The sequence below is a fragment of the Gorilla gorilla genome, chromosome 19, assembly GCF_029281585.2.
Source record: "Gorilla gorilla gorilla isolate KB3781 chromosome 19, NHGRI_mGorGor1-v2.1_pri, whole genome shotgun sequence".
In the NCBI taxonomy this organism is placed as follows: Eukaryota; Metazoa; Chordata; class Mammalia; order Primates; family Hominidae; genus Gorilla; species Gorilla gorilla.
In genome coordinates this window covers 94,744,644-94,888,822 of record NC_073243.2, presented here as the reverse complement: position 1 = coordinate 94,888,822, position 144,179 = coordinate 94,744,644, and the positions used below count along the sequence as shown (strand labels likewise).

Here is a 144,179-nt window from a genome sequence, read left to right as displayed (position 1 = left end):
CTAGACTCTATGGCTCACGCCTGTAATCCCAGCACTCTGGGAGGCCAAAGAGGCAGGATTGCTTGAGCCCAGGAGTTCAAGACCAGCCTGGGCAACATGGCAAGACCCTGTCCATACAAAAAATTTTAAAAATTAGCTGAGTGTGGTGGTGCGTGTCTGAGGTCCCAGCTACTGGAAGCTGAGGCAGAAGGGTCACTTGAGCCTGGGAAGTTGAGGCTGCAGTGAACCATGTTTGTGCCACTGTACTCCAGGCTGGGTGACAGAGCAAGACTCTGTCTAAAAAAAAAAAAAAAAAAAAAGAGAGAGAGAGAGTGTTTCATATAATTGTAGGTTTTTATTTCAATAAAATAATCATGCATTATGATATGATGTGGACTCAGGGATCTTAACAGCAGCCTTAGGATTCTGCATTACAATTTGGAAATTACTAGGGATTTGTCAATGACTACTGTTTGAAATTTACATGGTGATAAAGGACATTATTTTACTACCTGCAAGTATAAGAGTCAACATTAACCATGAAAGTTATTTTCGCCTTACGAAAATATAAAAGTCAAAATTAGCCATAAAAGTTATTTCCAAAGCATTTCCTTTTGAACATGCAAGGAATGCTGACTATTCGACAAACAGTAGTTGCATAAAGAAGATTTTTGGTCCCATGATCTGGCTGAAGCTTTGCACAAACAGCTGCTTATCTCATGAATGGAATTTCCTGTTAATATTCTTGCAGGCTAATTGTTCATCAAAAGTACAACAAATGTCAACAAACATTAGAAACGTGTTACATCTTAATATTTACAAGACAGCAGAAATAGTTCAGATGTTTAACTTGGTTGAGCTTAAAAGGCAAGAGTGCAATCTTTAGCTCTTGTCACAAACTAGTCTTGACGGGATTAATGCTATTCACATAAACCATTTGTTTTAAATGCCCTCTTTCCTGTTAATTTACAACAACGTATGGCTTAAGATAGCACAGGATAAGGGAAGAAACAAAACTGTAACTTCAAACAGTATAGTTGAAAGCACCTTTGTTTTGAATGGATTTCATAGACTTTTCATCCCAATTACATATGGAAATAAATTTTCTTAGAATAAAAATGCTTCAAATGGACTCTTAGGCTGGGCGAGGTGGCTCACGCCTGTAATCCCAGCCCTTTGGGAGGCCGAGGCAGGAGGATCTCTTAAGGTCAGGAGATCAAGACCATCCTGGCCAACATAGTGAAACCCCGTCTCTACTGAAAATACAGAAATTAGCTGGGCATGGTGGTGAATGCCTGTAATCCCAGCTACTCAGGAGGCTGAGGCAGGGGAATCGCTTGAACCCAGGAGGTGGGGGTTGCAGAGAGCTGAGATCACACCACTGCACTCCAGCTTGGGTGACAGAGCAAGACTCCGTATCAAAAAAAAAAAAGGACTCTTAAATCCCGTGGCAGCAACCACAGAGACATCCACTTGTTTCAGTGAGAGGTGGGTTTCGTAGGGTGGAGGTCCCAGAAGTAGGAAGTAATATCATCAGACCACCAGGGTTCGGATCAGAGGTGAAATTTAGAATCAGTAGAGACTTCCTGAAACACAGACAACAGATTTTTTTTTATAAAGCATTTCCAGGTTTTTGTCTTTTTTTCTCTCAGTGAAAGTAGCATTTTTCACTGAGGTGTCAATTCAGGAGCTGTTTCAGGAAGGTGCTCAGGGAAGATATTTTAGTACAACACTCCGGCCTCCTTCATAATACTAATCACGCCCTATTTTCCTTTCCTTAGCCCTAACAAACTCAGAGTGCTGAAACACTGGAAGCCAGCTACAGGTCTTCTTCCTTTCTCTTCCAGAGAAAGGTATGCATCTTGTTCCTCTTTCAGACACAGGTGAAAATGGAAGTTTCTAGAAACTGGAGTTTCCTTCTCATCTTGTTGGCATCTTCCCCTGGGGAGAGGGGTAATACCTCCACAGGTACTGGGAGCCACTTTTTGGGTTATAAGGAGGGAAGTTTAGTTAGCCCCACCTCTGCCGTCTTGTCTATTCCTGTACAGTTTTAGGCAGGAAATGTCTCCATTGGATATTTGTGTTTAGTCTTTTTTTTTTTTCTTTTGAGATGGAGTCTGGCTCTGTTTCCTGGGCTGGAGTGCAGTGGCACGATCTCAGCTCACTGCAGCCTCCGCCTCCTGGGTTCAAGTGATTCTCCTGCCTTAGCCTCCCATGTAGGTGGGACTACAGGCACGTGCCACTATGCCTGGCTAATGTTTGTATTTTTTTTTAGTAGAGATGGGGTTTTGCCATGTTGGCCAGGCTGGTCTTGAACTCCTGGCCTCAAGTGATTTACCAGCCTCGGCCTCCCAAAGTGCTTGGGATTATAGGCGCGAGCCACTGCACCCAGCCCTGGCTAATTTTTTTGAAAAGTTTTTCTGTAGGTTGGATATAGTGGCTCAATCCTGTAATTCCAGCACTTTGGGAGGCGGAGGCAGGAGGAACACTTGAGACCAGGGGTTCGAGACCAGCCTGGGTAACATGGTGAAACCCTGTCTTTACTAAAAATACAAAACATCTTGGATTGCTTGAGCCTGGGAGGTCAAGGCTGCAGTGAGCTGTTATCGTGTTGCTGCACTCTGGCCTGGGTGGCAGAATGAGACCCAGTCTCCAAAAAAAAAAAAAAAAAAATCTATATCTATATCTATATCTATATATGTATGCACACACACACACACACACACACACACACACACACACACACACACGTGTAGAGACAGGGTTTTGCCATGTTGCCCAGGCTGTCTCGAACTCTTGAATTCCTGGGGCTCAAGCACTCTGCTCACCTCAGCCTCCCAAAGTGCTGGGATTACAAGTGTAAGCCACCATGCCTGGCCTGTTTAGTTTTTTTTGTTTTTTCTTTTTGAGACGGAGTCTCGCTTTGTCACCAGGCTGGAGTGCAGTGGCACAATCTTGGCTCACTGCAGCCTCTGCCTTCTGGGTTCAAGCAATTCTCCTGCCTCAGCCTCCTGAGTAGCTGGGATTACAGGTGCCTGCCACTATGCTCGGCTAATTTTTTTGTATTTTTAGTAGAGACGGGGTTTCACCACATTGGCAGGATGATCTTGATCTCCTGACCTTGTGATCCACCCGCCGTGGCCTCCCAAAGTGCTGGGATTACAGGCGTGAGCCACTGCGCCCGGCCCTGGTTAGTTTTAAGAATCCCCAATTCTGTGATGATTAAGTACTCATAAACCACCGCTACCCTCTTCCCACCCCGGACAAAAGTAAGACAAGTGACTGAACGTGGAGGATGGCATTAGCTACAGGTTACTGTCTGTCGGTCATGCTCTGTGTTTACACATAGTGCTTTTATTGTTCAGTATAGCTGCATTTTCTGGAGTCTTGTCAATCTGTGATACAGTCGTAATATATGTTCACGAGTTTAACATTTAGTGAGCGTCCTTCCTCACGTGCTCTGCTATAAGGGAGGCACAGGGTGAGTAAGAGGTTTCTGCTGCCCGCAATGTACTTGAAATAGGAAGATGACATAAGGAAGGCGTTGGCAAACTATGGCTCGAGGGCTAGATCTCAGGCGACCACCTGTTTCTACAGGCCCTGCTAGCTTAAGACATAAAGGATTACAAACCAGAAGAGAGTATGCAGCAGCAATTTATGTGATCTGCAAAGCCTAAAGTATTCACCGTCTGACTCCTGACAGCCAAAGTTTGCCAACCCTTGACACAAGGACTGTAAAGCAAGGTGGAATATTTCAGGATCCCTATCAGGAGTGGCTAAAAGGCCACTGGAGTGCAGAGGAGAGAAACACTACTCTCAATGCATGGGATCAAAGAAACATCTGTGGATGGAAGGAGTGGGCCATAAAGGAAAGGAAAGGTGTGTTTCAGTGAAAGGATATGGAACAGAAGCCGTTCCTGGGCGAGGGAAACAGAAAAAAGAGCAAATGACCAAGTGAGTGCTTCACCGCACCCTGGGATGCCCTGGAAATCTCTTAAAATGTATTCACGGTCGGGCGCCGGGGCTCACACCGTAATCCCAGCACTTTGGGAGGCAGAGAAGGGTGGATCGCCTGAGGTCAGGAGTTCGAGACCAGCCTGGCCAACATAGTGAAACCCTGTCTCTACTAAAAATATAAAAAATTAGCTGGATGTGGTGATGGGTGCCTGTAATCCCAGCTACTTGGGAGGCTGAGGCAGAAGAATTGCTTGAACCCGGAAGGCAGAGGTTGCAGGGAGCTGAGATTCTGCCATTGTGCTCCAGGCTGGGCAACAAGAGCGAAGCTCTGTCTCAAAATTTAAAAAAAAAAAAAGTAAATACAATAAAATAAAATGTATTCATGTTGGTCGGGCATGGTGGCTCACACCTGTAATCCCAAAACTTAGGGAAGCCAAGGCAGGAGAATCGCTTGAGGCCAGGAGTTCCAGACCAACCTGGGCAGCATAGAGAGACCCCATCTCTACAAAAAATTTTAAAAATTAGTCCAGTATGCTGGTGTGTGCCTGTGGTCCTAGCTACTCAGGAGGCTGAGGTGAGAGGGCTGACTGTGCCCAGGAGTGTGAGGCTGCAGTGAGAGTCTTCCTGGGCAACAAAGCAAGACCTTATCTCTAAAAAAAAATAAAATAGAATAAAATATATTCATGCCAAATCCTAAAATTGAAAACAATGGAAACAAATCCACCTAGCTGTATACCAAGTTGGAAACACAGCCACACAGAGAAATAATTATTTCAATTGACTTTTGACCTCAGTGCTCTGATTAGACACCCCTCATAGGAAATATTGTGAAAGTAAAAAGAAATGCAAAGAAATCTTAAGGTTTCCTCAGTAGTTTTATTAGGAGTTGTAAGGCTGGCATTGTAATTTTGATATAAAAGAAAAGAAATACAAATTAAAAAATAAAAGGCACGAAGAAGGTTAAATTTTAATTGGGAGTATTGGTACGAATCTGTAATTTCAGTGTATGCATAGCTCCTAGTCTTGATTTAAAGTGTTTATCTGTGCATGTATTCCTAATCAAGGAACCTAGAGGTGATGGTGTCCAGTAGCCATGAGATACCTGCTGCCCAGAATGGGTTTCTAAAGGCTATTAAAAGGAACCAGATCTCTTGGAGAATGGCTGATCCTAGGCTTGATTCAAGGAAAGTTCAAGGTGAGAATGGGAATCTTACCATGCCAGAAAGCAAAAAAGTGTCAAAAGCCAATGAAGTCATGTCGAAAGGTTAAGGACTAGCTTGACAGCCTTCCCACCAGGGAAGAATTTTAGAAGAATTTGAGCATTATTAAGAATGATAAATGTTAGTGATTGTAAAATGTGGAGTAAATAAAAACACCTACATCTGTAGTTATAAAAAAGAAAGGAAGAATGAGAAAAAGAGGAGGTCTGGAAGTAACTACTGTAAAACTCTTTCCTCTGGAAATGGGTAACGACGTGGAAAAATTAGCATTTACTCTGCCTTTATAAACCAATCAGTGGTTCATCTCAAGTTGATGAGGAAATGCTTTTCATCATGGGAGAATGCCAGCTAAGAAATATAAAGGATGACAGAATTTAAAAACAATTATTCAACTCTCATATGCTGTGGGGAGAAACACAAGATGGTCCAGCCACCATGAAAAAGAATTTAGCAGTTTCTCATGAAGTTAAACACACATTTACTAAACAACTTAGTGATTCTACTTCTAAGTATTTACCCAAGTGAAATGAAAACTTTAGATCACACAAAGGCCTGGAAGAGAGTGTTTCTACGACTTTATTTGGAATTGCTCCAAACTGAACACAACCCATCTGTCCTTCAATTTGGGACTGAATAAACAAGCTGGAATACAATGGAACACAATGGAATATGTGGAATACGGTTCAGTAATAAAAAGGAAAAAGCTGCTGATGCATAGAACAACATGGAGGGATCTCAAATGCATTGTGCTAAGTGAAAAAAAAAACCCAGACTCAAAAGGCTGTACAATGTATAATTCTAGGTGTGTGACATTCTGGAAAAAGCAAATCTAACGGGACAGAAAAAAGATCAGTGGCTGCCAGGGGCTGGGGCTGGGTGAGAGTTGACATGGAGGAATTTGGAGGGGATAGTGGAACTGCTCTATATCTTTTCTTTTTTTTTTTGAGATGGAGTCTTGCTCTGTCGCCAGGCTGGAGTGCAGTGGCATGATCTTGGCTCACTGCAACCTCTGCCTCCCAGGTTCAAGTGATTTCCTTGCCTCAGCCTCCCAAGTAGCTGAGGCTACAGGCATGCGCCACCACTCCTGGCTAATTTTTTGTATTTTAGTAGAGACAGGGTTTCACCATGTTGGCCAGGATGCTCTTGATCTCCTGACCTCGTGATCTGCCCACCTTGGCCTCCCAAAGTGCTGGGATTACAGGCGTGAGTCACCTGCTCTATATCCTAATGGTTGTGGTGGTTACGTGAATGTATACATTTGTCAAGACCTGAAAAACTACAGAACAGAGGGTGAATTTTTACTGCCGTGTAAGTTATTTCTTAATAGAAAAGTAAAAATATGATCTTTTTTTTCCATTTCCAACCAAATAATTATTTCAGACAAAGTCATCAATGGGTGGCAAAACTACTAGGTGAAATTTCATTGGGGAAACAGTATATTCATGTGCCAGACTATCACAGGTTCCTGGCTATTTGCAAATAAAAAAAATATTGTAATGGAAAGATACGATGGCCATTCCTTTCATCAAGTGATTAAGTTCAGCATCAGTAATAGTATGACAGATGGACAACATGTACTATCTGATGTGATGGGAAGTACCCATCTCCTATGAACTGTACTTGCCTCAAATGCTTAATCTGAATATAAATTCACTAGACTTAAACTTCAGTTTACAGGACCAAGTGGGAAAACACACACAAGTTAAATGCCACCATGAAGAGACAGTCAGACCAAGATATATTGTTGACTATTCTATAAGAGAGCTGTTGGCCTGGGCGTGGTGGCTCATGCCTGTAATCCTAGCACTTTGGGAGGCCGAGGTGGGTGGATCACGAGGTCAGGAGATTAAGACCATCCTGGCCAACATGGTGAAACCCCGTCTCTACTAAAAATACAGAAATTAGCTGGGCATGGTGGCGGGTGCCTGTAGTCCCAGCTACTCGGGAGGCTGAGGCAGGAGAATCACTTGAACCTGAGAGGCAGAGGTTGCAGTGAGCCGAGATCTCACCACTGAACTCCAGCCTGGCAACAGAGCAGCACTCTCAAAAAAAAAAAAAAAAAAAAAAAAAAAAAAAAAAAAAGCTGGCCTGTTTAAAAAGTCAGAATAAGAAGTAAGTAAATAAGAAGGTTGGGTGCGGTGGCTCATGCCTGTTATCCCAGCACTTTGGGAGGCTGAGGTAGGCAGATCACCTGAGGTCAGGAGTTTGAGACTAGCCTGGTCAACGTGGTGAAACCCCGTCTCTACTAAAAATAAAAAAGTAGTCGAGTGTGGTGGTGCATGCCTGTAATCTCTTCTCTTATTGTTAAATAGTTCTGTGCTTAAACTTAGGGGTCAAACGTCATGCCTGCAAATTATTTTCAAATAGTTCAGTCGTATCTGTCTTCTATCTGTCTATCTATCTATCATCTATCTACTTACCCATCTAGTGTATTGCAAAATATTCACAATTATAATGGATCTACAGATTTGCATGTATTATTTGTCCAATTCTTGATATTAAAATTTTTTATAACAAAAACTAGGGAAAAAAATTAATACCAGATGCCACTCCAGACTAAATAAATCAGGATGTACTGGGGACAGGACCTAAGCTGCAGCACTTTTAAAAAGATCTCCAGATGCGTTTAAAAAAAAAAAAAAAAAACAAAAACGTAAAATGACCATTTTATTTGGCTCCTGGATTCTGTTGGTTGGGAATTGAGACAGGGCAAATAGGTGATGATTTGTCTTTGTTCCACGATGTCTGGGGCCTCAGTTGGGGTGTGGTGGTGCCTGGGGTCTGGGGTCATCTTGGATGTATCTTCACACATATGTCTGGCAGTTGAGCCTGGCTGCTGGCTGGAACCTTAGCTGGGCTGGTGGCCAGAACACCTCCCTGTGGCCTCTGCATGAGGTCTCCCTGCAGAGCCTCCTGGTGATTTTAATGTTAAGTCAGAATTTTCCCAAACTTGAGCAATCGTTAGAATTACCTGAAGCATTTATTGAAATTCAGATTTCCTGACCGTGTGTCATGGCTTATGCCTGTAATGTCAGCACTTTGGGAGGCCGAGGCGGGTGGATCACCTGAGGTCAAGAGTTCAAGACCAGCCTGGCCAACATGGTGAAATCCCGTCTCTACCAAATATATAAAAATTAGCCAGTCTTGGTAGTGGGCGCCTGTAGTCCCAGGTACTCGGGAGGTTGAGGCAGGAGAATCGCTTGAACCCTGGAGGCAGAGGTTGCAGCGAACTGAGATAGCGCCACTGTACTCCAGCCTGGGCGACAGAGTGAGACTGTATCTCCAAAAAAAAAAAAAAAAAAAAAAAATCAGATTTCCTGATATCTTTTCTAGGTCTGGGGTGAAGCCTATTAAAGTTAAAACTCACCAAAGCGTTTCTAAGAGAAAGGGAAATTTGAAAAGCGTTGACCTAGGGCGTCAGCCCCGCAGTTCTTTTAAGGCTCCAGATTTGTCCAGACATCATGTACCAACTACCATAGAAAATGGGAAATGTCACACATAATGCTGTTCTATTTCTGAAACTTTGTCCCAGACTATTCCTTTGATTTCTAGTTTATCTTGCTGCCTACAGCTTTGTCTTTTCCTTTGCTATGAATATGATTCTCCTAAGGTTATTTATGTGGGTCTTGCTGCTCTAGTTAAAACACTTGTCTCACTTGACTATGCCTTTGGAACTTCCTTAGGCAAGACATGATTTTTTCTTTTTCCTTTTTTTTTTTTTTTTTTGAGACAGAGTCTCTCACCTTGTTGCCCAGGCTGGAATGCAGTGGTGTAATCTCCACTCAGTGCAACCTCCGCCTCCCAAGTTCAAGTGATTCTCCTGCCTCAGCCTCCCAAGTAGCTGGGGTTACAGGTTCTTGCCACTGTGCCTGGCTAATTTTTGTATTTTTAGTAGAGACGGAGTTTCACCATGTTGGCCAGGCTGGTCTTGAACTCCTGACCTCAAGTGATCTGCCCGCCTCGGCCTCCCACAGTGCTGGGATTATAGGCGTGAGCCACCGTGCTAGGCCAAGACATGATTTTCTAGGCATAGAAATTAAGATAGTTTTGAGGTAAAATGGGAGAGAGAAAAAGAAGCTAGGTCATATCAATTCTTGAATGCCAAGCCGGGGAGTTTGACCTTAAGTCAATATGCAGTAGTAATCCAGAGAGGATTGATCATGAATTCAGAAGGATCAGGGATGTACATTCAGAAAGGTAATCAGGAGAAGTGAAAGCCTAGAGGCAGGGAGAACAGACTAGGGCCTAGGAGAAAAGTTATGGAGCATTTACCAAGATGGCGCCAATCTCAATATTAAGGAGAAGATGGATCTGGGACACGTTGTTTAAACATCCCTTACAGACCAGACCGTCATCACATTCCTTGGCATCATGTTGGTTTATAAAATAAAATGAATCAACATTTTAAGAAGAAAGATGACACTGCTGATTTCTAAGCTCCACTCTGACTGGGTTCTGGGCTCGTTAATGTGTATTTGAGGTGATCAAATGATATGAGACTTTTCTGCTTGCATTGTTTCCTTTTTAGCCAACAGGACTCAAGCTAAGCTAAGCTTTGGATCTGTGGACGTTTTCCTCAGTAGTGTGATTCCCCAGCCAACTGAGCCTCCTATCATAACCTAAAGCCAAGAAAGACCTTCTGTCCCCAGATTAGAACCACAGAGATGGACTGTCTTCTGGGGAGGTTCCCACTGGTATCTGTTAAGTGATTACCTAGATATATGGGTGTGGTTTTTTTTTTTCTTTTCTGAGACGAAGGCTCACTCTGTCACCCAGACTGGAGTGCAGTGGCACGATCTCGGCTCACTGCAGCCTCCGCCTTCTGGGTTCCAGTGACTCTCCTGCCTCAGCCTCCCAAGTAGCTGGGATTACAGGCACACGCCAGCACACCAGGCTAATTTTTGTATTTTTAGTAGAGACGGGCTTCACCGTGTTGGCCAGGCTGGTCTCAAATTCCTGACCTCAGGTGATCCACCCACCTCGGCATCCCAAAGTGCTGGGATTACAGGGGTGAGCCACCGCTCCCAGCTGGGTGTTTATTTATGTATTTGTTGTAAAAAGTCCTACATTTAATGGAGGTATAGTTTCTGCTGGTTATTTAGAAATAAGGAGCAACTTCTAGATGAATCCAGGACAGGTCATCAAGTTACAGCCCACAGCTGAATAAGGCCAAGGCCTGCTTTTGTAAAAAAAAAGAAGCTTTATTGGATATAGCTGTGCTCATTCTCATTCTCACGTATGGTCTATAGCTGCTTTCAAACTACAAAGGCAGAGTGGAGTTGTTGCAATGAAGGCTATACAGCCTGCAAAGCCAGAAATGTTTACTATCTTGTCCTTTATGGAAAACATTTGCTGACCTCTGACCAGGAGACTGGCTTTCTCATCAACTGATGGTGTGGTCTCCTGCATGTTGATGATACTGAAGGACAGTGAGAGGATTGAAAACTTCTTTATCCATTTTCTTTTACGTCTTGGAAGTCCAGTTGGGAGAGACTTGGAAATTTAAATTCTCCTTTTTGTGTGTTTTCTTTGAAGTTCTTATTCTTCTTTTAAGGGAACGGTTACTAGATTTTTATATTTGGCAGAACTACAGTCAGGTCTCATCTGTGATTTGTGGTGCAGCAGTTAAATCCATGGGCTCTGGAGCCAGATTGCTCATATTCACATCTTCACAACTCCGCTTGCTCCCCGTATAATCTTGGGCAAGTTATTTGACTGGTCTGTGCTTCAGCCCCAACTGTACTAGTAGAACCTGCTGTCTATGGTTCTTGGATTAAATGAATTAATGCATGAAATGAGCAGGACAGTAAGCAGCTGGTGTACAGTCAATATTCTGTAAACATTAGCTCTTATTAGTATTGATTTGATATAGGGTCATCTACAGTCAACATTCTTAGATGAAAGTGCTAGCATTCCTCTTGTCAATGATGACTTATGCTTTTGGTGGGAGGAAAGAATCTGTTGTGTGTTGTCTGAAATCAGAGAGCCCTGAAATCAGACAACAGATTTCACGTCTTCCAAGTGTTTCTTAAAGTGTCCTTTCTGGACTAGCAGAATCAGCATTCCCTGGGAACTTGTTAGAAACGTAAATCATCAGGTCCCGTCCAAGAGTTACTGAATCAGGGACTCTAGGGATAGGAAGTAGCAGGTGGTGTGCTGGTAAAGATTTAACAACTAGCTCTCCAGAAAGCACACACCCTCAACTTGCTGATTCCAGTGGTTTAAATTCTTACACTATGACTGATTGTAAGATATGAACCTGCTGTTATTGACTGCGGAGTTGGGAAGAGGTGTGCACAAGAAGCTCTCCTGAGCTGAGAGGAGGAGCTGGCTCCAGCACACCGCTGGCCCAGCCATCTGTGCTTCAATAAGCATTGAGCCTGTGGATCCCCAAAGAGCATGCTCACCTCGAGTCCTGAGAAGAGAGCACAGCAGAACCTGGACTTTGGCACTAGAATTTCTGGGTGCAAATTCAACTCCACCACTTCCTGACCTTGAGCAAATGCCTGACATATAGTTAAGCATAACTGCACATTGGTTGTTATTATTATTGCTCCAAATGCATGTTTGCCACAGCCAACCAACACCTTCTCAAATACTAGGAGGGGCTCTAAGACCTTTACTGCTCCCCGGGGCCCCTAGGGAAGTGCGTGAGGCTGCATTTTGCAGTCAGATCTGTGTACTACCCCAAGGGCTTTCGTGTGTTGTATATTGTGCTTCATGGTGAGTATGTATAGTGGAAAATGGTTTTTACTCTCTCGTTTTGTATGTCAATAGTAAAAATAGGCAACATCAACAGGGAGATTTACAGAGTCTTATTCTCAGGCTGGGTCGGGGTCCAGGATGTAGGCAGGGTGGAGGCTCATTTTTGCACTTTAGTAGCAGAAACTACTTAACTACTTTGTTTAAGAGGGGTGAGGGCGTCTAACAAATTATTATTATTATTATTATTATTATTATTATTATTATTATTTTGAGATGGAATCTCACTCTGTTGCCAGGCTGGAGTGCAGTGGCACGATCTTGGCTCACTGCAACCTCTGCCCTCCTGGGTTCCAGTGATTCTCCTGTCTCCGCCTCCCAAGTAGCTGGGACTACAGGCGCCCACCACCACGCCCAGCTAATTTTTTTGTATTTTTAGTAGAGACGGGGTTTCACCATGTTAGCCAGGATGGTCTTGAACTCCTGACCTTGTGATCCGCCTGCCTCAGCCTCCCAAAGGGCTGGGATGACAGGTGTGAGCCACCGCGCCCAGCCAACAAATTCTTATAATTCCAATTTCCACCACAATAAAATAGCTAGACTGTGTGTGTCAGGGTGCCTCGCAGACAGAGAGGCCAGGATGGTCAACATGAAATCTAATGAGGCTCCTTAAACCCTGCTGAGCTTCTCACCCAGTGGCCACACTCACACCCACAGTTCTGATCTCACCAGCGTCTATGCTGGTCTTCCCTCCTGTGTCTCCTTCATTGTTGATTACCAACCCAGCAGCCACTCCTCCTTCTTCCTTGTGAACACAGCCCTGATTTTGTTCAGACACCATGAGAAAATGTGCTCAGGGAAGGTTTACCCTCATCCAGCTGCAGGAGTGGGCTCTGATTCCAGCACTGTCTGACAGACCTTCCTGGATGATGGAAACGGTCTAGGGCTGCACTGTCCGTTATGGAGACCACTGGCCCCACGTGGTTACTGAGCACCTGAAATGTGGCTCAAGTGACTGGGCAACTGAATTTAATTTAATTTAATTTAATTTTTATTTTGTTTTGAGCTGGAGCCTCGCTCTGCCACCCAGGCTGGAGTACAGTGGCGCTATCTTGGCTCACTGCAACCTCTGTCTTCTGGGTTCAGGCGATTCTCCTGCCTCAGCCTCCTGAGTAGCTGCGATTACCGGCATGCACCACCACACCTGGCTGATTTTTGTATTTTTAGTAGAGACGGAGTTTCACCAAGTTGGCTAGGCTGGTCTTAAACTCCTGACCTCAGGGGATCCACCCGCCTCAGCCTCCAAAAGTGCCAGGATTACAGGTGTGAGCCACCACGCCCGGCCTAAATTTTAAATTTTATTTAATTTTAATTTAAATCTAAATTGCTTTATGTGGTTATTAGGAGCTACCACGGGAGATAGCACAGAGGCTCCAAACCATGATGATTTCACTCTCCTTTGCCAGGTATTGCCTCAGACATCACTGCGTGGCCCAGTCCTGACCTATAGGCTCTGACAAAGGCATGAGGTCTGGGAAGGAGTTTTCTCCCTGCTAAAGGAGAGAGATGCCCAAGAGAGGCCTGTGTCATTCTTATCCCTTGCCTTGTCCCCTCCAGCACTTTCCTTCCTGTCCTGCATACTGTCGTGTGGTGTGAAAGCCTGCTGCTTTGGGAACGATCTTGTGACAATGAGGGGATGATAAAAATAAATAAAGATGACAAGAACTAACACTCATAGTGCTTAATACATGCCAGCCTCTCCTTAAGCAGTTTATAGATATTAACTGATTTAATTCTAACAGCAACTCTGGAAGGACAACTACTGTTCTCTCCAATTGACAGAGGAGGGAGCCGAGGCTCAGCGAAGTTCAGTAATTTGTGGGAAGTTTCACAGACAAGAAGCACCAAAGCTGGGATTTGAACTCAGGGAGACCCATGGCAGAGGCTGTACTCCTCACTGTTGTGACATACTGCCTTTCTAGAACCAGAATTCCAGAGAAGCTGCATAACCCTGGAGCCATAAATCCCTAGACTTCTTGCTGCATGAGATAAACACACATGGTTATGTTTGAAGTCACTATCAGCTGGATCTCCTGTGAGTTGCAGCCTCGGACATCCTGAGTGATACCATTGTCTTTGAATGTGTCTCCTTCAACCTGGGTACCCGACTACAGGAGTCCACTGAATCATTCCTCTATCAGGGGCTGATTCACTGCAGACGTGGGTTAGGAAACCATCCCGACGTCAAAGAGAAACAATCCATCTAAGGCAGGGGAACGCCGACGTGGTAACACCCAGTGCTGACACCCACAGGAGGATCCCATCTAGGCCCCACCCCAGAGCTCACAGCAAAGCTCAGCCCATTAGCATCTGCCCGTTATCTCTGATTCTGAAAAATGAAGTCTGTCCAAAAGCATTGTGAGAATGACAAGTTCAAAGGCACAGGGAAGCTTGAAAGCCATCTCTAGAAGCCTGTGGCACATACCTGTAATGTTTCAGCCCTCATTATTCATTATGTTCTCATTGCATAGTCAGTGTCTGGGTTTCCCCAGTGCCCCAAATTCTGTCTTTGGTGACTAAGAATTTAGGATGACTCACCATTGGATTTCACCAAGTAGGGTGTTCATCTTTCCAGGCTTATGAAAATTTGGAAACATATAAATGCTTAATCCTTTCAATCAGATGCAAACATGGGCTCAATGGAATAACGCTGAGGACCACCTGTCCAAGGTAGTGTGACACACTTTATATTGGGGACACAGCAGGCTCTCATTAGAGGGCAGTTGCAGGAATTGCCCATAACTGTCCTTCTTCCTTCCTTGCGCCAGGGCGGCCCTTTCTTTCTCCCAGCTTCCCACTGCCCTTCTCCCTCCCCGACCCTGGCATTCCCTTCTTACCACATCCCAGGATTAAGTAGGGCCTAGGCTGCAATGGCACGATGAATGGGGTCATCTAAGAGGAAGGAAGAACAAATCTACATGGCAGAGGGTCCCAGGGCCCACCTCTCACCACAGTCTTCATTTACCCCTTCACTCAACAAAGAAATATTGAGCACCTACTGTGTACAGCACTGGAGAGAGAAGTAGAAAAACTATTTTTTTTTTTTAGATGGAGTCTCACTCTGTCACCAAGGTTGGAGTGCAGTGGCACGACCTCGACTCACTGCAACCTCCACCTCCTAGGCTTGAGCAATCCTCCCACTTCAGCTTCCCGAGTAGCTGGGACCTCAGGCACACACCACCATGCTGGGCTAATTTTTTGTATTTTGGGTAGAGACGGTTTCACCATGTTGTCCAGGCTGGCCTTGAACTCCTGAACTCAGGAGATTCACTCACTTCGGCCTCCCAAAGTGCTGGGATTACAGGTGTGAGCCACCACGCCAGGCTGAAAAACTTCCTGGAAGAAAATGCAAACTGTTTGAGTATCCCTCTGGGGTTTTATTTCTTAATCTTACTTCAGTATTTGCTATATTCAAAGAGCCAGCATTATCTTTAGATCAAAGCTTGGAGACAAATAAGTTAGGCATCATTGTCCCATTTTTCATGGGAGAACATGAAGACTGATGTCAAGCAACTTTTTCATGGGATGTGAGTAACGGGTAGACTCAAGCCTCAAACTCACGTCTTCTGACTCATTTATTTTCCGCTGACATGTCTCACCCCAGAGGCTGGCCTGGGCAGGACCAACCACTGCAGGCGTTCACACTGCTCTGAAGTGGATTCTCCAAAGTTCTTTTCACCCAAGCCCCCTCATTGTGGGGAGAGGAGGGGTTCACTGGCAGCCCCCTGCATGATCCCGCTGGTTAGTCTTTGAAGTAAAAAGCCTTGAGATCAAAGGAAATATTTTGTTGAACTCAGCTATTCGTCCTTGATCTGCTAAAAACCTTAATTTAATTAGCAATATAAACTTTGTAAAGACTTCACTTTCTCAACTTGGTTCAACTTATACCTTTCTTTTATTTGGAAGTGAATAAGGAAAAAATAAGGAAGAAACGAAGAAAGAAAAAGTATCTAAAATATCTCACATAAGACATGGACTATGCAATACTTCTGTCTCATGAGTATTTTTCAGTGGTATTGACCTAAATGTTTATACTGATCCTCCAATGAGTAATAAGTTATAGTGGGAAATATTTTGGACAGAATTGTCTAGTTGTGCTCTAAAAAGGCAAACTTCCCAGATTCCTTGATGTTTGAAATCATAGCATTTTAAGAAGGAGGGTACTAGCATTATGACATATTTCTTAAGTCAGATGCTTTATATATGTTTAAAGAATTCAATTCTTACAGGAATCTGTGACATAGGTATTCTTTATAGTTTTCAAAAGAAAGCAAGCAACAGTCTCATGGTTGCACTGTTTAGAAGCATGGAGCAAATATTTCAATCCACACTGGTAGACGCCAAGCCCTACTCTGTGTTAATAGTTCACTGTGCTTGTAGAGCTGCCTTTATTTATTATTATTATTATTTTTTAAGATGGGATCTTGCTATGTTGCCCAGGCTGGTCTTGAACTCCTTGGCTCAAGCCATTCTCCCATCTCAACTTCCTGAGTAGCTGAGACTACAGGTGAGTGCCACTGCACCCGGCTGGAGCTGCCTTTAGAACTTCAAAAATCATCTGGCCTACTTTTTTCCCTTATGTCAGGGCAGAAGAAAATGAGGCCCCGGAACTTAAAGTACCTGTCCATTGCTGATGGAACAGAGAAAAAACTCAGGCCACCAAGTCTCCAGACAGTGGTCTTTTCCCTTGCACTTTTGTAGATGGTCAAGAAAGAGAAGGTTTGTCCTAGGTGGATGCAGGCTACTTCCAGGGTCCTTGAAAAAACTCATATTAGGTTGGTGCAAAGTAATTACCTTATGTAATTACTAATGTGGGTGTGTGTGTGTGTGTGAGAAAGCTGTGCATCCGCCTGTGTGTCTGCATTCATTTCAGACAAACATCTGCCCTAAGCATTTGTTTTAAGGAGGATTCCACGTGGAAGTTGGGAAGCCGCTGGCCAAGATTTCAGGCCCTGATCAATGTCATGCCAAACCTATGTTTGCTGTTATGTAGACGTGGTCAGTATTTTGGGGCAGTTATTTGAGTTCATTGAATCCCACAATGGGAGGTTTCAAATGACTCTGGTTATAAATGACATGGCTAGATGGGGAGCTAAAATTGGCTGCCACTGCCTGCATTTTCTCCTTTCACTTTTCACCTGCTAACAGAAAACAGAAGACCCTGGCAAGTGACTGTATGATTGTTAATACTCATGATATAAATTCACTTTTTCTCCACTGGTCCTTGTGCTTCAAAAAAGAAAGAAAGGCCAGGCACAGTGGCTCATACCTCTAATCCCAATGCTTTGGGAGGCCGAGGTGGGAGGATTGCTTGAATCCAGGGGTTTGAGGTTAAAGTGAGCTGTGATTGCACCACTGCACTCCAGCTTGGGCGACTGAGCAAGACCCTGTCTCATTAAAAAAAAAAAAAAAAAAAAAAAGGAAAGAAAAGAAAAAGAAAGAAAGAAAGGAAAAAAAAGAACAGAAAAGAAAAGAAAGGAAGGGAGGAAGAAAGTCCCGCTATACTTGAGAAATTCTCAACAGATAAACCAATGTCTCCTCCCACCTCAAGAACAGGCCAGTTCTGACTTCCTCTAGAATTATCTCCATTGATTCACCCTAAGATGATCTCCCATGATGCGCTTTTCTTTAAACAATCTGAAATGTAAACTTCCATGGCTTGTCTGGAGTTTTCAGAAATCAAATGTTATTTCCACCACCCCTCCCCCGTCTCCCACCACTCCTGCCACCACCAGCATTTCTTTAGCTGGGAAATTTTTAAGCTTCTTACTGGAAGTTGCTGCCATGTGGTTAAAATCCCCAACAAGTAAAATGTGAGCTTGGCATCAATAATCAGTTTTGTTTTACAGTCACATTCATAATAGTAAGTTGCAATGAGACAGACTCCTTTTTAACTAGGCTTCTAGTGATTTCCCTGAAATCTAATTGAAATTTTGAATCTAGGAAGAATTTCATGAAACCAATTGTATGTAATTTGTACTGAGAACTGTTTTAACTTGAGTTCCAAAGTAAGAGGAAATATGGAGGAACATGCTCCAAATCTTGTGCAACACATTTTAACTTATTCTTCTTTTCTTTCTTCTTTTTATTTATTTTTTTAAAGGTGGGGTCTTGCTCTGTTGCACAGGCTGGAGTGCAGTGGCACAATCATGGCTCACTGTAGCCTTGAACTCCTGAGCTCAAGTGATCCTTCTGCCTCAGCTTCCTGGGAATGCAGACACCTGCCAGCAAGCCTGGCTAATATAAAAAATTTTTATAAAGATAGGATATCACTATGTTGCCCAGGGGGGTCTCAAACTCCTGGTCTTAAGCAATCCTCCAGCCTTGGCCTCCCAAAGCTCTGGGATTATACATAGGAGCCACCAGGCCTAGCCCTTTTCTTTTCTTTTCTCTTTTCTTCTTTTATTTTTGTCTTCCCTTCCTTTCTTTCCCCTCTTTCCCTCCCTCTCTCCTTTCTTCCTTTCCTTCCTTCCTTCATCATCCACTGAATATGGTGGCCAAAATGAGTTGACAATTGTCGAATGTTGCAGCAAGGTGAGGGGTGTACAGGGCATCATTGTTCTTTTCTCTATATTTTTGCATGTTTGAAACTTTCAATAATAAAAAAGGAAAAATGGATCAGTGGCCAAGAGAAATGATCCTGGCTTGAGTATTGGGCTGTTCTTAGCTTGAAAGAACCATTGCAGAAAACTCAACAGAAGCAGAAATTACATACAGTTCAAACTCATTTTCCTAGGAGGCTTTTTTTTTTTTTTTAAGAAGTATTTTGCTGGAACCTAAAAACCACATTCCCAAACTGTTTCAACATGATCCCTGCTGGCAGGAGTCAGAGATGGCTGGTGTACAAGACGGTTGAGAAAGCCCATGACATACAGTTAGTGGCTGGTTGAGATAGTTTCCAAATATAATTAAACGGTTGGAGGACTAGAAAAATAGGCAGAAAGCAGTGATTCTGACGTTAGTCACATGGCTGCCATACATGACCTACTTTACCTGAGAACCAAAAATATAGTTTTAGGTTCTTCCACATTACAGTTCCTACATGTCTTGCTGCTTGTGGGGGAACTCCTTGCCTGGCTTCTTCAAATAAGCAGAATGTACAACCATGCTTAGAGCAGGCTGCTCTCTATTTCAGATTTTCCAGGGGAAAAGAGGAATGTACATTAGGCAGATTATTTTACCTCCCTAGTCATGCCAGGGTAAGCTTCCTAGACCAACTAATTCTCCTTCAAGGTCTGGCAGCTCCCAGCTCCCAGCTGCCAGGGGGCCAGGCAGAGCTCCTTCCTCCTCCACCATCTGTGGCCCCAAAGATTCCCCTTCCACCAGGGCCGGCGACCAACTGACCACAGGCTGAGTGCTCCAGGCCCTGGCAGCTCAGAGGACGGGGAAACAGCAGCACACTTGCGGCCCCCTGGAGTCTGTCCCATCTGGCCTACCATCCTGTCATCTCCAAGGATCACCCAAGCTCTGGCCAGGCTGGTAATCTGTCTCCTTTGCATGCCCTTGCTCCCTGCTGCTCTGTGGGGCTTTCCCATGGACTCCTGACTCCTCTTTTACTCTCATGGCAACCCTTTCCATTGGGCTGTCTGGGATTCCTGTTCTTCAGTGGATACTTCCTTCTGTGTCCTCAGTCTCAGAGAATGCACACCCTAGCTGAAGTTCCGCTCTCTCCAGAGTATCCTGGCTTCCCCCTTTTCACATTTCATCTACTGGGTTGGTGACTCATTTACGCCAGTACTCCATGATCACTTGCAATCTATGACTCTTCCTCCTTTTGGAAAATACCCCTGCTCTGTAGAGTCCTTGATATTTAAGATGTGTGTGTGTGTATGTGTGTGTGTGCACGTGTGCTCGTGTGTGTGTGCTTATTATGGCGTTAAGTGCTCCAGCTTCAATATCCAATGATGTGGGTTCTAATTTTGGTTTTGTACTCACTAGTCTGTGAGACTTTGGTCAAGTTACTTTTTTGAAGGCTTGTTAACTCTTCTATAAAATGTGGACGGCAGTACTTCTATAGCATGGGGTTGTTGTGAGGATTACATGAGAAGATCCATATGAAGTGTCTAGCACATTTCTGGTGTAACTCAGTCGATGTTAACTATGATCACATTTGGGCTGCTCACTTGCCTTTTCAAATCCCCCACCATTTGAAAAATGTCAGTGTTCTTTGGCACCACACAGCCTGCTCCTGACAGTTCCCAGCTTCCTTAACTCTGGGGCATGCATTTCTACCACAGGCCTGCCCCACTTTCTGGCAACAACCTCCTAATCTATCTGCTCCTTCTCCCTGCCTGGGTCACCTCCTTCCTGTCCACCATGTACTTGTCTCCCCGTAGCACTAGCCTGGGACCCTCCAACCTCAGCCAGATAGTCTACTTTCACTGAGACCTACACAGTTTGTGGTGTGTACCTGACTCATCTTGTGTGAATGTCATGTTTATTCTGTGGTTATATTTTTCATAATTCTTCCATTATAAGGATCCATATGGGGCCGAACCACTTCCTACACCCCACCCGCATTCCCACAAGCTGGATCGCATGTGAAGAATCTGATAATCTCCCTCTCATCTGGAGATTTGGTCTTAGTTCAGTAATGCCCCTGATCCAGGGAGTTAGTTGTCTAGGACACAGACTTGGCAGGGAGGTGAGGTGGCACTTTTCAGTGGCCATGACTCTGTAGCTGGGAAGCAAGGAAGCCACAGGGTGGTCTTGATCATGTGAATCAAGCCCGTGAGCTTGGAGGAGGGTGGCACAGGGCCTGCGAGCGGTGGACACACTCCATGTTTCTGTGCTTCTGAGTTTTAGGCTTGTTAAATTTTCTTGATGTTCTTTGATTTCCCTTTCTCCTTTCTTTAGTAGCTTTGGAAATTCCAGTCTGTTTCACTTCTGCTGAAACACAGCAAGGATAAGGGATTTTTCCCTGGTGTGGCTCCATCTTTAAGATGACACTTAACTTTGGGAGGCAGAATGCCAGGGGCAGAGGGAGTCCGACCGAGGACTCTCTATGGTGATTCCCCCACCTGTGGCACACAGAGGATGCCCAAGTCAGCGAGCTGAGACCTTCCTGTCCCAGGGACGTGTAGAGCCAGGGAATTTGGGGGAGAAGATTTGGCTTGGCTTGTGCCTTATCTTTCCCATCATTCTGAGAGGTGAAGTGGCTCTTTCTCAGAATGGAATGGAGAGGAAGGAAGATTCTTGTGGTTACTGGAGAATTACAACATGACAAGGTACTCGCTCCATTTTGTTTGAGGTTTTATGAATTCTCAAAATATCAGAGGCATTTCTATCAAAAAAAAGAGAAAGGTCCCCAAAAGGCAACTCTTGAGTGACCACCATTTTGGAGGATTTATTCATTCTTGTCTTGTAGGTGGGTAATAAAGAATAAAATATAATTGTATAATACTTTAAAAAGACTATACAGGGAGTTGGGAGTCCGTCCACCAGGCTCTGCTCACTCGCTGAAAGGCAGCGTGACTTACTATAAGATGCTTAACTTTGCTGTATATTTCCTGAGGTTTAAAATAAGATCTGTACTTATCTTTTCCTTTAAACTGACATGAATAAGGGAACATTTATGTCAAATAATTTGAGCAACTCAAAGGAGCAAAGTGCTTTAAAAATGCCAACTGGACTGTGAAGTTTTTAGGTATTTGAGGAGATCTACAAAATGGACTGGAAAAAATAATGGGCATGTCTCCAGAAATCACCAACAGCTGTGCGTTTAAAGATAAATAAAAATAATATTTCATATTGAGAAATTGGAATATTGGGGTTGAGTAGACAGGAAAATAGGGAAGAAAAGGAGAAGACACAGAAAAAAAAAGCCTTAAAACTTCGTGCTTCAGCAGTTGAACCTCTCTTGATTATCATTCCCAGAATTCCATTCTACTTTTTCCATTTTTTTTTTTTTGAGATGGAGTTTTGCTCTGTTGCGCAGGTGGGAGTACAGTGGCACGATCTTGGCTCACTGCCATCTCCATCTCCCGGGTTCAAGTGATTTTCCTGTCTCAGGCTCTGAGTAGCTGGGATTACAGGCGCCCGCCACCACACCCAGTTAATTTCTGTATTTTTAGTAGAGACGGGGTTTTGCCATGTTGCCCAGGCTGGTCTCGAACTCCTGACCTCAGGTGATCCACCCACCTTGGCCTCCCAAAGTGCTGGGATTACAGGCGTGAACCTCCGTGCCCGGCCTACTTTTTCCAGATTTGGTCATGAGTTTCCTAGGGCTGCCATAATGAAGGACTACAAACTGGGTGCCCTAAAACAAGAGATGTATTTTCTCCAATTCTGGAGAACAGGAGTCTGAAATCAAGGTGTGGGCAGGCCTGGTTTCTTCCGGAGCTCCTTCCATCTCTCCCAGCTGCTGACAGTCCTTGGTGTTCCTTGGCTAGTGGACGCATCACCCCCATCTCTCCCTCTGTCGTCCCGCCGCGTTCTGTCTCTGCATCTCAGTGTTCAAATCTCCTCTCCTTATAAAGACAGTAGTCACATTGGATGAGCGCCACCTAGTGGCCGCAGTTTAACTTGAGGACAACTGCAAAGACCCTCCTTCGCATGTCACATTCGCATGTAAAGAGGGGTTAGGACTTCAACATATTTTTTCGGAGAAAACATACAATTCAACCCAAAACACTGAGCAAAACTTCACTTTCCCTGGGCGACCCCGGCATGGCAAGTTCTCTGCGTGAATAAGGCAGTGGTTGTTTAACAGGCGTGCCAGGAGGCTCAGGGAGCAGGAGCTACAGGGACCCGCATTGTATTGTAAGCGACATGAGGGCGCCTTGCTGTAGTTTCTTTCCTGGGTCTTATTACGCCTCTCCTAGCTCTCGGTTGCTCTTCAGCTTGCAATCCAAGACATGTATTTGTAGTTTAATGAACAAATCATATACTTAAAAAAATGGGTTAGTTTAATCTTAAAAAATCAAAGGCTTTAAAAAAGGGATCACAGTGTATGTTTCTAGCCTCTTGCATTCACCTTTATCTTTCCTCCTCCATCTGCTACAGTCACAAGGAGAGCATCCACTTGACCTGTAGTCAGGGAGCACTGCTAAAGGTTGTATCTTCACTCAGCTGCAGTCAGCTGGTGACCGCAGATGCATTATGAAATTAAATGTCCTCCTATTTTAAAGCTTCTACGAGTCATTAAATTTTTTTTGTTTATGGATATCATCAGGAGTGGTAGGGTGGGAGGAGGATAAGGGAAAGAGAAGAGGATGTTTTCAGCTGAGCAGAGGAAGCGAAGTTTGACATTTACAAGACCCGCATGTTATCTCTGGCCTGACCGTCTTGGTTCACATTCTTGTGTGGGTTCAAGTTTCCTGAGCACATGCATATTGACCTTAGTAAGAGGCCAACTCTGGATTGCCACGAGTCAGCTAACTCCTGCTGCCAGAAAATGGATTTTTTTTTCTTCAGCAAGAAGTGCCTTGTGCAATTTTTGCCTAATCAGGTCTGAAAAATAGTGACCTCTCATTTTGCAAAAACAGTTCACTATTGACAATATTAATAAAAACACGTGAGTTTACATAAATTAAGGGTTTTGGGTCTGTTTCTGTGTGCTTCGACTGCAGTGCCTCCTAGTGGACACTTTTATGCTATACAAGTTTCTCATGGTTGATTAGTATTCACAGAAATGTTAAGAATGCATTTGAACAAACTCATTGTTTTCTACAGTAGGTTCCTCTTTTGTTTCTTGTTAGGTTTTAATTTTTCCCCAGCTAAGGTTCACTTCAATACATGACCAAATTGTGTCTATGTACAATCCTCTGATTGTTCAGAGGAAATTTTCTACACCCCCCTTTTCCTCATCTTAGGAGAGAATAGAGATAGAATAAAATGCGCACATGAGTAAGTTGCCATAAGAGCTTTTAAACTGTGGTTGGTAACGATATATGTATCTGGAAAACTAGAATGCTAAAAATACCGCAATAATGAGGCTTTAAAACTAAGATGATTATGACTTAAACATTTAAAAGCAGGGTAGGAATATGAACTCATTCAGCAAGAGTTTGACATCTATTCCATGCTAGAGGGCTTGTGGCAAGTATGTGGGGAGGAATGGCCAGTCCCCAGATAAAGGCCACCTGCTTGTTGCTTTCCTGCCTGTGACTTTATCCCCAGATGATTCAGAGAAGACAGGCTCTCCAGCCGCCCGCATGTTCCCTCTCACTGTGGATGTAATTGGGGTTCAGGTGAAAGTCCTCACCTCACTTCCTGGTGTTGTAGCTTCAGGAGTCTGCAGGGCGGCAAAGTCAAGTGATTCGAGCCAGGATTGTCTTATGTGGGGCCCAGCTTTGGAGGGTTCTGAAAGCTCCTTGAAAGTGACTGTAAAGCTATGACAGAGATTCCCAGACTTTGAGATTTTACAAAGAAGCCAAGGAATAAAGAAAGCTTTTAATGGGGGATTAAAAAGAGATGCCCAATTTAAAAAACAACAAACTTTTTTTACCTGTAATAGCGTTAAAAATAAACTAATAACGGGCCGGGTGCAGTGGCTCATGCCTGTAATCCTGGCATTTTGGGAGGCCGAGGCGGGTGGATCACCTGAGGTCAGTAGTTTGAGACTAGCCTGGCCAACATGCCAAAACCCCGCCTCTACTAAAAATACAAAAATTAGCTGGGCGTGGTGGCGCACAGCTGTAATTCCAGCTACTCGGGAGGCTGAGGCAGGAGAATCGCTTGAAACCAGGAGGCAGAGGTTGCAATGAGCCGGGATTGCGCCACTGCACTCCAGCCTGGGCGATGGAGCAAGACTCCGTCTGAAAAAAAAAAAAAAGAATAATGAAACAACTACCATCACCTACCATCACTGGTTCATAAAAGAAAGAATGCTTTAACACAAAAGACAAGACATAATTTTAAAAGCAAGGACATTTCTTCCCAGGAGAAAATGTTTTATGTAAAAGGTATAATGTGAATATGCATGTATATACACGTACACGCACACATTTGTCCTTACTTTTCTTTCATTTCACCAAGAAGCAAAGAATAGTTTCTTGTGAACTGGCAGTTGTCTGTGGACTGGCATTTGGGGACTGATATGAGAACTTTGTCCCTGAACTTTGACGTTCTCTGGTGTGACTTGGAGAGTGCCTCCACTAAGTTATTTCTTTGAAATCAGGACTCAGGACTACATTGTTGCTTTAGGAGAGCTTTTGCCCTCTTGAGTTACAGAACTCGTTCCCTGCTGGCCTCGGTTTGTGGTAGAGAACACGTGAGAAGGTCAGAGCTGAGAGGCTCTTGGGAACCACAGGACCCAAGGGGTCTGCTGGTTAATCCTCCTAATTTTGTGCAGAACTGTACTTGATTATTCCAGACAGATGGGAATGTGCCCGTATGTTCAGAACCTCAGAGAAAGGATTCCAAAGCCTCCCTAGACATCGCATTCTAATGCTCAGGAATGCTCACTCTCACAGAGGAAATTTATAGACCCTTAGATAGCCATTTAGAGCCAGAACGGGTCTAACATGACTTGGTTTGAATTTCCTTATATTACAAAGTTGATAATCAGCCTTGATGACACGAAGGACATGCAGGGGTTCACTCAAGTTGTTTTTGGAGAGACCGACACTACTCTGTCTGACCCACGCAGCCTAACACTGCAGCCTTACACAGGGAACCTAACACTGCAGCCTCGCACAGGGATGCACATCTCAGATGATGGGCGGGCCGGGTTCGGGTCTCCTGATGTAAATCACACTTAACCCACTCCCTGAGATGATACAGTGATTCATCTCGCACCTAATCCCACTCCCTTGAAATACAGGGATGCATAATTTCCCACCTATCCCCACCCCCTGAGATGCAGTGCTAACTGGTGAATATCCCCCCTGCCCCACATTTGAGCTGAAGAAAAGTCAACATTTCCTTTCCTGAGCGCCTTCACCTGATGGGCTTGGATCCGTTATTTTATTTTCCAAGCTTTCTTTTAATCATGCTTGAACTTTTAATCCTTTATTTAAAGGCCTTATCTTTTTTTTTTTTTTTTTTTTGAGATGGAGTCTCGCTCTGTCTCGACCAGGCTGGAGTGCAGTGGTGTGATCTCACTTCACTGCAGCCTCCGCCTCCCGGGTTCAAGAAATTCTCCTGCCTCAGCTTTCCGAGTGGCTGAGATTACAGGTGTGCGCCACCACAACCAGCTAATTTTTGTATTTTTAGTAGAAATGGGGTTTTACCAAGTTGACCAGGCTGGTCTCAAACTCCTGACCTCAGGTGATCCGCCCGCCTCAGCTCCCAAAGTGCTGGGATTACAGGCATGAGCCACTATGCCTGGCCTAAAGCCTTATCTTAATATTTAATTGTTTGATGTTTTTTCAAGCTTAATTCCATTTTCATGTGTCATTCCAGATATGCACAATATTCTAATGCCCAGTTGATACTGAGCATTTACACAATACATGCATTATCCTATTCTGTGTGTTAAAAGTCTACACGTCACATCGTCTTACTTGTATATATTTGCTGTGTACCTTTCAATTTGCTTTGTTTTGTCTTCTAACCTTTGAATTGTTATATATCTGGGCTATTTAACTTAGTTTGTTGGTTTTGGATAATGTCTTTATAGTGGGTTGAGTGACACCCTCTCAAAAGATACGTCCAGATCCTAACCCCTGGAACATATGGATGGTACCTTATTTGGAAGAAGGCTCTTTGCAGATATAATTAAGGATCTTGAGATGAGGAAATCACCATGGGTTATCCTGGCGGGCCCTAAATCCAATGACAAGTGTCTTTATGGGAGACACGCATAGGAGAGACAAGCCAAGGAGAGGGTGATATGAAGACACGGCAGAGATTGGAGCAATGTGGCCACCACAAGCCAACGAATGCTGACAACTGCTGGAAATGCTGGCAGCTACCAGAAGCTAGAAGAGGCAAGAGATGGATCCTGCCCTAGAGCCTCTAGAGGCAGTGCAGCCTGCCAACACCTTGATTTTGGACACCAGAAGAGTACATTTCCGTTATTTTAAGCCATCAAGCTTGTATTACTTGGTTATGGGAGCCACAGAAAACTAATATGCTAAGTCTCCAACATGCCAAGGCTGTGTTCAATACATTTCCTATAAGGTGCTAGTCAGTCATTATTCCCTTATTTAATAACTTCTTCTTTGCCTTTGGGGTCACAGATCTTGGTCATTTTGCATATTCTATTCATTACATTTTATATGGCTAACTTATGGGCAACTTATGGGCTATGTTGGAGACTTCTGTCTCTTTACCAATCAACAAAAAAAAATTGGCTTCTTTCTTTCTTTTTTTTTTTTTTGTTGAGATGGAGTCTTGCCCTGCCGCCCAGGCTGGAGTGCAGTGGCACGATCTCGGCTCACTGCAACTTCCTCCTCCCAGGTTCAAGCAATTCTCTGCCTCAGCCTCTCAAGTAGCTGGGATTACAGGCATCCACCACCACGCCCGGCTAATTTTTGTATTTTTAGTAGAGGTGGGGTTTCATCATGTTGGCCAGGCTGGTCTTGAACTCTTGACCTCGTGATCCACCCACCTTGGCCTCCCAAAGTGCTGGGATTACAGGCATGAGCCACGGCGCCTGGCCCAAGAAATTGGTTTATTTCTAATTCATACATTTTGAAGCAAAAGCCTAGAAAACTTATAGAATTGAAGAGTTTGACATCTCAGAAGGAAATGTGAGTCACGTGAGGGTGTTTTTGAGCATTTACACTCATTGTACTATTGTCACAATTAGTGTGTGGTTGGGAGCTGGGCTTGCTGGATGGGAATCCAGCTTTATCAATTGGCTGTGAGCAAGTTATTTATTTTCTCTGCCTTGATTTCCATATTTGTGAAGTGGGTACAATATAATTGTACCAAATTGCAGGGTTATTTGGTGAGGATTAAGTGAAGTGATATATGTAAAGTTTTTAGAATGACACATGGGACATAGTGAACACCATAGAAGTGTTAACTAGTGTTCATGTGTTTATGCTTAAACATCTAATTAGTGTAAAAGCTCCTTAAAAATGGAAGGGTCCGAACTTTTACAACTTTAAATTATTTCTTTAGGCTAAAAGAATTAAGAAAGTGCTCCTAGGTACATAATCCTTGGTAACCTTGAAAATAGGGTTTTAAGTAGAATTGTATATACTTGGATGAGTAAGATGACCTGCCCATAAAGCCGGTATTAACTATGCTTTATGTTGTTGATAGCTATAGTTAGCAGACAGTATGACAAATGCCCTCCCTTATTAAACCAGCTACCCTGTCTCATTCCTTAATCCTTTGCAGTATTTCTCAAATCTATTCCATCATTTCAATTCAAAGGTGAATTGATTAATCTCATTTAGTGCATTATTACTTCGTTCTAGCACTATTGTAAATCTTCATGGAACCCATCCCCATATAACTATTTTCCCTTCAGCAGAATTTTGAGCACAGCGTTCTGTAGTCCCCAAACCTTGTGAAATTCCCCAAATCTACAGCAATGACCTCAAAACTCTTTCAATTCTGCATACATTCAGTGGTGAAAAAAAGTGACATGCCATATAAATAATACACAAATGCTATTATACTAATCATACATACTTGATAAAACACATCACAATAGAAAGTTTTGGGAAATGAGTTTAAGCTGAAATGGGAAGTATTTCCAAATGTCTCTAGTCATGGTGCTAAGATCTATCATCAGCTACCCTTTCAAGGCACATTTTACACTTAGGGTGGGTTTTCTCTTTAATAGCAGTGGATACAAATCTCATTACAATGCATCTTCTTGGTAATTTAATTTTTTTTCCAGTGTATTGTTAGAGGTGAGGTGATCACTGTTGCTTTTTTTTGAAATGGAGTCTCGCTCTGTCATCTAGGCTGGAGTGCAGTGGCGTGATCTTGGCTCACTGCAACCTCTGCCTCCCAGGTTCAAGCGATTCTCCTGCCTCAGCCTCCCAAGTAGCTGGGACTATAGGTGTGGGCCACTATGCCCAGGTGATTTTTGTACTTTTAGTAGAGACAGGGTTTCACCATGTTGGCCAGGCTGGTCTTGAACTCCTGACCTCAGGTGATTTGCCCACCTTGGCCTCCCAAAGTGTTGGGATTTTGGTCGTGAGCCACTGCACCCGGCCCATGTTGCTTTTAGCTCAGGCTGAGACATAGGTGAGTCGGCTCTGCAGATTTCCTGTTGCTTGTCTGTTCTTGCTCTATTAGTACTAATATTAAGTTCAATCTGTAATTTATTTCCAGGAGTCTTTTTAAGCCACTTGTCCATTTTTTGAGTGTTAATTAAGCTAACACATGAGCCACGTGTACTGCAAAACAGGACAATACATGGGAAGTAAGGGGTGGGAAAACCTGTTTGTGAGATGGTCAGTGAGTGTATAAACTTATCCCCGCTCCCGTCACGCACACCACCTTGGGATAGATTCATACACTCACTGACCATCTTACATACAGGCTGAATGAAGATATAATGTCAATTGCTATAATTAACGTTGACAAAACAGAAGGCCCAACGTGCTCTTGCTGTCTGTCATTTTGTGCACCTTCAGTGTGGACCTGCATCTCTTTGGGGAACACTCAAAAACTTTTTAACCTGACTTCTAAGACCTTTTGGAGCCTGGACTCCATCGACCCTTCCTGGTTGGATGGTTGAACAGCTCCTGTAGGACCCAAATTGGACAAAAGCAATTAGCAATTCAGTCCAAACGGATTGCTCACTGTCCTCCCTCTCAGCATGTCTTGTGTTTGCGTCTAAGAATTCTTTGGCCTGACTTTGCCTTGTGTAAGTAGAAAGTTCCGCCTTCCCAAGGAAACCCAGGGCAGATCTTCCCGCTCCACAAAGTCTTCCCCTATAACCTCAAGGCAGCAACGAGCTCTTCTCTCTCTGACTCTGGAATTATTTTTTTTGGCAATTAGTCAAACTGCCTGGTGAATTGTGTTCTTTTTTTGTCCTTAAAAGTTAAATTTGTATTATTCTTATTCTCTTTTTACATGCTGGTGTCTTATCTCCCCAGCTAGACTGGTAATTCCTTGATGATGAACCTATGTTTTCTCTTTCTTTTTTAAAAAATTAACTTAAAAAGTCAAGGTAATATGTATATGTAATTTAAAACGTTATCAGTACAAAAGAGCTTATAATGGAAAACACCATTCCCTACTCATTCCTTCCCATCTTTCTTTTTGCTTTCCTTAGGGGTATGGCCTTCCAATACTTAGTTGGTTTTCCTGGCAAGTTCCTCTATATTTTACTGCTTTTTTTCTAATTTTTGATTTGTCACTTGTAGACATTGTTTACTGAATTTCTGTTATGCGATATAAGCATAGGGTGTTCTGATAGCTCTCCCTCTCATCTCCCCTTCCCTGCTTTTTCAGCCTTGCATTTTCCCAATATGTTGTAATTTGTTGTTAAATTACTAGTCAGGATTTACATTGTTATGACTATATAAATATGGTTTACCACTGAGCCAAGTAAGGTATATGAGCTGATTCCTTTTTACAAACTTTTGTTTTTCCTGAAGTTGCCACCTTTTCTCATGTGTTGTGTTGTCTCTGAAAGTGTAATTACTTCTTATTTCCAAGTGTCTTATCAGTATTAGTTTCCAAATTCTCAAATGCATCATAATCTTTTGGTTTAATTGATCTGACCTGGACCAGCTCTTGTCTGGATTGGCTGTGCTGTTGTTATGCTGGGACTTCCTTCTGATGCTCCCTTGTGTTGGACACCCCAGTTTTTGATTCTATGTCTCTGTTCTCCTTGGCTTTGACCCTCATTCTGACAGTCTTTAAAAGTCTGCATATGTCTATTCTATCCTTTCTTTGGATGGATAGATTGGTTGGGTATAAAATACTAGACTGGCCAGGTGCAATGGCTTATCCCTGTAATCCTAGCACTTTGGGAGACTGAAGTGGGCAGATTGTTTGAGTGTAAGAGTTTGAGACCAGCATGGGCAACATAGCAAAACCCCATCTCTACAAAAAGTACAAAATATTATCCAGGCATGGTGGTATGCTATGGTCCCAGCTACTCAGGAGGCTGAGGGGGGAGGATCACCTAAGCCTGGGAGAGTCGAGGCTGCAGTGAGCCATGATCATGCCACTGCTCTCCAGGCTGGGTGGCAGAGCAAGACCCTGGGTCCAAAAAAAAAAAAAATCTAGATTGAGAGCAATTTTCTTTTAGAATTTTGAAAGTCTTTATCGTTTTACATCTAGTATGGCCATTCTGATTCCTGATTCCATTTGTTTGTTTCTTCTCTGGAAGTCTTCTGCATCTTTTCTTTATCTCCAGGGTCCTGAGATTTCAAGATGGTGTGCTTTCTTATGATCTTTTTATCCATTCATTGGGCTTGGCACAGAGTGTGCCTTTTTAATTCAGAGACTTGTGATCCTCGGTTCTGGGAAAAGTTTGCTACAATCTCTTTGATAATTTCTTCTCTTCTGTTCTTTTCTGGAATTTCAGAAATGTTTGATCTCTTGTTTTGAATCTCTGCCTCTTCTTTTCACTCCTGTTTTCTATTTCTTGATATTTCCATTTTCCTTTCTAGCATTTCTTCCATATTATATTCTAATCCTCTACTGCAATTTATATCTTGGTTATCACATTGTTAATTTACAAGGAATTTCTCTGCTTTCTGAGCTTGTTTCTATTTTCCTGTTCTTATTTTATGAGGATACTTTCTTCTTTAATAGCTCTGAGGGTATTGATATTATGTATATGTATCTCCAGTTCCTGTATCATTTATTTCCTTTGGAGTCCTTCCCGCCAGACTTCTCTAGCTCAGGTTGCAAGTTTTCTTTTCTTTTTTTTTTTTTTTTTGAGATGGAGTTTCACTCTTGTTGCCCAGGCTGGAGTGCAATGGTGCAATCTTGGCTCACTGCAACCTCCACCTCTTGGGTTCAAGCCATTTTCCTGCCTCAGCCTCCTGAGTAGCTGGGATTATAGGCGCCTGCCACCATGCCTGGCTAATTTTGTGTGTGTGTGTGTGTGTGTGTGTGTGTGTGTTTAGTAGAGACGGGGTTTTGCCATATTGGTCAGGTTGGTTTCGAACTCCTGACCTCAAGTGGTCCAGCTGCCTTGGCCTCCCAAAGTGCTAGGATTACAGGCATGAGCCGCCGCACCCAGCTGCAAGTTTTCTTAAATGCCTGTCAATCCTTGGCTGTCCTTTTATAATTAAGACTAAAATACATAAAAGCTATTTGCAAGTTTGGGCAAAGCTTGTGAAAAAGTGGGTTTCCCAGTAGGTGCAAAACTCATTTTGGCTAGAGAGCCAGCTGGCCTCTTCATTAGGGAACCTGGTCTCCAGAGAAGCCTCCAGTATCCTATTGGTGGGTATTGTCCTGGTTACAGACTTCTGGGATCAGATTGTGGAAAATGGAATAGGCATGCTCGCATCAATTGGCTGACTAAGGTTAATTTCCCCATTTTCAGGTGTGTGCCTCAATCTCCCTCCTCTGTGCTTATCAGTAACAAAGAAATGGACTGGCGCCACCTGGATTCAGTTTATCCAGACATGTTTCCAGACAAGGGTGGGAGTCAGGGAGCTTGGAGGTGCTTGCCTCTTGAACGATTTGGAGGGAACCCCTGCCTCTAAGTCCTGGGCCTTGGAGGGTTTCTGTGGGTGACAGGCTTTCAGACCCTCCAGTGAAAGAATTACAGTGTAAACTGCTTTCTTCTTCACTCAAGGGCCCAGATGAAGAAATATTGCTGTGAATTATCTGAATGGGTGGAGTCTGTGGTGCTTGATCTGGGTGGAAAGAATCGGTGGGAACTGCAGCTCAGAATCGACATCACTCAGGATGTTTTTGTTAACATGCAAATATTCAAAACTGTATGAAAAGCACTAAGTTGACATCAATTTGAAAGTACATTTGCATTCTTTGGGACCTTAGAATGCATCTGCATTCTTGACATTCAGCTATATCAAGGAGATATCAAAATAATTCTAATTTGGCACCAAATAGGCCTGGCTCTGTTACCCTTCCCTAGCACAGATAGGGGAGTGTGCATTTGCCTTTCCTAGGTGCCAAGAACTCAGTATCATAAGTGGAAGAAGACAATCATTCAATATAATTGAATCAAAATTTAAGAGTATCTTAGGTTGAGTAATTTCTTCTTACTGGTTGTATTGAGCAGTCAAAGAAATGTGTGCCTTCTGAACTATAAAAGGCCACGAAGGCAGAGTTGCAGTGCCAGGGAAATTACTGCTAGTGGCCCGAGAAATATTCTGGAGCACATGCGTCCCATGAATTGGCACTTTGTCCTCTGCACTTCTCACTGCTTTCCATGGAGAGGATATCGTAACCTCTTTATTGGACTCTAAATCTCATTTTAAACTTCTGAATTATGCCAACACCTTGTAAGGGAAATTAGATAGTTCTACATGGGCTTTTATCCTCAATATGGCAGATAAATTGAATGAATGAATAGTGATCAAGGATATTAATAACTTAATATGTATTCGTTGCTTAAGATATACCACACATGGGGCTAAGGATTTTACAGATACGAGCTCACTTATTCTCACAGCCACCATATATTGTATCAGTTAACTTGGACTAAGTAATGCCTCAGTTAAAAAATAGTCCCCAGATCTCAGAGGCTCACAGCCATTCATGTTTACTTCTCGCCCACATGTTGTGTCTGTCATGGGCCTGTGTCATGGAAGCAAGTGCAGTACATGGGTGGAGATTGGTAGTCTCGAGGCAAAAGGAAAGGAGCGATGGCAAGCCAGGAGCTAGTTCTTGAACTTCTGTTCAGACGTGAAACACATCACATCTCCCCGCAATTCAATGGCCAAAGCAAGTCACAGGGTCCCTCCTGACCTCAATGGGCCGGGGAGGTTTTATCCTACTACTTGGAAGGGCATCTCAAATCCCATGACCACGTGCGACATCAGTGGATGGGGAAAGCACAGTCCTCCACCAGGGAGGGGCAACAAATGTTTTGGGTAATACAACCCCCCACAGATAGATACTGCTATTCTCCCACTCTACTGGTGAGGAAAATGAAGCAGGGTAAGGATGGCGTCCAATTCTCAAACTCTATAAAGGAAGCAATTGATTTGAACACCTAAAAGACTGTATAGATTTTATCTAATTCAAATGCAAGCAAAGCAAAACAGAACAAAAATACAGTGTCAGGGACATAATCACACAGAAGCATCAGAATCAAACCCTATATATCACTTTTTTTTTTTGAGTCAGAGTCTAGCTCTGTCATCCAGGCTGCAGTGCAGTGGTGCAGTCTCAGCTCACTGCAACCTCCGCCTCCTGGGTTCAAGCAATTCTCATGCCTCAGCCTCCCGAGTAGCTGGGATTATAGGCGCCCACCACCACACCCAGCTGATTTTTTAGTAGAGATGGGGTTTCACCATATTGGCCAGTCTGGTCTTGAACTCCTGACCTCAGGTGATCCATCCGCCTCAGCCTTCCAAAGTGCTGAGCCACTTTGGGAGCCCGGCATATAGGCGTGAGCCACCACCCCCTGGCCTATATGCCGATTTTAAAAAAAGAACAAAAATTAATTTTCACCTGAATTTTCAATATCCCAGAGTGTAGTTAGGGGAAAAAAATCAAATATTAAGAAATTCTCTATAAGGAAAAACACCAAGAGATTTCTTTTCAAAAGAGCCAATCTAAGGCTGGGTGCGGTGGCTCACGCCTGTAATCCCAGCACTTTGGGAGGCTGAGGCTGGCGGATTGGTTGAGGTCAGGAGACCTGCCTGGACAACATGGTGAAACCCTGTCTCTACCAAAAATTACAAAAGTTAGCCAGGCGTGGTGGCGCATGCCTATAGTCTCAGCTACTCAGGAGGCTGAGGCAGGAGAGTCACTTGAACCCCGGGAGGCGGAGGTTGCAGTGAGCCGAGATCGCGCCACTGCACTCCAGCCTGGCAACAGAGTGAGACCGTGTCTAAAAAAACAAAAACAAAACAAAACAAAAAAAAACAAAAAAGAGCAAAACAAAAACAGCCAATGGAATCTTGTCTGACTTATACAAATGAAATTCAGATTCTAAAATCAAGAGTCTAGACACCTTAGGTGATCTCAGAGAAGATCCTGTTTCATATGGGGGATTCTCTAGTGTTTTACATTTCTCATGTGACTTTGAAATTTGCCAAATATAAGAAATAGCTGAGAGGCAGTAAGTATTGTTATTTTCAGGGGGAATCATTTCTACGAGAAAATAGGAACCCGGAATGAAAAGCTCGTGGAGTTTGGCAGGAAGAACAACCAAAAGGAAGGTGAAGATGCTGAGCTGGAACCCGGATAACTATGTCTGTGAAAGCAAGTTGGATTTACAGACTTCCCAGAAACTATGATCCTACCCTACATCCTTCTGCGGTCCCACGAGAATACTTAAGAGATTTAAATGCTGTCAAACTGGAAAGAGTATTTGCAAAACCATTCCTTTTTCCCTGAATGGTCACTGAGACGGAGTCAATTGCTTGGCAAAGCATCCAAGGAGCCTGGCTCCTGTCCTTTCTGGGCCATGTGATGGAGAGGTTAGAATTTGGAACCTGACTCAACGGAAATGTGTCCGTACAATACAAGCCTTTTTTACCGTTGGTGATGACAGGACTGTGAAGCAGTGGGAATTGGAGGGATCAGGCTATGGAGAAGGAGAAGACCTTTTGCATATGGTATTAGGAAGGCGGTGGACACTGGGATTGATCATCACTGGAAAGAATCTGTTTTTGCCACATGTGGACAGCAAGTAAACATTTGGGATGAACAAAGAAATAATCCTGGCCGGGCGCGGTGGCTCACACCTGTAATCCCAGCACTTTAGGAGGCCAAGGCGGGTGGATCACAAGGTCAAGATATCAAGACCATCCTAGCCAACTTGGTGAAACCCCGTCTCTACTAAAAATACAAAAATTAGCTGGGCGTGGTGGCACGCGCCTGTAATCCCAGATACTCGAGAGGCTGATGCAGGAGAATCGCTTGAACCCAGGAGGCAGAGGTTTCAGTGAGCCGAGATTGCGCCACTGCAATCCAGCCTGGCGGCAGAGCGAGATTCCATCTAGAAAAAGAAAAAACAAACAAACAAACAAACAAAAAAAACATTCACTTAAAAGTCATCCTGGGCTTATTACTTATTACACAGTAGAAATTAGCCAAGCAAGCGATACTGTGTTTTTTTTGAACAAGCCTGCCACCTTGTGGCTATTTGGAAAACCAGACTGGCAAAACCAGGGCTCTGCAGTGCCTTTGCTTCCACACATACTTATTGTCTAATGTCACAGTCACCACGCCCTGTTCTAGGCTCTGAGCTTACAGCAGTGAATGAAATGGACTAGGAGCCACACTATTCTGGAGTTTACGTCTCATAGCATAAGAACATGTGTATCTAAGTTAGTGTTTGGAAACGTATCCCACCTTCATCAACCTCTTAACCTAATAGACTACCTACATGGGAGCCCCTCTTCCCTATCATTCTTCATCCTGTAGGTAGGCAAAATACCCCTGTTCCTATAAAGCCCATCCCTTCCCTGTTTCTATTCCCTGCACCCAAACACACCTTGCCTTTTCAAGGACTCAAGGACTTTGCTTCTGTATCTGGCTCCTCTTCCTCCAAGATTCAGCTCCCTGGCCGTTGTATACCCATCAGCATATACACACGCTCTCAAAGCCTTCATTACAAAACCTTTTCCTTAATCCAAAATTCTCTCTAGCTAATGCTGCATTTCTCTGCTTCCTGTCACAATCAATAAAACTTCTGGAAAGTTTCGTCTGTGTTCACTGTCTCCATTCCCCTCCACTCACCTTAGCCCAGGGCGTCTGTTATCACCACTCCCCTGGAACCTGTCCAGCCGGCGCCACACACCACTCCCATCCCCAAAGCGCCCCTGGATCCTCACCCCACTCTATCCCTCAGCACTGAACACAGCAGACTGCTGCCCTTGCCTCCTTCCAGCAAGCCTTTGTGGCTCTCAACTAGCGGCACCCTGTACCCACTACCATCCTGTCCTCATGATCGCAGGGCTGGCTCTCATGGTTCACCTCTCCTCCTCCTACATGCCTTCCACAAGCGTTCATTAGAAAGCGGCCCCTCCTGAGAGGAAGCACTATCTGGAGTGACCTTATTCTTTTTACCCCTTATGCCTGCAAGCCCTGCGTCTGCCCTGTTTGTTGCTGAATTCCCAGCACTCAGGAATAGTTTCCAGTGTTTAGTAGGTGACCCAAATTATGTTTAGTTTGCATATGTTTAAAATTCATGTTGCCATAGTGGCCACTCCATCCCATCCTGGTGTAGGGGTAATCTGGTATTTTAAAAACAGAAGCAGAAAGGCGTTGAACTGACTGGAGCAGCATCTTTGGCACTGAGAAGATCCTTTAACCTCAATGTGTCTTAGATTTTCAGTTTATAATATGAAGAAATTGGACTACAGTGCAGATGACACTGACATATCAGCTTTGGGGTGAGATCAGATTAACTGGCAGTAGAATCTGGGGCATAGTATTACGAAAAACTTTTTAGCCACAGAAAGAATGCTTTGATTGATTGATATTGATTGGTTATCAATACCTACCCCGAATGTGGGAGGGGACTTGGCTGTGTATTTTTGGACATGGTTTCTTTCAGTTCTAAATTTTAAAGAGTGTTTTAAAAAGCTTTTCAAAACATTGTTGTTTCAACTGAATTTAATTTAATTTAATTTTTTTTGAGATGGAATCTCGCTCTGTCACCCAGGCTTCAGTGCAGTGGTGCGATCTCTGCTCACTGCAACTTCTGCCCCTGGATTCCAGTGATTCTCCTGCCTCAGCCTCTCAAGTAGCTGGGACTACAGGTATGTGCTACCACGCCTGGCTAATTTTTGTATTTTTAGTACAGACAGGGTATCACCATGTTGATCAGGCTGGTCTCGATCTCCTGACCTCAGGTGATCTGCCCGCCTCGGTCTGCCAAAGTGCTGAGATTACAGGCATGAGCCACTGTGCCCAGCCTCAGTTGAATTTTAGAATTGAACTAGACAAACTTTTGAAGGGTTCTCAACATGTAGTGATATAATAAAAATGAAATTCAGACTCAGAATTATTAAACTGCAGTCTTCAGGAATTAATCTAAGATGACTGAAAATAGATCTGCATCTATTCATTTAGCCAGGATTCATCTGCTATCCTATATCATGAGGCAAAAGTATTATATTGTAGAATGTTAAAAAATGTCCCATTCAGAAAAATGTCGTGCACTAAACCTGGCATTTATTCTGCTTCCTATTTCATTTCCTTTTATCTCTATGCCTTTTAGTTGACTGACATTACTTGCTTTCTTCCCCCCATTTTGCTCCTCTACAAGGAGATAATTCCAGATTACATTGGCAGATATTTCAAGCTATATTTCAATTACTAGGATATTGTGAAATTCATGAGATTAAAATAAAATAAACCTCAGAAGGGAGTATAAGCCTCTCCTAATGGAAATCGGGATTAAATTCAAATGTCATCACCTTATGTCATAAATGTTTTGAGTGGATGAAAAAAACAATGAAATGTATTTAAATACATGAAAGAATGTACAGAGTTAACCTTAGTGAAAAGAAAAAATAATGATTTGCGAATGTGGAAATATTCACATGAAATTCTGTATATGACATGTTAAAAAAGTAGAGAACTCTTTTTTCTCCATTTATTTGTTGCTCCCAGATAATTTCCTAAGGTAGATAAGATAATACATATTAAAGCAATTTGAGTTATTTGAAAGGAACCTTCAAACTCACATTATTATAGTTTAGGAGTGATTTTAGCAGAAGCAAATTATTAATGATACAGATCAGGAATGGGCAAACTGCTTCCCTTGTGTCAAGAGTGACCTGCTAGGTGTTATGTAAATAAAGTTTTATTGGAACATAGCCATGTCCATTTGTTGACACATTGTCTGTGGCTGCATCCTGATACAGTGGCAGTGGTGGGTAGTGTCAACAGAAATCTCATGGCTTTCAAAGCAAAATATATTCACTATTTGACCCTTTATGAAAAATTTTGCTGTCTTCTGCTCTAGATTATCAGCATCTCTATCAGACTCTGTATTTCTGAAGGCATGGACTCTGTGCTTAAACTTAGTTTTCAACTGTTCTTAAAAAAATATGTTGGCCGGGTGCCATGGCTCATGCCTGTAACCCCAGCACTTTGGGAGCCCAAGGCAGGAGGATCACCTGAGGAGTTTGAGACCAGCCTAGGCAACACAGTGAAACCCCGTCTCTACTAAAATACAAAAAATTAGCTGGGCGTGGTGGCAGACGCCTGTAATCCCAGCTACTTGGGAGGCTGAGGCAGGAGAATTGCTAGAACCCGGGAGGCGGAAGTTGCAGTGAGCCGAGATCCATCACTGCACTCCAGCCTGGGCGACAGAGCAAGACTCCATCTGAAAAAAAAAAAAAAAAAAGTTAGGGTTGGGCGTGGTGGTGGCTCACACCTGTAATCCCAGCACTTTGGGAGGCTAAGGCGGGTGGATCACCTGAGGTCAGGAGTTTGAGACCAGCCTGGCCAACATGGCGAAACCGTGTCTGTACTAAAAATGATTCCAGTTACTTGGGAGACTGAGGCATGAGACTCGATTGAACCTGGGAGGTGGAGGTTGCAGTGAGACAAGATCGAGCAACTGCACTCCAACCTGGGCAACAGAGAGAGACTCTGCCCAAAAAAAAAAAAGTCAGTACTTTTGGGATTATCAGTTAATGACAACATTAAGAAATATAATGACATGGCTGGGCCTGGTGGCTCACACTTGTAATCCCAGCACTTTGGGAAGCTGAGGTGAGTGGATCACCTGAGGTCAAGAGTTTGAGACCAGCCTGGCCAACACAGCGAAACCCCGTCTCTACTAAAAATACAAAAAAATCAGCCGGGCGTGGTGGTGGGCGCCTGTAATCCCAGCTGCTCCAGAGGCTGAGGCAGGAGGGTCGCTGAAACCCAGGAGGCGGAGACTGCAGTGAGCCAAGATTGCACCACTGCACTCCAGCCTGGGCAACAGAGTGAGGCTCTGTCCCCTGCCAACCCACCAAAAGAAAAAAAAAATATAGTGACAAACACAAGTTTGTGCAGTGGGTGGCATTTTTTATACCAGTAGTTACATATGTCCTTTAGGCTCATTGCACTTCCCCACCCTCAGGTGGGGTCTTCAGCATCCCCATCCCAGAAGGAGCTCGGGAGGCTGAGGCAGGAGAATTGCTACAACCTGGGAGGTGGAGGTTGCAGTGAGCTGAGATCACGCCACTGCACTCCAGCCTGGGCTACAGAGCGAGACTCTGTCTCAAAAAAAAAAAAAAAAAAAAAAAGTCAGGGCCCGGAGTGGTGGCTCATACCTGTAATCCCAGCACTTTGGGAGGCCAAGGCGGGTGGATCACCTGAGGTCAGGTGCAGGTGTCAGGTCCCTGGTCTTCCAGTTCGGATCTCCTCCCGGTGTTCCCCAGGAGCCACTTAGGGTGCTTCTGTGTGGATCCAGGGGGTTGCTGGGGAACAACTGCCCTCCTGCTGGCCCAGGTTGCCTCTTCCTTTCTCTGTGCTTCCTGCCTCTTGCGCTTCCCCCCAGCAATTTGCAGGCCCTTGAACAGGTTTTTTAAATAGGATTTTTAATTTTATTATTAATCCATTTTTAAAATTGAAAAGTAAAATTATATATATTTATGATGTATACAACATGATGTTTTGATAGATGTATACAGAAAATGTGAAATGGCTACATCAAACTATTTAACATAGGCATGGCCTCATATAGTGACTACAGTTAGTAACAATATATTGCATACTTGAAAATTGCTTAGAGAATAGATTTTAAGTCTTCTCATCCTTCAGAAGATTTGAAACAGCTACTAACAAGACGTGGGGTGTCCATTGTTAGAGTCCCACCGTGCCCTTCCAGGCAGAAATGGTGGCCATAATGCTGTGGTTCATGCCTGTAATTCCAGCACTTTAGGAAGCTGATGGGGGTGGATCACCTGAGGTCAGGGGTTTGTGACCAGTCTGGCCAACATGGCGAAACCCTGTCTCTACTGAAAATACAAAAACTAGCCAGGCATAGTGATGCCTGTAGTCCCAGCTACTTGGGAGGCTGAGGTAGAAGAATTGCTTGAACGCAGGAGGTGGAGGTTGCAGTGAGCCAAGATCGCACCACTGCACTCCAGCCTGGGTGACAGAGAGAGAGAGAGACACTCTGTCTCAAAAAAAAAAAAAAAAAAAAGAAAGAAAGAAAGAAAGAAAAATGGTGGCCAAATATAAACCAAGGTCTTAAACTCAGAAGCTGGAGGAGGAAGAGGAGGAGGCCCTTAAAATACAAATATTTCTTACTGTTTTTCTGCCAACATAATACTTGAAAAGTCAATTTTTGTTCTTCAGTATTTGTTTAAAGTTCAACCCAAAATGTCTGGCATTTAGTAAAAGAAATCTGGGTGGAGGAGGGCAAGAACTCCCTAATATCTGTCCAAAATCCCCCAGGAGACTGGGGTCCCCAGGTTGAAAAGCTCTGCTTGAGACGCAAGAAGGGAGGCAGAATCAGAAACTGAGATGTGTATGTTTTGAAGAGACCTTCCTTCCCCAGTGGAAATCCTGACACTGACCAAGGACAAGCTTCCAGCTCCTTCCCTCCACCCTCCACCCCATGGAGGGAGAATCTCACTGTCAACTCCAGCACAAAGTTGCCTGTCTGGACAACATTATTTTTACCTTCTTAGAAAAACGCTTTGGAAGAATTGTATGATGGTCTCTGCCCTTTGGAGGTTGATATATTTATTAGTTCATTTTCACACTGCTATAAAGAACTTCCCTGAGACTGGGTAATTTATAAAAAGAGGTTTAATTGACTCACAGTACTGCATGACTGGGGAGGCCTCAGGAAACGTATTATCATGATGGAAGGGGAAGCAGGCACGTCTTCCATGGCAGCAGTGGAGAGAGAGAGAGCAAGAGAGGAACTACCAAACACTTATGAAACCATCAGATCGCATGAGAACTCACTCACTATCACAAGAACAGCATGGGGGAAACCGCCCCATGATTCAGTCACCTCCCACCATGTCCCTCCCTCAACACCTGGGGATTACAATTCGAGATGACATTTCGATGGGGACACAAAGCCAAACCGCATCAATATAATATGTGGCCTGACGAGAAAAATTATTTATCTCTAGTAAAAATATACATGAAAAAATTGACTTTAAGAAATTTAGGCTGGGCATGTTGACTCACACCCGTAATCCCAGCATTTTGGGAGGCGGAGGCAGGTGGATCACCTGAGGTCAGGAGTTCGAGACCAGCCTGACCAACATGGTGAAACCCCATCTCTACTAAAAATACAAAAAATTAGCCAGGTGTGGTGGTAGATGCCTATAATCCCAGCTACTTGGGAGGCTGAGGCAGGAGAATGGCGTGAACCCAGGAGATGGAGGTTGCAGTGAGCTGAGATCGCGCCACTGCACTCCAGCCTGGCGACAGAGAGAGACTTTGTCTCAAAAAAAAAAAAAAAAAGTTGTAATGGTCAGGCATGGTGGCTCAAGCCTGCAATCTCAGCACCTTGGGAGGCTGAGGTGGGGGTGTTGCTTGAAGCCAGGAGTTTGAGACCATCCTGTGCAATAAAGTGAGACCCCATTTCTACCAAAAAAAAAAAAAAAAAAAGTTTTAGGATGCCTTGGTGTTGAGGCTCTTGGTTGCACTGAATTTGTTTAATTTTATTGAAGAGCAAAAGTCATAAAAATCAGCATAGCCCTGATTCAGCAGCAATGCTGTGTCATAGAAGATCATTCAGAGATACTGAGAAGAACACAAAAAACAATGTCATATGAAAAACAGAACTTTGTATTAGTGTTATGGGCTCATCAATAGAAAAAGGTTAATATATGAACGGAGAAGGTAGGGGCTAACTATAGGCTAAAACGTTCTTTTCCTGTAAGCGCTAGTCATTTGATCAATGACCTCAACATGAATAAAGCTAGAGAGGAGTTTCCTTTGCACTAGAAGTGAACTGGAAACCTGCACCAGGGGTGGAATATCTTTCTATTTGCTCTGAGGTCAGAATGAGTGGAAATAATGCAACAAAGTCAAAGGAGAAGTGCTAGGGTTTTGGCCCCATTCTTGACTCACATGGCGTCACTCATTGTAAGATGAAGAAGCAGAAAGACGCAGAAAGCAGATGTATGGTATTAAAAAGAGTCCAGGGGGGCCGGGCTTGGTGGCTCATGCCCGTAATCCTAGCACTTTGAGGGGCCGAGGCAGGCGGATCACCTGAGGTCAGGAGTTTGAGACCAGCCTGGCCAATATAATGAAACCCAGTCTCTACTAAAAACACAAATATTAGCCGGGTGTGGTGGTGAGTGCCTGTAATCCCAGCTACTCAGGAGGCTGAGGCAGGAGAATTGTTTAACCAGGGAGGCGGAGGTTGCGGTGAGCCAAGATAGTGCCATTGCACTCCAGCCTGAGCTACAGAGTGAGACTCCATCTCAAAACAAAACAAGACAAAACAAACAAACAAACAAACACAAAGCCCAAAAAACAGCCCAGGGAAAGTTGATAAGAAGGCAGGGATTTCTTAGCCCTGAACAGGAATCCTGAGCAACTCCTAAAATTGTATATTCTGATTACCAAAGTAACAAATGGTCATTGCAAAACACTTGTTCAACATAAAATGTTATAACATGGAATGAAAGCTAAGCTGTCCTCTATCCCACCTCTGAAATAACACCAGTGCCCGGCGAGATCCACTCTTAGCAGTCTGGGGTATTTTCCCATGTTTTTGTTTATAACATCAATGGGACAGTCTCTACATACTGTTCAGCAACTTGCTAGAGGCATCTAAGAAGTTGTTTTTGACAACTTCCCTTGTGTTTGATTTTGATAAAACTAATACCTTAATTACCATGAAATTGCCTTTCTTTTTCTGTCCAAGTTTTTCCAGGAACACTGAGGCTTCAAGACGGTGACCATGATTTTCTTGTCGCGTCAAGTACCTTGCTACGTCATGTGTTCATCTACCACATTTTCATACATGCCCTTCCATTTCCCTTAAAACTACTGACACAGTAGTTGGGTTTTGCTTGTTTGTTCAAACCCGGCTATCTTATTTCTTATCATTTACTTTCTTCCTGTGGAAAGAAATCATTCTGACACTGAGTTGAACTTATCTGAGTAGGAGATTCCTAGGCTTGAAATGCAAGAGGGTTATGGTATCTGTTTGGGAGTCTTAGGGAGTTTATCAAAAGAGCAGAGTTAGGTAGACACTGGAATTTGGTCCGTATTTGCACTTTAGAGAAGTAGGCAAAGCAGCATCCCTTAATTTATTTACTTATAGTAAAAATGTGCATCCTTTGCATTCTGGTTAGCAACTTGCTTTTGCACTTACCAATTTATTTCGGGCACCATTCCTTGCACTGAAGTTAAAGTAGAAATATTCTAATTATGGTAAGGGCTGATCTGAGAGTAGAAGCAGGTGGTGCTGAGGAGTGGACGCAGCACACACTATTTAACACTAGGACCTCTACAGTCTCCATTATTCAAAGGTGGAGCCCTGTGATTAATTGTTCTACAACATTCTTTATGCCATTGTAAGGTAACTTGTTCTCTGACTGGTTTAACGGGTGACAATGGGGGAAGGGTAGCCAAGGAATCAAGGACTGTTTTCCCAAGACTGAGCTTGCTATGCCATAATCCCCTCCCTGGTGTCTGTAGGAACAGGTAGGCACTGCATGGAAAAAGCCCTCGCTGCTTAGGAGGCTATCACCTTTTTACCATTGGTTTGTTAAAGGAAAGGGTCCCAATCCAGACCCCAAGGGAGGGTTCTTGGATCTCATGCAAGAAAGAATTCAGGGTGAGTCCATATAGTACATTGAAAGCAAGTTTATTAAGAAAGTAAAGAAATAAAGATGACTACTCCGTAGGCAGAGCAGCGGCATGGGCTGCTTGGCTGAGGATACTTATAGTTATTTTTTGATCATATTTTAAACAAGAGGTGGATTATTCATGACTTTTCTGGGAAAAATATGGGCAAGTCCCGGAACTGAGGGATTTTCCCCTTTTTTGACCATATAGGGTAACTTCCTGATGTTGCCATGGCATTTGTAAACGGTCATGGCACTGGTGGGAGCAATGAGGACGATCAGAGGTCACTTTCGTTGTCATCTTGGTTTTGGTGAGCTTTGGCCAGCTTCTATACCACAACCTGTTTTATCAGCAAGGTCTCCAAGACCTTGCTGTATCTTATCCTCTGACTTGGAATGCTTAATCTCCTGGGAACGCAGCCCAGTAGGTCTCAGCCTTACTTTACCCAGCCCCTATTCAAGATGGAGTTGCAATGGTTTAAATGCCTCTGACAATTTTATGTATTTTCTTAATAGAAAATGCTGGGCCAGGCGCGGTGGCTCACGCCTGTAATCCCAGCACTTTGGGAGGCCGAGGTGGGCGGATCACGAGGTCAGGAGGTCGAGACCATCCTGGCTAACACGGTGAAACCCCATCTCTACTTAAAAAAAAAAAAAAATTAGCTGGGTATGGTAGCACGCGCCTGTAGTCCCAGCTACTTGGGAGGCTGAGGCATGAGAATCTCTTGAACCTGGGAGGTTGCAGTGAGCCAAGATCGCACCACTGCACTCCAGCCTTGGCAACAGAGTGAGACTCTGTCTCCAAAAAAAAAAAAAAAAAAAAGAAAATGCTGGTGACTAGAAATGTGCTTTGGGACTGAAAGGATAGGTGGAGGAATTACAGTCTATGAAAGGGAGAAGGGGGTTGGGAATGAGAGCTATTCAGGTAGACAGGCTTGTTTTTATCTGCCTCTCATCTTGGGCAGATGTTCCTAATGTAGCACCAAGGCCAGGCTGTCCCCTCCATTTCAAGTCCGATGCTTCGTAGTAAACAAATGTTTGCTCAGGTTTCCCAGCTATCCTTTTACAGTACATGAAGAGGAAATTAAATAGGGAAGCAAGGTTAAGTCATTTTCTTCCAGTTACTCGGTGTGCAGTAACAGGGAATGCAATTCAAAATCATTGCTTTTAATCTTTGACATACCTCTTGAAACTATTGCCTCAATTTGTGTTATAGTGGAGAATGGTGGTTAATGAAGGGCTTAGCGCACATTGTGCATTGCAGGCCCTTGTTAAAATTTCTCCATTAAATTTTGTGCCTCCAAGCCTTTTGCCCTGCTGAAGATACCTTAAGCCACAGGAAGAGGCAGCTTCCCTCTGCAGCATGCGCTCTTAGGAAAAAAAAAAAAAAAAAAAGATCAGGTATTTTCCAAATGGGCAGCAACTTGATGCTCATTTAAACCTGGGTTTCTCAACCTTGCCATTATTGACATTTTGGCCCAGAATGACTGTCGTGGGGTTGTCCTGTGTGCATTGTGGGATGTTTAGCAGCATCCCTGGCTTCTACCCACTAGACGCCAGTAACACTTTTTCCTCCTCACCCTTTCACCTACCACAGTGAAAACCAAAAATACCTCCAGATATTGCCAATTGTCCTCTGGATAGCAAAATAGCCCCTGATTGGGAACCACCGATTTAAACAAAGGAAGTCCTTTCACTTGGCTGTGTGAAAGGTGAGATTGTAATAATGGGTAGGGTTGGGGTAGGAAGGAAGGCAGACTAATACATAGATTTCAATATTTTCTTTTGGTTAAAAAATTATAAATATATTTGAGAGAAAAAAAGCCATACACTTTCATCTGTAATACTGTCTGGCCTTTTGCTTGCAATTTGCAGATAAGATTTTGTAAACAAATTGCAGCAAGTTGGTCCTCCACGGAAAACTTAGCAGTAGAGCTGAATTTACTTTCAAATTCTCTAAATGGGTTTCTGAGGGTTTGGATTAATGCAGTGGCCTTGAACAGGAACTATCCAGAAAGATGGCAAGCAAAGGTGGCTAGAGTCACACTCGGGTGACACTACTGTCACCATGCTTCTGCTTCATTCTTGTTCATCTTTTATTTGAGATTTTAATCCTCTTTTTACTATTTAAGAGGAAAGGATGGGGAACTGAGAAAGACGCTAGGCCTTGGTGGGTGATGTGGGAGGTGGGGAGAGGGAAGATAAGAGTGAGGTTTTGAGGCTTGATGAGGTCTGTATAATTATCTATTGTAGGTGTCTTAGTTGACACAATAGATATGATTTGAAAAGCTGAACGCACATGGAAATTTTTGTAAACTGACTAGTAATTTAAGTGACAATGAGACCATTATATTGCAAGCAAAGACAAATTTTTTAGAAAAAAATTAGTAATCATCGAATAATCTATCTTTTGGATAATGATTTTCGTAATGCAGGTTATGCTTCCCTGGAGCAAGTTATGCAGGCAATTAAAAATGACAATGGAATTCAGTTTATAACCGATGAAATCCAGCTTTGTTTGTCAAAAACAAATGCATTCATTCCATTTGGAGAGTAAAACAGTCTTTTTTTCATGAGCATAATGGTGAAAGCTAATTAAATTTATCATAAATTACACCCTTAACACTTGTTCTCAAGATCATTAGTCTATAATCTAAACAGAGACATTCACAATAGTTAATGTTAACAGTTTTCTAAAATTCAGAACTTTAAAGGTTTATTCATTTATTCCCTAAGCATCAGTTTAAAAAAATGTTTTAAAGAGCATACACATTAAAAATGTATGATATTAGATGAACAACTAAAAATTAGACTAAAAACATCGCCAAATTGGATTTTTATATAGTAATATTGTTACATTGAGAGGTAACATTTTGGCAACCATTTGCTGCAAACCTACAAATTCTGTAAAAGCTTCTAAAGATTAGTAGCACTATCAGTCAGTTGCATCATTATCTCATTGAAAATGAATTCTCACCCTCCTTTAAAAAAATTTAAAAAAATGTTTTAAGAGAACAACTAAATCTGATGGAAGACAAAATTAAGGAGACCTGCAGTTCTCCTTGTTGGTGTAAGCTTTTGCCTCCGGTTTCTATGGTAACCCGTGATCTGTATTCCAATCACACCTTTGAAAGGTTTGTTTTCTCCATCATGAAAATTTAGCTGGAAGCACTGAAGGTACTGAACATTAATTTTTATGTTGTCTTTTTTTTTTGGAAAAATTGGAAAAAGAGAATAGAGAAGGAAGATAACACCCACAGGCTTATACTGCAAATACAATGAGGAAATGTATTCGCTAATTTTTAGATGATTTACATGCCTGGAAGATCACAAGGATAAAAACCCTGAATGCTAAATGAACAAGTACGCAGCTCCTCTAACAAACTCAGGAAATGTCTTGAGCAGAACATTGCAAATATTCATCTAATTCGATAGGGCAAAAACCTAGAGACTTGCTCATAGAGGTTGAAAGAAAAGGTAGCTCAGTGGTTTTCAGCCTGGAGTGATTTTGCCTCCCAGGAGACATTTGGTGATATCTGGGGACATTTTTGGTTGTCACAACTGGTGCTGGTGCTGGTGCTGGTGGTGTGTGTGGAGGGTGGTCGTGCCTGCTAGTAGAGGCCAGCAATGAATGCCAGACATCCTACAGTGCATAGGACAGCCTTCCACAACAAAGAAATATCTGGCCCCAAAAGGAGGTGGGAAAACCTGCATCCTCCATTTAGCTTTATAGATGGTGTACTGGTGTGAGGGAAATAAATATTCAAAAGAATAAAATGCTTTGGAGGCAACCTCATTTGTAATTTGCTTCCCTGGTATTTTACTACACTAACTTTTTATTTCACTTTAAATGGCAGAAAGAGAAACAGGAAAAAACAAACAGTTCCCGCTTTTTTCTTACCTTTGGTTTAAATTTGAACATTTCCAGCTGGCATGCATTAATCTAATTTGGTGCTGCCTCCTATGACCTGTAAATGTGTACAGTAGGGTCGTCAAGTGTTTCCACTGCAAAATCGCTAGTGCAGTTGAGTAAATATTGCCACTTTGCTTAATTCAAATATGTAAGTTAAAGTTATGATAAATTAATTTTCCTGTTAGGTGAAAATGCACTTACCTTTACCCAGTTGAATACAGATGTACTTGCCTTTGACGTCTGCCTCCCTAAGTATGGTTACAGTTTGTCACTCCGGTTCTGGAGGGCCACCCTGTCCCTGAATTCGCGCCCAGGTCATGAGGGCAGAACCATCCTGAGGACAACCTGCAACTCCATCGATTTTTTCTTGGCTGGGACGCAGGCGAGCATGAAAGCGATCCAAACACAGCCAGAGGGCGCCAAAATGCCGCAAATAAAAGTTCCAAAGGCGTCAACTCGCTTTTGCGGGTAGGTAAAATTGGCTTTTGTGTAATCAAAGAGCTACCGTTGTCAACGATGTCACGTTACGTTATTTTTGTATGTCCCTCTTGCCAACAGGTAAGCAAAGTGAACGCATCTTCCTACCCCGGTGGCTATTCTGTGTCCCGGTGCTAAACCAAGTGTCCCCCCCCCAGGGCACCCGGACAAGCCGCGGTTGGCCCTAGCTTTGACTCGAGCGCTCGCGAGCAGCAGCGTGCGGGCTGCCTCGGCCAACCCCGTCTTCTCAATATTGGTGTATTGGTGGCCTCCATTAAAGCACAGACATCAAAAACATCGACGGCCCCTTTCCCCTCTTCTCTTCCCTCCTTCCTCTCCCAAGTTCCGAGAGCATCCTCCGAGGGGCGACGTCTCTCGCCCCACCAGCTGGACCTCGGCGACCGCGCCTCCCCCGAAGCTGCAGCCTTCGGGGCTCAGCCCCGCGGGTGCGGGTGCAGGTGCGGAGCCGCCCAAGGTGCGCAACTCGTTTGCAGCGGCGCAGCCCAGACGCGCCTGCAGCTGGGGCTCACCCCAACCTCGCTGCCCGCCGAGGTAGCGGAATCGTAGTCGACGTCGGGAGCGGGCTGGACAGGGGTCTGAGAAGGGTAGCTGGTGCCAGGGGGTGTCATTCATCACCTCGAGGCAGCTCCCTAAGTCTGAGCGAGAGCCCGAGCACTTCTTATCCAACGGTTCCAAATAAATGAGGGGGAGAGAGAGAGAGAGAGAGAGTGAGAGTGAGTGAGAGAGTGAGAGAAGCCCACGGACAGCCCAGGCGGCGCGGCGGGGGAAGGGGGACGCAGGAATGGAGGAGAGGAGAGGGGAGGCGGAGGGGGGATCTGAATAGAGGGCATTTAGGAAACGTTGGCGGGGCACAGAGTTGGGAGGTGGGGGGAAGGGAGGGACCAGGATGGAGGATAGGAGAGAAATGGGGGTGACTGTGCGAGAGGGGAGGTGGGGGCCCAGAGCTGGGGGGAGTCAAGGGGAGGCGGGCGTGTCCAGGCTGGAGGGAAGAGGGGAGGGTCTGCGCCGGAGGGAGGGGAGGGGAGGGGAGCAGAGGGAGTGCAGGGGGTGGGGAGCACGGAGCTGGAGGGGGTGGAGGGGAGACGGGCGGGGCGCCGGGCTGGAGGGAGGGGAGAGAGGCGGGCGGGGAGCGCGGGAGGAGGGAGGCTGGGCGGGCGGACGCGCGGGGGGAGGGCACTGGGCAGGAAGGGGAGGGGGAGCGAGCGCGAGAAATGCAGAGGCTGCAGCGGCGGCGGCGGCGGCAGTAGCGGCAGCGGCGACGACGGCGGCGGCAGCGCTCCAACTGGCTCCTCGCTCCGGGCTCCGCCGTCGAGCCGGGAGAGAGCCTCCGCCAGCGGCCAGGCACCAGCCAGACGACGCCAGCGACCCCGGCCTCTCGGTGGCACCGCGCTAACCCAGGGGCTGCACAGGCACCCAGAGCCGGTAAGGAGGCGCGCCCGGTGGCCTCCGTCCCCCACCGCGCCGCGCCCCGCCCCGCAGCCCCCAGGCTCTCCCTTCGTGCAGCGGGCAGCGGGGATGTGGGCCCGGATTGGACGGCAAGGGCCTGGGGTCCCTCTGTGAGGGCTCCGTCGCACTTCGGGGATCCCGGGTGATGCGGGGCCCAGAAGTGGGAGGCTTCTGCCGCTCGCATGGTGGAGGGGTGAGGGGGGCGGCGAGGTTGGTAAACGGAGCTGGGGGGAGGGGGCTGTCGGGGAGAGGAGCTGCGGGTGACGGGAGGAATTGCCGAATGCGAAACCCCCTCAGTGCGTTGAGTCCCGGGGAGACGGTTCTGTGGGCTGAAGGGAGCGCTTCCGTCATCGGAGCCCTTACCAGCCTGGGAGAAAGCGTTCGGGGTGAGGGGCGCAGCAGCCAAAGATGGAGGGTGGGGGTGGGGTGGGGCGGGAGTCCGGGGAGAAAGAAGATGGGGAATCTGGCCCGATCAGAAGGAAGTGGGTGGCTTTTTGCTTTGGCAAACGGGTTTTCTCGACCCATGGGACTCCTGGATCTTGGTTCTGGGGCCAAGGAATACGAGGTTCACACGGCGACGTGCACTCAGAAGCACCTCCCGAGCAGATAGGAGCCCCAGCCTCGTCCGTGGCGGAATTGCCTTCCCACGAACCCGTGGGCTGCCTCGGAGCAGTTTGTTTTTTCGAGCCTTTGGTTCCAAGAATGCGCCAGGCGCCTCCGCCCTGGGCCGCGGCCCCGGCCCGGGCCCGGGGGGTGTGGGCTTGAACCTGACAGCGCGCGGCCCTAACTGGGCTCAGCCCCGCTGGGAGCGTAGGGTTGGGGTTGAGCAGCTTTTGCCCAAAGCGCTAAAGCTGAAACCCGGCGCCCGGTTCCTGCTCCCCCCGCCCCCGTCCCCCCTCCATTTCCAGAAAAATAAAAATTGCAGAATCCTGGATCCGATCGCACGCACAATGCGCGGCTGCAAACCGCATTCTTTTCATGAATATTCATCGAACGCTTGGCCAGGCTCCTTATCTGCGTCCCCAGAGACATTTCCGCCTTGAAACGAACTCGGTGGACAGCCCTTGCCTGTGTAATTCTCACTCTGCTGAAATTAGCACAGCGCACATGGGTGCATTTTTTAGTACCTTGTACAGGGTTGACAACACCTCTGTCTCCCCCACGGCCACTCGCACTGTGGGGCGGGCTAAAACCCAACACTAGCATCGAAATGGCCTTCTGCTATAGGGTTGTGGACCGACCCCCCACCCCCACCTCCCGGGATTACAGCCTGGGCCAACAGACCCCCAGTATACTGCAGGCAAAATGAATGAATCGGGACTGTAATTACCTATTCCTTTGTCTTGGCCTCGCGCATGCGCCAGAGAGCAGGGTGTGGAGGGCCCGGCAGCCCCATCCCATCTCCATCATCCAGCCACCCACTCCCCTCCCGAGCCGAGGAACAAAGGCGTTTGCCCTAAATGTTGCGGGAAACCCTTGGACACCAATGACAGTTTTTCCCGCCTGTGTGTGTGTTTCTTCTTTTCCAGGCTGTCTCTCATGTTTTGCTTTCTTGCTGATTTCAAGTGACCAAAATTAAGATTAGCCTTGATGAGGATGAAGGCAAATTGTGGATTAAATATTTTGTACCCGCACACTGTTATTTTCCTTTCTAGTACTGTTCATTGTTCTTTTTCCTGTAACATATCTTACTGCAGTGAGGGTGGCTTTCTTAATTTGCATCAATTAACCGTTTGACAGATCTTTTTTGGTCATTTGATTAAGGGAAGGTGGCCTCAAAACTGTCAGTGGGCGTTGCCTCCAGTGACACCACTTGGGGAAAATTAAGACATCTTGGCGTTTATTCGAACAAGATGGCCTACAAAAACCGGAGAGAAGAAAATGATTATCTTGTCAGGATCCTAACCTTTTCTGTTTTCTCTGGACTCCGAACTCATTGTTTCATTAAGGATTCCAAAAGGCGAATGGCGTCCAGATGGAAATCTACTGATGGGGGGAGAAAGAAGGCAGTCGTTGGGGTGAAGCTGGTTGATTAGGTTCGCAATGATTCCTTTTTCCCCATTACCTAACAGAAGCCATGATATACCTTTGATGGCTGATTTTCTTTCAGATGATCTATTTTCCAGGTTATGGCCATTTAGATTTATTTTCAGGTAGTTTGTTTTTACCACACAAAAAGGGACTTATTGTGTATATCAAATAGGAGCCAAATATGATATTTTTTGCAGTGGTAGGTTATGTTTAATAGGGTTTTATGCTTAAGTACTGTCAGTACATCCTGGTGGAATAACGCGTGGCAGCAATGGAAATCATCTCTTTTGTCCTTTTTGATGAGAACTTGATATTGACCACGTCTAATATATCAGGGCCCATCTGCTGGCTAGGGTGGCTGTCTGGCTGTCTTCTAGGTGGCATGGATTGTACCCTCTGTACTCCTTAGTATTGAGTAGTTTATTATGATTTAGAGAGCTACGTTCTTTCTTTTTTCTTTTCCTTTAGGTTGTGTTTTTGGCGAGGGGTATGTTGGAATATAGAACAAATTCAATAGCAAATATATACCAGCATGTCCCAAATTCAGTAAATCTTAGGTTTTTGAGTGAGATAATATTTAAATCGATTTTTAAAAATTATTACAGAATTAAAAAATTTCTATCAGTTCGCTTATTCTTTTAGCCAGCTAGCTTTTTTGCCAAGCTTTAGCAGGTAGAGAAATTGAGCCTTTTGATAAAAAGCACCAACAATGACAGTGGCATTTCTGTTCTTTAACTGGTACTCAGTCTGCCATTGTGACGTGTAGAAGAGAACCTTATCTCCCCACATCACCCTAGTTTAAAGGCCCAATGGGAGAGCCCTAAACATTTAGGCTGTCTATCCTTGGAGGCCTCTTCATAATCCTGGATTTACTAGGATCCATAATCCTCCTGGATCTTATGGTGCAAGAGGTGATGCGTTCTGTCTCTTTATTTTTTAATTTCACAATTAAGAACAATTTGAAGCCATTTTCATTTCATGGTCAAGCGGAGTATGACATCAGAGAGAAACTTTCATTTGGGGGAGATTTGATCACTCTAAAATGGATGTCTGTGTTATTTACGGTAGTTTTGTAAAAATTGCAAAATCCACACCCATTTTTAAAAACAAGGTGTCATGTATATACACATGCACACATACACACATACTTGTTTATACACACTCTAAAATCTTATGAATAACTTGAAATCAAACTGGTTGGTATAGAATATTATTTTATAGTGCTTTGATACTGGTCTTTGGAACATAATCAATTTCTGTCTTTCTAAATATGTGTTTGAAAGGGAAAGCCTAGCAAGTCTATTAATAAGCTCACTTCCCATTTATCCCAGTGTACCTGGAGCATTAAGCTAAGACGTTCATCCACAGGCTTAAAAACTTACATCAAGCACTACTGAACTTTACAAGCTGGAATAAACAATGCCTACTAAATAAAAGATTTATAAAATTGTTCTGTCTTATTTTTGTGATCTCTTGTAAATGTTTTTTTTTTTTAAATATCCAAAGAAGACCTGTGAACTATTATTTGTCAGAAGCAATTGCCCTTGGTACCTGATTCTGTTGAAAGAAATGCTTTGATTTGTCCAGACCTTTATCTTAATGTAGTTCGTACCTACTTATTTCACATCTTCTTTCTCTTCTTAATGATGGTCTTAGCTGGTACCCTGGAAACCAGGTAACTGCTGGGGAAAAACACTGAGTAGATATATAGACAACTTGAATATTCTCTGAAAATGGGCATGGAATCTTTATTGTTATATCAAATTTTCTCTAATTATATCTAATCCTTTAAATTTATTGTATCTCTTAAGACATTAGATAAGCCAGTGAACACGAGCTTTTTTCTTTGGCTTAATTATAGTGGACAACTATTAGGAAGGAACTGTGAGGTTGCAAATAGAATATTTTGAAAGATAAAGTACTCTTTATGTGTGTTGGGGTAATGTCTTTGGAGTGGTTTCTCAGGAAATCGTGTAAAGACACTGGATTTGAAGAACCTAATAATTCCTATTTTGGGGTTATAATAAGAACTACATATGGTATCTAAAAATGACTAAGTGTGGAATGGCTGGCTCTGAAGGGCTCCTCAACCTCTCAGTCTCAATTAGTGATATCAATTACACTGCAAGTGTTTTCAACAACTGAAAGTGTCAATCAACACTTTCAGTGTAATTGACATCACTAACTAATTTCAGTATATTCAGCTGTATTTTTGTTCCAGCTTGATTAGTGAAGCCCGGGGGACCCCAGGAGTATTAAGTTAGAAGTAGGATGTCTCAATCCTAAAGGGGACAAAATATCATGGTTCCTATTTTCTGTCCTTGTGTTTGTAGATATTTGAAATTCTGTATTATATGGGGATTAGCCTGAAAGTGTATTTCATGATATCAAGATGGCCACCTTCCTTGAATTCCTCAGGTCTGCTTATACTTATACTTATGTAACTTGAGAAGTGGCATTTAAGTTCTCTTGAGAAAATACAAGGGTAGTCTTGAAACCACAGCAGTGCCCAGCCTGCCAAAGGAAGGCTTTTGTGAAACGCCTTTCCAGCCACAGCCTTTGAGGCAGACGTCTAGGTAAGTGTCACATGAGAACAGATGTCTGGTAAATGCTCTCAAGAGTAAAAATCAACCATACAGAGTCCATTTCTCACCAGAATATAGTTCAACTGTAATTTTGAGGAGCCACAAGCCTAAGAAGGAAGCAGTGTGATTAAAACAGCATTCTCCTTTTCCCTCTAGAAGTCAGAAATGGGATGAAATGGGAGGCAGAGAGAATGAAATAGTGTGTTTTTCTTCTGCACCCTAAGGATTTAAATAACATAAAAAGTTATTTCTTAATGTTTTACAGACTTTCCATACTCAGTACATTTTTGAACAAAAACAGGGAAAGCTGAGATTTTTTGACTCAACAAGGCCGTCAGTGCTGAGAGGTGGTGATTGAGCAGGCTTGGAAGTCTAGGAATACATTCCTGAAAGCTTTAGAGATTTAGAAATAGAAACCATCTGCAAGCACCACAGGGGCCCAGGGCATAAGGAAACACTTCAGGATAATATAGGAAAATGGTGTGCAGTGGAGAAAGCAAAGCATTTACACGATATTTTCCCCTTATCACTTAAGCATTTTATAAACTCTTTTTTTTTTTTTTTGGTTCGTTTTGAAGGAGGCAGGACTGGACTTCATTGGTTTGTGTTTTGAACTTCTGTTTGAAGTAGATATTTCAGCAATTTGTACGTTGTGTAGGGAGTATAATATTTAGAAAGCATGATTTGGAGGGTTAGGCATGGTGGGGATGGACTTTGGAGCCACAGCACCAGGTTCGAATCTTCTCTCAGCCATTTACTGGTTGTATGATCTTTGGTAAATTGCTTACCTTCTCTGTGCCTCAATTTTATTTAGAAAATGGGAATTGTGATACATGGTTACTGTAAGTATTAAACAAAATTGTCATGCACTTAGGACAATGCCTCCTTATATTCAGTGCATCTTTTTAAAGGAGTGCGAATATCAGTTTTCTTTACTGCATCCTTCATCTATAGCTATTCATATGTTTGTTTCAAAGAGACCATTATTGCAAGACAGGCTAATGGTGGTGCCTTGCTCAGTAGGTAGAATATAGAAGTCTGTGGTTTAGAAAAGTCCTCCAGGTGTGGTTAAGAATACCCTAAATACGTCAGTAGTTCATGTGGACTAAGTTTCAAAAGTGGGTAGGTTAATACAACCCAGCCTCCATACTGAATTTGTACTTTTTTTAATTGAAAGAAAAAAATGAAAGTCCTTGGAACTTCAGAGACAGGATTACTGCTTTGATATGTTGAGACCTGGACTCACCCTGATTAGCTGTATGACCTTGGGTGTAGATGTAACTCATTCAGATTCCTGAAAATCCTTAGTTTTGTTGTGTCTTGATTCAGATGTATCATTAGCATTTGTAAGAAGTCTAAGTCATTAGTACTAAGGTTGATAAGCCAACTTAGGTATTTTACATTCCATATTATTCCCACTACCTCCACCCCGCCCCTGCCAAACAGGCATCTCATGCCCACTGCCTCCATACCTGGAGTAAAACTGAAAGTTGTATTATGTAGGAATGTAAAGATGTTGTGATCTATTGACAAATCTTTGGAAGGAATTATCCCCGTGGGGACCTTAGAAATCAGGAACTCTGAACAACAAAACAAAAAAGTCTTTGGAATTTCAGATATTTGGGGTGGATCAATTCTGGAACTGGTCTTAACATTTCAGACATTTACTTCAGGGATATGCCCAAGGATTCGCTTTTGTCCTTCTGGACACTTTGTTGTTGAGCAAAGGTGAATTCACTCTCATTTTGGGTAAATTGTTGTTTAACAGCTTCCTTAAACAGGCTTTTGTATCTTACGGATTCTGGAGGGAAGTCATATATTTTACTCTATCTGTCAGGTGTTCACTGTAAGGAAGGGGATTTTAGATATAGTGGTTATGTCTTTTAAAAAGTTTCCTAGGATTTCAATCCATGTAGATGGAGCTACACGGTACTTCTCCTAAGCCTTGGCCATTTTATCTTAGGTAATATGGACTCTTCAGGGGGGGAAAAAAGGGGAAAGGGGGCTCTTGAATAAAATGGGTAACCTTTTCACATATTGACATCTTCAGTATTAATTTAGAGAGAGCGATACTAACTTCTTCAATGAAAAATTACTTATGGAAGAGATCCAGTGTATACTTCTAATATTTCATCAGTATTACATTAAATTGCTTGTAGATTAGAGGTGCTTCTTGTCATAGTGAACGGAGGCTAATACCTTAAGTCATTCCTTTCTAGTATGATGATTGTGGTTGCTCTTACTAAGGACTATAAATGTAGATTTGGTTGATACCTTCACGTTTCTCCTTGGACATTGCAGATGGAAGTCATAACCCCAAATGTCTTACTTATCTGCAATTTTGCTCTGAGATATGGACCAGGTTCTAGTAGACCCTCTGCCACTGTGTAGTTAGTGTTGCCTGATTAGAAATAAACCAAGTCCTGCCTAAATTTGTCAATCTGTTTTGTTCCGCGTCCACGCAGGATTCATTTACAGAAAGCCAGTGGCTGCTTTTAACCACTATCGAAACCTCAGTCCTTTGTAAGTACTTTCTTTGGAGCAGAAGGTTTAAAAGCTCATGACTAAACACTCATTTTGGAACTCAAAAGAATCTTAGAGAAGTTAGTGGGTTGCTCAGAGTCCCACGAGCTGCTTATGGGCTGCGTGGAAACCCAGGTTATTTCCCCATAAAGCCTCACTCCTGCTGCCCCTCTCTTCTGAGAGAGAAGCAGAGAATGTCTAATTGAGTCACTCTTACTCACTGTCTGCAACGTAAAAATTTTTTTTCTACCATTTTTTTTTTGTACCCTAGAACCATTAAAAAAAAAACCAGTCTGAATCCTATATCCGTCTCATGATCTCCCCGAGAGGAGACCTCTTCGGCCTTTTAATACACCACACATACCCCAGGGGGACGGTGCAGTCACTACCTGCTGTCACTTCATCCACAGGCCATCTTCCCCTCAACTTACCCCTCTCTGCTTCTTACGTTATGTGCACGTGGTTTCCTTTATATGCCAAAAAGTATATGGCATGCACTAAAATAACTTTCTTCATAAAACTAAACTTTAGTTTTTCTAAAATCTAAGTTAAATCCTTGTTTTTCTCCCAAAATGCACAGTGGTTGGGGGCTGGGGAGCTGGCGATGGTGGGTATGTGTTTGAAAAGAACACCAGCTGGCTTTAGACTTATTTGGGGGCTATAGAGCAAGCGGAGCAGTCAGGCATCCCACCCCACCCCTGAAATGCTCGGGGCCCTCTTGGCAGATCCAGTGTGCACGTTGTCGTGGCAGGTGGTGGATGGAGAGCTTTTATGCCGATTTCTAGCGTTATCTGGCTTATTGGTTTGAGAGCTGCATACAACGGGATGTTTAATCTTTTTTATTTAAAATTACCATTTATAGTATTTGGGGTGATTTAGAGGATTTAAAAAATCTGTTAGATTCTGAAGTAGTCCTTAAAATATGGAACATAAGTGCTTAAGATGCTAAAACACTTTCTAAAGCATACTATTGGGATGTTTGAAACTGATGTTAGTAAATGTAAACTGTGTGCATTTCTGTTTGGATAATCTGTGATAAGTTTAGTTTTTGATGAGACACAATTTTAATTTCACATTTAAAATGACATATTGAGGTCAATAAGAGCAGCTTTGAATATACATTTTCCAGAGAAACCCACAATTAATAGGTAACTTTTATTTTCATAATGCTTTTAATTATTACACTTACGTAGATTCAGAAATGGATATATTCCTAAAATAAACCAAAATTAAAACTTCTTTGTCTTTTTAAAGAAAAGCTGTGGTTCTATTAGAGAAAAATACTTCTTTTTTAAGTTTATGAAGAAATAGATGTTAGATAAAAACTTTTCCTGGTTGAGCTTTCTAAATTACAAATTTCCTGAACTGCTTGGCAAAGTGACTTTGAAAAGACCCACTTCATTTTTCCTTTGACAGTCTATTCCAAACAACATTACCACGTAGACTAATACAATAACCAAGGTAAATAGTAACAAGATCTAATGGGGGAAATAGTGTATCAAAAGGGGGAAAACAGTATCTACTGACAGAGAGAACTAGCTGTTTCTTAAAGAGACAGAGAAGAAAGGTTTCCTCGGAGTTGTTGGGTCTTCATAGGATGCTCTCCTGTCCTTCTCTGAGCTTGCCTTGGAAACTGTAGAGGCTGTAGGAATATTTGCTGTCTTTAACCCTTACTAATGTTCTCAGCTATTTCATTAGAGGATCACAGTGTCTGTATTTGCCTTAGGTGTAAGATGATTGGAGAAAAGGAAAATGTAGAGAAATCAGATTGACTTTAGATGGACAGGCAGAGAGTTCTGGAGTGACTTCCCACTCCTTAATTCTGCAATGCACCCAGAAGGCAGGGTGAGGTTAGGTGATCACCTGGCCATTTACTATAGCCATTATTACTGTGATTAGATAAAGTGTCCTGGAATCTTCTCTGAATAACTCATTTTTCTTTTTTCGTTTCGCTCTGTCGCCCAGGCTGGAGTGCAGTGGTGCAATCTCAGCTCACTGCAACCTCAGCCTCCTGGGTTCAAGCGATTCTCCTGCCTCAGCCTCCCGAGTAGCTGGGATTACTGGCACCCGCCACCATGCCCAGCTAATTTTTTTGTATTTTTAGTAGAGACGAGGTTTCACCATGTTGGTCAGGCTGGTCTTGAACTCCTGACTTCATGATCCACCTGCCTTGGCCTCCCAAAGTGCTAGGATTACAGGTGTGAGCCACCGCACCCGTCCTTTTTTCTTTTTTCTTTTTTTAGACAGTCTCACTCTATCGCCCAGGCTGGAGTGCAGTGGCGCAATTTCTGCTCACCACAACCTCTGCCTCCTGGTTCAAGCAATTCTCGTGCCTCAGCCTCCCTAGTAGGTGGGACTACAGGTGGACGCCACCAAGCTCAGCTAATTTATATATATATATATATATACACAATATTTTTTTTGACAGAGTCTCGCCGTGTCGCCCAGGCTGGAGTGCAGTGGCACGATCTCGGCTCACTGCAACCTCCGCCTCCCAGGTTCAAGCAATTCTTTTGCCCCAGCCTCCAAAGTAGCTTGGCCTACAGGTGCCGCCACCATGCCCGGCTAATTTTTTTGTATTTTTTAGTAGAGATGGGGTTTCACTATATTGGCCAGGCTGGTCACAAACTCCTAACCTCAAGTGATCTGCTCTCCTTGGCCTCCCAAAGGGATTACAGGCGTGAGCCACCATGCCCGGCCAATAACTCATTTTTCTAAGGAAGAAAGAAAGAATCTCGATTAACAATTGGTGATGACAGTGCCTCCCAAGGCTTCTCATAATCACCCAACCTCAGGTAAACAGGGTGAATGCCACCCTATTGACAGGAGGTTTATTGTGGCACTGGGTTTTGCTCAGTAGCCCTGGTGATCTGTTGTTGAGAACCCAAGCTCTTATTTCCCAAGGCTCACCCAACTGGACTTTAGAAACCTGGTTCCAGAATTTTCAAATGTTTGGTTTTCAGGCAAATAGTAACAAGTGTTTGTACCAATGTTCTCCAGAAGGTTGTTAAGACAAGATTGATAATGCTTCCCAGGTATGTGTTCTTTTTCTGACTCACAGCTGCATATTACTAGTTTTCCTCATCTGACCCGATGATTGACTGATGGAAAGTCTCATTGAAGGTTTGGTTATCCTTTCATTGGTAGAAGAGACAAAAACAGGACATAAGTGGCTTATTCCATTCACCTCTACTTTTCTATTGTAACTGGATTTATTTCTGCCATCCAGACAGAGAGCCTGGGCTTTGATTTCATGTGTACCAAAGTTTTCTGGGTGGACAGGTACAGGGGGTCATCGTAAGAGAACTCAACTGACCACAATGCAGAGAGAGGTAACTATCCAATGGAATGGTAACATGGTTCCACTACGGTAAGAACTGTAGTGTTAAATGAAATGAATTCTTAATGGGAAAGGAGTCCTATGAATATTTCTAAGTTGTTACGTTTAACTTAACTAACTCTTAAATGCAGGGAATTTAACTAAAAAGTGAATTTAACAAAGAAGTGAATTTAAAAGCCAACAAGCTTCATATCTCTCCACCTCACCCCAAACCCGTGTTAATTAGCGCTTCTTGCTTAAATCAAATCACCTTGTTGAAATTTAATGCTGTGACTAGCAATGTATTCTTTGACCATATCATGGCAACAAATACTGCCACGTTAAGGGGAGAAGGAAGTGATGGATAGAGGGACCAGTTGGCAGATTGGGACACATGTACAAACACTATTCCTTTAACTTGCTTTCTTTAGACTCGTAGTTCCTACCTGTGAATCTCATTTCTGTATTGATCCGCATTGGCTAAGCACACGACTAAAGCGGGATTCTTTGTCTTTTCTTCAGTGAGCTAGCCAGGAATCTCAGAAAAAGGGCAAAGAAGTCCAGAATGATGTAATGCTGCAAAAAATGTTACTGCTGTTTCTAAGGGGAGTGGAAGAAACCCAAGCCAGTTTTGTTGAGTGTGCTTCCTGTTGGAAGGGGGTGAGAATTCAGAGATGTATACCTATTAAAAAAAAACAAAACTCTTAGGATATCACACAGCGTGGCAAACCAGCAAGCCCTGACCTGTTAGCAGTTGTCTGCATAGTTTACCAGGTAGAGAAAGCATCCACAGATAGAACCAAATGTTTGAGGACACTAACATGCACTGTGGTTAGTGTGAGGTTTAATTGGCTGGGGACACATTTCCACTTAAACCTGATTCTGATAACACATTTAACTACTTCCCTAGCTAATTACACAGTTCCAGGCTTGAGAGAGGAAAAGGCACCTGTGAGCAGTGGCATGTCTTGTTAAATAAGGTTTGAAAACCCTTCCGAAAAGGAAGAAATGGCTGTACTTGGGGACGTTTGAGCATAGTAATTGTGCAGCCTTGCTCCTGGCTGAGGGGAGGGGAAAGAAAGCCCTTCGTTTCTGCTCCAAGAAGTGTTCAAATTCCCCTTATGTGGGCAGAATTTTTGGTAAGTACAATACAGGAAGCAAAACTGCATTGTTCTAGGTCAGCAGTCAATGACCTCTTGTTTCTGAGCCCCTCTGTTCCCTCCTCACTTTGTGTTCAGGGGACGAAAGCACAGAGCAGAAGAGGAAGGGAAGTCTGGGAGAGGCTGGGAAGATGCACCCGCATTAACACAAATTGGGGAGGCACCAATGCTCTCCTCCTGTGTCTACTCAGGCTGCCATAACAAAATAACAGATGGGATAACTTAACGAAAATATATTTTTTCATAGTTCTGCAGGCTGGAAGTCCAAGATCAACATGTTGGTAGGATTGGGTTTTTTTTTTTTTTTTTTTTGATGGAGTCTTGCTCTGTCACCCAGGCTGGAGTGCAGTGGCACTATCTTGGCTCACTGCAACCTCTGCCTCCCGGGTTCAAGCAGTTCTCTGCCTCAGCCTCCCAAGTAGCTGGGATTATAGGCATGTGTCACCATGCCCAGCTAATTTTTTTGTATTTTTAGTAGAGATAGGGTTTCACCATCTTGGCCAGGCTGGTCTTGAACTCCAAAGTGCTGGGATTACAGGCGTGAGCCACCGCACCTGGCCCAGACTTGAGTTTTCTAAATCAATGGAATGATCCTGGGGAAGCTCATTTTAAAATCTCCTACCCAGAGTGGCAATGGTAGAGAGCCCTTCTTGTTCTAGACAGAAGAGTTGACCAGATGCCTAGGCCACTTTAAAATCCTATTCTAGCATCTGTGCTTTCTTTTAGGGACTCATTAGACAGACTCTTAACGGTGGAACAGATTTTACTGGATAGAGACTTGGGGTTGAAGACAGAAGGCAAGGGCTTGAATAGAAGCAAGTGCAGGAAGAGTGGTGGGGGTTTTGACAGAAAGTTTATGAATCAGTGGGACACCGAGGAAAGGGAAGTGTGTGTCCGGAATCATGGAAATCCTCCATGACTATAGAAACCAAGGCTAATGAATTTTGGGGCCTTTCCAAGCAATAAAACAAGTAGTGATACTTACAGGGATTCTTTTGAGGGGCATTCTCAACAAGTGTGGATGTGGGTAAGTCTACACTTAACCCTTTTGAGAGGGTCCTTTTTATTATTATTTTATTTTATTTTATTTTTTGAGACAGGGGCTCGCTCTGTGATGCAGGCTGCAGTGGTGTGATCTCAGCTCACTGCAACCTCCGCCTCCTGAGTTCAAGTGATTCTCCTGCCTCAGCCTCCCAAGTAGCTGGCATTACAGGTGTGTGCCACCATGCCTGGCTAATTTTTGTCTTTTGTTTTAGGGGAGATGGGGTTTCGTCATGTTGGCCAGGCTGGTCTCCAACTCCTGACCTCAAATGATCCACCCGCCTTGGCCTCCCAAAGTGCTGGGATTACAGGCCACTGCGCCCAGCCCGAGAGGGTCTTTTTAAAACAGTTTACGACTTTTAGGCGTACCCTGTCAAGTAATTCAGTTATTGCTTTCCTGGCTCAAATTTAAGGTCACATTACGTTAACTCTGGCAATACAAATATTGCCTCATGAATCCCCAGTGAAATTGAGAATAACAATTTAATTTTACTACACTAGATAAACCACTGGTCTTAAAAATAATTGAAACGATGCTGTTTAATGTCTTTTATAACAACTTTCACTGAATTGTTTTCTACATAAAACATAGGATGTAAGTTATTGTAGAATTTAAAAATTTTAACTCTTAAAATGTATGCAGTGTCTATTTTCAACGCAATGTCAGTGAGGACCTTTAGCACTCACTTTCCTGGTAGATAGCACCTTCTTCCAATCATGCCAGAAAACTAGGCTTGTCTCCTGGAATTCCCCATATGGCCTCCTTCCTGGGTAGTGAAACTCACATATGTCCATTTCCCTCTACTTGAAGCCGTTAATCTAGTGGAAGCTTCTATCCTCTCCTGGATCACTGCCCTAATACTCTCCTAAATCCAAGCATGACATTCCTCTGCTTAAGATTTTAGACCTAACTCTCCATTAAACCTGGAATAAAACACCAGCTCTCAGCATGTTCACCTTCTATTTTCGTCTCTTACCTCCGTTCCTACACACTCTCTCACCCACCCTCTTCAGCCATACCAACAGGCTCCCAGGTCTCCCAGGGCTCCAAGCTCATGCCTACTGCTTTTTCTGCCTGGAATATTCTTTTCCCCACTGTTGAAGTTACTCCTAGTTCAGATCTCAGCTTAAATGTCACTCTTGCAAAGATGTTCCCACACCTCCTGGCACTGGGCATTTTTGTCCCTGCATTTGCCAGAATTGATGAGATTATGTAACGTCTCTGCTCCTCTAGATTAAAACATCCAGGAGGCAGGGATGTGTCTGTTTTGTGGACCCATAACAGTGCCCTATAACAATTTCTGATCCATACCAAGCACCCCATGTCTGTTCAGTGTTGAAGGTTGTCTACAGTACATTATGTTCATGGAGAGCACGTGTCTTCTGAACATCGCCTTTGGCAGCTGAGATGACTTCCATAAATGGGCCAAAATTTCACCTCATCAGTTGTGCTTACTATGAAGATGAATAGCTGATGAACTCCAATTACAGTAATTATTCTGTTTCCAGGCAATAACCTTAGCAGTAATTGTTCTAAAGCCCTGAGACATTACAAGTAATGAGTACTGATGGCTCATGCATCTGAGCATCCTCCCAAGGTAGAGTCTGAAATGAAAAATGAAGCTGTGTATTATTTGAGGGAGACAAATAGTATTACATTGTGGGAACCTTTCAGAAACACAACACAATGAGTGAAAGCTGAGGATGATTGTGGTTACACTCCTCGTCTGTCCTTCCAGGTTATTGAATGCTTTTGGTCTGCTTTGGATCAATCATTATTGAACAACTTAACTGAATGCATTTTAGTAACAGCCTTTGTGAAGTTGCGAACATCAGGCCCCTAGAAAAGCAGGTGGCTTGAAATCTTTACACATTAGTCAATTATAAACCTAATGAAGTAAAAACGAATTTAGCTCTAACTCTGCGCTGTGACTACTTACTCTGCATCGTGAGTTCTGCGAGGTTAGGACCTTGCTTTGTTCATCTTTGGATGTCAGTTTCTAGCACCTAACCGAACCTGTGGTCCAGTAAGGGGCTGGATACGTGGAAGGGCATGTTTCATGGTCATGTGACATCATGCTGTGCAAATAAGGCACATTTCAGAACGCTGTCCTTTTCTTTACTTTCACATCCAGGAACCAGCTTGTAATGAACCTTTGGCAAATATCACCGTGGATTTTTTTCTTTTTTTTTGGAGGAGGAGGTGGGGCACAACTAAGACATCATTTGTGATTTACTCCCCCTCCTCTTCCATGTCACATACCTCTTACATGGTCAACATTCACCTTCTGCTGTCTCATTTCTGAGACATGAGACAGCCATCGGCCTTAGTTTTAACTAGGATTATTAGAAATATTTTTGTGTCCATCTTGAGATCTCTCATCAGATCAATGTCTAGTTTTCTTTTGCTGATTCTTATTGATGGAATTCTTATTAAATAAAAAAGTTTGTAGCTTTTCACAATGGTATGAAATTGATTTCTAAAGTAATCTGTAGTTAAATAATAATGCAAGATTCCAGTAAGCATGTCTAGTTCTAGCAACACAATTTACTCATTCCAAAACATTTCTGGATGTTGATCCTTTATTTGCAAAATTTTTATTTTCATAGGCTTCTGGTTTGCATATTAAAACTATAGTTGTAGTTGAGGTGATGGTAGGCATCTTTATTGTCTATACCTGTGAGCTGGGTTGAAATATAAGATATTCTCATACCATCTCTATAATCTATGCCATAAACACTTGGCACTTTATTAAATCAATACTTGGTCTGAAGATTGTCTCATTTTAAATGAATTCAGCTCATGAATTGGCCAGTGGCATCCTCTTCAGCTGAAACTCCTATATCTCCTTCCCCTTCTTCGTGTTCCTCCGCTAACATACAGCTGATACTCCCTGGGTAAGATCTGAAGGAGCTGGCTGTGGGTCATCTAGTCCAGAAGGCCATGTCAGTGTTATTTAAGTCAGGTAGTAGAATGGGAAGGGCAGTTTGCAATTAATTTTTTATCTTAATGTTTCGAGTCTCTAGTGCACCATACTGCCTCCTGATTTCTCACAGACCTACTGTATGTTTTGTTTGGAAGCCTTGGCTCATCTTGTGGGTTGTGTACTTAGCTGGAATGACATGGTATCGATGGTTGAGCAGCAATTTATGACACAGATGAGTAACTAGGTGACTGATACGCCTTTTGATGTGTGTTTCCAAGTAGATGATATTTTCTTTTCTTTTTTTTTCAACCTTCTGATATGATTTGCTAGTGATGGTGATGGTGTCATTTTGGTTTCAAAACTGGAAAATACAGGCCGGGCGCAGTGGCTCACGCCTGTAATGCCAGCACTTTGGGAGGCCGAGGCGGACAGATTGCCTGAGTTCAGGAGTTCTACACCAGCCTGGCTAACATGGTGAAACCCCGTCTCTACTAAAAATACAAAAAAATTAGCTGGGCGTGGTGGCACACGCCTGTTGTCTCAGCTACTGGGGAGGCTGAGGCAGGAGAATTGCTTCAACCCAGGAGGTGGAGGTTGTAGTGAGTTGAGATCGCGCCACTGCACTCCAGCCTGCACGACAGAGTGAGACTCAGTCTCAAAAACAAACAAACAAACAAACAAAACAAACAAAAAACAAAACTGGAAAATACAAACAAGCCCAAGGAGTGATTGGTAGATGTTTAGAGTCTACCATTTCTCGACTTTAGGAAATGTCTGTGTGTGTCTCAGTCTTCTGCTATTGTAGGCACACATCATACTTCAACTGTATGAAGATTATTCTATTCCTGCTCTATAAATATGTTATTGGATTGGATGAGCAAGATATACACTTACACATTTGAAGCCGTAAGTAAAAAAAAAAAAATTATATAGTTAAAAGGTACAAATAATTGCTTTTGTGATGAATTTGTTCTTTAAATGAAACATCAGTGGCATTTGTTCATGTATTTCTCAGATAAAACTTCCTAAAAGTGGTTCAAGTGATTTCAAAATGCCAAGAATATGTTGCAAACTTGTTTTTTTGTATACAAATGAACAGCTGACATGAGGCTTTTCTACCTTGTGAATGTGACGTGGGAACATACAAACCACATTAAAATATTGCAGAATTGATGTTTGTTTATTGATGGAGTTGGGAGACGCATCTCCTTTAAGTAGCTTACAGTGGGTGAAGGCAAACAAGGAAATCAGTAATTACAGCGAAGCAAATGTTGGTCCGTAGATACATGGGATAGAGATATAAACAGCAGATAGTCATTAAGTTTACTACTCCGATCAATTATATTCTTTTTCTTCAGTCTGTCCCTAGATCCACCTCTTTTGCCTGACTAAGCCATGTGAGATATTCCAGTTCAATTGGCTATTATTTAAAGAGTTTTATGTGAATATCACTGTAGAGAATATGGAAGAATTCAGCATCGATTACATTTAGTTCAAACGTCTTAATCACTAGATAGAAAAGAGATTTACACATCTTAAATTTCCATCATAAAGCAGGTATTTGGGGATTAGAAACTGAAGGAAAAGATTTCCAAGAATAGCTAGTTCTTAAAACACAGTAAGAATATGCTTTAGCTCTTGAACACAGTGTTTGTAGTTACTGTCAGACTCCTTGGGGAAGTGTCTTCTGCTGGGGCTCTCACCTGACAGGCTAACTGCATTAAGATGGGCCACTCAGCTTGAGAAACAGGAAGAATTGCTGTTGCTCCCGTCTGCTATTTATGTTTTTCTTTTTTTCTTTTTTTTTTTGAGACTGAGTCTCACTCTGTCACCCAGGCTGGAGTGCAGTGGTGCGATCTTGGCTCACTGCAAGCTTCATCTCCCAGGTTCACGCCATTCTCCTGCCTCAGCCTCCTGAGTAGCTGGGATTACAGGCGCCCGCCACCAGGCCAGGCTAATTTTTTTTGTATTTTTAGTAGACACGGGGTTTCACCGTGTTAGCCAGGATGGTCTCGATCTCATGACCTCATGATCAGCCCGCCTCGGCCTCCCAAAGTACTAGGATTACAGGTGTGAGCCACCGCGCCTGGCCTGCTCTTTATGTTTTTTCATATGAATTACATTTCCTTACATCCCTATTCAGATGTCGACGTTACTTTTGCTCAAAAGTGCTCCTTTCTCTTGACTCCTGAGTTGCAAATAGCTTACCAAGGTATCTGGGACTCTTGACCATGATGTTTTTTAAAATGAAATCTGTCAACAAATGAAAGGCAGGATTGGTAACTAGTATTTTATCATTCCTCCAGCCTTCATCCTCCAGCTTGATTTATACTAACCACCATCTGAAATTGATGATTGTTTCCCATGACCCCACAGGGAGATTCCTTGGATGTAGGAACTCTGCCTGATTTTTGTTTTCCTAGACCTTCAGACACTACTTGGCCCAGAGTAATTGCTCTTTATGAATCACTGCTTTAGTCTGAGCTTGTCCAGTTCTCTGCCCAGGACTGCTTTGAATGTGGCCCAACACCAGTTTGCAAACTTTCTTAAAACATGAGACTTTTTTTTTTCTTTTTTAGCTCATTAGCTATTGTTAGAGTATTTTATGTGTGGCCCAAGACAATTCTTCTTCCATTGTGGCCCAGGGAAGCCAAAAGATTGGACACTCCCACCCTTGCGTTTAGTCTTTAAGACTATTCTACCTTGGGGGAGAAAAGCAAAAATGATTTCTTATTACACGTATTTAAACCAGTATTTACGTTTGTAGGGATCTTGGGCAGGTCATCCAGAGAGCGAGTTTCTTTTCTTTTCTTTTTTTTGGGATGGAGTTTCACTCTTGTTGCCCAGGCTGGAGTGTAATGGCGTGATCTCGGCTCACTGTGGCCTCTGCCTCCCTGGTTCAAGCAATTCTCCTGCCTCAGCCTCTGGACTAGCTGGGATTACAGGCACCTGCCACCATGCCTGGCTAATTTTTTGTATTTTTAGTAGAGACGGGGTTTCGCCTTGTTGGTCAGGCTGGTCTCGAACTCCTGACCTTAGGTGATCCGCCTGCCTCTGCCTCCCAAAGTGCTGGGATTACAGGCGTGAGCCACCACACTCGGCCGAGAGCTAGTTTCCTGATTGATAAAATGTTCACTCTTTGTTGATATCCTCTTCTGTGTAGTTAGATGGCTACTGAATATATCCTGAGAGCAGGTCCTAAGAGTTTATTTTTCATGTTATTGTTGGGAAAAAAAACCCAGAAATATTTTAATAATAGGAACTAAAGATATGAAGACCCTGATATCTGAAAGCTGAGTGGTTCAAATATGGTGAGCAATGCACTCTTAACTAGACCCATATCTTAAGGGAAAAAAATGTTTTTAGTAGTTTTCTTGGTATCTTCTAATCTTCAGAAAAAAATTCTTAATAGGCAGTAGATGTAAATAAATCACAATTCTGTATATTTAAAAAGCTGCTTGTGCTACTGTGTCATTCCTCTGGAATTTTCAAAAGCTGAGATTTTTCTGTATACTTTGAAAGCTAATGAAATCTACCAGCCCACCGGGTAGTAAACAACCAAGAATTCTTGATGGAGGTATTGTAAAGAAAGGTGATAAGGCGGCTGGGCATAGTGGCTCACGCCTGTAATTGCAGCACTTTGGGAGGTCGAGGTGGGCGGATCACGAGGTTAGGAGATCCAGACCATACTGGCTAACACGTGAAAACCTGTCTCTACTAAAAATACAAAAAATTAGCTGGGTGTGGTGGTGGGCGCCTGTAGTCCCAGCTACTCGGGAGGCTGAGGCAGGAGAATGGCGTGAACCCGGGAGGCGGAGCTTGCAGTGAGCCGAGATCGCACCACTGCACTCCAGCCTGGGCGACACAGCGAGACTCCGTCTCAAAACAAAACAAAACAAAAAAAACAAAGAAAGGTGATAAGGCTATCTAATGAAGGACCCAAAGAACTCTCACTGAGCTCACCCAGAATGCTTTTCTGGATTAAAGCACAGACAGAGAACCTGTTCTTAACATTAGTGACTTCGGTATGGCTCATTTTGAAGAAAGAAAACTGCCTAAATCTATAGTTGAGCTTGCACACATTACAGGTCTCTGGAAATAACATGCTTAAACAGGTTCTATAATCTGGTTCTTGCTAGGTGAGTGTCCCCTGACATTGCTTTTTTTTTTTTTTTTTTCCGTGAGGGAGTCTCGCTCTGCCACTCAGGCTGTAGTGCAGTGGCTCACTGCAACCTCCACCTCTTGGGTTCAAGTGACTCTCCTGCCTCCGCCTCCCGAGTAGCTGGGACTACAGGCATGCACCACCATGCCTGGCTAATTTTTGAATTTTTAGTAGAGACAGTGTTTCACCATGTTGGCCAGGCTTGTCTTGAATTCCTCACCTCAAGTGATCCACCCACCTTGGCCTCCCAAAGTGCTGAGATTACAGGCATGAGCCACTGTGTCCGGCCCCCTGACATTGCTTTCTAAAGTAAGATTACCTGTAGTTCTCAGTGTTTGCCAAGCATGTATGAAACACAACGTATGTTAAGAGGCTGTTTAATTACATAAATGCTTATTTGGGGGATTCTTGTTCTCAGTGGCCTTCTCTCTTTTGGATGGATATACACAGTTTGATTGGCACTCCTATTGACACTTTATTTGGTTTGTGACTTGTTTGTCTTGGTGCCTTTCTATTAATATATTTTTTCTATTTAAACTACCCTCTTTTTTTCAGTACAGCAGTGGACATTTTCTTTGAAATCTTCCAGATTCATTTGGTTGTCTTCCTCATCTCAGCTGTCTTATGCAGGAAAAGTGGTCACTGTTCAGTCAATTCATTCTACGTAGCTGGCTATCTGAGTTTTTTTTTTATTGAAACCAAAATAAAACTTCAAAGAAACAGAAGAAGCTGAGTCTCCCTCCCCTCCTTTTCAACTAACACCTACTGATGTTTATCTTGGAAATAATTTGACGTCTATTTGATGAAACCTGTAGTTAAGTGTTAATGGAGACTAACGTCAAGCTTCAGAACAGTGAGGAGAAACCTTTAGTATTGTGTGTCTAGCATTTGATGCAAGTGCTCTGTGGAAACCATGGAAGCTGGGATAAAAATGCTCGCCTGATCCCCAAATAGTCTCATCTGAATGTACTGAGGCATCACCGCATTCATTCCAAATCTGAACCTGACCTACTTTTCCCCTTCATTTCCTGCCATCTCTTCCCTAGTTTGTCATCTTCTTTTCCAGCACCACGAATGGTTCATGCTTTCTGATAAATATCTGATGTATGGCATCAATTATATGACTATTTAAACATGACTCATAGTGAACTGTATTTAAATATTGATATGACTCCATGCGTTTTCAAAGAATGTGTGGAATGTTCTTTTTGAGTGTCAGTTATTAATCACCTGTTTTCTGTTCAACTTTGGTTATCTTCAGTAAATTTTAATAACTTTCCCTTCATGAGGACTTCCCAGCTGTCTGATCAACGGGTAGGAAAGGACAGTTGGTTCAGTGCTTGCTCATGTTAGCCCTGTAAGAAGTCAGCTCAGTTTAGTTCATCCAATAGTTGGGGAATAAAACCACACAATTCCCTTCCTTACTTGATATCAATCAACACCTGACTAAATCTTACACCCTGTCTTCAGCTGTTTTTTTTTCTTTTTTGAGACGGAGTCTCGCTCTGTCACCCAGGCTGGAGTGCAGTGGCATGATCTCAGCTCACTGCAACCTCTGCCTCCCAGGTTCAAGTGATTCTCCTGCCTCAGCCTCCTGAGTAGCTGGGACTACAGGTGCCCGCCACCATATCCGGCTAATTTTTTGTATTTTCAGTAGAGATGGGGTTTCACCGTGTTAGCCAGGATGGTCTCGATCTCCTGACCTCGTGATCCGCCCGCCTCAGCCTCCCAAAGTGCGGGGATTACAGGTGTGAGCCACTGCACCCGGCCCAGCTCTTTCGTAAAGAAAACCTTGGCAAATGTGGAAATTCTCCCTATTCACTACGGTAAATAATTCTTGAGGTCACTAAACTCAGTATCTAAATAAAACAGATCAATGTGTTAGTACATGGAACAGAAGGCCATATTTTTGGTGATAACCGTTGACCCCACACTCACCCTGGGGTCTTGGTGTCAATGTCAGGGTGTGTTTAAATACCCTAGGCTGTCAATCTTGTAATACAACTTTGGTTATCTTTGTTCTAGAGCCTTGCAAAGTAAAGCTGATCCTAGTTAGGACCCAGTTAGGAATTTGGATATATGTGTTATATTTGCATGTGATACTGCACTTCATTTGAAAACACAGGCTTAAATTAGTGAAGTAGAACTCTTTTAGTCCGGATTACCCCCAAAATCTGTGAATTTGTACTAATTCAAAATCCTCTTTGCTGGTAACCGTTGTAATGAGGTCTTTGGAAATTTTATCCTGGTAGCATGGAGGTGTTGCTTCTTTTCATTTGTCTAGTTTTGTAGTCAGAACTGTTTATAGAGATGTAATTTTAAAGTGACCCTATGCTATGGTTTGAATATATGTGTTCCACCAAAATTCCTACGTTGGAACCTAATGCCCAGTTTGATGGTATTAAGTAAGAGCTGGGGCCTTTTGGGAAATGTCGAGGTCATGATTATTCCACCTTCACTAATGGGATTAGTGCTATTATAGAACATGTTGGGAAAAAAATAAAAATAAAGATAAATAAATAAATAAATAAATAAATAACAGGTTGGAGCCCAGGAGTTTGAAGCTGGGGTGAGCCGTGATCATGCCACTGCACTCCATCCTGGGCAACAGAGTGAGGCTCTGGCCAGGCGTGGTGGCTCACGCCTGTAATCCCAGCACTTTGGGAGGCCGATGTAGGCAGATCACCTGAGGTCAGAAGTTTGAAACCAGCCTGGCCAACATGGTGAAATCCTGTCTCTACTGAAAAATACAAAAATTAGCTGGGCGTGGTGGTGGGCACCTGTGATTGCAGCTCCTCAGGAGGCTGAGGCAGGAGAATCACTTGAATCTGGGAGGCAGAGGTTGAAGTGAGCCGAGATTGCGCCATTGCACTTCAGCCTGGGTGACAGAGTGAGACTCCTCTCAATAAAATAAAGTAAAATAATAAAATAAAAAACAGATTGAGGTTCTGACTCTTTAAAAAAAGAGAAATAATGTGCCCACTTCATCAGCACATATGCTAAAATTGGAACCGTATAGAGATGAACATGGCTGCTATGCAAGAATGACAGTGCAAATTTGTGAAGCATTCCATATATTTTGGAAAATAAAAAATAAAAAAGGTTGAAGGGAGTGCCCCAGTCCCCTTTTGTCTTTGATCTTGGACTTCCCAACCTACAGAACTGTGAGAAGTAAGTATTGATTCTTTATAAATTACCCAATCTAAGGTATTTTGTTAGGGCACCTACTAAACAAAAAGACAAAACTGTTGTGATTTTGATCTTAAGTTGGAAACATAAAACTATCGTTACAGAGAAGGCAAAACTAGGCAAAGATTTATTTTTGCAAAGGCATTTAAAAATATTTAATAGTTTCTTTTAATTATAACATTACAAAATAACACCTTGTAGTCTGGTGAGCACAGGCTTGCCTAGTGCTTAGCATGTGCCAGGCAGGCCACATTCTAAGCTTTACACAGATTGACATTTTACTTTTTTTTTTTTTCTTGAGGCAGAGTTTTGCTCTGTTGCCCAGGCTGGAGTGCAGTGATGTGATCTCGCCTCACTGCAACTCCCGCCTCTCAGATTCAAGCGATTCTTGTGCCTCAGCCTCCTGAGTAGCTGGGATTATAGACATGTACCACCAGTCCCAGCTAATTTTTGTGTTTTTAGTAGAGATGGGGTTTCGCCATGTTGGCCAGGATGGTCTTGAACTCCAGGCCTCAAGTGATCTGCCTGCCTCAGCCTCCCAAAGTGTTGTGATTACAGGAGCGAACCACTGCGCCTGGCCCAAAGATTGACATTTTAAAATACAGCAGCTAGATGGGGTGGATTTTATTATTATCACATTGTACAAATGAAGAAACTGTGACACAGAGAAATAAATAATAGGTTACGTAGCCAGTGTGACCCAGAACATCTTAGTTCATGTTGCATGTCTCTCATTTGCTGGAAGCATATCAGTCAACAAGAAAATTATTGTTTTGCTTCCAGTTTGAGTAATGTTCCTGTGACTTCTTTAAGTGCTGTATATTTGCTGCATTTGCTGGGAGTGAACGAGGCCCTGAAGCTTTCGTAGATCTGTGCAGGTACTGGAGTGAGCCAGTGTGTGCCACCATGGGTGTCCCTCGATGTTCTCTCCTGTCCCTTCAACTGTGCTCTGCAGGAGTCAGACCTGTGGGGACAGTTCACAGGAACAAAACAGAAGCTCCAACCAAGAGCTGCAGGATTTAAGGACAAGGCTGCAAAACAAGTACGTGGAGCTGGCACGCAAACTCAGGGCTTTCTGAAACACAAACTTCAGCATTTAATTAAATGGGGGAAGGAAGGAACTCTCAACCGAGATACTGAACTGCACTGTGTCTCTACAAAATGCGAGTGTCCCACATTTTAAGGGTGAATGGATATCTCTAAAAGAAAACACCTCTCTCATTCACGTCTATTCTGTATGCTTTCTTGATTGGCTGAGAAAGGGGTGAAATCATGCTCTCCTTTCATTCCCCTCCTTCGACTAGGAAGGCGTTCTTTGATGCACCATTAATAGTTTTAGCAATTACTCTCAACCATGGTGAATGTGTAACTCCTGTTTTCATTTAAATTTGATCAATGACTCAGTTGTTATTAAAATGCAAGAAATAGTAGAAGTTTTTGTATATATATACCTGTGATGAGTGCGGGTGAGAATGGTCCTGTGGTTTTATTTCTCTTTTTTGTTCGACTTTATTTGTTAGATCAGTTTCATGTTCACACGAAATTGAGTGGAAGGTACGGAGGTTTCCCATGTAAGTCTTGCGCCGCTCCCCCCCCCCATGCATAGTTTCCCTCATTATCAACATCCCCCAGCAGAATACGTCTGTCACAATTGATAAACTTGCACTGACACGTCATTGTCACCCAAAGTCCTTTGTTTACATTAGGGTTCCCTCTTGGTGTTGTACCTTCTGTGAGTTTGGACAAATTTATAGTGACACGTATCTCCAATTAGAGTAGCATAATTTTATCTCTTTATAAATGCTCAAGTCAGGGCTTCTTATTTTAATTTAAGGGGGATTAAATGATCGTAAGTGCATTTGTTACATCATTGTGCTTATTAATAATCTGTTTAAAGTATCTGTAATGCTTTGTGTTATAACTTTAAACAACAGAAAATGATGTTATTTGTAACGGTACATCCTTGCTCTGCGTGCTAATGTCCTTGAAGAGTCGAAGTAAGTCTAGGAAAAAAAAAGTCAACTCAGTTTAAAAAAAAAAAGGTAATCGTAAGCATTTCTTTTTTCCTTCTAAAAGGATTTCTTTGTGTTTGCGGGCAGGGAGGACATGTCTTGAAATAAGTGAACATGTGCTTGTAAAATGTTTTTTAAGTGCTCTCGTCCCTGTAAGTCTGTGCCTTTCTGCAAATCTGGGTATGAAACCAGATCATGTGTGTAAAGGGAAAGGGAACATTCTGGAACACCTGTAGTCTGTTGCCCCCAGCAGGTTGACATGCTAACATGCTAGGTGACAAAAGGCATCATGATAAAGCCACTGAGACTTAAATTCTTGCTTTTTTTTTTTTTTTTAAGAGGGAGTCTCATTCTGTCGCCCAGGCTGGAGTGCAGGGCCGCGATCTTGACTCACTGCAACCTCCACTTCCTGGGTTCAAGCAATTCTCGTGCCTCAGCCTCCTGAGTAGCTGGGACTATAGGCGTGGTGCGTACCACCACGTCCAGCTGATTTTTGTATTTTTAGTAGAGACGGTTTCGCCACGTTGGCCAGGCTAGTCTCGAAGTCTTGACCTCAGGTGATTTGCCTGCCTTGGCCTCCCAAAGTGCTGGGGTTACAGGCATGAGCCACCACGCCCGGCTCCCTGCAACCTTCTTAACTTCAGTTTCCGGTGTCTAACTTGACACTATTGATGTCTGCCTCTTGCTATGAATTAGCAGAAGGTGAGGATTGGCCAGGCACAGAGTAGTGCCTCCATAAGGGTTGGCTGTTCCTGCCATTCTCCTGCCTGTTCTAATCTAGATCTCTGTTTCCTTTATAGCATTCACAACACATGGTCATTATTTTATTTGTGAATTTGTCTTACTTGTTTTTGGATTGTGTCTTACCATATGATCTTGTTGTTGGCGAACTTGTCTTATTTATGTGTGACTCTCACCATTTCCCTTCCTAGTCTGTCATGGAAGCTCTATGCCTCCAGACGCTGGGTCTGTCTCCCTAACACCCTGCACCTTGGTTCTCACCGAATGCTTGTCCACTGCCAGCAGAAAACAAAACACTGCTGTGTCCCTGCAAAGCACTGCAGCTCTTGCCAGAATGTTCATCGTGTGTGACTTTTCAAGTGCAATAAGTCCCGGGTACTATGTGAAATTGGATAAAGATAATTTTTTTGCAAATATATCCTTACATTGTAAACTATCAGCTAGGGTTGAAGTTTTCTAATTGATATTTTAGGTTCTTAAATATTGGAAGATAACTTTTAATTTGGTGAGATTCTATACATGAACATATTTCCAATGTATACCTTCTTGATAAGATTATACGCATTGTACATTCTTGGAATCTGGAGGACACAATAATTAAGTGAAAGGTGGCTTTAACACCATGTGTGCTTTTTCAGACAAGTAAATTAGTCCATGCCAGTGTAATGGGATCTGCTTATAACTGATCTACTTTAACATCAGACTTGATTCTCTACGGTGTCACTTTTTGTTTGATTTGTTTTGTGTATTTAGGTAACAATGATATCAAACCTCAAACATAAAACATAATAGTGTTTTCCAGTATCAGGAAAACAGATTCCTTAAGGATCCCTAATGCATGAGTGTCTAGGGGCCTAGGTTCTAGTTAGTAAACTCCACTAAGCTGAGGATCTGAGACTGGGCACGGCCAGAGGAATCCTGGGAGTCATCGTTTACAACTCTGCACTTTAGGGGTGAGGGAGCTCTTGACAGAGGGTCTGGGTGTGACCCACAAGCACACTGCCATTGTTTACATCGTCAGACTTAAGAGTTCTGTTTTGGCTTTCGTGGGACTTGATGGGGGGAAGGCATTGAATATATATTTGTGTTTATGTATATCAAAGATATTATAATTGTAGTGTATTTTTTTTTTTGAGATGGAGTCTCGCTGTGTTGCCAGGCTGTAGTGCAGTGGTGCGATCTTGGCTAACTGCAACCTCCGCCTCCTGGGTTCAAGCGGTTCTCCTGCCTCAGCCTCCTGAGTAGCTGGGACTACAGATGTGCGCCACCATGCCCAGCTAATTTTGTATTTTTAGTAGAGATGGGGTTTCACCATGTTGGCCAGGCTGGTCTCATGATCCACCCGCCTCGGCCTCCCAAAGTGCTGGGATTACAGGCGTAAGCCACCATGCCCAGCCGATACTATAATTATAGTTTTAAAAAATGTACTTAAACGTCAGTGTTGAGCCGGGTGCAGTGGCTCACGCCTGTAATCCCAGCACTTTGGGAGGCCGAGGTGGGTAGATCTTGAGGTCAGGAGTTTAAGACCAGCCTGACCAATATGATGAAACCCCGTCTCTACTAAAAATACAAAAATTAGCTGGATGTGGTGGTGTGCATCTGTAATCCCAGCTACTCAGGAGGCTGAGGCAGGAGAATTGCTTGCAGCTGGGAGATGGAGGTTGCAGTGAGCTGAGCTCACACCATTACACTCTAGCCTGGGCAACAGAGTGAAAGTGAGACTCCGTCTCAAAAAAAAAAAAAAAATCAGTGTTGAAATGGGACATTTTTTTCCCTGTGGTGGCTGTCAAATAATTCATATTTAAAATTATTTTTGCTTTCTCCCATTTTGAAGATGGAGTTTTATGTTATAATTGTTGATATTACAACAGACATCTGACAAATGCTAAATCTAAATGCCAAATATATGATATTATTGTATTCAGGAGACCAAATCTATCAATACCACTTTGTGGTTAATTTATTTTTAAAAATAAACACTCTTACCTCAGCAATTTAATATGAGATTAATGATAATAAATTTTATAGGCCTTTAAAAATTAGTAGGCTCTGTGTAGAAAGTTACTTTTTTTTTTCTCTAGGCAGAAAATCTCAGCTTTTACTGTTTGGCTCACTTTTTTAAAAAACAAAAACTTACAGAGAAAAATTGCTGGAGTGGCTGAAGGAAAAATGGAGAAAGGGATAAAAGAAAGATGGAAGAAGAAATTGAGGTCACAGTGAATAAATACATCGCTCAGGATAACTCAGGGGTTAGCAGAAGCCCTAGGATTCAGAACCAAGTCTGTATAATGCCTGAGCTTGTGTGCTGGCTTTCATGGAGTCAAAATGTAAAACTAGGGGACAGTAGGGCATTACTACTAATAAGTCGAATAATACCAACGCGTGGATAGAGAAAAAAAAATCAAGAGAATTCCAGGAAAAAGAAAAAAACACCACGGTTAGATGTTTTCTAGAATTTTCTATAATTATTGGAGAAGGCTTCTCTGGGGTATTTGGAGGAGTTCTTTCAGCCAGAAACAATAGCCACAACTTGTCCCAGCTGTGGGATGGGCTTGGCCTCTTTAAAGGACAGTTGAGACTCTCTTGACAAGAACCCAACACTGTAAAATAAAAGACCTGACTGGGCGCGGTGGCTCACGCCTGTAATCCCAGCACTTTGAGAGGCCAAGGCGGGTGGATCATAAGGTCAGGAGTTCGAGGCCTGCCTGGCCAACATGGTGAAACCCTGTCTCTACTAAAGATTAAAAAAAAAAAAAAAATTAGCTGGGAGTGGTGGTGCGCACCTGTCATCCCAGCTACTTGGGATGCTGAGGCAGGAGAATCGCTTGAACCTGGGAGGCAGAGGTTGCGGTGAGCCGAGATGGCACCATTGCACTCCATCCTGGGTGACAGGGTGAGACTGCGTCTCAATAAATAAATAAAAGACCTTTGGAAAGGTGGAGACTCTAGACTGCAGGAGATGTGGCCGCCCCGAAAACTGGCTGAACTTTGTTAAATACAACTCATGATTAAAGGAATGAATAGTGCTGTGTTTTAACTTTGTAAAATACAACTCATGATTAGAGGAATGAATAATGTCAACTCACATCTCTGTGACTAGATGCAGGCTTCTTAGGATATTTGTAACTTGAAGAAATCTGGAAGGACCTCATTCTCTAATTGCCCATTTTCCCAATTTGCTTTACAAATCCTTCTGTGGAAAGTCTTTTTGAAAATAGCATTTTTGCTCCCTCTTAGCCTCTGGGGTTCTGAACGCTTTGACAGTGACCATTGAGAATCACCCTGCCTTCCATCAGTTACCTTGTATCACCTTATAAAGGTCATTTGGCCGTTGCAGTGGCTCACACCTGTAATCCCAGCAGTTTGTGAGGCTGAGGCCAGCGGATTGCCTGAGTACAGAAGTTGAAGACCAGTCTGGGTAACATGGCGAAACCCTGTGTCTACAAAAAATACAAAAAATAGCTGGGCATGGTGGTGCACCTGTAGTCCCAGCTACTGCAGAAGCTGAGGTGGGAGGATTGCTTGTGTCAAGGAGGCAGAGGCTGCAGTGAGCTGAGATTGCGTTGTTGCACTCCAGCCTGGGCGACAGAGCCAGACCCTGTCTCTAAATAAATAAATAAATAAGTAGATAGATAAATGCCATTTGGATTTCTGAAAGCAAGGTTTGTCTTTTAAATATCAGTTGGATTTCTGAATGTTGGATTCTTAAAGTTCTGAACATGTAAAGTATAGGCCACTGGATCTCAGAGCTTTTTATCCAGGTGCCCAGAGGCTGAGAAAATGCCCCATAGGTTCTATAAAGGACATGGATCGTGACTTCATACAGGTCAACAACTATGTTACTGTGTTTTTATCTGGTTTAGAGGATGGGAAACCCATCAGTGTTATTATGCCTTCATTCAATTACGGAAGAAATCGGTTGAGTACCAGACTGCCCAATGAATGTAGTTTCTGTATATTTTCAGGCTTTTAGACCGATCTGAAGTTGTGCCTCTGACCACGAATGCTGCTTCTTCAAAAGGTGCCAGTGGCTGGGGGTCAACTTTGATGTGGCCTATAAAGTTCCTGGCCCAGCACTTAGGCCTGCCTTTCAGGACATAACCTCTCAGCTGGATTTAAGAAATAGCATCTCTTTCAGTGTGAGGCAGCGGCAGGAATGAAGTGTGTTCGTATCCATGTGCTGGCGCTTCGTATGTACATTTTTGTTGCGTCTTTAACTTAGAAAATCAGTAGACTTTATGTTATGAGTATCAGAGGATAAATGTACTGCAGAGGATGAGAAAATATTTAGCGTTTTTGTGGTCTCTCTTCAGCAGTGTCTCCCTCTTTCCTGGAAAAGGGCATTGGTGACCAGAGAAATTGTGATTCTGTTTGCATCCTAGGCCACCATGGAGTTGTCTTATGTGTAGACTGGCCATAGCCCAGGGTCATCCCTCCCCTGTCTGTCTTGTTCTCAGTTGCTTATCATCATTTCCTTTCAAACACTTGAATATTCCAGATCTGGGATGGTTCATGCTATTCAATATTCTAGTAAATATCTTTTCAATGGTTACCTGTAGTCAGTCACATTGTCAGAATTCTCACTTCAGCTATACATGTGACAATCCCTTGGCTCACACTTAAATTTAACCCAGTGCTTGTAAACTGTGGAAATTAAAGGACCTGGTTGATACCTAATGTCCGTTACCTGGAGTAGCCTCTGTCGGTAGCTGGATGCCTTCATTTGATGTGAAAACAATTATGCCATAATTGAAAATAAAAGAATGTTTTTCAGCATGTGCTGTTGCTGTGTGCTGGATAAGACTTTTGTAATTAAAAATTTCCCCTGAATGTCAATACATATATGGTATTCATTTTATAGTGGACTATGCTGTGTTACTTTAGAGAGGCTACTGCTGTAGAACCATCAGAAAATATCTGTTTCAGCCCCAATTGGACATGACTCTCAGGTATGCTGTTGTTTAATAATCATTACATTAGACGGTTCAATGTTTATCCAAAGATTGGACATTCTCATTGCATACATTTGAGGGTTAATAAAACCAAGCTCAGGCACTTCGGTATTCTTTTAAACTCTGAATGATGTCCCCTGTAGAATGTGAATGATTTCCAGCCTGAACTATAGCACCATGTCCTAATACACGCATATTTATGGGTGCCTACAAGATGGCACAGAATGAATCAACACCATAATCTCTTAAAAAATATGTACCACACTGCAATTGTGCTTGTTGATAATTTAAAAAGCACGTTTACATGTGGTGCGCCTATTCTAGGTCTCCTTGATTTCCTTCTTCCCTTTGTACCACCACTCCATGGGCTGTAGCATCCTTTGAGTATGGAGGCCCTGCTCCATGTCATAGTAACCATCAACACACACTCCCATCCCCAATTAATTGTAGTTTGCAAAATTATATATGTGTTGCATTGTAGAGGCTCATTGGCATAAGTATTCCTGTAGACAAACACTTATTAAAATCTAGAGGTCTTCTTTTTTGTATTTTGGTGGCACTATTTTATTTTCTGAGATCTCAAACTTTTACACTTTCACGGCCCTTGTGAGCTCAGACCCCCTTATTCTGTGCCTGCAGAGCCCAACGCAGGAACCGTCCCTGTTGTTGGCCTTGCATTGATGGTGGGCCTGTCCTGTGTGGGGTGCAGTAAATGTGAGTCTTCCTGCAGCCTTCTTGCTTTCATCCAGAAGCAAATTTGGTCAAAACAAGAAGCCATCTGCTCCTCTCTTGGGGATGCCTGTAGCAGCAAGTCAGGATTTTTATCTCCTTGGATTGCAACATTCAGGGCCTTCTGCGTGGTAGATCCCTACTGAGCTTTGGGGCCAGCAAAAGTCTAGATGGGTATGATTAACTGGTGAGGAATTTCAGAAGCCAGATGCAGTTACTGTTCCAACCATGAGGCTTTTCCAGTCACATTGAGTCAATGCTAAGGCATTTTCCTGGCATACACTTTTTTTAACCCTTCCTAAAATCACAAAACCAAAGGGTTTTAACCCTTTGAGTTTGAGATCTCAGAAAATAAAATAGTGCCACCAAAATACAAAAAAGACCTCTAGATTTTAATAAGTGACCACAACCTTTTTACCTTTTTTAAACTTCAATTTAGACTCTATTTTCTATAAATGATTGTTTTGTCTGTAGTAACGTTTATCTATCTTTGCATCTTCCGACTTTATTAATTTTTCTTCAACCCACAGCTTGATCTAAGTCTTTTTCTTGACCATTTGTAAGGCTTCTCATTTAATGTGTTTTAAGGATTTCCTTTTATTTTTACCTATTGCTGACACCCTTCTTGCTAGTGCTGTTTTGTCCACCTATACTGAGGTACACCATTGATTTTAATTTTTTTTTCTTCTTCTTGTTTTTAAGACTGGAGTCTTGGTCTGTCCTCCAGGCTGGAGTGCAGTGGTGTGATCTCAGCTCACTGTAACCTCCGCCTCTTGGATTCAAGCAATTCTCGTGCCTCAGCCTCTAAGTAGCTGGGGTTACAGACATGTGCCACCACGCCCAGCTAATTTTTGTATGTTTTTTTTTAGTAGAGATGAGATTTCACCATGTTGGGCAGTCTGGTCTCAAACTCCTGACCTCAAGTGATCCACCTGCCTTGGCCTCCCAAAGTGCTGGGATGATAGGCATGAGCCACCGCGCCCAGCCCTGATTTTAATTTGAGGCATATTCCACTTGACTTTAAAAGGTCGCTTTGTTCTTTACAAAACTTTGCACTTCGTAAAAAGTGTGTTCTTTGACGAACTTGTCTATTCTTTTCTGAAATTTTCAGCATTGACTTTATGGTAACTATTAACAATCAGTCTAATTTTTTGTTACTATTTATTTTTTACAGCATCAATATATAATTTATGTGGAGAAGTCAATGAGCAGACTTGGCATTTTTAAGTGATTCTATACTCCATATACTGGTCATTGAGAAAAGTTTGTTTGAGAGATGATCGTAGGGGAAGGGGTCGCATGAATATTGTATCGTCAAATGTATTGAAATTTATTTTTATTTTTATTTTAGTTTTTTGAGACGGAGTCTCGCTTTGTCGCCCAGGCTGGAGTGCAGTGGCCCAATCTCGGCTCATTGTAAGCTCCACCTCCCGGGTTCACGCCATTCTCCTGCCTCAGCCTCTCGAGTAGCTGGGACTACAGGTGCCCGCCACCATGCCCGGCTAATTTGTTGTATTTTTAGTAGAGATGGGGTTTCACTGCGTTAGCCAGGATGGTCTCGATCTACTGACCTCGTGATCCGCCCACCTTGGCCTCCCAAAGTGCTGGGATTACAGGCGTGAGCCACCGCGCCCGGCCGAAATATTTTAACCTGAATTTTTGGTGTTTGAAGAGTGGTTTTGAGCAATCTACATGCTGTTAGATTTAGATTTTGCTGCATAGAACAGAAAACCTAAAACTAAAATGGCTTACGTGAGAGAAAAGGTTAACTCTTCATATGTTAAATTCCAGAAATGGGTTCTAGGGCTGATCTGGTAGTTGAGGGGTGTGATCAAGTTTCCAGATTTCAGATATCCAAAATACCCTGATTTTATCATTACACATTGTATACAAGTATCAAAATATCACATGTACCCCCAAAATATATAATGTGATTGTATGTCAATACAAAACCATTAAATATCCCAAATACCCCGATTTTATCATTACACATTGTATACAAGTATCAAAATATCACATGTACCCCCAAAATACATAAAATGGTTATACATCAATACAAAACCATTAAACACCCCCAAATACCCTGATTTTATTATTACACATTGTATACAAGTATCAACATATCACATGTACCCCTAAAATATATAAAATGATTTTACATCAATACAAAACCATTAAATATATGTTAAAAAGATTTCAGACTCATCTCTCAGCTCTTCCTTCCACAGTGTTGGTTTCTGTGGAAGGGTCCAAACAGCGGCTGGAGCTCCAACTGTCTTTGTCTAGCAGCAGGAGGAGGTAGGGAAGAACAAAAGCTTTCTCAGAAGGCCATACAGTATTTCAGCTCATATTTTGTTTTCTAGCACCTAGCAGTGGAATTATGAACATATTTTAGTGGAACATATTTAGTGGAACATAAGCATTGGAAGCATTGGATGTGAGGGTAGCGGTGGTGGTGGTGAAAGTTGGTCCAGAAAGACTCCCACATTTCTGGCCGGGCAATGGGGTGGATGTGGTTCTAATCTCTTGGGAGGGAGCAGAGGAGAAAGAAGGTTCGGGTAGGTGAGAAAGGTAGTGATGAGCTCACTTGGGGAAATGTTGAGTTTGAAGGATATCCTGTTGGGTCAGTTGTAGACCACTATGTGCATGAGTCTGAAGCTCAAGAAATAATCTAGTGGGCTCTAGAGTGTAGACAAAGAATCCTCAGTATCCCAGAGGGTTTTCAAAACCCGTCGACTGGATGGGTCTCCCAGCAAGTGCACCAAGACGTAATTGATGAGCGCCAAGGATGACAGCCCCTTGAACCTTTGGAGGAAGTCATGGACAGAGGGCAGAGGAGAGGAGCTTAGGTTGGGACTTGGAGATGAGAAAGCTAGGTCTAGGGAGAATTAAAGGGAAGCTGTGACTGGGGAGTAAGCTCATGATAAGAAACAGCTGTGTTTAGCTTCATTTTTGCCATTCGGCTATTATTTTTTGGTATTATGGAAACATCGCAAAGATGAACATTCTAACTTTAGAGATGGGCAGGCAGGATATAATCAGAAGGGCGCCACAAGACCATGTCATCTGCTCAAGAGGGAGCATTTAAGTCTTTATTGTCTTATTTAATTTTTATAAATCCCCTCTCATATAAAGATATTATTATCCCTATTTTGTACTTGTGTAAAAACAGGCTCAGAGGTTAGGTGACTTGCTGTGTGCCATGCAGCAGAAAGGGATGGAACTCTTGCTTGACACCCAAGCACATTTTTTGGAGATGTTCTCTGTGGATGTTGTGCCTTGGCACCACACCTCCTGGGGAGTTTAACCTGAGTGTCCAGAGTTTTTGACCTGGTACGTGCTGTGTAGCAACCTGTCTCTTTGCTCTCAGGCAGAATACATAGAAGAAGGAATTAGAGTTAAGAAACAAAAAGACTATCTTGTTTCCCAATCTTAAAAAGTTCCCATGTGACACTGTTTTTCACTGATAATATTGTTGCAAACCAAAAAGTGCCTGATTAATCTTTGCAGTATCCTTTAGACCTGAATCACACTCTCATCTGATCATAGGAACTGAGTCACTAGTGAAGTACCTTCATCTAAGACTCTGGGCAGGGGTCAGTCAAGTTTTTCTTAAAGGGCCAGATAATAATAAATACTTTAGACTTTCCCAGCCATGCAGTTTCTGTTGCAGCTCCTCAACTCTGCTCTTGCAGTGTGAAAGCACTTGCTGATAATAGGTCAATGAATGGCCATGGCTGTGTTCCAGTAAAACTTCAGGTAGCCCAGTATACTGACCTCTCCTCTAGAAGAAAAGACGAATTCTAGAATTTCTAGCTCATAATCTGGCAAGTAAAATCATCTGACAAAATCGTAAAATCAATTGGTTTTTTTTTCATTATTTTCAAAGTTCAAAATATTTAGTTACTTTAAAAAGGACTTATCTCTGTAATGATTATTTATTTGTTTATTCGTATTTACTTTTTTAAGACAGGGTCTCACTCTGTCACTCAAGCTGGAGTGCAGTGGCGTGATAATGGCTCACTACAGCCTCACCCTCCTGGGCTCAAGCAATTCTCCCACCTTAGCCTTCCCAGTAGCTGGGACTACAGGCGTACGCCACCATGCCCAGCTAATTCTTTGTATTTTTTTGCAGAGATGGGGGTCTCACTATGTTTCCCAGGCTGGTCTGGAACCCCTGGACTGAAGTGATCCTCCTACCTTGGCCTCTCAAAGTGCTGGGATTACAGGCATGAGCTACCATGTCTGGCTTATAATGATCTTTTACAAGTGTAATGATGGTTTTAGGAGAACAGATGCACAGTATGACATTAGATTCCCCACTTTCTTCTCTATTTTGTTTCTTTCTGTGTAGTCTTGCTGGAATTCTGATTAATCATGGTCCTTCCCAATCTCTCAGAATGACCCATATCTTTCAAAACTATTGTCTTAATCATGAAGACCCTCAATTACCAAATTGAGAAGTTTATGTTGCTTTGACCACCATCTGTGTGCATCCCAATACCTGAGGTTACAGAGTGGAATCTGTGATCAAGGGAGAGCGTGGATACTCGCTTTATTAACAAATTTACATGTGTTTTACTCACCAGTGATGAGAAGACCACCGACACATTCAGGAGGCTTTATGGAACAGAGAAATCCTTCAACATTAATTACTGTATCTAGTGTTTTTTTGTGTTATGCAAAAGATGTACGTAGCTATTTTGGAAAAGCATTATAAGTAGAACTTGCATGTTGATAGCTTTAGGATGTTTTCAGATTACAAATCTCCATTTGTACTATACTTGAGAGTTTTTGGTAATTTGAACTAGACTAGATCTTTAAGGGAAAAAATATATATATATTTTTTCTCAGAGAACAAACCAGGAAAACTTTAGCATCTTGAAGGTAAATTAGTGTTGATTATGACAAGTGAGAATAATTAATTTGCAAATAGTCATAAGCAGATTATCTTCTTTTTAGCAGTTAGTTCTCATTTATTTGTAATTGAAAAAACAAATATCTGCTAACATAATTGTAATTCATCTTTTGTGTTCATTTTTAAAGTGCCTGTTCTTTTCCAGACAAGCTGCACTCATGCATGGCAGTGTTACAAGGGTGGGCTTGTAGACTGAGTTTGGGAAGCACTATGAATCCATTAGGATCACCTATCACAATCAAGATTCAATAATTCCAAGTAAAGGAAGACGCTTTTGCCTGACTTAGATGATGGCTCGGATTCTAGCGTAGTTTTTTTGGAAATGCAGTTCTGTCACTTTCACAGCTATGTTACCAATGAAATAAGTCTGTGTGAATAAGTAAAGGGAGGTAAGTTGATAAAAGCATTCAGTTTGCAACGGATCTGCAGTGTATCATGGTGCTCAATACAATTTTTGAATAATCACATTTATTTATCAGATTTTAATTGGAGAAGATTTGCAGATCCCACCTTTGAATCATTACAAAGTATGAATCCTGTCATCTAGAATACTGAAATTTAGTATGTACCATGCTTAGGACTGATCCGAAGACGTTTTAGGTTTGAATAAGAAAAAAGAGGCAAAGAGGCCCAATATAAAAACAGAGAGAATAAATCTTAAAGCACCATCTATGTTGGATATCCTTATTGCAAGAGATCCCACATTGGACAGACCATTTCAGTTGACACCAAAGGAAGTAAGAATTTTCTGAGACTGACGGGTGTCTTGGTAAATGTTCCCTCTTTGCAGGTGGTCGTAGATAATTTCAATTCACCCTCTGCTTTCTTCCAACTGACGAAGGTGTAGCTTTGATATTTTCCCCTCTTCATGTTACATGATCATTTATTCTAACTGGCAACATTTTATTTATTTATTTATTTGGACCCATTGTTCCAAACATGTAAAAGATTTGGACCTGCAAATCTTTCTGTGTTAGTATTTATTGTATTAGTGTTTGAGATACCTGGAATTTTAGAGATGAAGTGACTCAATCCATTTATTTTCTAGAAGAAATCTTAGATATGTGAGGGACAGGTGTAGGTTCACAAGAGCTAGGACATGCTGTTCTAACAAAAATCCTCCTTCCCTTTGGTTCAATTTTTAATCTATTTTAGGTCCTTCCATTTCACATTAATGACATAGTAATCTACCCACTTAAAACTATAATAAGTTCACTAGGTTTTTTTCCCCATTAAAGCAGACTCATGAGTCATAGTTTACTATTACTTTCCAAGCTTTTATTCTGTATTTTCCTTAACATCTGAGAATCATGTGGAATCTGTGGTACCTGTGCTAATCTGAAGCCACTATGTATTTTGAAACCTCTTGCCCAACGTTGGATGCCTGGTGTCGATCAGGAAGTGTTGCAACGTGTAACACATCACTCACCACTTTTGACGGTGTTACAGGGTAGGAAGTTGTGGGGGTGCAAGGCTGGCTGTGGACGTAAATAATAGAACATTCAGAATCATCACTGAGGCAGAGTTTTGCCAGCTTGTATAAATCAGGTAAATTTGGTCATGTTAAATGCATCTCTTTCACTTCCACCTTCTGTTTCAAGTTGACAGTGTTTGCATTTGACTCCTATTAAGACACTATGCCTTTCCTCAAACATATCTGTTGCAATTTCATGATTTCTTAAGACTAATGCTGTCACCAGTATATTTCATTTAGCAACGTCCTACACACCAGAGTAGGTTTCTAGACAGGGAACTCAAGATACTCACATGAAGGAGGCATGGGCTGAGTGTGTAGGGTAGAAACTTGGTCTTTGAATCAGAAGGAATTTGCACCCAGCTGAGGGAATCTTGAGGTGTCCTCTTGTTGACATCTGAGGTTTCACATGCTCTTCATTTGTCTGGTATCTGCATGACTTGCCTGCACCCCACTTTTTTGCAGCTTCCACCTTGGCCCATATCTCAGAGCACAAACAATTTGAAGAACATTCCAAGGTGAGTCCAGAAAACTACATTAGGAAAGATTTAGGAGCCTGCCTAGTTCTTTTCTACTCTAACTCTTGCGGAATAGATTGATTTTTCTGTTGTAGTTTATTTGTTAAAATTGTTTAAGGCCACACTCAGAATTTAGCCCACAGGCTAGCATCGGCTCTGCTACCTTTGACCCTTTTAAGAGTCATAGTTTTCCTATGATGTAGAATGGAAAGATCTATGGGCAGTCAGGGTCGACCTTTGGGTGCCCTGCTTCTAGTGCAGTGCCTGGATGTTTGTGTCATTTCTCAAATAAATAAGTGAATTTGAGTGCTCAATAGAATCTAGTTGTGTGTATACATTATTACTGCACGTTTGTGCAAAAACTAAAAATTATAGACGTAAAGGATACAATTCTAGTCATTTATATTACAAATGAAATAACCAACCCTGGGAAGTTAACAGTGGCTTGTTTAATGTCAGCAGCTAATTTAGTGGCTGTAACGAGACTGAATCCCAAGTTGAACAGAAACCGTTTAAAAATTCAAGTTTTAAAAATCATGTACAATGAATGATATTGGCTGCTTTTCTAAGGAGAGTGATTCTCTAAGCCTATAGGAAAAAAATAGTGGTGGCTAACTTGTGGCCTTAATTGCATGCTAAGGTTGAGGAAGGATCTCCAGTAATTCTTTGCTTTACTTTGTGTTTGAATATAGGATTTTATAGCTGTGGGTGAAAAAAAAAATATTTCTAGGGAAAGTTTACTGATCATTTAACTGAACCCCAAACAAGTGAACTGGGTGAAACAGAATATGGCACATGGTCCTTTATCACAACCTTTCTACCTAACCTAAAGCCAGTAAGATGGAAATAGTTTGGAAAAGACACTATCTGCTGAGGTTGCTTTAAATAGAGTCTCTCCTGGGACTTAGAACACATTTTGAGGCTCATTCTCCCTTTTGATGGTTTCTTGGAGACATTTTTCTGTATATACTGGACGCAGGCATTTGTATTCCTGGATGGCATTCATCTTTTACCAGTGTGAGGAGGCTGTTTTTATCATTGTGAGATTTATTAACATTTACTTGCTCTTAGAATGTACAGATTATATAACAGATATTGCAGGCTATAACCTAGAATTTAAATATTAAAAAGAGTGATTAAAAAACAAAACAAAAAAAGAAGAGTGATTCTTTTTGTTATAATTGAATCAATTCCTATTGTTTACCTGTGTTGAATACAGTAATTGGTCCCACCGATCTTTTACTTAATCTTGAAATTCAGAGTTACTCTCTATTCTACATGAATGGAGCTGGGAGATGGCTTTAGGTAAATGAAGGTAAAATGTACTGAATACCTACTGTGTGTAGTGAGCTGAACTGTATCCTTTACTGCAAATATTCCATTTAATGCTAACAACCACCTCCCCTTCTATTTTCTTCTGTAGGCAAGGTTGAGTTCACTGAGGCTGACTCCCTGCCCCAGGTCACATAGCTGAACGTGGTCTCTCATCCCCTTGCCTATGTGCTTTTTTTCACAGAGTATATTGGATTGAGATCCAAAACTTATTGGCAAGCCATCAAAGTTCCGCTTGAACTAAAAGAGGAAAACCTGTTTTCTGAAATGTGAACTTTAATTACATAAAATGGAGGCTTCTGAAAACAGTATTGTCTCACAGGGCAGGCTATAAACCTTGAACAATGGAAGCTTCATGTTGTGTAAGAAAGGAGCTTACAGAGCCAAACAGCACCGTTCCTGTGTTCCCCCTGCCAGTGACAGGAGCATCTGGGGTAGCAAGGGGACTGCCCAGGGCCTGGTGTTGGCATCAGGGGTTCTCGAAATTGCTCACACTGCTCTTGCTTTTCCATACAGGCTGCTTATATCTTGCTTCCTCTGGCTAAACTGTGGTAGTTGGCTGCTGGGGAAATCCTGACAGGGAGAGTAAGTCTGGGTCATTCTAATTTATTTGTGGCTCTGGTAGCAAAGAGAACTCAAAGGCAGTATATCTCTATAGCTGATGAGATTTCACTGGGGCCGACACCACCTGTTCTGTGCACACTCACTTCTCTGTTAGACCTGGCTAGGTTTTCTGCTGTGCTTATTTTTAGCTTTGTAACCAGCAGTAATCACATTGGTCTTTGGGATTTTCATGTTTCAGGTTTTACAGATGATGCAAAAGCATTAGTTTTCAAAGTCACTGCAAATGCTATGTATATGTATTTCTCAACATGCGGCCCCTGCACTACTTGTTTTGGTGTTACCTGGTCAACTTGGTAGAAAATAGATTCTTAGGACTCATGCTGAGCCCACTAATTAATTATCTCGGGAAAGAGATAACACTCCCCCCACCTGTATTTTTAACAAGCTTCTCAGATGATTCCTGTTTACATAAATTTCACTGCCAATATTAGACACGTTATACAGAAACATTGGCAAATAAGAGGTTGAAGTGACTTTGTTCTGAGTCACATCATGAGTAAGGGGCAGTTGGTATTGAATTCTAGTTTGTGTTTCATCCCCAAGTCTGGGGATGAAATGAATCGTCTCTGGAATTCCATGGGTGGGGACAAATACCCTCTGTTATGTTTTTAAATGTCACAGCCTTCTGGGATTCACACCTTGGGTGTTGCCTTGTGGCTCAGTGCCTGTTTTTTTAGGTAGCTAAAGGGCTCAAATTTGAAGAAGGCAAAAGTGTGGAGCAGAAAGTGAGCATGGACAATTTGGGGTGAAGCATTTGCTTGAGAAATCTGGGGAGATACATTTGAATTTATAAGGAGGGACCAGATGACAAATGTCATTGAAAGTCACACTATGCTGTTTGAACTCAACATGGCAGTAGAATCTGGAAATGGCACAGTGCATATGTATTAGTCCATTTTCATGCTGCTAATAAAGATAAACCTGAGACTGGGCAATTTACAAAAGAAAGAGGTTTATTGGACTTATAGTTCCACATGGCTAGGGAGGCCTCACAATCATGGGGGAAGGTGAAAGGCAAGGATGAGCAAGTCATGTCTTACATGGATGGTGGCAGGCAAAAAGAGAACTTGTGCAGGGAAACTCCTGTTTTTAAAACCATCAACTCTCGTGAGACTCATTCACCATCACAAAAACAGTGCAGGAAAGACCTGCCCCCATAATTTAATCACCTCCCACGGGGTTCCTCCCAGTACACACGGGAATTGTGGGAGTTACAATTCAAGATGAGATTTGGGTGGGGACACAGCCAAACCATATCAGCATAGTATTCATCTTTGGATTGAATACATTCTTTTATTAATTTAGCAAACATTTACCAAACCCCTGTTAGTGCTGAACATGACAAAGGAAAAAGCAAATTCTTTGTTTAGTATGTCAAGGACATACATAAAGGATTTTAGATGGTTTTCACTGAAAATCATTAAAATATGAAATAGCATTAGGACTGAAAATACTACATTTGCTGTTGGTGCCAAAAAAAATTGATACATGAAAATGTCAATATGTAAGAATTTTAGGTGGTCATGAAAAGTGTGAACCAGCCCTTTATTTTTGGAGACAGGAACTACTGGAAATAAATTGCAGTTATTTCTGGAGTAGGCAGGCCTCCCCTCTTCTCCCTAATCACCAGCCTGTCTTTGTCAGGTGGCCACATTGATCGAGCCTGTCATGGCTCCAAGCCCATCATGGTCTGTCTAGTCCATTAAGAAGCAGCAGAAATATCTCAGCTGCTCTAAGTGTTTTCCTTGTGCCTTATTTTGAGCTCTGTTTGGAGAATTCTAAATTAGTTGTGGTGATATGATCTATTAGTTTCCTGGTCTATGGAAGAGAGAAATGGTACAGAAATGATCTCTGCAGTTTGCATTTCCTGAGCGGGTTGTGGTTCACTTACTCCCTTTATTGACCAAAAGAGCAGGTGATTCATGTAAAATCATATGTTAGGCTGCAATAACTGGGGCTTTTGAAAGGATCACCCGTTAAGTGCAAATAAATAACAATGTGAACACACAGCAGATTCTAAAAAGCATATTAGACTATTGACGAGAATGAATAATGCATGTTTCCTGATAGTGTTTGCTACATGTGGCAGGATGTATTAAAAAAGAAGAAAAAACCTTCTGCATTAGTGTCTATACAGTCAACTTTTACATTCAAGGAGAAGCTTAACTATTATCTGCCACCTTTATAGAAGCATTATCAAGTCAGGGTTTTATGGTTAAATCTTGTAGAATCATAGAATCAATTAGGAGATTCACCTTTAAAAATTGGTCTCTACAATATGCACATAGTAACAAAAGAAAAAAAAATCTTGACAATATCATTGTAGTGATTTCTGCATTCTGGTCTTTAATTATGTGCTGAGTCCCAGTGGCAGAGAGTTTGTGATCATGGATGGCGCCTGGAACTTGACCACATCTCATTTAATGCAATGGAAATTTCAGTTATAATTTAGTTTATTTATTTTTTTCTACTGCTAGTGAAAGGTAAGTTACATAACCCAACTTATAGTCATGGACTCTTTCATCTTACAGTTTATAATTTGAAAATTAGATGTTTCAGTCTGTAGTGAGTCTGTGATATTTATCAAGTACCCATTGTGCACTAACAACCATAAAGCAAAATCTTTGTTCTGAAGCCTCAGATTTATGTTGAATAAATATTGAAGAAACGCCCTAGGTCAAGATTCAAGTGAAGTCAGGCAAGCCTATTTTACTGCTAAAACTTTGAACGCAATACAACAATATAAAAGGGTTAAGCAGGCCTGGCCTGGTGGTGGCTCACACCTGTAATCCCAGCACTTTGGGAGACCAGGGTGGGAGGATTGATTGCTTGAGCTCAGGAGTTAAAGACCAGCCTGGGAAATATAGTGAGACTCCCATCTCTAAAAATTTTTTAAAAATCTATTTTATAAATAAAATGTAAAAGGCTTAAGCAATGATGATTTAGATAAATGACCAAAGATGGATGGTTTATCTAAAGACCAAGACCAGATTGCACAGTAAGGACACAATAAAAAGTTCTTAAGAATTAAGGTTCGTTTTTTTACATTTATGTAGGGAATACACATATGGATGCTGACAGTGCATTTCCTTATCTCAGAAGCTCCTAAAACCATTTATAATGCAGCAAGCCTGTTTACTTTACTTTTGCATACTGGTTGTTTCACACAATAAGACCTCTCCAGGTTTAGTGGTCACTGTGGCAGTTCTTCAGCATTTTAGTTGTTGAAATGTCTGTCCCTTTCCCAGTACTTAAGAAATCCTAAGTGTTGTAATACGAGAGTACTATGAAGGTAAATGACTGCAGAATGAAATACTGTAAGGTAAAGGACTATTTCAAAGACACATGATCTAACGTTTACTATGTGGAGATCTTGTGGAGCCATTACTCTGGAATAATTCAGATTTAACCATATTCATGTAAAAGAGAGCATGTTGAGTTGGAATAACCATCAGATTTGGAATTTATCTCATTGGCTTCTCTCCCCCCCACTGTCTGCATAACAAAGTGTTCCACTTCAGCAAACATCTGGACTTATCTTTCTGAATCTCCCAGAACTTTGCGCTGTCAAGATTCCTCCCTCAACTTTCCACTTTAGTTTTGATTTTTATCCTTTGTCTCATCCTATCTTCCCATAGATATTTTCAGTTCTTGCAAATCCTTGTAAACAAATAAAAGTCTTGCCAAAATTGCACGTTTCTGCCGTTACCAACACTCTTTGGTATTGACCATTGTGGCTTTCTCTTCTGGCGCCTCATGTGCTCTGTGAGCCCTTTCAAAGAGGCAGGTGTCTTCACTCCTTTATCGAAGTGACTCTAGGGTCCGTTATTGACAGCCCATCACCGGATCAATTTGCGCCATCTCTTCTTATCTTTCATAACCTTTTTGTAGCAGCATATGCCTCCTCCAAGCTGCTTTGTAAAATTTTCTCTTTTGATTTTTTGAGATATCATCTTTTCCTTTCTAACTCCTACAAGAGCTGTTTTTCTGCTTTCTGTCATCTAAGTAGAGATATTTTCCCTATTAGGCAACCTTTATAGATTTAGAGTCCATCTTTTCTCACTCCAAGTATCTGAGAGTCCTCTCCTTCCTCTTAAATATCAATAGGGTTTTCTAATAATCTCAACTGGACATTTCCTCTTTGTTCCCTTTGACATAAACACTTTGCATTTACCCATCCTCATCTGTAGAAAGCTTATTTGTTCTTCAGGGCAACTTATCATGATGGCTAAGAAACCTTAACGTTAACCTGGTTGAGTGAGCCAGAGTGCCTGCATTCACCTCACACCTCCACAAATAACTGGTTGGTTGATCTTGGGCAAGTTATTTATCTCCTATGTGTCTTTGTTTCCTCATGCTAAAGTGGGGATAGTAATAATTCCTCCCTCGTAGAACTGATGAGATAGCTAATGAGTTGATATGTGTAAAGATAAGTATCAAAACAGTCTTATGCTGAGTGTATATGAATAAGTATTTTTTATATTTCTACTGTCTCAGACTCTACCTTCTCTATAAATCTTTCTGATCCTGATCTCAACTAATCGTCATCTCTTCTGGTGAAACTATTGCTTTTCCTTCTCTTGATAACGCTTGACTTACTCTCATTTATATTTTAATTGTCTTCATATGTCTTCTCCCTCTTGCTAGACTAGGCTCTTCACTCATTTATGTGCCCTGTCATGTCTTACACCTAAAGATATTTTCTCACTAAGATCAAATCTTTTTTTTTTTTTTTGAGAAGGAGTCTTGCTCTGGCGCCCAGGCTGGAGTGCAGTGGCACGATCTCAGCTCACTGCAAGCTCTGCCTCCCTGGTTCATGCCATTCTCCTGCCTCAGCCTCCCGAGTAACTGAGACTACAGGCACCCGCCACCACGCCCGGCTAATTTTTTATATTTTTTAGTAGAGATGGGGTTTCACCCTTTTAGCCAGGATGGTCTTGATCTCCTGACCTCATGATCCGCCCACCTTGGCCTCTCAAAGTGCTGGGATTACAGGCGTGAGCCACTGCACCCAGCCCTGATCAAATCTATTTTTCTAGACTAATTCTGAACATCAGAAGTTCTTGAGATCACTCTGGATGTTGACTTTTACAAATTATATTGTGACAGAGTCTCATTGTGTATCTTTATGGGGTACAAAGTGGTATTACATTTTTTTTTTTTAACATTTCTTTTCTTTCCTTTTCTAATAGAGACAGGGTCTCACTATTTTGCCCAGGCTGGTCTCAAACTCCTGGGCTCAAGTGATCCTCTTGCTTCGGCCTCCCAAAGTCCTGGGATTACAGGCATGAGCCACTGCACCCCAGCTGGTATTACAATTTTTGAATAAAATGTGGTAAGATAAAATTAAGGTAATGAACATTGCTCACCTCAGATGTTTATGCATTTTGGATTTTTGATGAGAGATCCCCAAAGACCCTGTGCCAGTGCATCTGTAGGACTAGACTGGGCTTCATGAAGAATAATGGAGGGGTTTCTTGTGATTAATCTTCTTTTGTATTAGGGACTTTCTGACTTTGTAGATCCAACTCATCTGAATCACCTCTTTGGGAAAATTTGGTTGTAGAAGTGTGAGTGTGTGCTAATCTGTGTATGTGTACCTTGTTCCCTCAAGTTTGTTGCATATCTTTATCATACTTTTTTACAGTGAGGAACATTTTTATTGTGACAAGGTAATAAATTGTCTCAAATGTTTTCTCTAAATTTTTACTCATGATATTTCAAAGGTTTACCTAGAAACTTAGACATGGGTTGGCACCTCTTATGACAGTTTCCTCTCCCCAGAGGACATCTGCATCCTCTAAATGATGGGGATGTTATTAGAATTGCTAAATATGAGCCTTGGCTGAATCAGACACCGACAACAATAATTTCAACAATGGAAATTGCCACCAGGCACTGAAGACTTGACAAGTCACTGCGACAGAGCACATACTGGTTGGAATACTAAAAATACACATGGGCTGCATTACCTTTATTTCATTTTCCTCTTTTAGAATAAAAATTTTGACCTTTAAAAGAAAAGGGCCAGTCACTTGTTGAAAATAGAAATTGCTGGACATAAATATTTTAGATTTCTTTCTTCTGACAGTATTGAAAATACTTTGTATGTGTTGTGCTTTTTTATTGTTTGTAAATTGTTTTGTTTATATAAAAAAGAATTTTTTCCCTCTTATTCCAACATTTGCTTCAGGTAGGTTTGACCAATATCTTGGATTCTTTCCACTTGTGTAATTATAAACCCAACTTGTTGGTGATGGATTTGCTTGTAGATGCAACTCAGTTGTAACTTTGTGTTACTTAAAAAAAATTGTTAGTGGATTGGCTGGTGTATAATTCTTGTTAACCTTTGCAGCTCTGAATTAGTAGATGATAGTTGCTTGTCCAAGGGTACACAGTTAATACGCTGCAGCCACACATTGAACTTTGTCTTGAAACTTTGATTCATTCCCTGCATCTTTGTAAGCAGATATATTTTTTTCTGATTATAAGATGGAAACAGAATGAAAAGGAGATGACTTCTTGTCTTGATTGCAATGATGAAGCTGCAATCAAACCAGAAATAACACTCCAGTCTCTGACACACATTGTTGCATATTTATGTTGGGTTTTGCTATAGACTTGGAGCCATCTTCTCCATTGTCATCTGTCTGATCTCATCCTTAATAACTTTATTCCGCTGGTTCTAGATGAAATGGTTAATAAATCCAAATTTGCATTTTCAAAGTAGAAACTTTATAGTGGTTAGGGCCTTTGTATGATTCAAACTGCCCTATATAGGAAGTGCTTAGATATTATAATAATGCAGGGAAAGAAGACATAAATAGGAACGGCATGTAAAGTAGTGAACATAGTAACTTTCAAATCATATGGAGAAATTTGATATCATTTTCTTATTTTATATGGCAGTTAATGTATGCCAGTGATTCTTATTACATTACAGAACCATGGTATTGTTCATTGACAGAGCAACGTAAATGTAAAAATGTGTTAATGAAAAATCTAATTGGAGATATCATGGAGCACATGTGGTAATTATGGGAAGGACCCAGTGCATGTAACCCCCTTGGCTTGTGGGTGGATAACTCCTGGAAATTGTGCATTGTGCAAGGTTGCATTTTCTGAAGAAGGGCAATGGTATATTGGGGGGCTTGCCATTTTTCATCCAAAAACCATTTCATGCAAAGACTTGAATAACATTAAATAATGGATGTAACCAACAAAGTGCTACTGAAATGAAGGTTCAACAATCCACAAATGGTGAGCCTCTGCATATCAAACCTTCTAAAATTAAGTGTATAGGCTGAGATAAACATTAGCATTTCATTACCCATAATTTTGCTTGCCACCAAAAATGCAGAAGGGCTCTTGAGAGCTATTTGGACGACCCTGGTCTCTGGAGGGCATCTTTTGGAAACCTGATGGCATGTCATCACTTAGACCTGCCACAAAGCACTGAAATCCTCTTAATGGTGGTAATGATAACACTATTGTTTTTCCTACTTGATACTCCTTTTGAGCCAGCATTTCTTCCTTTCTTGCTCTCCTATATCCAAACAACCTGTTTAGTAAGTGTTTTATTTAAAGGACTAAAGAAAGGAAGTAATAAATGATAGTTCTCAGAAACCTCACATTTCATTGCAAAGCTATTAGAACAACTTCCAGCTCAAATGTTAATTAGATACCATTCTGATATATAGGGTTGTGTATTTAAATACTGCAGGAGTCTTCACCCAAACCCAAAGAATGCATAGGCAGCAGGGCTGACCCATGCGTTTTCACTTGGTACCAGCAAAGGGATTTGAGAACCCTTAGTCACTGCAAGGGGCAGAAGTGTCTTCTATTAAGGACATAATAAGTCCTGCTGAAGACCAGGTCAGCTCAGTAACTCCAGTCGCCACAGCAGTTGTTGGTCAAATTGGGTTCCTCTGGTAGCACCACAGAGCAAGGGACACTAACCCTTTGGGCTTCCCGATTCATTGCTGTCACTTTGGGGCAGAATGGAGGTATGATTTAAATCCTACAGTGCGGGATATTTTCACCCTGGTGTGTCTCTGACAGTGTCCTGCTATAGAAGTTTAAGGAACAGTATATGTGGCTTCAGTTTCCATAAGTTAAAAATGCAGGAAAAAGATTATGTCTGGAGGAGTAGATTTTCAGAAAAAGCAGTTTTAAGGATGATGAAAAGAGAATTTATTCAAAATGAGAGGCGTTTTCTCTGTTCCTTCGCCACCTCTCCCTCCCTTGCTTGCTCTGTTCTGTCTCCCTCCCTCCTTATTTCATTCTCACTCTTGCTCTTGTTCATATAAGAGTAATGAATCTTTGCCTTATTGTGTTTGAATTCACCATGGCCTCCTTGTTGATATTCCTAAAGTTGGCATTAAAAGCTATATCTGGGGCGGGGCATGGTGGCTCACGCCTGTAATCCCAGCACTTTGGGTGTCTGAGGCAAGCGAATCACCTGAGGTCAGGAGTTTGAGACCAGCTTGGCCAACATGGTGAAACCCCGTCTCTACTAAAATACTAAAAATACAAAAATTAGCCAGGTGTGGTGGTGCACAGGTAATCCCAGCTACTCAGGAGGCTGAGGCACGAGAATCACTTGAACCGAGAGGCGCAAGTTGCAGTGAGCCGAGATCACGCCACTGCACTCCAGCCTGAGCGACAAGAGCAGCAAGATCCTGTCTCAAAAAAAAAAAAAAAAAAAAAAAAAAGGCTATATCTGACCTGGAACTCTTTCTCAATGTAGGAACTCCAAACATAATCTTTCAAAATGTTGCCTGTGGATAGCTCTGTAAAAATGGTGATACACCCTGGTTTTATTTTGTTAAGTGGTTGTATTGCGCTGGAAATTTGGGGCTGAGAACTTTTCCCACTTTATTTTTCTCAACGTTTCTACATAACACTAAACTGAATATCACATTAGTTTTCGAGAATTGTGATTAGCCCTTGTGAGATTGATTTAAACTATATTTGAAAGGATAATTTAAAGTATCTGTAGGCTGATACTACTTAGCATCGCATAAAAGGAAAAGATGGTTTGGTTATTTTTAGGAAGCACGCTTGCTCAAAGAGATTGGGTCTTGCAAGGCAGGACCACCAGTGATTGGTAGATGACCCATCAAAAGTAGGTAAAGGGGAAACAACCGAGTGTCTTCCACAGCCAGGGCACTGTGAACTAGTTCTGCGTGAGTGAAGCTGATGAAACCTGACTTTTCTGACAGTTATGACGCTATCTGAGATGTCTTCAGTGAGCCATTCCATCCTGACTCATTCCTTACAGAGTTTACACATTATTCTGAGAAGATTTTCTAAATATAATTGAAAACGTTAAAAAACATTCTGTGCTTTAATAAATATTTGGGTGTCATTTTACAATTTTTGTTTGTATTTTTTTTTTGCTTTTTTTTTTTTTTTTTTGAGACGAAGTCTTGCTCTGTCACCAGGCCCCAGGCTGGAGTGCGGTGGCACGATCTCATCCCACTGCAACCTCCGCCTCCCGGGTTCAAGCGATTCTCCTGCTTCAGCCTCCCAAATAGCTGGGACTATAGACGCACGCCACTGCACCTGGCTAATCTTTGTATTTTTAGTAGAGACGAGGTTTCACCATGTTGGCCAGGCTTGTCTTGAACTCTCAACCTTGTGATCCTCCTGCCTCAGCTTCCCAAAGTGCTGGGATTACAGGCGTGAGCCACTGCTCCAAGCCTTTTTTTTTTTTTTTTTGCTTTTTAAAATTTTTTTTATTTCTAATTTTCAGCAAGCTTCACATATTGAAATGACGTATGAAGACATCCAATCATAGTAATAGCAGCTGGTTGTCAATTTAATCTTCAGGGTGTAAGATGATATATTTTTATGACAGTGATTAGCAGATGTATTGAACTCTATTGATAATATCACTTGTTTTTTTTATCTTGCATTGCATTTTATTTAGTGCCAGAAGCATTCATAAAATTATTTTTCCCCCTAGAAAGAGAATACACTTTAAGTATCGTTGTTTTACTGATTAGGAAATTTGAGATCCAGAGTGGGAGGTAACCACTGAGTCTCATAGCACTTTGTTGACGGTGGAGAGCAACCCCTAGCACACGTATCGTTTTTAGCAAACTTCATACTGAGTGCTAGGTGGCTTGTTTTTGACACAAGTCAAACAAATAAAATATTTCATAATTTATTTTTTTCTTATACGGCATTTTGCTATCTACTCTTCCACCTTTATTTTCTCAAACTGAAAGACTGAATTTTAATACAGTAGGCTGTGCTAATGGAGTGGTGTAAGGTAAGAAAAAATGTAAGTGCGTATTAGGAAAGTTCTGGATGAGTTGGTCATGTCAGCAGCCAAATCATGGTTGTTTAGTGAAATTATTTGCTATTAAGTGTGTACAGAGGGGATCATATTATAGTTTGTAAGAATTGTGGTTTTTTAGTGAAATTCTTAGCTATTAAAATAGCGTGTACAGAGGGGATCTGGACCCAGTGTGTCCTGTGGATTCTGTGTACAAAATAAACACAGCAGATAATCTGAAGCGATAAGGAATATCTTCTGTGTTCCCTGACAGGCTTCCTGGAGAAAAAGGAACAAGCAATTGGAAAACTCGGTAGAGGAGATTGTCTCTATTACAGAGTGTCTTCATTATAACATCAGATTTCAAATTATTTCTCACCTTTACTCTCCCAAAGAAATTTTCATATTAAATTTAAGCTCTCAATAGTAAGAAGGAGTTTACTGGTTTTTCTTTTTTGGGGGTTTGCTATTATAGCAATGCATAGGACCACATATTTTTCCTATAAATAGAAATTTCTGTAAAATAAGAAATACTTGTTAGCTCTAAGACTCAACAGAATTGTTTTAATTTGCTTTGGAGGAAGAATTAAAACCTATTTTTTAGGCCTATGTTCATTCTTTATTTTTATTTATTGATTTTTTAACCAGATCCTCTGAAGACACTAAAGCGTAGTTGTCTCTGAGGACAAAAACAAACGAACAAACAACAACAAAAAAACTTCACCTTACCTTGCCGACCTAGCTATGAAGTTGCTCTTTTATGGCCTTCCTAGGCATGAAGAAGTTAGAGAAACTTGTCTTTAAAAGTTTCATGAACGTTCATAAATGTACACTTTTATTTATTAGGGAACAAGATTTGCTGCCAATAAACGAAAGAAAGATTTGTGTCAGGACTGAGTGTGTAGTCTAAGCTAACATCAGTTATAGGAAGTGAGACTCAGAAGGTGATAGGTATGTATTCCACGGATGCAAACACTTTTTGAGTTTCCTGGCAGGTGTAGGCAAAAAAGGACCAGGCTGGTGTGATGAATAATCACTTCCAACCCTCCCTCTGACCTTTTCAGGCCTCCCTCTGATTTGCCTGCTTTCCAGCCCAGGTTGCTCTGATCGACTCACAGTGCTCGAATAGCACATTCTCTTCTCTCTTCACCAAAAAGCAGAACTTTAACACGTTTCTTCCAGAATAGCTGTTTCTAGCCAGGTGGGATTAATTGGATGGAGGCTTGGTTTTATAAGGTGGAAGGGAATAAAACTAGTCACAAGATAGTTGTGGGGGATTTTAAAGATGTAAGTTAGTATCTCTATTAAGCTATTTGACATATGGTAAAAGAACAATATTCTTCTGCGGGAAGTAGCAAAACAAAATGACATTTGACAATGTTAGCTTCTCTCGTTAACATGGTGTGTGTAGCTTATTAGCCAAGAGAAGCTGTAGACCAGGTTTTTACCCTTTACACGTGAAATTTGAGGCATTAAATGAGTAAAAGAATTGGGATTCCTTTTCCATCTTGGTGATCAAAACACTTTTCTCTTGTTTCCTTGGACCAAGTGATGAAGAGGTGGTGAGGGGACAGCAAAAAATGGAATTACATTTCTTCTCTTTATTTTTATTTTTTGAGACAAGAGTTTTGCTCTTGTTGCCCAGGGTGGAGTGCAATTGTGCGATCTCGGCTCACCGCAACCTCCACTTCCCAGGTTCAAGCGATTCTCCTGCCTCAGCCTCCTGAGTAGCTGGGATTACAGGCATGCACCATCACATCTGGCTAATTTTGTATTTTTAGTAGAGACAGGGTTTCTCCATGTTGGTCAGGCTGGTCTTGAACTCTTGACCGTAGGTGATCCGCCCGCCTCGGCCTCCCAAAGTGCTAGGATTACAGGTGTGAGCCACCACACCCAGCCCCCTCTTCTCTTTCTCTGATCACTCCAATACTCGTTCTAATTGGGAGGAATGGATTTAACTAATTTTTGGTTTTTATCGCTGTGTAGAAACTGATTTCTTGGTAGAATGGACTGTTAATATATTTAAAAAGACTGAAAACCTCTTAGAATCTTAAGTATGTAAAATATTCAGATCGAAGAAGTAGAGATTTTACTTTTACAATATGGTGACAACAGATAACTGTAAAAACTTCTTTTACAAATAGAACCAGCAGGGGCATGCATGGAACACATATACCAAACATCTTTCTGATAACATTAAACATTTTTAAAAGATGTTAAATGTTCTTTTCATTGTGGTGCTTCAGATTCCTGATTCTAGAACTTGTGTGTGTGGAACCTGTGTTCTAACTATTCTGTTGGAATTTACCAGCAAAGAATTATCTAAGAATTTTCAAATTAAATGATGGGGGAAGGAACTAACATTTTTGCAGTCCCTGGAAATGTAAAATGTTGTACTCACATGGCCTCACATTAAATTCCCATTAAATTGACATTTAAAAAAAATTTTTTATTTTAAAGGAAACGGAAGGACGATGAGATTGAATAACTTGCCCAAGGATTCTGGGTGGGTGTGCTGTGGAGGTGGGATTTTTATACTCTGCCATGACCCAATGTGCAAAGTCTCATTGAAATTCAATTCTTGTCCAATATTTACGAGATTAAACTCAGTGAAATTCCTCTCTCTACTACTGTTTATGGTTATTTTCTATGCCAATATTAATCGGTAAGCCTGTCATTTTGGCCCTTGTGGCATCGAGTTTTCTTTAAAGGACAGCTTTTTTGTTTGCTTTTTGTTTTTTGTTTTGTTTTGTTTTGAGGCAGAGTCTCACTCTGCCCAGGCCATAGTGCAGTGGCTGATCTCGGCTCACTGCAACCTCCGCCTCCCGGGCTCAAGCCTCCCCAGTAGCTGGGGTGATAGGTGTGCACCACCACGCCTGGCTAATTTTTGTAATGTTTGTAGAGACGGGGTTTTGCCATGTTGGCCAGGCTGATCTTGAACTCCTGACCTCAAGTGATCCACCCACCTCGGCCTCCCAAAGTGCTGGGATTACAGGTGTGAGCCACCACACCCAGTCTTTAAAGGACAGCTCCAGAATTTGCTTTTTTCTGAGATGTCATAACAGAGGTCAGTTTTAGTGTTTGGTTAATACATAAACACATAGAGCTGAGGTCAGTGCCTTCAGCATTGGTCTGAATTTTGTTGCTGTGCCACAAAATTCTAGCGAATTTCCTAGTTGTGGAGAAATGCAAAGTCAGTCTCAGCCTTTTCGGTAGAGCTTTGGTTTAGTGACTTTTTTAGTTGAAGTGACTTTTCAGCATGGATTGTCTATTGCTGTATTTTTTCTAACTGCTTTATTTTAATCTTAGAAGTTCCAACTTCTAACTTTCTATACCAAATGATGTCTTTCAAAATTAGAAGTAACAGAAATGAATGAAATCGGCTGGGCATGGTGGCTCACGCCTGTAATCCCAGCATTTCGGGAGGCCAAAGTGGGCAGATCACCTGAGGTCAGAAGTTCAATACCAGCCTGGCCAACATGGTGAAACCTCATCTGTGCTAAAAATACTAAAATTAGCTGGGCATGGTGGCAGGCTCCTGTAATCTCAGCTACTCGGGAGGCTGAGGCAGGAGAATTGCTTGAACCTGGGAGGCGGAGGTTGCAGTGAGCCGAGATTGTGCTGCTGCTGCACTCCAGCCTAGGTGACAGACTGAGACTGCATTTCAAGAAAAAAAAAAAAAAAAGAAAAGAGAAAGAATGAAATCATTAAACTGTGTGCTCATTGCTTTCTCTTGGTAAAAAGCTTCTCTCGCAAATAGGAAGATGAAATGTTGAGAGGCAGAGGATACTCAAAATACTGAATTTCTTCCTTATTCCCTCAACACCTGAGTTCTGAACTACCCCAGGTGGCACCATCCTTGTAACCCAGGCGCATAACATTCCTGGGCTGAGAGCTTTGCCCCGTTGCCGGCTTCTCAGTGGAGTTCCTTCTATCCCCTCTATGGTGCCTTCCTGCCTTACTGAATTTTGCTGGACTTGGCCTTTGCTCGTAGTACAGCTCCACGAACTCGGCTAGTAGGATTTCCTTATGGGTAAAAGAAGAATGTGAATGGCATACTACCCCATGGTGCTGTTGAGATTACATATTTTATGTAATATATTTATGAGTAGGATTGTGCTTGATACCTAGGAAACAGTTAATAGATGTTGTAGGCAAGGTCTTCACGCATATGGTCTTGGGAAATAATGAGACAATCCTGCTTTTCGAGGGTTCAGGTGGGTCCTAAGAGCCTCCCTCTGATACCTCAATATAACCAGTAGAGGTAAATTAGCAAAATGCCAGGGGCGTTTGTTAACTTTGTTTGAAAAACAAACTGGATTGAGACATATTTTCTTACTTATAACTTGATTATGTGTGTTCATTTTCGACCCAGAAACAAATCGCAGCTGGGCATAAAACAAAGAAGAGAATGTGGCCTTAACTATGTGTCAGAAAAGCCAGTTTTAGTAACTCAGATTTTAGGTTTGTAACCCAACATGACTTTAGACCTCTGGGGATTGCTGTATAGAATTTCATGCTGTGGGTGTCAGAAAGCAGCACCCCATGTTATACTTACTGGACCCCCTATGTTTGCACTTTATCTTAGTGTCTGTAATTTCTAAGTTGGTGTATGGGTTTCTATTACTGGATTGAGAGAAGATCCTAAAGGCAGACCTGTTAGGTTTCCTGTTTCTTATTTAGCTCAACCTAAGGGACCCAATGTATTTTGAAATATCAGAGCTGAAATTATATTTGGTATAGGCCATTCGTGCATACTGACTAGTTAAGAATTCAATGGAAGAGTTATAAGCTATAATTTAAAATATTGATCCGGTTTATTTCTTTGTATTTTCATGTACTGCTCTGTGATTTCTTATAGGATGAAAGTATATTTAATTGTATTTTTTGCCATGTATGTTTGTTTCTACTTTTGAGGGAGAAATAATCAAAAATTAAATCCAATAGAGCCTGTCTGAAGCAGGTTATGACCAATTGCCACTCCCTTTTCTAAAAAAAAAGGACGTGTAAGAGAATCTTAGGTAACATCATAAAGACCTTTCTTGAGAATATGAATAGTATTTTAGTCAAATTTCAGTTTATTGCTTTTCTCTTCCCCCAACTACTGAAGTCATTCCAGATTAGAAATTAGCATATAGAATGGTGAGAAAAATTTTGACTGAAGAATTCGTTTTCTTCCACCAAAAACTCGACTTTTAATAAGATAAGTATAGGTTATTTCACTGTCATGAATCTTGATTCCAAGGAAGTAATAAACAGCAAATCCTTCTTTTCTAAATAAGGGATGTATATATTTGCAAAGCTGGCAAAGGAGTGTGTACAGTTCTGCCAGTGGACCTGACCTGGGCAAAACCAGGTGGTTCACCCCTGCTCTTTCTAACCTCCCTTGGGGTCCAGGGCGAGGCTGATGCCCTCTCCTGGGCTTTTCTCATTTATGGGACTAACGAGGATAGTATAATGTGATTTCTGCCATGCTTCATCCAGGAAAAGCAACCATTTTCTTTGCAAAAGCAACATGTCAGTGGATTTTCACTGATGTGTGGTGACAGAAAAATGGACTTGAAGGAAAAAAAACGCACCAAAAGTGTCTATTTAGCTCTGGCCATGGTTCTGGATGAAATTTATTATTTATAAATTTATAATTTATTATTTATCTGGTTTAATGCTTGGTTTTCAGAGGAGAGAATTTCAAGATTCAAATACAAATCGAGTTTCTTGTGCCAGAATGAAAGCGGCAGCCTTAAGACAGTTGTTAATGACCATTGAACGTGCATGTATAGTTTGAATTCTAACCAGGAAATTGATAATGAACAACAATTTTATGTTACTATAGAACTACTTTTTTTAAGCTGAAAATACCTTGAAATGAATTTATGTCAGACACAGCCAGCAAGAGACACTGGCTTTTTCATAACTGCCCCTGCTTGGTAAGAAGATAGACTGAATCCTGTTTACCTTACATGTTTGAAGATGTGTTTGCTGATATAACACACACACATATGTGGCAGAGAGAGTTTGTAGTTTGAGATTATTTTCTAGAAATCTGTGATTTGTGCTTTATTACAGCTGTGCAGTTTCTCCAGCAAGCATTTTAAAATTGCAACGCCTTTCTCTAGCTCTAACCTGGGTCTAAGATGGCTGCCCCTGCCATGCTGCACACGCCTGTTCCACGCTTGGTGTTTGCATCAGACATGGGATTGCAGATGAAAAACAGATAGCGCTCCTCCTCTCCAGGGTTGACAAACTTTGCCTCCAATCACTGATTCTTTGATCTCAGCTTATTATTCCCTCGACTGGCTATGATTAGGAGCTCCACAACTGAGCTCCTTAATTTCTTTTCTTGACACATTGTTTTAAAAACTCATTTAAAATTATTGCAGAACTCACTTAATTGAGCTCCTTAATGTTTTTGATTATTTTAAAAATTTTTAACTTTTAATTGTGTAATAACAGTGTAATATAATAATTTAACTGATTACCCGGGCGTGGTGGGTACACCTGTGGGCCCAGCTGTGTGGGAGGCTGAGGCGGGAGGATCCCCTGAGCCCAGGAGGTGGAGGCTGCAGTGAGAAGAGATCTCACCACGGCATTCCAGCCTGGGTAACATAGCGAGACCCTGTCTCAAAAATAAATACATGAATAAATTGAATTTAACTGTGCTTAACTATAGTTTACCATGCCACCCCTTTGGGGTGTGCAGTGCAGCAGGCCCAGAACCCCTTGCTTTGCAAAATGCAGCTTTTTGTGGTCCCCACACTTGCCTAGTAACCGCCGTTTTGTTTTGTTTTGTGTTTGCTTCCAGAACTCCAAGATGGGAGGCAAGCTCAGCAAGAAGAAGAAGGGCTACAATGTGAACGACGAGAAAGCCAAGGAGAAAGACAAGAAGGCTGAGGGCGCGGCGACGGAAGAGGAGGGGACCCCGAAGGAGAGTGAGCCCCAGGCGGCCGCAGAGCCCGCCGAGGCCAAGGAGGGCAAGGAGAAGCCCGACCAGGACGCCGAGGGCAAGGCCGAGGAGAAGGAGGGCGAGAAGGACGCGGCGGCTGCCAAGGAGGAGGCCCCGAAGGCGGAGCCCGAGAAGACGGAGGGCGCGGCAGAGGCCAAGGCTGAGCCCCCGAAGGCGCCCGAGCAGGAGCAGGCGGCCCCCGGCCCCGCTGCGGGCGGCGAGGCCCCCAAAGCTGCTGAGGCCGCCGCGGCCCCGGCCGAGAGCGCGGCCCCTGCCGCCGGGGAGGAGCCCAGCAAGGAGGAAGGGGAACCCAAAAAGACTGAGGCACCCGCAGCTCCTGCCGCCCAGGAGACCAAAAGTGACGGGGCCCCAGCTTCAGACTCAAAACCCGGCAGCTCGGAGGCTGCCCCCTCTTCCAAGGAGACCCCCGCAGCCACGGAAGCGCCTAGTTCCACACCCAAGGCCCAGGGCTCCGCAGCCTCCGCAGAAGAGCCCAAGCCGGTGGAGGCCCCGGCAGCTAATTCCGATCAAACCGTAGCCGTGAAAGAGTGACAAGGACAGCCTATAGGAAAAATAATACCACTTAAAACAATCTCCTCTCTCTCTCTTTCTCTTTCTCTCTCTATCTCCTCTCTCTCTCTCTCCTCTCCTATCTCTCCTCTCTCTCTCTCTCCTATACTAACTTGTTTCAAATTGGAAGTAATGATATGTATTGCCCAAGGAAAAATAAAGGATGTTGTCCCATCAAGGGAGGGAGGGGGTGGGAGAATCCAAATAGTATTTTTGTGGGGAAATATCTAATATACCTTCAGTCAACTTTACCAAGAAGTCCTGGATTTCCAAGATCCGCGTCTGAAAGTGCAGTACATCGTTTGTACCTGAAACTGCCGCCACATGCACTCCTCCACCGCTGAGAGTTGAATAGCTTTTCTTCTGCAATGGGAGTTGGGAGTGATGCGTTTGATTCTGCCCACAGGGCCTGTGCCAAGGCAATCAGATCTTTATGAGAGCAGTATTTTCTGTGTTTTCTTTTTAATTTACAGCCTTTCTTATTTTGATATTTTTTTAATGTTGTGGATGAATGCCAGCTTTCAGACAGAGCCCACTTAGCTTGTCCACATGGATCTCAATGCCAATCCTCCATTCTTCCTCTCCAGATATTTTTGGGAGTGACAAACATTCTCTCATCCTACTTAGCCTACCTAGATTTCTCATGACGAGTTAATGCATGTCCGTGGTTGGGTGCACCTGTAGTTCTGTTTATTGGTCAGTGGAAATGAAAAAAAAAAAAAAAAGTCTGCGTTCATTGCAGTTCCAGTTTCTCTTCCATTCTGTGTCACAGACACCAACACACCACTCATTGGAAAATGGAAAAAACAAAAAAACAAAAAAATGTACAATGGATGCATTGAAATTATATGTAATTGTATAAATGGTGCAACAGTAATAAAGTTAAACAATTAAAAAGAAGTAATAAAGACTATTGGGTTTTTTGTTCTGTTTGTTTTACTTCTCTAGTCCCCTTCAATAACTACTTTATCAGAGAACAGAGCACTGTATTGGCCATTTTTCTGAATATATTTGGATAGAAGTGAAAAAATAGACCAGGGACTGTGGATCACGCCTGTAATCCCAGCACTTTTGGAGGCCGAGGCAGGTGGATGGCTTGAGCCCAAGAGTTGAGGACCAGCCTGAGTAAGATAGTGAGACCCCACCTCTATTTTTTTTAAAAAAAATTGCCAACATTATTTGTTGAAAAAAATAGCTAGGGCAATGTCAGTAAACTATCTCAGAAGAAGTTAAACTGAAAACTTACTGCATCTATGCATATGTACCCTCTGAAAATGTAACTAATTAAGAAGAAGAAAGATTTTGAATAAAACACGTTAAAAGACAATAAATAGATTTGATCTTGAAGGCTGGGGAAAAAATGAATGACAGGATCTTATAGAAACCTGTGTTTGTAAATTGTGGCACCGCTAATGGTTATTCTGTTCTATCCCATCCCCTATTTTTATTTTTATCATATTCATGGTAGAGCCAGGAAAGGCGACCTGAGAATTGTTGCCGGAAGCAAGCATGGAGACGGCCTTTATGGTGACCGGATTTCGGTCCTGATTTTGCCACTAGTGACTTGGATGGGTTTTAAGTCACTTCCAACCTTCCCAGACCTTCCTTGCTTTACTTACAAAAGGGTGTAGCCTTTATGATCTCTGAGGCAAGGTCCCATTTAATGGTTTGGGTACATACCCGGTGACAATTTAATGTCACGATGCATAGGTATGCACAGACTGATGTGATGTCTCTTCCATGTCTTGATTCTCCAAAACTCACAGAATAATGAATAACAATTTCATAGTTTAGAAAACTCCGACATAGGAAATGTCCTGTGGAATGTGTGAAGGCCAGTGTAATGGAATTGATTCTCAAAGGGACATGAATGACACAATGGATTCAGACGAACCTGGTTCCATTCTTACGGGTTACATTACACATGGTTAAATAAAAAAGGGAAAAAAATCTTTGAGTATTTTGGGAGTAGCCTATAGTCTGTCTCTTACCTCATTGGGAAAGAAAAAGTGGTGAAAGTGAGGATTATGTAAGTATTATACCCGTTGGGTTCAACTGGTATTTATGATCATTTTTTGGCACTTTGGGTTCTTGTTTCTATAGTGAGATAAATTTGAATTCTTAATGCTTGAAAGCACAGCATACAAGAAATCTTTAAACACAGTAACCACCAGGCAACTGTTTTACATAAGGAAAAAGAAGGGGAATGTCCAGGTAATTACCCGTGTGTCCTCGCATATACAAAATAGCTTGGGGGCGGGTGATGGTGATGGAGTGGTAAAAGATTCAGTGAACCATGGAGGACATTTATATAGTTACTGATTAAATGCCATGCATTTATTGCAGAAAAATATGCTTAGTGGAAGTAATATTTTATATATTCACTGTCTTCCCCACTTCCCCTTCTTCTAATAAAAAAAAATGCTAAGCTTTTTGGTAATTAGAACAATCAAATCAGCCTCCCAGATTAGCATTTATTACTACAAATTGCCATTTTTTGAATAAATGAAACTGAGACATTTTTCTGAATTTATTTGGAGTTGCAGAGTAGGAGAATTAAAATCTGAGCTATATATATTTATTTTTCTTTTTTATAACTCTATTAGGTGTTGAAGCAATTAAAAAGTGTTAGAAATATAGTCACCAAAATGTTTAAATCAGAATTTTAACCTAGCTATGGTTCATGACATTGAATTTTACCATACTGAAGAAAAAAACTTGAGCTGTAGTTTGAAGTTGTATATGCAGCAGAAAATGTAGTACGTGTGGGAGTAATTGGCTCAGCCAGGAAGGGAACAATGTTGGGCCATGTTAATTTGGATTAACCTAGATTGTTCTTGCCTCATGAATGATTTAAAATGAAGAGAAGGGACTGCACAGCCTGTGCTGAACAGGCAAGTCAGAACCATCGGGGAACTTACCGCATATTTGCTTCACTAACTTAGGCATGTCCCTCTCCTCTATGAAGAATGAAGTGTTCCAGGGTCTAACGTTCGTTTACTGGGTGCCTTTGTGCGTACTGCAAGGAGGAAACTATGAGGAATCCAGAGGAAGTTGTACAGGGATGCCAGGTTTGTCCCTCCACTTTGAAGACTCTTTTCCGTAGCTGATGCCGCCTCTGCATGATGGGAATGGACTCTGGTCCCCAAGAGCTGGCATGTGCCATGCATCCCAGGATGGCCCTTCCTGGTCTCAACCCTGAGAGAAGGCCATCTTCAGTCTGTTCCTGGCAGTAGGGAGGCAGAGGCGATACTGGCACTCCCGGAATGTCATTCCCCAGTCTTGGAGAATCTCCTTTCTCTCTGGAATCAAGACGTAGGTCTAGTGGACAGTAAGGACTTGGTTGTCAACTACTTGCACTGACAAGACCTAGACATACTTTAGCTGGGTAACTTCTTTACCTAAGTTGGGTAAATCATTAGGTACCAGCATAGCCAAGAGTACTTACTGCATTGCTAACAGGAAGTTTGTTTTCATAAAGCATCCTGGGACTTTAATTTTCCTTGAATGAAACATCATGGTATAACAAAACACAGTATCTTCACTGAAACAGGCACATACTAGTTAGTGTCCATGATCAGAGCAACTATAGGACACCGATCTTAAGTGTTCTTTCATAGATAGGAGGTATATACACATCCAGCAAATTTCAGTCAGGTTTCATCTATGAAAAAAACTTATTTATGAAATTTCCTATTTTGGTGTTTTCCGGTTTCTTGTCTCAAGATTGATGGGATTAATCTCCATCCTTTTGATTTCTATTCTGCTATTTGGGAAGGTAACTGGAGTTATTTTGAGCTTTGTTTTAGCTAATTTGCATAATAATGAAAACTGGATGCTCAGGAGGTAATCTTAAAAATGTACCAAATGGCAGTACCACTAGTAGTTGTGAGATTAATCAGGTGAGCTTTTACATTTATCCTCATAAAAGGAGGCACAATTTGCTTGATTTGTAACTGACACTGATTTGGTTTACTAAGTAGTTAATATTTTAAATATTTAGCTCAGAGAGTGCTATTTGGCCAGAGTGTCATGTATTTTCTCAATGCTATCTCCTCACAGAAAAATTAAAAGGGCAATGTAGGGAGTTTTTCGTGAAGCTATATTTCTTTGATTTTTTTATAAATGCTATCTCTTACCATGATTCTATATGCTTTCTACTGTTTCTTTTTGTTTGTTTGTTTGTTTTTAAATTTTTTTTTAGAGAGTCTCACTGTCACTCAGGCTAGAGTGAAGTGGTGCAATCATAGTTCACTGCAGCCTCAAACTCCTGGACTCAAGCGATCCTCTTGCCTTAGCATTCTGAGTGGCTAGGACTGCAAGCAAGCACCACCAGGCCCAGCTAATTTTTTTTTTTTTTTTTTGTAGAAACTGAGGTCTCACTATGTTGTCCAGACTGGTCTCCAACTCCTGGGCTCAAGTGATCCTTCCCAAAGTGTTGTGATTACAGGCCTGAGCCACCATGCCCAGCCTCAACCTTTTTAAGGACAAAATTTATTAGTAGTATATAAAATCTCAAAGTCCAGGGAATCATTGATTTGGTACATTTCTCCAAGTTTCCTCAGTCGTCATTTTATTAAAAGCATTATTCATTCTGAAGCTATATGCTTCCATTCACATACATATTTAAGGAAATTCCTGAGGGAAATAACTTTGAAAAAGAACTACAATCATAAAAAAAAAAAAATAGTGCAACTGTACACACTGAAATAAATAAACCAAGTAAAAATCTCATACCTATCTCCTTATCTCTTTTTATTATTTTTTAAATTTTTATTTGTTTATTTAAGACGGAGTCTCACTCTTTCACCCAGGTTGGAGTGCAGTGGCAAAATCTGGGCACACTGCAACCTCCTCCCAGGCTCAAGTGATCCTCCAATTACTCAGCCTCCTGAGTAACAGGGACTACAGGTGCACGCCAACACTCCCGTTTAATTTTGTGTATAATATTTTTGGTAGAGACAGGTTTTTGCCATGTTGCTCAGGCTGGTCTGAAAGTTTTAAGCTCAGGTGCTCTGCCCACCTTGGCCTCCCAAAGTGTTGGGATTACAGGCATGAGTCACCATGCCTGGCCCTATCTATTTATCTCATGTGCACTTGATTTCCATTTTTTCCTAAGGTCCATATGTCACATTTATTTTTCATTTTGTTGTCTTTGAAGGCAATTTTATATTTTCCCTGAGTTTCCCTCTGGGTCTGGGAAAATTTGTCATTAATACCATTCATTTATAATTTAATGGCTTTGTATAATATACCCATTCCTTTTATTGCAACTCCTTGAGGTCAATGTGTTAAAATGTTAAACGGAAAAATGATGGGTTAATAACTACTTATTTAGAATCATCTAGAGAACGCATGTACTTGCTTTGTTTTGTTTTGTTTTCATTTTTATTGCTTATATAGTCCAGGATTTAAGAGACTAAAACGGTCTCAATAAAAATGTTGTCTTGGGGAATTCCCATCTTAAATATAATTTTTACATAAATTTCATGAATTCTGAATCAGAGTTTCAGATAATAAAAACAAAACATTGGTAGTCTACAGGCTTCCCCGAATATCTGGGTATAGAAACTTATACCAAAGCTTAAAAATAAATATATTTTGGCCCAGACGCGGTGGCTCATGACTGTATCCCACGATTTTGGGAGGCCAAGGTGGGCAGATCACTTGAGGCCAGGAGTTCGAGACCAGCCTGGCCAATATGGCGAAACCCTGTCTCTACTAAAAATACAAAAATTAGCTGGCCATGGTGGTGCACACATGTAATTCCAGCTACTGTGGAGGCTGAGGCAGGAGAATCACTTGAGGTTCTTGGGGTGGAGGCTGCAGTGAGCTGAGATCGTGCCACTGCACTCCAGCCTGGGCAACGGGATGAGACTGTCTAAAAATAAAAATATACATATATATACATATATACACACATACACACACACACATACATACACACATACACATATATAAATCATTTAGAGAGCACTTAATATATATGTATAGTTTGTAAAACTTATATATTTTGATAAATTAAAAAAAAAATGATCTTACAGACTGAGTTCCAAACATTAGAGGCTTATTATTGGTGATCTCACTGTCTTTTGGCTTTTTAAGCTATGAATTTATTAAAGTAGAAAATATGTTTGAATAGGCAACAAAGATTCTTGCCTTGTAATTGAATGAATTAATCTTTAACGTTGATTTGTTGTATTTAAAAGCCACACACCTGAAAGTCAGGCACATCACATAATTACTCAAAGAAAAACAGGCCCCTGTTTTACCTTGAGGAAGATTGGTTGACTTGTCACATGCTTTTGTTAACAAAAAAAGTGGGGAAAAAAAAATCCCCCCAGCCCTTCCTCTAAAAAGAAAGCAATCCTCTTAATGTAGGAGAAAGATTGCATTTCAGTACCTCAGAAACAAACCAGTTTTGAGTTTTGTCGTGAAAAGAGATGACACATGTAATTACAAGAGCCTTTTACACAGGTTGGGAGATTTGATTTGACAGTTGAACCCCATTAAAAGAAATGACTCTAAGGTCCTAAAGCAGCAGTGAACAATTTCCGTCCCACTCTGCCTCAGCACAGACATCCAAGAATAGACAAACTCTCAGCCGGAACCACCCACTGCGGGGCACCCAAGTCTGCCTAGTATGCAAATTCCCCAGAGGGTAGAGTTTTTCTTTTCTTTCTGTTTCTTTCTTTCTTTCTTTTTTTCAGTTTTAAGAGCTGAAAATAATAGTTAGCTTCTCTTTCAGGAGCTGAAATTGCCTTGACATTCAGAGCAAAACCTACCTTTACAAAATAAAACACACACACACACACACACACACACACTATAGTAGAAATGACAAAATCAAAATCAATTAAATAGAAGACAAACCTAATTAGAATGAATCAGAAAGAGTTGCTGACATTTGGGCTGCTAATTAGAACTTCATAATAACTTTTTTGTCTTTTGTTTATTTCCTCCCTTCCTTATTCTCTTTCCTCTACATTTTGTCTTGCCCATCAAGTTCCCTACTTCCTCTTTTTTTGTTGTTGTTCAAGTACATAACTTCTATTGTGATAGTTTCACTCTTTACCTACTTCCTTCCTTCCTTCTTTCCTTCCTTCCTCTCTCCCTCCCTTCCTTCCATCCTTTCTTCCTCCCTTCCTTCCTCTCTCCTTCTTTTCCTTCCTTCCTTCTTTCCTTCCTTCCTTCCTTCCTTCCTTCCTTCCTTCCTTCCTTCCTTCCTTCCACTGACTGCACTCTGAGGCAAACGCTTACATTGGGCCAGAGCTATACACATTAAATGTATAGTTCTTACATTTTTAAGCCTGCTGGTTTTTCGGACTGCATAACCCTCATTCTTCATTTGTTCGGGAAGAACAAATATAATTTACTTGGAACTTTACTCATCTTACTCCTCCACTTCCCCCTGCCCCTCATTTATCTATAAGAATAATAAAGATTAAGAGAGACCATGTTCAGGATTCAAGGTAATTTGAAATAGTCCTTGATGTACAGTGCTTATTAAAAGAGAATCTTGAAGATTCTACAACTAGAGCTCTGTTTCAGAAAACAAGGCATCAGTTCCTAAATGTCATACAAATTGACTACATAAGAATTTTCTTGGATGTCTAAATAAAGACATCCCAGCCCCTAAGCTGTGATCCTGATTCAGTAGTTTTTTTTTTTTTTTTTTTGAGACAGAGAGTCTTGCTCTGTTGCCCAGGCTGGAGTGCAGTGGTGCAATCTTGGCTCACTACAACCTCCACCTCCTGGGTTCAAGCAATTCTCTGCTCAGCCTCCCAAGTAGCTGGGACTACAGGCGTGTGCCACCACATCTGGCTAATTTTTGTATTTTTAGTAGAGATGAGGTTTCGCCATGTTGGTCAGGCTGGTCTCGAACTCCTGGCCTCAGGTGATCCACCTGCCTCGTCCTCCCAAAGTGCTGTTAGAGGCATGAGCCACTGTGCCTGGCCTGATTCAGTAGTTCTTAAGGAAGGTAGAGGGGCAGGGCAAGAGTTTCGTGAAGCTCCTCTTTGGGAATCTACTGGGATAGAGTGACTCACAAGATTTGAACAAAGAAGCTTGGACTAGAATCAGGGTTTGGTGGATCATTCTTTGATTTTAAGTTTACCTCGTTAGAAAAAAAGATGGTAATAATAACAACAGAGTTGCTGTGAGGATTTTCAATAAGACCTGGAAGTAACTGCTTGTGACATACACTCAGTGAACCACAGCTATTCCAATGGAGGCTTCGGTTCCAAAAAAAAAAAAGCTGGGGTCATAAGCTCTGGCCTGTCTGTCTACTTCAATTGAGAAGGAATTTCTTAAGGTTTCCTTGGAAATAGAGTCACAACGACCACAGAATTGAGATCTGAATTGTCCTACAGAGAACAACCCCTCTTTGTAGGAGAAAAAGAAAACACAAATGTATGGCAATCTTTTTAGGGGAAAAGGGGGAGTCGAAATCCAAGATGGTTTTCCTGAGAATATTCAAATTAGATTATGGAGATAACAAGATGTGAACCAAGGAAAAAGAACGAATTGCCTTTATGCATGGGAGGTGAAGTAGCTGGAATCCCACCTTCATATCTTAGTTACCTCTGTAACCTGCGGACAGATTTCTTCTCAGAACCTCTGTGTGTTTACTCAAGAACTGGAGAGGCCAGACTCAGTGGCTCGCGCCTGTAATCCCAGCACTTTGAGAGGCTAAGGCAGGCGGATCACTTGAGGTCAGGAGTTCGAGACCAGCCTGGCCAACATGGTGAAACCCCGTCTTTACTAAAAATACAAAAATTAGCTGGACGCGGTGGCAAGAGCCTGTAATCCCAGTTATTCGGGAGGCTGAGGCAGGAGAATCGCTGAACCTGGGAGGTGGAGGTTGTAGTGAGCCGAGATCATGCCACTGCACTCCAGCCTGTGTGACAGAGTGAGACTCCGTCTCAAAAAAAAAAAAAAAAAAAAGAACTGGAGAATATATCTGCCTTGGGGGCTGTGGAGAGGATAGAAGGCTGTGTTTAGCGCACAGCCTAGTACACGAGCATTTGTTAAATGGATGCAAGACCATGACGTTCATTTCCTTCTGAAACAAGAGAGCAATCATGAGTGAGGCAATCTCATCTTTTCCCTCACCATTTTTTATGAGCAATTTATCTTAAAGGAAAATTCTGATGTTACGGATTAACTCTGGTTTAGTTTTTATTCATTCTGTATATATAACACTTTCCCATATGTCACCTCTCCTAGTGTGTTCTACATTGCTTCATTCATTCATTAACCAAATACTTATTAAGCAGCTGCTATCTTCCAGGCACTATATTCCCACAAATGCTAGGAATATATTCAGCATAAAAACAGAGCTGGCCAGGCTCAGTGGCTCATGCCTGTAATCCCAGCATTTTGGGAGGCTAAAGTAGGAAGAGCCCTTAAGTCCAGGAGTTCAAGACCAGCTGGGGCAACACAGTGAGACCCCATCTCTATTTAAAACACAAAAAGCAAAAACAGAGCTCATGAGGGAGATGCAAATTAAAACCACGATGAGATATCACCTCTCACCTGTCAGCATGGCTATTATTAGAGAGACAAAAGATAACAAATGTTAATGAGAATGTGGAGGAAGGGAACTCTTGTACACTGCTTGTGGGAGTGTAAATTAATACAGCCATTATGGAAAATTGCATGGAGGTTTCTCAAAAAACTAAAAATAAAATTACCATATAATCCAGCAATCCCACTTCTGGGTAGTTACCCACAAAATTTGAAATCAGCGTGTTGAAGAGAAGTCTGTATGCCCATGTTCATTGTAGCACTAGCCACAATAGCCAAGATACGGAATCAACCTAAGGGTCCATCAGTGGATGAATGAATGAATAAAGAAAATGTGGCAGGCCAGGTGCAGCGGCTCACGCCTATAATCCTAGCACTTTGGGCAGATTGCTTGAGCTCAGGAGTTTGAGACCAGCCTGGGCAACATGGCACAACCCCGTCTCTACAAAAAATGCAAAAAACTTAGCTGCGTGTGGTGGTGCATGCCTGTGGTCCTAGCTACTTGGGGAGCTGAGGTGGGAGGATGACTTGAGCCCAGGAGGTGGAGGTTGCAGTGAACTGAGATCATGCCACTGCAGTGGAAAAAAAAAAGTGAGAGCCTATCTCAGAAAAAAAAAAAAAAGGAAAGAAAAAGAAAATATGGCATATATATATATATAATGGAATACTAGTCAGCCTTATAAAAGGAAGAAGTTCCATCATTTGTGATGATATGGATGGAATTGGAGAACATTATGCTAAGTGGAATAAGCAAAATGCAGAAAGACAAACACCACATGCTCTCACTTATATGTGAAAACTAAAACAGCTGATCTCAGAAGCAGAGAGTAGAACAATGGTGATCAGAGACTAGCTGGTGGCGGGAACAGGGAGATGATAATCAATGGATACAAAGCCTCACTTAGGCAGAAGGAATGAGTTTGATTTTTGTTTAGATCTATTGCATAGCATGGTGACTATCCCTAACAACTGAGTACTGCACATTTCCATTCGTTAAAAGAGTAAATCTCAGATGCTCTCATCACAAAAAAATAGGTCAAATATTGGAAGTGATGGATAAGTTAAGTCACTCATTAATAATTTCATATTATATTCAAAAATCATAACATTGCTTTGTACTCAGTAAATATATACAACTATAATTTGTCTATTAAAAGTCCCCAGAGCCCACAACTCTCACTTCAACTCTGGACTCCAAAACATCACTTGCCTCTTGGCCGCTGCCCTTGGATGACCCACAGGCATCTCAGAGGTAATATATCCTGACATGAACTTCTGATTTCCCCCAGACCTTGCTCCTTCATCCTTTCAGGGTTCATCTGAGGGTAAATTCATCCTCCAGATACTCACCCCAAGTCATCAACTCCACCCTCGGTTCAGCTTTTCTTATACTTGATAGTCCACGTGTCAGGAAATGTTGACTCTACATGTCCCCCATAACTGGGATCCAACCAGTCTTGCCACCCTGGCCCAGGCCAAATGAATCTCTTATTCTTTATTTTCCTGAGAAAGAGTCTCACTCTGTCGCCCAGGCTGCAGTGCAGTGGCGCCATCTCGGCTAACTGCAACCTCCGCCTCCTGGGTTCAAGCAATTCTCCTGCCTCAGCTTCTTGAGTACTTGGAATTACAGGTGTGTGCCACCACGCCCAGCTAATTTTTTTTTTTTTTAGAGTCTCACTCTGTTGCCCAGGCTGGAGTGCAGTGGCGCAGTCTCGGATCACTGCAACCTCTACCTCCCAGGTTCAAGTGATTCTCCTGCCTCAGCCTCCTGAGTAGCTGAGATTACAGGCGCATCACCATGCCCGGCTAATTTTTGTCTTTTTAGTAGAGATGAGGTTTCACCCTATTGGCCAGGCTGGTCTCGAACTCCTGACCTCGTGATCCTCCTGTCTCAGCCTCCCAAAGTGCTAGGATTACAGGCATGAGCCACTGTGCCAGGCCTTTTAAAATTTTTAATGGAGATGGGGTTTCACCATGTTGGCCAGGCTGGTCTTGAACTCCTGACCTCAGGTGATTCACCCGCCTCGGCCTCTTAAATTGCTGGGATTACAAATGTGAGCCATGGGAATCTCTTATTCCGATTATTTGCAAGAGACTTCTCACCAACTTCTCTGCTCCTACCCTTGCTACTAAAATTCAGCTCTTCTCATTAGAGCAGCCAGAAGTACCTTGCTAAGGTGTAAGTGGGATCATGTCACTCCTCAGCTCAAAACCTTCAATGGGATCCCTGTCTTGCTCAGAGGGAGAGCCAAAGTCTCCACTAGATTAGACCTGGCAGAAGGAACAGTGACTCACTAGGTCCTACAGGCAGGACTGACTGCAAAAAGGGCTGGGCCTTGCTTAAACTCTTAAGAATTTCAAGAGAGCAAAGCATTCGATCCAGCACAGGACTCTGAGTGTGGGGTCCTTTGTGACTGTCCAGGTGGCACACCCATGAAGCTGGTCCTCCCTGCAAGATCTCCATGGGGTCTCCTTCCCATACCTCCCTCCGCTATCTCGGACTCCATCTTCTTCCTTTCTCTCTGCTTAACCAGGGTGGCCAGCTGACAGGTCCTCTAAGAGGAAGTCAGGCACCTTGCCACTTTCTGGCCTTCGTGCTTGCTAGTCCCTCTGCCTGGAGCTTTTCCAAATTCCCTCCCTTCTCTCATGACTTTGTTCCAATGTCACATTCTCACGAGGCCATCCCTGATTATCCTATTTTAAATTGCAAGCCACTGCACACCCCTTCTCACACACACACCTTGCTCTCCTCCCCATTCCCTGATTATTTCCTTTATAGTGCTAGTCATCAAGATATGAGATCTTTCTCTTAAATAATTCGTTATTCTGTCTCCTTCCATAGACTATAAACTTCAGAGGACAGTGATTTTTGTCTTTTTCATTCAATGTTACTTCCAGTGCCTAGGATGGAGTAGATTGTCAATACATCTTATTTGAAGAGATGAGTAGGTCAGTGGCAGAGGATGTAACAATTAAACAAACAATCATCCAACAATACACAATTAAACCAGAATCATGTACTGAGAAGGAAGGTAACTGTATTAGTCTGTTTCCATGCTGCTAATGAAGATATACCCAAGTCTGGGTAATTTAAACACGAAAAAGTTTTAACGGACTTACGGTTCCACATGGCTGGGTAGGTCTCAAAATCATGGCAGAAGGCAAGGATCAAGTCACATCTTACATGGATGGCAGCGAGTAAAAAGAGAGCTTGTGCAGGGAAACTGCTGTTTTTAAAACCATCAGATCTCATGAAACTTATCCACTATCACGAGAACAAAATCATGGGAAAGACTTGTCTTCATGATTCAATTACCTCCCACCAGGTTCCTCCCATGACATGTGGGAATTGTGGGTGTTACAATTCAAGATGAGATTTGGGTGGGAACACAGCCAAACCATATCAGTAACCTAGTTCCACAAAAGACATAACCCCAACCAGGAGCCAGCTGGGAAGGGGGAAAGGTGTCCAGGCAGAGGGAACAGCTGGACAAAGGGCCTGTGTGCTGAGGAAACAAGGAACACTTGATGAGCTAAGAGAGGCCACAGTAGTGGGAATGCACAGACAAAAAAGCAAAGTTGGAAAAGATGAGTGTGGGCACCTGGCTGAGGTTCGAGCCAGCAGACCCTTGCAAGCCATGCGGAGGACACTGCCCTTCATCCTTGGGATGATTAGAAGTCACAGGAGGGCTGCAGACAGAAAGGGCATATGAGAGAAAAGAAAAGATTATTCTAGGTTCAGTGTAGAGAACAGATGGGGGTGGCCTCAGGGAGACTGGAGAGAAAGTTATTTGCAGACTGCTGGGTGACAGTTGCTTGGATGACAGAGGGGGCAGAAAAGATAAGAGAAAACCAGGCTGTCGAGGCTTTTATTTAGGTGGTAAAAACCACAGAATTGGCTCATGCCTGTAATCCCAGCACTTTGGGAGGCTGAGGCGGGTGGATCACCTGAGGTCAGGAGTTCAAGACCAGCCTGGCCAACATGGCAAAACCCCGTCTCTGTTAAAAATACAAAAATTAGCTGGGCATAGTGGCGCGAATTTGTAATCCCAGCTATTTGGGATGCTGAGGCAGGAGAATCGCTTGAACCTGGGAGGCGGAGGTGCAGTGAACCGAGATTGTGCCATTGCACTCCAGCCTGGGTGACAGAGCGAGACTCTGTCTCAAAAAAAAAGAGAAAAGGCTGTTGCAAAGTGGTGTCATCAGAGGCTTCAGTTAAGGCAAGGAGGTGGGAAGGATCCTCCAAAAAGAAGGTTGAGGGTAAAAAGGAGTTTGCACATGATGAGGCAGAGGTTTTGGAGGGTGGCGTGGCAGCATTCAGGAGGTAAGGGCAGAACTTGGCTGAATCTGGGACAAGGAACCATATGAAACCTTATGGATTTGCTGGTGTTGCAGCATGAAATGTTTGTTCATGGTAGTTTACCCCGGTGTTGGCTGATAGTGATGGGAGATAAGGGACATGAAGATTCGATTTCCGCAGTCCCGTGGGGGATGGCGAGCCCTGGGCCTAATGGCTAAAGATCTCGAGTCACAAGACCTGGGGTGAGGTCCTTCTAAGCTTCTGGGTAGGGAGGTGAATTCCACCCCTGCACAACTCTGGGTCATAACTTCTTGGAGGTTGATGCTATCTTAATGAGCGCAAAGGAGGAAGCCCTGAATTTTCTCTAAGCTGTCCCCCACTTTGTCTCCGTCCACCTAGTAGGCTGGCCCTCAAACCAAGCATGAGTGGGCGGGCGTACTTTATACTCGGGTTAGGTACTCACTGTTCTGTCACCTCAGATCTCTTTGAAGACTTGCGTGGCTTTATGCTTCTCGACCCTCCCTCTCTCATGACTAGAAGATGCTAGCAGACCCCGGGCTTGAAGCTTGGCACTGAGACTCTGGGGCAAGTTACATAACCTCTTTGTGCCTTATCTTCCTTATCTGTAAACTGGGAGTAATAATCTGGCTCAACTCACAGCATTGTCACCAGAATCAAATGACGTAAGTGGTCTAAAGCACAGTATCTAAAACCTAGTAAGAGATCAAAGAAAAAGTGCAGCCCCATCTCTTCCCACTTCCTGGTTTGTTCCCTTGACTCTAGCTGTACGGGACACTTTCCAACCCATCATCCAATTCTCCCTGCTATGCTTTTGAACATGCCTGGAATTCCTTTCCTTCATGAGTCTCCTCTGCCTTCTCCACTTTACTACAGCTCATTGTGTGTCTATAAGTTTCTACCCATTCTACCCATTCCTGACTCAGGAGTGCTGACATGTAACTACTCCGGTGCTCCTCTGTCGCTCACTCCAGCTCCTTCCTAGCAACCATCAACTTACCAACATCGACTCATGAGCACGAGGGTCTCCTCACTAGGCTGTGCGTGACTTGTGGGCAGGGACCCTCCTCATTCTCTTATCCCCAGTACCTTGAACATTGCCTCATGCTCAGCGTTTCAAAATATCTGTTGCGATGTAAATGACTTAAGTAACAGGACTGTCTTTCCTCTCCAGATCTATTTGTCTTTTACAAGGAGATGAAAACTTTAAGTAAAAATGACTTTTGCCAGGCTTGATGGCTCATGCTTGTAATCCCAGCACTTTGGGAGACTGAGGTGGGAGGATTGCTTGAGTTCAGGAAATTTGAGATCAGCCTGAGTAACATGGTGAGACCCCCGTCTCTACAAAAAATTAAAAAATTAGCCAGGCTTAGTGTCACATACCTGTAGTCCCAGCTCCTCAGGAGGCTGAGGCAGGAGAATCAATTGAGCCCAGGTCAAGGCTGCAGTGAGTCATGATCGTGCCAATGTACTTCAGCATTGGTGACAGTGTAAGACCCTATCTCAAAAAAAAAAAAAAAAAAAAAAGAAAAAAGAAGAAAAAAGAAAATGACACTCAACTGTCCAATTTCAGGCAATGGTCGGGCAGAGGAGAAGGTATTTATCTGGGGAAGAATAGGGTGACTTGCTGAGAAGGGAGACTTATATTGGTGGGAGTCACCCTAGAATCACTGAAATTGCGTTACTTCTTATGAACACTTCTGACTCCCTCTCTTAATAAGGCCAATTTTGTATTTGGTAGCAACATAATGTGTTATCTTGTGTGAATATGTTTTAAAAATAAAATAATCTTATATTTTATAAACTTATGCAGATTATTTTCTTTGTACTATAAATTGTATTATTGAGCATGCTTATGTATAATAATGGGATTGTTTCTTTTTAGTAATTAAAAATTTTTATTCTTCATTTACACAACACATACAAAAAGATGCTACAAGAACGTTGCACTTTTTAAAAGACATTCCCATTGGTAGTGGCTTCATTTAAACTGGGAGTTTGATTTTAGGGAGACATTCTGGGCAGTTGTGCTATCTACCTAGCTTGATTGGTACTTTCTTATAAACTTGGTCTTCCAGGAAACATTTGCATCTGGCAGGGGTCTGTAATTCTCAGTGGGCTAGATTTGGTCTTGGCTGATTTTTCTGACGCCACCATTTTGTTGGTTGGTTATTTATACCTGCCCAACCACCTCACTGCCCAACCAGTGAGTTCAGGTTCACTCACACAAAGTCCTTCTGACATTAGAATCAGAATTCTTCCTGTAGATTTCCCCCATCATTTGATTCTCTGAAGCAGGTATAAATTCATACTTAGGAGAGATACCACATCAGCTATAAGCCACTCTCAAATGCAAGAGGAGGCCAAAAAGTATTGCTGTTGAATCAGACACAGCTTTGTTGTGTTGAGCCTAAAGATAGTTTTAATTTGAATTTTTCTTTTTTTTTTCTCTTTTTTTGAGACAGAACCTCCCTTTGTTGCCCAGGCTGGAGTGCAGTGGTGCGCTCTCGGCTCACTGTAGCCTCTGTCCCGGGTCCAGGCAATTCTCCTGTCTCGGCTTCCCGAGTAGCTGGGACTACAGGCACGTGGCACCGTGCCTGGCTAATTTTTGTATTTTAGTAGAGACGAGATTTCACCAGTTGGCCAGGCTGGACTTGAACTCCTGACCTCAGGTGATCCATTTGCACCAGACTCCCAAAGTGCTGGGATTACAGGTGTGAGCCACTGTCCCTGGCCTCCTTTTTTGTCTTAGATAACGACTCCGTGTTGTTCCTTGAGATGGTTTCGGGTTTACGGGAAGAGTTAGAAGAGAGTCTTGTGTGCTGTTTGAGGACTCAGGAAGATCAGGGTTCTGGGGTGATAGTTTCTAGACACGATAGATGCCTGAAAACCAGCAGGGCCCGAAAGGAGCATACCCCTGGGGAACCAGCAACTCAAATGCAGAAACTGGTAACCCACGTGAGCACCCCATCAGCAGACAAGGTCAGAAATCAGAGATCTTTATGATTTGCGAGGCAGAACAGCCAACTACATGTGCATTTGATGTAAATGCTCAGTGCCTTTAACTTTTCCTCAGTGTATCTCTGCCTTCAGGCTTCTCCCCAGTCCTCCAGGGCTTTTCTTGAATATGTGGGCTGCCCATTGCTGCCTGCACCATTCCTCATTCCAGCTGCGTTTGTCATAATAGGTTTGCCAAATAAAAAATAATTTTTGGCTGGGTGCAGTGGTTCACACCTGTAATCCCAGTTCTTTGGGAGGCCGAGGTGGATCACCTGACATCAGGAGTTCGAGACCAACCTGGCCAACAAGGCAAAATCCCGTCTCTACTAAAAATACAAAATGAGCTGTTCGTGGTGGCATGTGCCTGTAATCCTAGCTACTCAGGAGGCTGAGGCAAGAGAATCACTTGAACCCAGGAGGTGGAGGTTGTAGTGAGGTGAGATTACACCATTGCACTCCAGCCTGGGCAACAGAGCAAGACTCTGTCTCAAAACAAAAAACAAAAAACAAAAAACAAAAAAAAAAGATTTTTCATCTTTTTGAGATGGGAGGGCTGGAGGGTAGAGATAGGGATTAGTGGCTTAGTATATTTACCTTCATTTAACAACTGTATTTAAAGGGAACTGATGAGAACTATGATGGAGAGTTTTCTGCAATAGAAATAAATGTAATTTTCAAAAGTTCTTCATCATTACTGAGTACACTGAAGAGGCAAATGGACTAGTGTATAGCTCAGAGTATTTCTCCAACTTAATAAATATGTATACAAATCACCTGCAGCTCTTGTTAAATTGTAGCTTCTGTAGGTTTGGATTAAGCTTTCCTTCTACAAAAGCTCCCAAGGAACATTCATGCTGCTGGTCCTTGATCCACACATTGAGTAGCAAGGTTTTAGGGGACTTCAAATTATTAATATTATTCTATGTAATTGGAAGTTACCTGCTTCTTAAAATATATGTCATAGGTATGTATCTAATTTCTTCCAGCCTGGTAATTAAAAATTATTTCTAGGGCTGGGTGCAGTGGCTCACGCTTGTAATCCCAGCACTTTGAGAGGCCGAGGCGGGTGGATCACTAGAGCCAGGAGTTCAAGACCAGCCTGGCCAACACAGTGAAACATAATTTCTACCAAAACATACAAAAGTAAGCTGGGAGTGGTGGTGCACGCCTGTAGCTCCAGCTAGTCAGGAGGCTGAGGCAGGAGAATCGCTTGAACCTGGGAGGCAGAGGTTGCAGTGAGCCGAGATCGTGCCACTGCACTCCAGCCTGGGCGACAGAGTGAAATCCTGTCTCAAAAAAAAAAAAAATATTTCCAGGCTTTATACTTTGCTGTGTATATTTGAATAATGCTAGGCTTAAGTGGTGAAATGTTGAATGGATATTACTTGCCTCCAAAAAGAAAGCTAAATGACAGCTTTTGTATCTTTAGGTACTTTTAGAGTTGTTTTCTTTTTCCCAAAGAATGGTTGATAATTCCCTCTGTCTCCCTCTATTCACATAGGACTGAAATAGAAATAGGCTTAAATTAAGGCTGCACAACTTTTATTTGCTCATAAGGGAGAACTTACAGAATGCTGGGGTATGCGCGAATCTTCATCACTTTGAAAAGAGTTATATTTTCAAAGAGAATAAATTCTAATATAATCCCTGCCCTTGAAGAATAACCCAGATTCAGAGCAGAACCCACTGATTTAGATATAGAAGTTTGGATTACTGGACCTCACAAGGATGTGGCTCCATGTAAGAATGGGAAGATGGCACTGTCACTGTCCATTGCACAGACAGCCCCTGCTCAGTTCTCATCCTGTGAATCCTGCTCTATCTGCCTCTGGGAACACTTTGTTCTCACGTAAAGATTCATCTTTGCCCCCAGGATAGAGGATCATTCTTGATCTCAGAGAGTTTGAGGACCTAGGAAGCCCTAGTTCAACACTGAAGTTAATAATGGCATGGTGGGCCGGGTGCGGTGGCTTCATGCCTGTAATCCCAGTACTTTGGGAGGCCGAGGTGGGTGGTTTGCTTGAGCTCAAAGTTTGAGACTGGCCTGGGCAACATGGCAAAACCCCATCTCTACAAACAATGCACTGGGCATGGTGGTGTATGCCTATAGTACCAGTTACTCGGGGGGCTGAGGCAGGAGAATCTCTTGAACCTTGGAGGCAGAGGTTGCAGTGAGCCGAGATCATGCCACTACACTCCAGCCTGGGCAATACAGTGAGACCCTTTCTAAAAAAAAAAATTATGAGACTGTGGCCTTAGTCCTGAGGCACAGTCCACCCTTACACCCCACTTAGGGTAGGAGGATCAGAATCATATTCCAGAACATAAGCTCTCCTAAACCATGCTCCTCCAAAATGCAGGCCTCACTGAGATCTTCTCAGTCTTCTAGATTAGGAAGCTTCAACCCATTGCCAGTGACAGAAGCCCAGCCAGCAGCCTACACAGGTTTCCCAAATTCTCTGCAGAGGCTGCCCCTGTGGAGGAATCTCTGAATTTCCCCTCTTCCTGGATCTCCTGTCCCCTTTACCTGTATAGATGATTCTGTAATTGTTATTCCACTTTTTTTTTCTTTTTTTCTTTTTGAGACGGAGTCTCACTCTGTAGCCCAGGCTGGAGTGCAACCTCTTGGCTCACTGCAACCTCTGCCTCCCGGGTTCACACCATTCTCCTGCCTCAGCCTCCTGCAGAGTCTTGCTCTGTCGCCCAGGCTGGAGTGCAGTGGCATGATCTCTGCTCAGTGCAACCTCTGCCTCCTGGGTTCAAGCAATTCTCCAGCCTCAGCCTCCCGAGTAGCTGGGACTGCAGACATGCACCACCATGCCTGGCTAATTTTTTGTATTTTAGTAGATATGCGGTTTTACCATGTTGGCCAGGATGGTCTCGACTTCCTGACCTTGTGATCCTCCCTCCTCAGCCTCCCAAACTACTGGGATTACAGGCGTGAGCCACTGCGCCTGGCCTGTTATTCCATCTTACACATCCTAAAATTGGGGCCATTTGTTTGGACTGGAAGAAATTTGCCAAATTCTCTGAAAAAAGGGTTTCACTGCCAGACTTGGCTCTGTCCTTGAGCTGGCAGGAGTCAGGGTGCTCTGAGATGCCCCCTCTTTAAGGTGCAGTTCTGTTTTGGAGCTCAACTCTCCCAGTCTGATCTTCCCACTGTAATGTGTCTGACTCTGCCTGACAACATCCTGAGATGAGCCACGGGTGCGGGGGAGCAGATGTTCCTTGATGCTTCTGGTGTTCAGTGATGCTGTCACTCATTGGAAGAACTGTGTCCTAAAATTTTGAGATGAAGATGTTATTGAAAGTTTTGGGAGACTGGGCACGGTGGCTGAGCTTGTCTTCTTCACACACCATTAAACATCTCCAGAAATGATCATAGAGTACCTGTGTCTGACCATAGGCTATGTTGACTCTCTGTGAGGAAAAAAGGATTCTTTTGTGAAATACAGATATAGTCATGAAACTATCATTGGGCATTCACAGTTCATTTTACAAAAATATTTTTGGCATTTTAGATGCTTTTTAGTTCCTTAAAAAAAAAGTTATGACCATTCCCATAACTCTCAGGTGGGAATCCTTCTTCTGTCAACAGTATGAAGAGGAGGTGATTAAAACATCATCTTTAATATGATGATGCTTTACATCTCGTTATCCTGGTGCCCTTTTCTGTGGAATAATTGGGATGGGAGAAATCAATTTGAAGGCAAATTTGCAATACACTGTGAACATGTGACCATCCCTACAAGTTTTCTGGTGGTGAAATTTTAGGCAGTGTAATTGTTGGATGAGAGAGATCTTTTTGGGAAGTGGACATCCTCCAGCCCCACTGCAAGGATGATTGTCTTTTTTGCCAGATGGTAAGGCTTGTCCTAAATACCTACTCCTTGGGCTGATATCCCAGAGGAGATAAACTGACCTGAATACAAAATATAAAGCCTTGAAGAAAAGGCCAGAAATGTTCTTAGGAAAATGACCTGAGATGGTTAATTTTATGTGTCAACTTGAATGGGCTAAGGGAGGCCCAGATATCTGGTAGAACATTATTTCTTGGTGTGTCTGTGATGGTGTTTCTGGAAGAGGTTAGCATGTGAATTGGTGAACTGAGCAAAGAAGATGGCCCTCCCCAGTGTGAGTGGGCACCATCCAATCCATTGAGGAACTGGATAGAGCAAAAAGGCAGAGAGGAAGGATGAGTTTGCTTCTGTTTGGGCTATACATCCATCTTCTCTTGCCTTTGGATTTTGGGTCTTCTGGTTCTTAGGCATTTGGGTTTGGACTGAATTATGCCACTGGCTTTCTTGGGTCTCCAACTTGCAGACAATGGATCATGGGACTTCTTGGCCAATTTCTAGAATAAATCTCTCTCGTTCTCCGTGTTTTTGTATCTATATCTATATGTAAATAGAGTCATGCATCACTTAATGATGGAGATACATTGTCAGAATTGCATTTTTAGGGAATTTTGTTGTTGTGTGAGTACATATATACACATATATTTATATTTTTACTTGGAAAACCAGATGTCTCAGCACCATTACTGAATATAAGTCAATTCCCCTACTTGATTTGCAATGCCAATATCAAGTGCCAAATATCAGATTTCTATATGTGCTTTATTACAATCTGATGAGACCACCATTGTATATGCAGTTAATTATTGTATGTGCACAGTTAACTGGAACATTGTTATGCAGTGCATGACTGTATATATATAGTCTTATCGTGTGTGTGTATATATATATACATTATGTGTGTATATATATATGTATGTCCTATTGTGTGTGTATATATATATATATATATACAAACAATAGGATCTATCCATCTATTATCTATCAATCATCTATCCTACATATGTTTATATATCTTCTATTGGTTCTGTTTCTTTCATACTGACCAATATAATTCCATATGTCATATTTTAACATTTTAATTCCTTACAAAAAGCCCCATCACCAGATTAAAAAGTAATGATTTGTTTCTGTTGCTCATGGGTACCAGGTAAGCAGATGGCATAGTGGTTGATAACAGACTCAGAGGGTTCACTCACTGGGTTTGAAGTCCAGGTCTGAGTCTATCCAGAGCTAAATCCTAGCTAAGTCACTTACTTTCAGACCCACCTGTAAAATGGGAATGCTAACAATACCTACCTCACGGGGTTCTTGTGAGGATAAATGGGGTTAATCGTGCCAGGCCCTTGGAAAGTGCTGCTCACATTTTTATTTTTATTTATTTTTTCACTCCATGGAAGTCTCAATCTGAAATGGATATTTGGTAGCATCCAAATGTTTTTATGCTGCTGTTTTCTTTTTTCTTTCTATTTTATTTTATTTTATTTATTTTATTTTATTTTATTTTATTATTTTATTTTGAGACAGAGTCTCACTGTGTTACCCAGGCTGAAGTGCAATGGTGCGATCTTGGCTCACTGCAACCTCCACTTCCTGGGTTCAAGCAATTCTCCTGCCTCAGCCTCCTGAGTAGCTGGGATTACAGTCACATGCCACCACACCCAGGTAATTTTTGTATTTTCAGTAGAGATGGGATTTTGCCATGTTGGTCAGGCTGGTCTTGAACTCCTGACCTGAAGTTATCCACCCACCTCGGCCTCCCAAACTGTTGTGATTACAGGCGTGAGCCACTGCGCCCGGCGTATGCTGCTGTTTTCTAATGTCCTGACTTTCTGTGGATTTATGGCTGTACATAAATATGTCTCAATTTAAATCTGGCTTAAAACCTTTCTTGTTCTTGATGGGTAGCCATTTCATTGAAAAGTAATTTTTATCTTCTCTGATTTACTTCAAAGGGGAAAGCCATGAGTTCTGGGCACACATGTGCCCAGTACGCACTCAGCAAGCAGCTGAGAATGTGAGTGCGACGGTGGGTATGCCTTCTGACTTAATAATCCTTTGGATGTTTCTATACTAGTGCATTCATTATCTGTGTTCAAGATGGCTTACGCTTCCAGAATAAGATGCTACCAAATCACTGTCTTGAAGAATGCTTTTGGTCTTCATACATTACATTCACTATTCTCACAGGCAAAAGTCATAATTCAGAAAAAAAGGCTACCGTATGTGTTGGAAATATGGGCTGGAGTTCCATGCCTTGTTTGTCTAGTTAATCAGACCTCTGAAAGGTCAACCTTCCTAGAGAAGTACTAATATGGTTTGGGAGGGGCTATTATTGATAGATAATGGGTTCAGGTAAGGGCATGGCTGATATGTCCATATTTATTAGAGATAGAAAGTGGAAAGAGAAATTGGAAGGAGACATTGCTGATTCAGACACACACACTTTAGATTAAGTTTATATGTGGACAAACAAGTGACAACGAGTGGAAAGCATATGTACGTTTGCATGTGCATGGATGTGCATATAAGTATTAATAGGTAGAAAGCAAAAGAACATACTGGAGATGTAGATAATTAACATGAGACGGCAGCAATCCTATCAAGGAACTGATAGCGCAGGGCAGGAAGACAGACGCAGCTGCTGTCACTCTCTTCCCTCCCTTTCTGAGCTGGCCGTCTAAGAAGTATTGCCGTGCTGAAAGGAGTTTGGGGAAGAACCAGTTTACATTTTTCCCATAAAAAAAGAGTAGAAGTAAGAATGGAAATAGGATTGAATCTCCTAAGTTGTTTTTATTATAAATTCACCTAGCCCTTAAAGAAAATGTATTTGTTATCTTGAATTATTCATAAATTGGGGAAGCATCTTTCATAAGTAGATATTTGGAGTTAAAATTGTAAACACTTATGAACTGAAGCATTTTGGTAGCCAAAGCCATGCACATTTCCAACAGTAAAAATTGGTTTTTTAGGCCGGGCACAGTGGCTCATGCCTGTAATCTCAGCACTCTGGGAGGCTGAGGCAGGTTGATCACTTGAGGTCAGGAGTTCGAGACTAGCCTGGCCAACATGGTGAAACCCCATCTTTACCAAAAATACAAAAATTAACCAGGCATGGTGGCACATCATGGCAGTAGTCCCAGCTACTTGGGAGGCTGAGGCAGGAGAATTGCTAGAACCCGGGAGGCGGAGGTTGCAGTGAGCTGAGATCACACTACTGCGCTCCGGCCAGGGTGACAAGAGCGAAACTCCATCTCAAAAAAAAAAAAAATTGCTTTTTGTTTTCAAAAATACAAAAAAATGTATTTTTTATGACCAGTGCTGTAGGGTAAGTATATTTTTTGAAGACCAAGAGCACCCTTCGTGGATGCACTGGGTACCATGTAGTTTCCTTCTTACCTGGGAATGGAGGTTGGGGATGGGGACTAGGTTGATGGAAACTCATGAGATGTGAACCTAGGAACAAGTCAAAGAAAACAAGGTGCAACAAACAAAGAAAATCTCTGCCACGGAGCCTAGGTGCTGCTGTCCAGGAGTTCTTAGACCCTCCTTAGACAAATGTCTGTAAGTAAGGGAGTGGTTGAGAAAGACAGCCAGCTTATCGATGGTTGTCAAGGAGAGAGGAGACAGGACGGAGTCTGAGTCCATCAAGCACAGGCAAGGGGTGCCACAGGTCTCAGGAACTCTTGAAAACATCCTTGCGCTGAGGTGCACAGTAAAATATCTAACATGCATAAAAATGACTGAATCACAAAGAGAAGCTTAAATTATGCTCAAGGTCATTCACAGGTCAATGTCTTTTCATTTCGCCCACCAGACACTCATTGTTCTCCTTGGTCATGCTGCTATGAGTGCCTTCCTCCTCTTCCTTTGATCATCCTTGAGTCCCCAGAGCAGTCTTTGACATTAAGCAGAACCTTCTGGTGCCGCATCAAATGGTAACATCACGGTGCTATGCACAGTGTATACATGCACAGAACTCTCAGCCATGACTCTGCCTTCATCCCCAGGTCTTCTTCATCGCTAGCTCTGATTCGCCCTCACACTCCCTCACTAGGGGTGGGGGTGTGGAGACTTCAGGTGCCTGCCGGAGCCAGGTAGGGCTGTGTGGGGACTGGGGCAAAGTGCTCTGGACCAGTTGTGGCTCACTTCCCATGCTGCCTGTTGTAAGTGAATGCAGGACCGGAGTCTCCAGACCTCTTCCCCAAAAGAAGCCCCCAATTTGAATTTTTATGTGAAATATCTATTTTTTTTTTTTTTGAGACAGAGTCTTGCTTTGTCACCCAGGCTGGAGTGCAGTGACAGGATCTTGGCTCACTGCAACCTCCACCTCCTGGGTTCAAGTGATTCTCCTGTCTCAGGCTCCCAAGTAGCCGGAATTACAGGCACCTGCCATCATGCCAGGCTAATTTTTTGGATTTTTAGTAGAGATGGAGTTTCACCATGTTGGCCAGGATGGTCTCGAACTCCTGACCTTGAGTGATCCGCCTGCCTCCACCTTCCAAAGTGGTGGATTATAGGTTTGAGCCACCGTGAAGGCATGAAACTTCTAAATTTTTATACGTATGTTAATGTAATACTTAAAAATATATGGGCCAAATGTGACACTCTGTAGGACCAATCTAGCCCATAGGTTTGAGTCTGTCATATCAGCCTTATCTATCTTTAAAATTCATCCCATTTCTGAGTCTCTCCCATCCCTGACCTGTATCCAATCAAGTATGTATTAAGGACAAAGACGTGTATTAAGACATGACTTCAAGCTCAATTACAATAATAATATTATATAATCACATATTATAATATATAATAGAATAGTAATATAATCTATAATATAATGATAATATACCATAATAATAGAACCCTGGACAGCAATGTATTTCTCAAAAGGATGATATAATCTTTAGTTATAAATGACATATTAGGGGAAAGAAAGTTTATACATAACTTATTTTTAAAAAGTTAAATTGGTAATGAACAAAATAAAGCTCTAGTTAGTATTCTTCAGTGGTTGGAAATCTCTCTAAACTGTTAAGACGTAGCTGGGGGCACATTTAGGATGGAAGAAAGAGAATTCTGATCAAGTAAAATGTAACTACTATCATGAGCACAGCAAACATGCATTTTAATCAAACCATGGAAGTAGGGAAGTCAGAATCGATTATATTAACCATCAGAAATATTTTATCAGCAATTTTGTTTGGTCTATCAAGTTTCTTTTTCAAAGAGAGTGACTTATTTTTAAAAATTGTATATATTTATGGTATACAACATGATTTGGTACATCAACAGTTTCTATTGGTAAAAATGAATGTATCAGTCTCATAGTCCTTTGTGAAGTTCCTGGCTCCAAAAAACACAGAACAGTCCCATAGTCATCCTGGTTACTAATAACTTCCTTTTATCCCCTTTGATGTATACCTCAAGAACCCCAAATTTAGCCTTGGGTAGCCCCAAATTCTCAGGCTAAGATTGTTTTGGGATCCTTTAACAGCTTTGAGTGGACGTTGTGGCATGAGCTTTATGCCAATCTAGTCTAACTGTACAGACTGGGGGAGGGTGGAGGAACTCAAAATAACCTTATTCCTAGATGTCGACCCCAGGTTACCCTGATGACTGTCCCCACCTTGAGTCACTGCGTGGCACCTGCGTGTGCCATCCCAGGAGGCCCTTGCTCACTGCCGTCACACTTTCTTGACTTGTCCTTGGATCCTTCTCAGCTTTGGGTCATCACTTCTTCACCAGCCTTGCAACTCTGGGTATTTCAAGTGATTCACTATAGGCCTGAGGCAAATTTGCCATGCTCTTAGCTGAGCAGCCAGTTGTCACCTTGACTCACAGGCTTGAGGTCACCATTGGTACTGCCACTTAAAAACTGAGATCTATGCTTCTGCTCCGGCCCCATGTTTTCTGCATAGACTTGTGTACACTTGCTCTTCTCTGCTGCATCTCAAAACCCTGAATTTTTTGTCTGTAGCGGGGCTGAGATGTCTTGTTTTCTTATCGTTACCCTATGGTACCTACCTGGAGTAAACTGCTGCATGTAGAAGTTCTGTGTGGAGGGCCTCTCTTTCTGAAACGGAGTCCAGACTTGCAGAGAGCTGCTCCAAAAGCAATACTGAGTGATTTTCACAGCCTTGTAGCTTGGCTGGGGGGAGGGTGGAGCAGAAGAGCTGCTGCCGATTCCAGTTCAGCTTACGGGAGGCAATCCTCCTGTTCTCCCCTGGGAATCTTGGGTGGATACTGTGCAGGCTGTTATGCATCACACTTATTTTACCCTTAACAGTATAGCCTGGAGATCGTGCCATATGAGGGCATGTCAAACTGTCTCATATTTTTAGAGACTACGTATCATGATTTATTTAGCAATTTCCTTATTGAGAAATGCCCAAACTTTTGATCACAGACACTGTTACATCAAATGTGCCTGCACACAGGCTATTTCACCCATGTGCCAATAAATCTTTCTCAGAAACTTTCAGTTGACACAATTTAGTAAAATGAAGAAAGAAAGATGCTGTACTACTCGTAGCAGAAAGGCCATGGGACCAGGAATCAGAAGACCTGGGTTCAAGTCTCAGCTCTACTAATTTGTGAGATTTGGACTAAACAACTTGTCTGAAGCTCAATTTCCTCATAAGTAAAATGGAAATAAAATCCCTTGCTTTGCTTTACTTATGAGGGTTTTATAACCGTTAGATCTCCAAACACCCCCCTCGCTCCCTCCTCTCCTCTTTCGCTTCCTTCCTCCCTCCTTTCTTTCTCACCCAGTGTTCTTTCTACTCTTCCAAAACTTTAGGAAAATTCAATTTTTCGTCTTCCAGAACCTACTCAGTAGCATACTCCGAAGGAGCTCTGCTCCCTTTTTGGTGTCTCTGGTGTGGGATGGGCCCACGTGCTGTCACTGTAGCTCTTATCCATTTTCAGTAGGCCCAGAGGGACTAGACTGCCTTGAGATGGGTCTAATATGCTCACCTGAGAATGGTTGAAGGGGTGAGTTGGTGTCTGAAAACATTTCAGCAGGCAACATTCTTTGCTCCAGAAATTCTAGCAGATCCTCTTGCACTTGAAAGAAATGTGATTATTTTTATTTCAAGGGCAATCGTTGGAACTCTAATGAGCAATTTTCATACCATTGAAAAACTAATATATGACATAATGACTCTGAGTTTGCATGTCATGGGGACAGGACTTGGGAAAAACTTTCAGTATTTCTAAATTGGGGTGGCCCAAATCTCCCTGGTCCTCTCCATTTCACTTACACTGGTGGGAGAGAGTGACTTTAACAAAGGATTCGAAAGGAATGAAGCCCTCTTTGTGCAAAACTGTCAGTCGGGAGGTCATTACGTTTCTCTTTTCTTTTTTGAGACGGAGTCTTGCTCGGTCACCCAGGCTGGAGTGCAGTGGTGCAATCTTGGCTCACTGCAACCTTCGCCTCCCAGGTTCAAGCAATTCTCCTGCCTCAGCCTCCAGAGTAGCTGGGACTACAGCTGCGCACCACCACACCTGGCTAATTTTTATATTTTTAGTAAAGATGGGGTTTTACCATGTTGGCCAGGCTGGTTTCAAACTCCTGACCTCAAGTGTTCTGCCTCCCTTGGCCTCCCAAAGTGCTGGGATTACAGGCGTGAGCCAGCACTCCCAGCCTGGCAATTACTTTTCACAGGACAGCCCTCATCCTGCTTTATTTATTTCATGATTAACCCCTTAAAGATTTGACTTAACAATGACAGAGCAGTTTTAGAAATTATTATGGAACTAGGTGCTTTGCTAGCCAGTATAGTTATATAAATGGATAAGATGCACTGTAGTTCCCCTTAATCAGCAGAGGATATGTTCCAAGACCCCCAGTGGGTGCCTGAAACCAGGGATATTACCAAACTCTATGTATACTATGTTTTTGCCATCTGATAACTGAGCTGGCTAAGTGAGGAACCGGTGGGTAGCATAGACAGCTTGAAAACATAGGACAAGGGGATGAGTCATGTCCCTGGTGGGACAGAGTGGAACGGCGTGAGATTTTACACTACTCAGAATGGTGTGCATGAAAATTCCAGCATAAAGATAGAAACATAACTGGAATTTTCATGCACACCATTCTGAGTGTAATTTTGTTCCACTGTGTGGAAGTTTGTTTCACACACACCATTCTCAGTGGAATTATTATTTATGTCTGGAATTTTCCATGTAATATTTTTGGATTGTTGTTGACTGTGAGTAACAGCAGAAAGTAAAAATATGGGTAAGGGGGTACTATTGTAGTTTCTTTCCAGAAACAATTTATTGTTCAGTGGAGAAGAAAGACAGACAGACAGATAATTTGTTGTTGTTTTTTCCCCAGAACGAATCCACTCAATATTCACAATAAAGCATTAAAATACTCTTGGTAGTCTGGGCAATACTGGTAACTACTTGTTCCTAGAGTTTTCAAGTTCTAGAAAGGAGAATATATCAAACCTTGCTGCTTAGCAGCTAACATGAATTGTGCAAATAATCATTTCCATATTCATTCAGCATCAGAATATGAATCACCAGGCACCAGAGATACAAATCCTTGCCCTTAAACACCTTCTAATGGCAAGGTGGAAATTGTAGCATCACAGACTCGTGTGAAAGACTGCATGCTTGTCTGTATGGTAGAGTGTCCTGCGTCAAGATCAACAAGGCTGCAAGGTTGGGAAATATTTTTCTTGTAAAGAAATGTTGCTTATAATGGTATTTGTTTTGCTTAAAGTTTCACCTAAGCCATGACGATAACTCAGTTGGGTCACTCAGCTTTGAGATAACAAAGATCTCTGTGTTTATCTTTTACCATTCGGGAAAATTTTCTAAAAGGTTTCATCTGTCTGGAAAAGGATACATTGAGAAGGTAGAGCTATACACTGAGTAAAAACAGAGCTTGAAAGTTTTTGACAAGTGGAGAGCCCTAATTATACATACATGAATAAGGATCTTGTTTATCATAAAGAGGAATGTTTTGTTTGTTTAAGGAAGACAACATGTCTTTCTTAAAACTGCCACTTCAGTGAGAGTATTAGATTGGCATTTGGTAGGAACAAGAAGTAGCAGAGTTAATTCGGTTGTCACAATTCTCTCTCACCAACATAATTAATATTGTAATAAATGAAAAACCCTTTCGTGGAATTTTTAAAAAAGGCATAATTAACGTTAGAAAGCTAACAACATCAACCTTAGTTGTGACTAAGTAGCGACTTATACAACTCATAACCATTTTGACTGAATTGACAATGATAACATAAATAAATACAAGCTAAATCTTGCAACTTTTGTTGAGGTACATAGGTTCAGGAAAAATAACCTCCATATAATGAGGAAGTAGAATGATGCCTGGGGTTTGTGCTCTTTGAAGTCACAAAAGAAGTCACAGCAAGATTAGGAATATCTCAAGATCTCCTAAACTCCAGCTCAGTGCATCCCCCATATTCACATACTTCGTATGATCGCCAAGTGATTATTTGAGCAGCTATTTGGCTCTAGATAGAAATGGAATTTTTATTGTCACAATTCATTTAAATGGTGTTGACTTTGGGTGGCGAACAAGCTGGGATCAGACCAGCTTGATAGTGTGCTTCAGGCAATGATGTCAGCAGTTGCGTGTTAAACAAATAAATTAGAGATTCCTTTAATGCCAAGTTACACAATCAGAAAGACAACAATCTGTTTCCATTTGCTTTTTACAACGTTTGTGTAACTTCAGGGCAAAACTTAGAGCAAGTCCACTGGCAAACCCGGGGGGCGGGGGCTAGTGATTAATTTCTAACATGGCAGATAAATGAGACAAACGCTCCGACCGTAAGTCCCTGAGCCTGGCAGTGGAATGCTCCCCACCCACAGACCATACTCCTGGTGCGCCTGACTTCTCAGCTGTTCAGGGTTGTTTCCTGGGCAGGCTGCAGTCTGCCCTGGCCTGTTTCTGGAGTGCTGGGCAGCCATGCCTGCAGGCCCCATTACAGCACACAGCCAACTGGCCCAGGTAGGGCTGCCTCACTCCCCAGCAAGGGGGCCCAGCTGGAGCTCGAGGAGATGCTGGTCCCCAGGAAGATGTCCATCAGCCCCCTGGAGAGCTGGCTTACAGCCCGCTGCCTCCTGCCCAGACTGGATGCCCAGACCCCAGGGACTGCGGCTCCAGCCCAATTCTGTGAGTGTCTCCCTAGCCAGATGGGGGAAGGGGCCAAGCAGGAGGATGAGAAGGCCTGGGATACACCTCAGATGCAGAGCAAAAACGTGCTGAAGACCCGCCGGCAGAAGATGAACCACCACAAGCACCGGAAGCTGTGAGGCTGCTGTTCCTGCGGCGGGCGCCTGAAACGGAAGCCGATCAAGCTCAAGAGAGACCCGAGGAGCATCTGGGTGAAGGCGGGTCCGAAGGAAACCCCTGGAGGCTGGCAGACCCCCAAGATCTACCTGACGGGCAGATGAGTCTGGTACCTCCCTTCCCGCCCCGTTGCTGCTGGTGATCCATGGTAATAAGTGCTCAGAGGACTCAGCCGTTAAAATAAATAAATAAATAAATAAATAAATAAATAAATAAATAAAGAGAGAGAAATGCTGAGAAAAACTTCCAGCCTATTTCTTCAACCACCAGGAAGTGTGTGAGGTGAAGAGTTGGTTGTAGGGCGAAGGCTGTAAGAATCTTCATTCAAGGGACCAGTCCGCACTGACACCTGCCTCCAGATTGCAACAATTCTCTATGAAGTGTGCATTCAGCTGTATGCTATTTAGCGCTGTGTTAATTATTATTGTTGGTAATAACAACTATCGTCTATTGAGGGGCTTTTTTTTAAACTTTTATTTTAGGTTTGGGGATACAAGTGATGTTCCACAGGTAAACAAGTGTCACAGGATTTGTTGTACAGATTAGTTCATCACCCAGGTATTAAGCCCAGTACCCAATAGTTACCTTTTCTGCTCCTCTCGCTCCTCCCACCCTTCACACTCAAGTAGACCCCAATATCTGTCGCTTCCTTCTTTGTGTTCATGAGTTCTTATCATTTAGCTCCCACTTATAAGTGAGAACATGCGGTATTTGGTTTCCTGTTCCTCCATTAGTTTGCTAAGGATAATGGCCTCCAGCTCCATCCATGTTTCTACAAAAGACACGATCTCATTCCTTTTAATGGCTGCATAGTGTTCCGTGGTGTATATGTACCACATTTTCTTTATCCGGTCTATCACTGATGGGCATTTAGGTTGATTCCATGTCTTTGCTATTGTGAATAGTGCTGCAATGAACATTCGCGTGCATGTGTCTTTATAGCAGAATTATTTATATTCCTCTGGGTATATGCCCAGTAATGGGATTCCTGGGTCGAATGACAGTTCTGCTTTTAGCTCTTTGAGGAATCACCATACTGCTTATGTGCCAGGCACTCATTTAGGGGCTTAAATATATTTGATTCTTCACCACTGTGGGGTCATCTAAAACATCTTTTAAAATTTCAAATATGACTTTTAAACAGATCCAGAAATGGATTAAGGAGGGGGAGTAAAAAGAATAAACTTGAAAACAAGTACTCAGATAAATACCTGTACATGACTTTTCATAGGAGCATTATTCACAATAGCCAAAAGGTGAAAACAGCCTAATGTTCATCAATGGATGAATTGATAAGCAAACTTTGGTATATCTACGCAACTGAATATTATTTAGCAGTAAAGAAAAGAAGTACTGATACATGCTACAACATGGGTGAACTTGGAAAACATCATTCTGAGTGAAAAAAATGCAACACGAAAGGTCTCATATTGCATGCTTTTCTTTATTACCAATGGGTACCTGGTTTTCTTTTGGGGCAATGAAAATATTTTAGAACTAGAGAGAGGGGGTAGTTGAACAACACTGCAAATGTACCAAATGCCACTGAATTGCACACTTTAAAATTAATTGTATGTTATATGAATTTTACCTCAATAATAATAACAGGCTGGGTGTGGTGGCTCACACTTGTAATCCCAGCACTTTAGGAAGCCGAGGCCAGTGAGTCATGAGGTCAGGAGTTAGACAACAGCTTGGCCAACATAGTGAAACTTTTAGTCTCTACTAAAAATACAAAAAAATTAGCTGGGCATAGTGGCGGGCGCCTGTAATCCCAGGTACTCGAAAGGCTGAGGCAGGAGAATCGCTTTAACCCAGGAGGCAGAGGTCACAGTGAGCCGAGATCTTGCCGCTGCACTCCAGCCCGGATGACAGAGTGAGATTCCATCTCAAACAAACATACAAACAAAAAACAAAACAAGAAGAAAGAATAAACCTAGAATAAAAGTCTCTCTCTCTCTCTCTCCCTCCCCCTCTGTCTCTCTTTCTTTCTTTCTGTCTTTCTTTTTCTTTCTTTCTTTCTTTTCTTTTCTTTCTTTTCTTTCTCTCCTTTTTTCTTTCTTTCTTTCTTTTCTTGACAGGGTCTCACTCTGTCCCCCAGGCTAGAGTGTAGTGGTGCAATCTTGGCTCACTGTAGCCTCAGCTTTCCGGGCTCAAGTGATCCTCCTACATCAGCCTCCCTAGTAGTTGGCACTACAGGCTAATTTTTATTTGTTTGTTTTGTAGAGACAGGGTTTTGCCATGTTGCCCAGGCTGGTCTGAAACTCCTGGGCTCAAGTGATCCTCCCACTTTGGCCTCCAAAATGCTGGGATTACAGACATGAGCCACTGCACCTGGCCTAGAAATTTTATTATTTTTATTCACTGCTATGCCTTAAACAATGCCCTACACAGGGCAGGTATGCAGTACATATTTGGTGAATAAATGTATGGATGAACATCAGTATTGAGTCTTAGTTTTCTTCAACATCAGGCATCATGGGTACTATGTTAGCCAGGGTTCTCCAATGAAACAGAACATATAAATATAAAGAGATTTATTATAAGGTATTGGCTCATGTGACTATAGGGGCTGAGAAGACCTAAGGTCTACTGTCTGCAAGCTGGAGACCGAGGAAATCCAGAGGTGTAGTTCAAAGGCCTCAGGACCAGGAGCGCTGCAAGCAGATCCGTGCCCCAGCTCAACGAGGAAGGAAGAGAGGGAGTCCAATCTTCCTCCACCCTTTGATTCTATTCAGGTCATCAGTGGACTGAATGATGCTCAGCACATTGGGGAGGATTATCTGCTTTACTCAGCCCACCAATGTAAATGATAATCTCTTCAGGAAACATCTTCACAGATGCGCCAGAAATAATGTTCAATCAGCTATCTGGACATCCCATGGACAAGCCAAATTGACTCATAAAATTAACCATTAACCATCACAGATACCATAAAGGCATAGAATTTCCTAAAGAAAAGGAATTTTTTTTTTTTGAGATGGAGTCTAGCTTTGTTGCCCAGGCTGGAGTGCAATGGCACAATCTTGGCTCACTGCAAGCTCCACCTCCCGGGTTCAAGTGATTCCCCTACCTCAGCTTCCCAAGTAGCTGGGATTACAGGCGCCCACCACCACACCCAGCTAATTTTTGTATTTTTAGTAGAGATGGGGTTTCACCAGTTTGGCCAGGCTGGTCTCGAACTCCTGACCTCAGGTGATCCACCCACCTCGGCCTCCTAAAGTGTTGGGATTACAGGCTTGAGCCACTGTGCCCGGCCAGGAGGTACTTTTTAATCTTTCACTGCCAACTGGAAATGGAGGATGCCGTTTAGATAGTTTTGGAATGAAACTAAAGACAATCTAGTTGGCAAGATGAGACAGGTAAACAGAAAGTTAAATGATAATGCAGGAGAATAATATGATGTTATAGTGGAAGAAACAACCATCTGGGAATCATTAGATTTCATTTTTGATTCTGACTATTTTACTCAGGAGAGGATTTCAATCTCTGTGGGCCTCAATTTTCTCATTGGTAAATTTAGAAGGTGAGACCAGATGGCTTCTCTGACCCATTCTAAACTTTACTTGTTACGCACATTTGTTTGGCAAAGGACACGAACTCTATGCATTTAAATGAATAGAAAATCCTCCTAGGTCAAGTCAGTTAATTCTTCCTCCACCCTGATCATGTGACAGGTCAAAAGAAGAAGAAAGCTGAGAAAATCTCTTCTAAACATGAAACTCTGTTGCTTAGTATAATTTTGTGAAATGTGGGCGAGAGTGAATCCTAAGATATAGCCCAAGCTTTTTGAGGAAACGATTCTTATTTAGGAAAGTGGTGAGTATGTGAAATTTGACTTACTGTTGTAAACTTTTTTTTGAGATGGAGTCTCGCTCTGTCACCCAGGTTGGAGTGCAGTGGCATGATCTCGGCTCACTGCAACCTCTATCTCCTGGGTTCAAGTGACTCTCCTGCCTCAGCCTCCTGAGTAGCTGGGATTAAAGGCATGTGCCACCATGCCCAGCTAATTTTTGTATTTTCAGTAGAGATGAGGTTTCACCATGTTGCCCATGCTGGTCTCGAACTCCTGACCGCAAATGATACGTGCACCTCGGCCTTCCAAAGTGCTGGGATTATAGGCGTGAGCCACTTCGCCTAGCCTGATGCAAACTTTTGAAGAAACTAAATACTGTATTCAAAAAAAATTATAAAGGCTACTAGGATCGTAAGTGCATCGTTAAGCCTACACATCAGTGAAAGTGTATCCAGAATTGGTGGGTTCTTGGTCTCACTGACTTCAAGAATGAAGCCGCCGACACTCGCGGTGAGTGTTACAGCTCTTAAGGCAGCACTTCTGGAGTTGTTTGTTCCTCCTGGTGCGCTCGTGGTCTCACTGGCTTTAGGAGAAAAGCTGTAGATTTTCGCGGTGAGTGTTACAGCTCATAAAAGCAGTGTGGACCCAAAGAGTGAGTAGTAGCAAGATTTATTGCAGAGTGAAGGAACAAAGTTACCACAGTGTGGAAGGGAACCCGAGCGGGTCACCACTGCTGGCTCAGGCAGCCTGCTTTTATTCTCTTATCTGGCCCCACCCACATCCTGCTGAT

At 42.4% G+C, this 144,179-nt stretch overlaps 2 protein-coding genes, 1 non-coding gene and 1 pseudogene across 3 annotated transcripts; all 4 read left to right on the top strand.

The window, feature by feature from the left end:
- The first annotated feature begins 35,053 nt into the window (after positions 1–35,053).
- LOC115931234 (DDB1- and CUL4-associated factor 13-like) lies at positions 35,054–36,648 on the top strand (annotated as a pseudogene).
- Positions 36,649–50,241: 13,593 nt separating this feature from the next.
- BASP1 (brain abundant membrane attached signal protein 1) lies at positions 50,242–109,462 on the top strand. Its single transcript, XM_019013564.4, has 2 exons — positions 50,242–50,495; positions 107,844–109,462. Exon 2 carries the CDS (start codon positions 107,853–107,855, stop codon positions 108,534–108,536), a length of 684 nt encoding a protein of 227 aa, XP_018869109.1. The 5' UTR covers positions 50,242–50,495; positions 107,844–107,852; the 3' UTR covers positions 108,537–109,462.
- LOC115931316 (U6 spliceosomal RNA) lies at positions 73,243–73,347 on the top strand. The gene has a single exon (XR_004067824.1). It is a non-coding gene; the product is annotated as a U6 spliceosomal RNA (small nuclear RNA).
- Positions 109,463–125,178: 15,716 nt separating the features above from the next.
- LOC101150093 (small ribosomal subunit protein mS38) lies at positions 125,179–139,697 on the top strand. The gene is given in 3 exon segments (XM_063700483.1): positions 125,179–125,382; positions 133,268–133,354; positions 139,113–139,697. Coding segments are annotated over 3 exon segments (876 nt in total).
- Positions 139,698–144,179: the final 4,482 nt, after the last annotated feature.

What these genes read in the sequence shown, in the direction of transcription:
- BASP1 (XM_019013564.4), top strand. Translation starts at nt 107,853, where the DNA reads ATGGGAGGCAAGCTCAGCAAGAAGAAGAAGGGCTACAATGTGAACGAC.